Source organism: Schistocerca cancellata, chromosome 8, assembly GCF_023864275.1.
Source record: "Schistocerca cancellata isolate TAMUIC-IGC-003103 chromosome 8, iqSchCanc2.1, whole genome shotgun sequence".
Classification (NCBI taxonomy): domain Eukaryota; kingdom Metazoa; phylum Arthropoda; class Insecta; order Orthoptera; family Acrididae; genus Schistocerca; species Schistocerca cancellata.
The window spans coordinates 273,900,834-274,045,012 of NC_064633.1; positions in this window are offsets into that span (position 1 = coordinate 273,900,834).

The following is a 144,179-nucleotide window of genomic DNA, read 5'->3' on the forward strand; positions in this document are numbered from 1 at the left end:
GTGAACATGTGACTATTACTTTTTACTTTTCTGTACATTTGGTCTTGGAATCTCTTGATTTCATTGTCAGTCTCTTTATAACCTGTTATTATTGTTATTATTAATATTATTTCTAATACATTTAGTAATTACTCATTAGATATATTAAAACGTACTAATATAGCATATTAGTCTTAATGGAGAGAAATCTTCGACCGTAAAAGCGGAAATTCCATGATGCAGTTCGCTGATGATGCTAGTGCACGCAGAGATGTCGCAACGCTAGAAAATTCAAACAAAATGAAGAAATACCTGCAGAGCAGCAACTCCAGCTGCAGTGATTAAGAGTTGACTCTCAACATAAAAGCAGCCTGTTGCGTTTAAACTGGCAGAATGGCCCATTCTTGTTCGATTACACGTTTGCATGACAATGGCTGGAAGGAGTTATATCCATTAAATATCTGGGTTATGTGCACGGAACAACTTAAGTTAGAACGACCACATAAAACTAGTTGCAGGTAAGGCAGATTCATGGAAAGTACCCTTCAGAGGACGGCAGTCCACATGAATACAACTGAAAAACCAAAAAGAGTGACTTCAAATGGCTCTGAGCACTATGGGACTTAACATCTGAGGTCATCAGTCCCCTAGAACTCAGAACTACATAAACTTACCTAATCTAAGGACATCACACACATCCATGCCCGAGGCAGGATTCGAACCTGCGACTGTAACAGCCACGCGGTTTCGGACTGAAGCGCCTAGAACCGCTCGACCACAGCGGCTGGCATGCCAGTTGCAACTATTGTTAACATATTATGAAGACACAAACAGAATTTAGGAAACATAATTAAATAAAACAACATAAAATGAAAGTAATATAGTTAAAGCCATAAGTGAGTAACATTCAACTTGAATTATTACAACTGTTATTGACTGCCGCAGAAGGTTTGTTGACTTACTACAACTGTACCTGCATCTAGGTCTATTAGTACTGTACCATTCTACATTTCCCCACGGGTACGTGCGTGCCATGTCAGCCCTAGGGTCTACACATACCAATGTGGGTGTCTATTAAATTTCTTTTTTGGGGTTTATCTTAATTGCATTTTAGTCATGCCTCCAAATTTCCGCTAGTGCTTGAACAACTCCTGTAATTCTTCTACTTTGTTCCTCGGCTGTATTGCTTTTAGTTTAATATTCAAAGCGTCCATTCGATCCTAAAGATGGATGGTTGAGAATTTGGTTTTTGAATACGCGATGCCCAATTAAATTTACTGTAGTCTATAAATCTTCTCCTTCCACAAAAATTACTTTCCAATTGTCTGTATTCCCTGTCCACCTGGAAACGAGGGCAAATGGAAACGAACATGTCCCAGAGAGACAGCCATTAGTTTTATCTCCAGGATCGTAGGCCTCTTTAAATTAGAAACTGGAACCCTGGTTTGACCTTGCATGGTAGCATTACATATCTGCGATCGGATGACTTGTATGACTTAGCGTAGTTTGCTTAAGGGCCAATGCTTAGAGTTATGAATAAATTTCAGAGAACAACGTTAAGTAGCCAAATATCATCTCTTTGATATAACTTGTAAAATGTAAGCGGCGTATGTGAGGAAAGTTGTCTGGTGGCGTGTCCATTATGTGTTCCATGTTGATTGGCGTTTGGAGTGACGTCTCATTTCAGTGAAGGGGGCACATCGTAATGTAAGCAATATGTTCACAACCGATGTGAACACTGAATGTGAATCGTGGGTGTATGTGAGTATGAACGATTCAATAGGTATCGGAGGCTGGCTAAGGTAGCGCAAATAAATAAAAAATAAGAAAAATACGCATGATGTGCACGTTTAGCTTGTTCTACAGCAGTCCTCTTGTGTAGCTTAGTACGCACTGTAATGTATTGTTGAGACTAACTGCCACAGTTCTTTCTTGAGGAATGTTTATGGCAGACTTCTCCGATCTGCCATGTAAAGAATCGTGTGCACATCAAAGTTTGGTTCAAGGAAGTCAGAAAGCTGGAAGTTGAGTCACCTGTTGCAGTGCTGACAGAACGTACTTAAGCAAAGTTGAAGCAAAGTTGATGAAGTAATTTTTCGGAAAACGTTTTACCTGTAGCATAAAACACCATCTGTTTTGAATTTGCATGTTTTTTCGCTTCGCAGTTTTTCACAAATGGTTTCAGTGAAAGTATTGGTTAAAAATATTTGATTATTTAAAATTGTAAGGCTCACATCACAGCCTGATGATGAGGTGGTTATCTGTCCGTTATCGCTCATGTTTATTTCTATACTTCAAAACTGATTACCTTATTTACCACTGTTCGAAAAATTTGCAGTGAATTAAGACTGCGATCGCTAATACGAGGGAAGCATAAATCGGAAGTCTGAAATTGTTGTCATAGTATAAAATGCATATCTTCTCGTGAAAGTTAGTTTAGACGGCAGAATGAAAAGAGTAACCCCACTGGGATTCGAGCGCACAACGTTTTGGTGTTCAGCCACACGATCTACCGCCTTCTTTAATGAACCGCTGAGGCAACAGGATGGCAGGTAGGGCGGGAGGGGAGGGAGGGGAGGGGGTGGAGGGAGGTAAGGGGAGGGGAAATAGACTCCCCAGGCTCGACCATACCGTCAGCCCGCCCAAGTAACGAGCTCCAGGATCAGAAGAGCCGGCCGGTATGACCGAGCCGTTCTAGGCGCTACAGTCTGGAACCGCGGAACAGCTACGGTCGCAGGTTCGAATCCTGCCTGGGGCATGGATGTGTGTGATGTCCTTAGGTTAGTTAGGTTTAAGTGGCTCTAAGTTCTAGGGGACTAATGACCTCAGAAGTTAAGTCCCATAGTGCTCAGAGCCATTAGGATCAGGAAGAGGATGAAGCGGGCTTTATTTATTTATTTATTCCTTAAAAAAATAAAAGGAGTATTCTACTGCTGCCGTAAAAAGCAGCCGTTTTTTCGTCTGTTGGTATGGGTTCCCCTATTCCGTCTGTAGGGGATCAATACTCTCCAAGAATCTTCTACAGAAACTGCGTCTCATAACCTGAACGGCCCAATGAGCAGGAGGGTCTGCAAATAAAGAACCTAAATAATTAGCGAAGTGGGGCATGTACTTCGGATGGCTGCTGAAAGCCGCATGTGTCGTCACTAGCAGGGACCAAAAGTTGAGTGAGCATTTGTTTGCAACACAAAGTACGTAGTAAATGGCGAATCCTTTCAGTCAATTAACAGAGATCGTCCCGGTTGTTGGAAAATATACTCTGTCGGGGCGCAATATATCGTCAGCGGCCACTAGACCAACCCAACAGACGCAAATGGTAGATCCCACTTGCTGCGATCTTGAAGTACTGCTGCTCTCTCGAGTCATGGCGGTCGTTTGCTAGGTGATAATGGCATCGTTTTTACAGCTTAATTTTAATTTCTTATAATACAGACAATTTGTACGAAGTTTTTATAAATTACATGCAGGAACCGATGTTGGAAACCAATGTATCTATTAGTCGAAACTGGCTGAAAATCCCTACAGCAGTTCCTGAGACCAGCATGCATAGCGAGAAGAACGAGACAAGCGACTTCAGTCTTCATACAGAGATACTCATATATTCGATCATATTGGTCACCCTCAGAATGCCGGCAGTTGTGGCCGAGCGGTTCTCGGTGCTTCAGTCCGGAACCGCGCTGCTGCTACGGTTGCATGTTCGAATCCTGCCTCGGGCATGGATGTATGTGATGTCCTTACGTTAGTAAGGTTTAAGTAGTTCAAAGTCTAGGGGACAGATAACGTCTGATGTTAAGTCCAATAGCGCTCAGAGCCATTGAACCATTTTTCACCCTCAGAATCAGCAAAATATTATTCTGTAGCGTACCATGGCGTCCAACGGACATTTACCGAGAAACATCAGTAAACTCTCTAAAGCTGTAGTGCAGGGCTTCACAACATACGTGCTCGCGGAGCAAGCTGTGAGCAGCAAGGCGCGAGCACGGAGCAGCGCGAGCACGCTTCCCCCACTACCGGACCAGAGCGGAGAGTGGGAAAAGTCACGTGGGGCACATAACAGCTGCCGCCAGTCAATGTAAATCCGCCGCCACCTGCAGGGATATCACTCACGAATTATTACTGCGACAAATGACACAAATAAAGGAGAATGTACACATGTCACATAATTTTATTAGCTTAGCGTATGCCTCTACATTCGCATTAATTTGTGAACTGTTACACAATAAAAGGTGTCACTGAAGAGTGGGATTCTCGGTTACTTGTACTTTTTGCCCTTTACAATTGCGTCTATGTTCGGAGTAATTGTTCTTGTGCATTTTAGGCGCAGCGTGCAGTTTAAATTTCGATCAGACAATGCGTTTCTCAGGCGCGTCTTGTTACATTTCATTGCAGAGAACAGTTGTTCACAAACGTACGTGGAACCGAACATTGATATTATTGTAGCCGCCAATTTGTGCAAACGAGGAAATCTATCCTGAGCGAAGTGTCTGTAGAATTCCAAAATGTTTTTCTTGTTCTCAAATTTGTCTCTGTATTCTCTGTCACACTGCAGGTCAATAATTTCTTGCTGCAGCTCAGGACGAATCTCTTAAATATTCGCTGAATATGGAGAGAACAGATCAAAATCACTGTCTAGTGCTGTCAGATCTTGAAAGCGCTGATCAACTAAACTATGTGAATAACGTTCACAGTCTTTGTGAACATCTTGCATGGATGATAATTTAGGAAAATGAGCTAGGTTTCCTGTTTCCAGCTGACTCACCCAAAGTGTCAATTTCATTTTAAAAGTTCGTATTCGATCTATGAAATGAGTAATTTGCAGATCTTTACCTTGTAGTAAAATGTTCAAAGCATTCAGATGGCTAGTTAAATCTGCTAAGAACGCGAGATCACATTCAAACGTGCGCGCTCATTTCCCCTCCCTCCCCTCCCTCCCTACTCCGCGACCTTGCACCCGCTCGCGAGCACGTGCCTGAGCAGACGCGAGTACTCGCGCTCAAAACCGGCCAGTTGTTAAGCCCTGCTGTTGTGGGTGTGCCTCAGGAGTACAGTTCTCTGTATTCGTCACAGTATTGTTCCGTAGCACTGCAGTCGAAGGCGATGCGACGAGTCAGTGGCAACGAAACCCACATGGCATTGAAGGTAGCTACCTGATGCGACCGTAAAACAAGTAGCAGTAATTTTCACTCGAAAGTGGCAGCATGGGCAATCTTGTGCACAATTTTCACAACTTTCTGAATGAAATGGTCTGCACATCCCGGAAGAGCAGTTGTCTCGCAGCATCGAGACCATTACTCGAGGCCAAAGTAGCTCTGCGCGAAGTGGCCACGTGTGGCCTTCGCCCGTACCGAAGATCTGCGAAACAGACGGAGATACAGCGGGAAGGGGTTATAAAAATATGGAGTAGTGCGAGCGCCGCGTAATGATGCGCGGCCGTCCAGCCGAGCTCCGAAGTGGAGTGGCGGCTACGGCCTGCTCGGACGTCGTTAGGCTGCGGGCGGGGGTCTGCTTTTGAGGATGCCCGGCGCCGGCCGCGGAGCCGCCCTCGAACGCCGGGGCGGCTGAAAGGCTGGACCCGGCGGATCCGCGCGTAACGAGCGGGCCGCAGCGCTGCGCTCTCCAGTCCCCACTGTGCTTTTGCCCCGCTGTGGCGGGCGCGCTCGTCGCAACCACGCCAATGAAGCACCTGCGCACCGTTCCACGCACACTCGCAGCGCATACTGCTAGCAGCGTGTTCCCGCAGAGGATCTGCAAGTACCATCTACTACTGCTTGCTCCGAGGGGCTCAATTCGCCTCTCTCGACGAGCGTCGTCGTTTCTGATGCAGTAAATTACGAGGGTGCAGCAGCATAAATTTATTTCGTTTTTTCTAATACTTTGGCCATAAATCTACATGTAGATCTATATACATACCCCAAAAACCACCGTACGGTGTACGGTGGAAGGTATCCTGTGCCACTACCAGTCATTTCCTTTTCTGAGACCCACACTTGCCTTACGCAGGAAGCATTTCCAACAGGATTGGCCCTATTTTGCGGAAATACACTCCTGGAAATGGAAAAAAGAACACATTGACACCGGTGTGTCAGACCCACCATACATGCTTCGGACACTGCGAGAGGGCTGTACAAGCAATGATCACACGCACGGCACAGCGGACACAGGAACCGCGGTGTTGGCCGTCGAATGGCGCTAGCTGCGCAGCATTTGTGCACCGCCGCCGTCAGTGTCAGCCAGTTTGCCGTGGCATACGGAGCTCCATCGCAGTCTTTAACACTGGTAGCATGCCGCGACAGCGTGGACGTGAACCGTATGTGCAGTTGACGGACTTTGAGCGAGGGCGTATAGTGGGCATGCGGGAGGCCGGGTGGACGTACCGCCGAATTGCTCAACACGTGGGGCGTGAGGTCTCCACAGCACATCGATGTTGTCGCCAGTGGTCGGCGGAAGGTGCACGTGCCCGTCGACCTGGGACCGGACCGCAGCGACGCACGGATGCACGCCAAGACCGTAGGATCCTACGCAGTGCCGTAGGGGACCGCACCGCCACTTCCCAGCAAATTAGGGACACTGTTGCTCCTGGGGTATCGGCGAGGACCATTCGCAACCGTCTCCATGAAGCTGGGCTGCGGTCCCGCACACCGGTAGGCCGTCTTCCGCTCACGCTCCAACATCGTGCAGCCCGCCTCCAGTGGTGTCGCGACAGGTGTGAATGGAGGGACGAATGGAGACGTGTCGTCTTCAGCGATGAGAGTCGCTTCTGCCTTGGTGCCAATGATGGTCGTATGCGTGTTTGGCGCCATGCAGGTGAGCGCCACAATCAGGACTGCATACGACCGAGGCACACAGGGCCAACACCCGGCATCATGGTGTGGGGAGCGATCTCCTACACTGGCCGTACACCACTGGTGATCGTCGAGGGGACACTGAATAGCGCACGGTACATCCAAACCGTCATCGAACCCATCGTTCTACCATTCCTAGACCGGCAAGGGAACTTGCTGTTCCAACAGGACAATGCACGTCCGCATGTATCCCGTGCCACCCAACGTGCTCTAGAAGGTGTAAGTCAACTACCCTGGCCAGCAAGATCTCCGGATCTGTCCCCCATTGAGCATGTTTGGGACTGGATGAAGCGTCGCCTCACGCGGTCTGCACGTCCAGCACGAACGCTGGTCCAACTGAGGCGCCAGGTGGAAATGGCATGGCAAGCCGTTCCACAGGACTACATCCAGCATCTCTACGATCGTCTCCATGGGAGAATAGCAGCCTGCATTGCTGCGAAAGGTGGATATACACTGTACTAGTGCCGACATTGTGCATGCTCTTTTGCCTGTGTCTATGTGCCTGTGGTTCTGTCAGTGTGATCATGTGATGTATCTGACCCCAGGAATGTGTCAATAAAGTTTCCCCTTCCTGGGACAATGAATTCACGGTGTTCTTTTTTCAATTTCGAGGAGTGTATGATGTGAAATGTGTTTTTCGACCACCTTCTAAGATTAAGGCGCTGTTGGCGTCCGTAAAAGATGATCTTAGTTTGCGTAAGGCTGATGTCTATCGTATTCATTGCAGTTGTGGCATGTCATATAAAGGTCAGACAATCAGGACTGTGGAAGACCGGTGTATTGAACATAAGCGTCACACACGCTTACAACAGCCCAGCAAATCCGCTATTGCAGAACATTGCCTCGACACCGATCATCCTATGGGATACAGCAACACGGAGATTCTGGCTAGCACGTCCAGCTATTGGGATAGTGTTATTAAGGAAGCTGTTGAAATCAAACTATCAAGCAACCTTATAAACAGAGATAGTGGATTTTGTTTAAATGCTGCTTGGAATCCGGCTCTGTCTCTCATCAAAAAACAGAGGGACAGAATTAGTGCTACCTCCCTTGTTGATTAATAGTTACTGTCGATATTTCTGATGTTGGTTATCTTTGGTTGTGTATTGACTCCGCGGTTACTTGTTCTGTTTGTGGTATCTTCCTTGTTTCTTCTTTGTGAAACGAGGTATTTAATTCCCTTGTACATTGCTTCCTCGTTGCAGTTGTGCCTTGAGAATGGCAGGGTGTGCTCGTGTCGAAATATCGGCGGTGGTCGACGACGTCAACAGGCAGCAATCCCGTAAGTTACTTGCTTGAACATATCCTTTTCTGTTCCACTCGCAGGCAGAACGAGGGGAAAACGACTGTCTGCATGCCTCCGTACGAGCCCTAATCTGTCTAATCGTATCTTCATGGTCCTTTGTACGAGATGTACGATGGCGGCGGTGGAATCGTTCTGCAGTCAGTTTCAAATACCGGTTCTCTGAATTATCTCAATACTGCTACTCTAAAACAACGTCTCCTTCCCTCCAGTGATTCCCATTTGAGTTGCCGATGTTCAAATTGGTCTGAGCACTATGGGACTTAACTTCTGAGGTCGTCAATCCCCTAGAACTTAGAACTACTTAAACCTAACTAACCTAAGGACATCACACACATCCATGTCCGAGGCAGGATTCAAACCTGCGACTGTAGCGGTCGCGCGGTTCCTGACTGAATCGCCTAGAACCGCTCGGCCACAGTGGCCGGCCGGATTATTTCGTGGGAGACGCATGGCACGTGATATGCAAGCAGTTTCCCGCCATTTTCACGTCAGTTTTTATTAGAAGTATGCGAACAAACATGTGTGTTACATGGACTGAGAGTGTGTTCATTCTTGAAAGTTAGCACAAATCGCGATCGTTCTTAAAATATCAGAAAGACTTTAGGGCAGCTTTTCCTGTAATAAGGTTGCCCAACAAATCAACGATTTCACGCATAGTCGGTAGTTTTAGAAGAACTGGTTAGTGTGAACGTTCCGACTGACATTCGGTGTTCAGAGATGCCTCACGGGAAAATATACTCGCTTCCTTGCTACGCTGACCACGAAAGTCGATATAAAAACCGTGTCAGCAAACTGGAATGACTAATAAAAGAGCTCGCAGAGCCACAAAGAATCTGAAACTCCGTAACAGATATAGGAAAAAGATTACGTTATTGATAAAGGTTTTTGCATTTTATTTGCAATAGTGTTCGGGTGCGTTGAACTACGTTTCCTACACTGACGAAACATGGTTTCAGCCAAGTGGCTACGTAATTATGTTTTCTACTCTAACGACGCATGATTTCCTCTAAATGGCTACGTAACGTGCCAGAACGACAGATGTTGGCGCTCAGAAAACCACACACACACACACACACACACACACACACACACATTATACATATAAAGTACGTCAATGGAGAACTTTGTACAATTTTGGTAAACATTTTTGGAACAGTGATCGATAAAGTATTATATTTTAACTAAAGTTCAGCCGGCCGGAGTGGACGTGCGGTTCTAGGCGCTACAGTCTGGAACCGCGCGACAGCTACGGTCGCAGGTTCGAATCCTGCCTCGGGCATGGATGTGTGTGGTGTCCTTAGGTTAGTTAGGTTTAAGTAGTTCTAAGTTCTAGGGGACTGATGACCTCAGAAGTTAAGTCCCATAGTGCTCAGAGCCATTTTTGAATTAAAGTTCAGTCTTGATTACAACACTTATGTCTCAATAACATAGGTGACCGGTTCTTCAGACCCATGGCTTCCTTGGAGGATGGCAGGCAGAGCTCTCCTCAGCTGCTACGAAGTCAACTAATCAGATGTTATTGAGACATAAGTGTTGTGATGAAGACTGAACTTCAGTTAATATATAATGGAGAACTTTTTTTTTTTAATACGTGATTGCGCAGCTTCTGCTCACCCTGTTTTTTTTTTTACTAATGAGCGAATGTTTCACGATACTCTTCGTTACTCATATTTTCTTTCCCGCACGCTGTTCGCGCCCGGCATTGCTTTTTTCGTATTTCTCCAATTCCTTACCCACGATTTGAAGCGTAGAGGTCGCGCGGTTCCAGAGTGAAGCGCAGTTGCCGAGGCATCTATGTAATACTTACATGTTGTTCGAACCTATCAGTACCGCTTCGTTTTATGTTTCATATTTCTCAGCAATATAGATCACATTCTAAACAAAATTTCACTATTAATGATTTATTTTTGGTACACTGGAGCCATAACAATTGTAGGTGGTACATACTGTCAGTATACGGACAGAGGCAGAGAATTTCACGGATTATCCCAAGCAGGTTGCCCCCCCGTAAATGTTACTTATTTAGTATCATGATTAAAAAATGTTATTCACACACATACGATGGCTGAAATGTTAGCCGCGAGAAGCGGCCGCGCCGTTAGAGGCGTCATGTCACAGATTGCGCGGCCCCTCCCGCCGGAGGTTCGAGTCCGCCCTCGGGCATGGGTGTGTGTGTTGTTCTTAGCATCAGTTAGTTTAAGGTAGTTTCAGTAGTGTGTAAGCCTAGGGACCGATGACCTCAGCAGTTTGGTCCCGTGGGAATTCACACACATGACATTACTGAAACGTTGCAGCACTTTTGCAACCTCATTATGGAGACGTAGAGCTTCTACTTGGGGAAAACATTATGGAACTTCCGGACAGTTTTGACCCAAAAATATATGTCTTTAAAGTGGGAATTAGATTGCAGATCAATAGACACAAGCACAGGGACTCAGTCAAGTGAAACGGCAGGCGGTCTCGAAAACAGCTCAAAAACAAATGTAAGATAAGCAATGGCCGCAAAAAATTCAGTGAATTAGCTTTGTAATTCTTTTAAGGGCACAATGAATCCCTCAGACTGTGAGTTTTCTGTAACACCAGTGATCTTAGGGATATGGACTGTGTTTTTCAGAATTTGTCCCTAATACAATGCGATTTTCTTTTTAAATGTATCCCCATCAAATCACGAATTGGTCATTTCTCAATGTGCAATGTCATAATATGGGCAGTGTGCATGCAAGTCCATTTAAAATGCTCGACTTGCGATCCATTTTTGATGTTATATTTATTTTTTTCACCCCTATTTTCCTTCATAAATTCAACAGTAAGGGGTCTTAAATCGAGAAAACATTTCAGTCAAGTTAACCAACGTACTTTGCAGTAATACACAATGATCAACAAAATATTATGACCATTTGTTTAATTGCTTGTTTGTCCATCTTTGGAACGAAATACAACACTGTCTCTGCGTGTCAGGAATCCGACAGTTTGTTCTCACATTTGTGGAGTAGATTTGTGGGGGTATGTGTCATTACATGACTACGCACATGTCATAAAATTCTTGCAAATAACGGGCCGCTGCTTAGCGTATGCGGTCATGGCACCCAATACCTACCCAGATGGTTCAAATTGCTCTGAGCACTATGGGACTTAACATCTATGGTCATCAGTCCCCTAGAACTTAGAATTACTTAAACCTAACTAACCTAAGGACATCACACAACACCCAGTCATCACGAGGCAGAGAAAATCCCTGACCCCGCCGGGAATCGAACCCGGGAACCCCAGCGTGGGGAGCGAGAACGCTACCGCACGACCACGAGCTGCGGACTACCCAGATGGGTTTCATAGGATTTACATCAGGCAAATTTGGTCGCTGAAAGATAAACGTGAGTTCGCTATAACGCTCCTCAAAGCACTGTAATGCTCGCTCCGAGACACGGACGATTATACTGCAGAAAGATGGCATCCCCGTCGGGGAAGACTACAAGCATGTAGGGATGCCGCTGGTTCGCGTTCGCTGTTAGCGTGTCTTCTATTACTACCATGCAAGCGCAGGAGAATGTCTCCCATAGAATAATACTGCTCCCACCAGGCTGCGTCCGTGGCGCGCTGTACGTTTCGAGCCGCCGTTCACCTCGATGACGGCGTTTATGGAGGCGACCGTCGACCTAGGGTAGCAAAATTGTGATTAACCCGAAGAGTCTACACCTTTCAATTGATCGACGGTCGAATCGCGATGGTCATGTGCCCACTGCAATCGTAACAGAGAATATACACTCCTGGAAATTGAAATAAGAACACCGTGAATTCATTGTCCCAGGAAGGGGAAACTTTATTGACACATTCCTGGGGTCAGATACATCACATGATCACACTGACAGAACCACAGGCACATAGACACAGGCAACAGAGCATGCACAATGTCGGCACTAGTACAGTGTATATCCACCTTTCGCAGCAATGCAGGCTGCTATTCTCCCATGGAGACGATCGTAGAGATGCTGGATGTAGTCCTGTGGAACAGCTTGCCATGCCATTTCCACCTGGCGCCTCAGTTGGACCAGCGTTCGTGCTGGACGTGCAGACCGCGTGAGATGACGCTTCATCCAGTCCCAAACATGCTCAATGGGGGACAGATCCGGAGATCTTGCTGGCCAGGGTAGTTGACTTCCACCTTCTAGAGCACGTTGGGTGGCACGGGATACATGCGGACGTGCATTGTCCTGTTGGAACAGCAAGTTCCCTTGCCGGTCTAGGAATGGTAGAACGATGGGTTCGATGACGGTTTGGATGTACCGTGCACTATTCAGTGTCCCCTCGACGATCACCAGTGGTGTACGGCCAGTGTAGGAGATCGCTCCCCACACCATGATGCCGGGTGTTGGCCCTGTGTGCCTCGGTCGTATGCAGTCCTGATTGTGGCGCTCACCTGCACGGCGCCAAACACGCATACGACCATCATTGGCACCAAGGCAGAAGCGACTCTCGTCGCTGAAGACGACACGTCTCCATTCGTCCCTCCATTCACGCCTGTCGCGACACCACTGGAGGCGGGCTGCACGATGTTGGGGCGTGAGCGGAAGACGGCCTAACGGTGTGCGGGACCGTAGCCCAGCTTCATGGAGACGGTTGCGAATGGTCCTCGCCGATACCCCAGGAGCAACAGTGTCCCTAATTTGCTGGGAAGTGGCGGTGCGGTCCCCTACGGCACTGCGTAGGATCCTACGGTCTTGGCGTGCATCCGTGCGTCGCTGCGGTCCGGTCCCAGGTCGACGGGCACGTGCACCTTCCGCCGACCACTGGCGACAACATCGATGTACTGTGGAGAACTCACGCCCCACGAGTTGAGCAATTCGGCGGTACGTCCACCAGGCCTCCCGCATGCCCACTATACGCCCTCGCTCAAAGTCCGTCAACTGCACATACGGTTCACGTCCACGCTGTCGCGGCATGCTACCAGTGTTAAAGACTGCGATGGAGCTCCGTATGCCACGGCAAACTGGCTGACACTGACGGCGGCGGTGCACAAATGCTGCGCAGCTAGCGCCATTCGACGGCCAACACCGCGGTTCCTGGTGTGTCCGCTGTGCCGTGCGTGTGATCATTGCTTGTACAGCCCTCTCGCAGTGTCCGGAGCAAGTATGGTGGGTCTGACACACCGGTGTCAATGTGTTCTTTTTTCCATTTCTAGGAGTGTAATTGGGTAGGGGTGGTCTGCTGCGGAGCTCCATGTTCAACAGTGTACTACGAACTGTGTGTTCCGAAACATTTATGCTTGCAACAGCATTGTGATCGTTCTTACTTTACAGTGCAGTCAAGCCTCCGAATCCCCATGTTCTGTGAAGAGTCATGGACGTCCAACCACTTAGTGCCCATTGGTATTTTCACAATCCTAACGCTTTCCGTAGATGCGTCACGTGTCCACAACACCTCCACGTGGCATCCAACGTCGCGATGGAAAGTGGTCATAATTTTTTTGTTTATCAGTGTATAAAGTCTCTCTACTCTTCGTGCAGTTCCATCGAAAACTGTCGTAACTGACAGTGGAATAAGGAGTGCAACTTAAGAAATTTCATTTTTGTACCACCAATTTCTGCACGTGCTCCATGCCTCCAAATGTAGCACAGAGAGCTTCTTAATGTAGAGAATAATGACTGCCGTCTGTCGATAGTTTTAATTTTTTGCTCTCTTATTGTCAACTAAATCTTTAATTTCCTTCTCCAAGGTATTGTAATATTGTTTCATAGCAAATTAACGGTGCCTGTCGATTATGTGACCTCATAATATATATTGAGAATCCTCATCTCTCTCTTCTGTCGTTCCAATTCGTTTAAAGGCTTGTAGCGATGCATTGGTTGACTGCCTCTTTTTATGCAAAGAGCCACTGGACCTGTGAACGCCCATACCACAAACAGCGAAGTGTAAAGTGCGCTCACACGACGATTCTACCAAGATGAAGCAAATTGTGCTGCCCGACAAATGCCGCACCGCTATACTAAATGAAACGTCTCACTGTACCCGATACTTCTGCCAAGGACCGAGCAAAGCCTAGACAGACAGAGCCTCGGCCTGCACATCAGACTAACACACAGTTTGGCACCTCCTGCCGGGCTCTGGCATAGAATGGCCGGTATCTATGTAGCTCCTTGCCATTACGAGTTAATGGGCTGTAAGAGTCGGATATGTCTACAGTGTTGCTCACATCTTGCCTGGAGTGTACTTGTCATATGCCTGATGTCCAAAAGGCCATACTCACAGGGGATCGCCGGCCGGAGTGGCCGAGCGGTTCTAGCCGCTACAGTCTGGAGCCACGCGACTGCTACGGTCGCAGGTTCGAATCCTGCCTCGGGCATGGATGTGTGTGATATCCTTAGGTTAGTTAGGTTTAAGTAGTTCTAAGTTCTAGGGGATTGATGACCACTGCTGTTAAGTCCCATAGTGCTCAGAGCCATTTGAACCATTTTCATTCACAGGGGATCTTGTAAACTCCTGGATTTGGAGAATATCAAGTTACCTTTAAGAGAACTCAAAAGTGATGCTGTTTCCAGTGGAAGGCGCAAAATCACTTAATGTTTTCTCAGGATCCTATTTATTTTTAAAGACAGGAACCCACGTACGACAATAAAGCCAAGGATTTAAGTCTTCCCATGTATTTTTCTTTGTTCTTTATGTGTACCTTTGGTTTTATTCGTAGCGCTTTACATATCTGCAAGAATAAGCATTCGCGTCGAATGGTCTTTTTAAGTGTTAATGTCATCCTGCAGAGTGTTCCTAGCAACATCATATGATTGAATTCGACTAGATTGCATTACGTTTCTTTACTTTTGTTGGTATTCATCTTACAACATCTTTTCACGACACTATCCATTCCAGTTAACTCCTCCGTGTCCCTTGCTATCTCTCACAGACTTACAATGTCATCGCAAACCGTAAATTTTTTATTTCCTCGACATGAATTCCTCTCCAAATGTCTCACTGTGTTCCTCTATTGCTTGCTCAATTTACACACAGAATAACATAAGGGACAGGCTAAAACCTTGTCTTTCCCTTCTCAATACCACTGCACTGATTCCCTTCCATGTGCGACTTTTACAACTACAGTGTAGTTTCCGTACACGCTGTAAACAGCACAAACATACACATATCCGCACAAAACACGACACACGCATACCGTTACATGGTAATGCCAGTGACATCATTACCACAACGGGAACACACACCACCACACCTACACACACAATAGAACACACAACGCCACAATGTTCACTATCGTGACAGGGTAGATAAAATGTCCTCTGCCTAAGCGCAGAAGACCAGAACACAATCCCAGAACGATAACCAATCACCACAAACACCTAACACGGCAGTAAGGATAAAAAATTGTGGACAAACTCGATAACATTAGTATATGCAGGTCCAAAACTAGCGGAACGTGCAAAAATTGTAACAGTACACTAAAAACGACACTCAGTAAACGCAACACATGTACAGAAAACCACAGTCCTTTTTCAGCAAGACACAGGTCCACCGTGCGAAGTGCAAATCGTAAGACATAATATGACACACAAAATTCTTCCAAAATAGCCAACAAAACCCTTTCTTATAACTAATTACATTTACTTATGGTACTCTACTTAGAAACAAAGAAAAAAAGTAGAAAAAAAGCTGGCTAAACGTTTTGTGGAAAGGTTTCACTTAAACTAAGAAACACTTAAAGCACCTCACTTTCTATACCTTATGTCAAATGTTTGTTTAATATTTATTTTTCCTTGTTCATTATTAAAATACACATGCAATTTACAGCGATATTTACACAATAAACAAGAATTATTTATACTTAACAAAAGGAATGTACAAGAGTTATGATCACTAATTATATTACAAACTGATATCCAAAGAGTTTATCCAATCCAGTGCTGTTGGCAAAGCGTTGATTATGTCGTTCCAGCCTCCTCTAAAACATCACTTGGAACATTCCCCTAAAATGTTATCAACAGACTGTTCTGCTGCTCCATAGTCGCCCAATGGGGAGTCTGAGAGTCCCACTTTGTGCTTGAAGGACTTAGTTCCTCCATGTCCACATCGGATTCTGTTGACCACACACCAGATTCTTGTAGGTAGTTGGAAGCCTGGTATGCATATAGGGTGTTCGAGGCCACGGCGAAGTATGCTGATGTAGTTTTCCCGTCTTCAATCTGGAATGGTTCGGGTTCTCGAACTGTCCAGAATGGTTTCCTTGATTAGATACGCGTGCATGGTGGATTTAGCAGTATTTCCTGGGAGGGTAGCCTATGGGAAGGCCTTACGTTATTAATCTATTCCTGTTAGCGGGCCGCTGCTTCAAATGTGGTGGGGCGATGCTACTGGCAGCAGACAGCTAAGGTAGTGGTGTTGATCTCAGGGTGCCCGTTACAATTCTGATAGTCATTCAGCTGAACGTTAACCTTACTGCCATGCACACACCTGTACCAGATAGGTGCGCAATATTCAGCCACAGGATATACGAGAGATAGGGCCGCTGTACGGAGAGTGTCAGCTTGTGCACCCCAGGAGGTTCCAGCTAGTTTCCGGATAATGTTGTTCCTGGTCTTTAACTTTTCTGCTAGTGATGTGAGATGAGTCCTGTACGTAAGTGATCGATCCAGTGTGATTCCAGTTTTTCCTGAATTCAAGGTGAATCATTTCACAAAACAAAGTGACGGCCACGAAAATCTTTCTTCAGGTTCCAAAACTATAGATATCACATGGTGAGAGATGGGAACATTAAGTTGAATGGAGCGAAACTTCTGCAGCGTAACTGAAATAACTTTGGCAACACGTAGGCCGGTCATATGTGGCCAAGTCCTTTTCGAGTATGCCTACGCGACAGAAGTTTCGGTGAAGAGCCCTTTCACATTCTTCACACAGTCCCGATCTCTCTTCGTGCCGTTTCCATATTTTTCGAGCCCTGAACAAAGACATTAGTGTTCTTCGATTTGCTTTGGATACATAGGTGCACGCCTGGGTACATTCACGGTTCCGTAGGAGATCGCAAACATTTTTCCATGAAGGCATTGACAGTCTGTCTGTCCCAGTGTTAAAAACCCTTCTTCTCAGAAAGGGGGGACGTGCCAACTTGAATTTTGTACCATTTCCTAAGGTGTACGGTATCTTGACGGTGTAAATAATTGAAGCTTCTAAGTCAATTCAATCAAAAAATACGGCCATTTATATCACATATTTTGGTACTCGAACTTTCACTCATCGAAACCTAAAGGGTGCTTCCCCTTACCCAAGAGTCATGAAATTTGGCAAGAAGCAAGGTTTCGTAGTACAAGTAAAGGAAAAAATCCGAAAAATATTAATTTTTAATTGTGTCTTTCCTTATACTACTTGAAACATGAAATTAAAATTTTTTGTTTGTCCATCCGTTCGATTGGAGGTCTGCGGAACAATGGCCGTTCACTATTGTAAGAAAACGAAACACCTACAGCCGTCCTTATGTTTTTATTTATTGTGTAGTTACCAGTTTCGACACTTCAGTGCGCCATTTTCAGGCCTTAGTCGACGCTCAAGAGGATATCATGATCCAGATATAAGATGCATCAGTGGCCAGCATAACTGGTTTACGCAGATGTCTCTCCAACCATCAACTGTTAACAGTTGACAGTTAGTGATTGGAGAGACATCACAGTTACAGTCAGTCTGCGTAAACCAGTTAAGTTGGCCACTGATGCTTGTATATATGGATCGTGATACCCTCTTTAGCATCAACTAAGGCCTGAAGATGGCGCATGGAAGAATCGAAACGTGAAGCTACCCAATAAATAAGAACATAAGGACGACTGCAGCGTTTCACTTTTTTTTAATTGTAACATTCTAAGAAGTCTTGGAGTTCCTCGGACTGATATTTTGCCAATATCAGTATCGAAACACGTAATAATCGTCGAAATTCTTGATTCCCAACACGGATGAACTTACTGTATATATAAATATTAAAGTTTTTAATAGAACCCTCAGAGCACGAGTCGAACTTGCACCTGGCTAGTTACTTCAAAAAAAAAATTTTTTTTTTTAGTTTGACTGGCCCCTATACGTATGTACATACGAGACTGGGTCAAATGGAAACCTTAAATTTGTAATAACAAATCGAAATTTCGCACTGTTTTCCTATAAGTTGGTAAGCGTGCTACAAACAGCGTGCAGAATGGCCTGTAGGTGGCAGCATAGTGCAGATGCACACATACCGTCACAGTACCAGTATAAAGAAGGCCGCCCCACTTGCGACTAGCACCGGGGAAGAAAAGCATCCTGTTATTCGGTTTTTGCGTAGTGAAGGTGTGAAACCTACTAAAATTCATCGATGAATGAAGGTTCAGTACGTTGATGCATGTTTGTCACAGCAGCAAGTCTACAAATGGCGTAGGAAGTTCGCAAATGGTGTGACTTCAGTGGGAGATGCTCTTCGCCCAGGTGAGGCACAACGATTTGTGACTCCACAGAATATTGCAGCAGTTTAAGCCATAGTGAAGAAAAACCGCCGAGTGGCACTGAATGACATTGCAGCATGTTTACAGATTAGTCATGGGTCAGCACACCACATTGTGCCTGATGTGCTCCAGTTTCACAAAGTGTCTGCAAGATGGGTGCCACGGCAGGTGACTCCTGAAATGAGAGAACGACGTGTTGATACTTGTAAAGAACTTCATCGGCACTTTGAACGAGAAAGTGATGGCTTCCTTGCAAGAATAGTTTACTGGGGACGAAACCTGTGTTCACTTTCACCAACCGGAAACGGGTAGAGCGAGCAAGGAGTGGCGCCATTCCTCTTCATCAAAACAAAAGAAGTTTCGAACAGAACCATCAGCAGGGAAGGCAATGCTGACTCTCTTTTGGGACGAAAAAGGCGTCATTTTGTAGCATTGCATGCCTGGAGGGACCACTGTCACCAGTGCATCACACACAGATCTCCTAAAAAATCAACTGCGGTCTGTAATCAAATCAAAGTGACGTGGATTGCTGTCAGCAGGTGCCATTTTGCAACATGACAATGCAAGGCCCACACTGCCCGTATAAACAGTTGCAACCATCACAGGCCTGCATTTTGAGTGTCTTCCTCATCCACCATACTCACCAGACCTTGCCCCAAGTGGTTTCAGTATGTTTGGACCACTCAAAGACGCAATGGGAGGAAAGAAGTTCCGTTCTGATGAAGAGGTACGCGACGCGGTGCTTGAGTGGTTGCACGGACTACTAAAAGAATTTTTTTCTAAAGCAATTTATGCACTTTGTAAGCGCTGGAGGACTTGCATTGAGCGTGGGGGAGATTATGTTGAAAAGTGATACAGCTTTGTACCACTCCTGCACAATAAATAATATTTAAAAAAATATTTAAGGTTTTCGTTTGACTCACCCTCGTACTACATACCTCCATTTTCATAATATATAGACTAACTTCTACTAAAATGCTTTTTGGGCGGCGGAAAGGGGGAGGGGGAAGGGGGGGGGTTATAAGACGACGACCAGTACGGCCACTCCCGACCCTTGGATCCTCGCGTGCTGTGGTTTAGCAGCATTTTAACAGAGGAGCATTGAATACCGGAGCCGGCGAGATCCCACGGGCAGCCGCGGTTGACCGCACGCCTTATAAGGCGGCCGCCGGCTCGACCAGCCAAGTGGTGGAAATTCTCCGCCTGCTGCGTGCGCTTTGATGCCCGGACGACAAATGAAGCGCGAGGATACTCCGTCACCGCCGCTGCCGCTGCCTTCCTCCCGGACCCCATTTTTATTTTGCTTTCCTTTTCCGCCTTTACCCCTTCTGCGTTCTTTTCCCAGAGCTGATCTCGAATTCAAGCCGCGCGCAGTACGACCGCCGGCCGCCGATGGCGGTGCCGGCCGCCGCCGCCGCTCCTCCGCCTCTATCTCCTCCCTTGCCGTTCCTCTTCCCTTCCTCCGCTCCGCAGCCTCGCCGGAGGGAAAAGTCGTTCGCTTTCATTGGCTGTCTGTCGCCGCGGCTGCGACCGCCTCGTCTGCCTGCATGATTCAATATGCGTGCGCGCGGGCCGCTGCGTGTGAGTGCGTGTCGCGGCCGCGTACAGTTTGGACGCCGCGTGACGCTGATGTGACGGACACTGCTCCCTGGAATTCACTCTTCTCCGTCGCGGCGTCCGCCGCTGCCGATACACGGCTGAAATCTTTACACCTGTGACTCGCCTGCCAGTCACATCTGATTGGCTGCGTATTGGAAACGTGTTTGCTTACGAACTATAAATACTAGACACTGTACGGCACGGAACATCAGATCCAATCTCGAGCGGTTGCAAGGGAATGATCAGGAGCATGGGGATCATGACGCTCCCCCAAAAACATTTTGGTATAAGCATCTAGCAGATTCAAAATTTCACAGCTGACTGTCATAGAATAAAGTGGCGTGAACACTAAGAGCCTAAATATTCTAAGCGAATCTAGAAATTACAACCCACCTTTAATGTTGAGTACTTTTGTTGCTTTCGTTAAGGCCTACGCACGTGGATGTGCTCGTAGTCTGACCACTAACACTCGAGTCAGGTGTAGGCGCACATTCATAAGTTGACTTAGCTGCTATCAACAACAAATCCGACATGGCTCATTAGTACGAACGAAGAAATACCAAAAAATGAAAATAAAAAAGAACAAAATAAAAATTTTAAAAAAGTATGTTGAGAAATGGAAGTCAGGAAGTAAAAGAGCCCACATTTAAAAAAAAATCCCAAAAGACTGACTTCTGATATATGGATAGAAACGACTTAAAGAAACAGTTCTCTACTTATTTATACGCTCTTGTAGCCATAGATTTAGTAGAGTTGTGTCCACAATCGCAGTGCTAGGTAAAATGGTGATTATTGTGGAAGCACACCTCGATTTTCTATTGTGTAAATTACGACATTTTCAAAGTTCTGCAATCTCTTGCTAACGAAGTTATTAATTAATGACGTACGCACTTCTCAATTTCTCAAACGTATGCTTTTCAAATCCTATACTTTTCAGAACTGAGATTTTATAAACATACGGTAATGTACAGTAAGGAAAGTGTCAGATTAAAACGTTTTTATGTTTTCTTGTAATTACACCGTTTATTATTAGTATTTTAAAAAAATTTCAAATTTTATTATTATTATTATTAATAATATTATTATTACAATCTTAGGCGTATCTGGCGTTGTCCTTTGCAAAGATGAGGATTACTGCAAGTTGTATTTTGGAGGCGAAAACCGTAAGAAAGTGACCCCTTCCCAGAACCGATTCCCGTATCCGCGCTTGGGTTCTATATCTACATTTATACTCCGCAAGCCACCCAATGGTGTGTGGCGGAGGGCACTTTACGTGCCACTGTCATTACCTCCCTTTCCTGTTCCAGTCGCGTATGGTTCGCGGGAAGAACGACTGCCGGAAAGCCTCCGTGCGCGCTCGAATCTCTCTATTTTACATTCGTGATCTTCTCGGGAGGTGTAAGTAGGGGGAAGCAATATATTCGATACCTCATCCAGAAACGCACCCTCTCGAAACCTGGACAGCAAGCTACACCACGATGCAGACCGCCTCTCTTGCAGAATCTGCCATTTGAGTTTGTGACTTCAACGATATAAAGACTAATAATGTGAGAAGCCAGTAAATTATGAGTTAAGTTGCAATTGCAAGGTTTAGATTTTCTTTTCCATAAAACAGTTACCCAAAAACTGACACTTCTGTCTTTTCACAGCGTAATCTCCCTTCAGTCGTACAGACTATTCTTAACTTAAACACCATCATTCGATGGCCTTTGTAAAAGCTTCTTTTGGAATTTGTTCTGATCACTGGAAAATGGCTGTCCGCCACTGGCAGCTGAGTGGTCAGCGATGCGGAATGTCATGCCTGACTGCCATGGTGTTGTGTTGTCCTTATCATCATAATTTCATCGCCATCGACAGGCAAGTCGCCGAAGTGGCGTCAACTGGAAAGACTTGCACCAGGCGAACGGGCTACCCGACGGGCGGCCCCAGCCACACGGCATTTATTTACTGCAAAATAGCTGATGCGATATCTGCCGGACTGGAGAATGTTCAACTACGTATTGTTTCTTTCATCACTGGAAAAGCCAATAGTCGCTAGGAGCCAGGTCAGGTAAATAAGGCGCTTGGTAACCACTTCAAAGTTGGTTTAAAGAAAAAATTTCAGCGTTGCGTTCGCCTGATGCGCCGAAATAAACTCTGGGTGAAACGGAACACGAACAATCTTTTCTGACTGATTTCATCACATAAATGGAAGGAGCTTGATCTTCAGAACATCTGGGTAACTCGCATCTATGACTGTAATGCCGTTTGGGACACAGTGAGTGAGGATTACGGCATCGAGGACAGAAAAACAGCATACATATTTCGTCCATAGTTCGAACTGTTGGAAAGGATGTCTGTTTGAAGCCTTCATCACTCGCGCCATACGTGGCATCCGTTTGGGTAAAGCTTTCAGCATCGTCAGGTCATATTTGCAGAGCTCTCAAGGAAATGCCAACTACGGATGCAATCTCTGTCATACTCAATCAGCGATCCTCCAAAACAGACATTTCCTCACATTCATAATATCATCCGTCAAACGTCACACTCAACTGGTGGCTGATTTCAGTGGATGTCCCACCACATACGTGAAGGAAGCCAATGTCTACTCGCTGTTCTTATAACGAAAATATAACAGTTTCTTCCATCAGAATCACTCCTCACTTTCAGCCGCTACAGTTGTTTCTGCCGGACACTGTTGCTGTCTGTGTCAATCACACGTAAAGATTACTGCATAGCTTAGGCAAAACGAAAAGTTTCTATCTGTCCCCAGTCCTCAGAAAGAAAATCGGAGACAGAACTTGAACGCACTTTGTACAACGATTGAAACTGAGCCACAGGGTACCTCTGTGTTCAAAACACTCGAGTTCTGTTTCGAAGTTCCCACCGAGGTTATCTTAAGTTACAGTGTGATCTCATCTACGGATTTTTTTTAAATAATAAAAAGGGTCAGATGAATGCTTATAATGTGTCTTCAAAACGGGCAAACCCATTTTCTTCACCATGCCACCCTTTCCCCGTTGCCTGTCTGTAATGCTCTACGATTACAGAAAGTAAAACCCAATTTTTCTTCCCACACTTCCGAAAAGCGTTCAACAACTTTTACTTCTCAAAGAATGGGCATCAATTATTTGAAAGAATGATGACCGTATAAAGAAACGCCATCTTTGTAAGATTATGTTCACGAACGTATGGTTCGAATTTCTGATGTTAACGCTGGCTTCGTTTCAAAGAGGTGGAAAGTATACTGCCAACTATACCTTAGCCATGTTTCACGCTGCGGACAAAATCTATCTCGTTGTTACAACTGTTAAAATACCTTTATTACCTCCTTCGTAGGTAGAGACATTGACATATTTCTGTATATTCAGACAACTTCTTCAGTTCGGTAGCTGAACCAGTTTTCTAGCCATTGTGAATGGGGGTTAGCTTTCAGTGTTTATAGGTAAACATTCCTTACTTTTCTGCAGATTGTACGTCAACAGTTACGGAAGTATGACAAAATAGTGTCAGTGGAATCTTACGAAAGTTCTACATTTTGTATGATTCTAAGCTACTTTTCATTTTAGGGCTTTCCACCATCTCCTTCTTGTACACACAATTCCCGTGATACATCCTCGCAAAAAAGTGTATGTGCTACGAAAAATGAAGAGATACGGAATTTGTTTTCTCGTCATTCTACACATTGATGTGACGCGTTCACGAAATAATTTTGTTGACGGTGCAGTGACGTGTCACTTTTGTATTACTTTATAAAAGACGTTCTGTTCACAACGGTGGCCTTGTATTGTGAAAGTTTCATAAATGAAGCGCGACTACGCGCGGCAGTAGCGGCATGGCTAACTATTTTGAGCTGAAAACACGGATCTACATACAGATCGTGAAGGAGAAAGACTCTCCTCGTGTGATTTATAAAAGAGTTCATATCGAAATCGACTGAAATAATCTTGCGGCGTACAGATTAAACTGTGAAACGAAAATGTATCCCATCTATGTCGGAACTGGTTTTATTTCATGTTGCACAGTATCTCCTTTAAATGTTTTTTATAGGTCAACGGAACCCAATAAAAAGAGAGAGAGAATGGCTTTTATATTTAGATTACATACAGGTTTGGCATTTCGGGGCACAGGAAACACATATTAACACAATAAAATATTTCCGACTCTGATAAATGGAATTGTATTTCATACTTTTAGAGGTAAATTAAGTATGGCAAGGCACTGGTTCTTGAACCTTTAATTTAAAGCCTAAATTGAATGAGACCGGATCAGTCCTCTCTTTCTCTTCTCCCTCCCCCCCCCCCCTCTCTCTCTCTCTGTCTCAAACACACACACACACACACACACACACACACACACACACACAAGCCCGCACTCCTGTACGTATTACTTATAGGCCTATTGATACATGCTTTCGGAGGCTGAATTCTCGAAAATACTGATAGTACTTTGAGTGCGTATTTGTGCGTAGGTCCCATTAGACTCTAAACTGAACTACATAATAAATACTACAGGTGATAGGTAAATATTTTTCATACAATGAATCACATTATTTTCCATTCTCAAACTTCATGTCAGTTCTTGTTACATGTTTTTCGTATTTTCTAAGGACTGGTTTTCGTGCCAGTTAGTAACCCGGCAGGGTTATAGTGTGTGCAACGTTGGCTAGCCAGAGCTACACTGAAAAGACACAGTTGCTTAGAAAAGTAGACCATTACGCTGATTCGTCTTATCGCTCCCCTCCCACTGCCAAAGAAAGTTCTACCGATCGCTTTTTCTGGATGCCGAGAATAAGTACAACACAGAAGAGGAAAAAATGAGAATGGTTTTCCAACGTTGCAATCAAAGTGAAGCACGATGTTTCTGTTGCGCAAAAAAAAAAAATGGAGGAAAACGAATTCGCGTTCGAGAGATGCCTCTTCAGCGGACAAAGAACGCCCTTTACGCACATTTTCTAGCGCGCCCGAAGATTTTCTGCGAAAGACAGGTAGCAAATCTCTCGGCGGAAATACAGGAGCGATGCTGAGGAACCTGGTGGCCCGAGGTGTGAGGGCGGAAGATGGAAGTCTGCCGCAGGAGACACCGTCGACAATGGACTGCGGTGGTCCTGGGGGAAGCCGCTGCGCCGCTACGCGCGCGTGCGAACGAACGCCACCATAAAGGGATGCAGAACTATCTCCGTTTAGAAATGAGATTCGACGCAGGAGCCGGGGATGTTATCAGGGCAGATAAAGGGAGGCGGGAGTGTACGAACCGACCACGGACCACGCGAACAGCCAATGTACTGTCCTCCTCGCCGGAGAAAGATTACTACCGGAAGCAGAGAAATACATATATTTCACCCACAAACGCGCTCCGACGGAATGAAATGTTGCAGTGTGCCGAGGGAACCTGCGGGAGGGTGATAAATTTTTCGATTCCGCTTAGCGCTCCTGACAGTTCCAATCACAGTTCATCTGATTTTGGCAGGTATAAGATCGTCATCGTCGAGGTGTGAAGTTTCGCTATAAGTTTGTGTATATTATTATGTTTAAAAGTTAAGGTTTTCAACCAGTAAACGCTCAAATCGAATGTACGTAGAATAATATGATAATATTTCGACTGACAGCTTAAAGCATTTTTATGTTCTGGCTAATAAGGACAGAAGGGAAAAAAGAGAACATGTTGATTGTGTAACCAAAAGACCAGCGGAGGATAAAAGTGCAGGGGATGCACGAGATTTTTACACACCAGTTAGATTTTTCAGAAAGACATATATATACCACGGATGTATGACATTAAAGATAAAAGTGGCAATACAGTTCTGGAAAGATCCAAAGGTATGGAAATTTGGAGGAATATTTGGAGGAGCTTCCAAATGTTCAAGATAGTAGTGCAGAAATGGAGCAACAACATAATTATCAGAGTGTAGGTCCCTTCGTGAAACCACCGACACTGTGAAATGTCCCCTTAGAAAAATTATACATGACTGTGCTTAAACTGACACACAATATTTTTAGCGCAACGCAATCTGACTTTCAATAATCCCTACAAACTAACATTAAACTATACCTTTCACAAATCACTTACCTCACAAAAATCTTCGTTACTCGAACTACTGCAATACAGCGAGCGCCACTACTGCCAGCTAAATAAAAGATTCTAACTACTGAAGGCACTAACTACTGATAGGCATAGTTAGCAAATGGAAGATTTTGATGGAGAACAAACAATGTATTTACCTTAATAGTGTTCAAAAGTAATATATATATATATATATATATATATATATATATATATATATATATATATATATATATATATCTGATGGACACACGTCCAGATCACCCACTCTCAAAAATTCGCCATCTCACTTCCCAACATCCACCACTGCTGGCGGCTCACCTTCAACTGCGCAACGCTACGCGCTGTTAACAGCCAACAGCCCAACACTACAATAGCCAACAACAATGCAAACCAGCCACAGACTGCACACAGCACAGCCAGTGATTTTCATACAGAGCGCTACGTGGCGTTACCAATATAAAAACCTAAACAGCCTACTTACAACTGAAAGAGATAACAGACTCAATCAAAATACTAAAATATAACAAAGCTCCAGAGAGAGATGTCATAACAGCTGCATTGTTTAACAAGGGAGGAATAAAAACTGCAAAAAAAAAAAGAAAATACACAAACCTTTTTCGAACATCTCGAAGGAAGAGAGAATGCCAGAGGAGTGGACAGAAGTAATAATAATACCAGTTAGTAGAAAGGGCTACAAACAACAATCCAGGAACTACAGATGAATCTCATTAATTAGCGCTGCCTATAAAGTGTTCTCCAAGATCCTCTATAGAAAATTAGAACCATGTTTAAAAGAGATAATAAATGAGAAACAATCGGGATTTATGAAGAATCGTTGAACGACTGAACAGATATTCATACTTAAAGAAGCCGTATTCAAACATTGGGGGTGTAACAAAACAATGGCAATACTACTCGTTGATTTTAAGAAAGCCTGTGACAGTATATCCAGAGATAAATTGTTGGACGAAATGCAGAGATTCGGAATACCGAAAAGGTTATAAATCTTGTGAAAGTGACACTGAAAGGCTCGAAAGGGGTAGTGAAAATGGATGGAGAGTAATCCAAGGCATTTGACAAAAAAACAGGAGTAGGCAAGGAGATGGGATATCAGCCCTCTTGTTCAACATTATAACACAGGAAGCGCTGGGAGCTGCAAGTCAAGCAGAAGAAGATATTAAAATAGTAACTAAAATAAATGTACTGGCCCTTGCGGATGACGTAGCGCTAATCCCTGAAAATCTGGAGGACCTTAAATTACTTGCAAAAAGAAGCTTTCAAGAAGCAAAGGAAGCTAGATTAGAAGTAACTGATGTGAAAACAAAATTCATGAGGGTAGGAACAAATTACAGAACAAAAAGACGGAAAACTCTGCAGATTGATAATCATATGATTGAAGCAGTAGATGAGTTTAAATAGCTGGGTGTAGAAGTAAACAACAAAAACGATGAGATGCAAGAAACAGAGGCGAGGATCAAAGCTGTATCCAGAGCATCATACTCAATCAACAAACTACTGTCAGCTAAAATTTTTTCAAGAAGATCGAAAGTGAGAATATATAAAAACCATAATCAGACCAGTATTACTATATGGGGCAGAAATATGGAGAATAGATGAATACACGAATAGAAAGATAAATGTGTTTGAAAATAAAATCCTGCGAAACATATTTGGACCTATCTACGAAGGAGGAGAATGGCGAAGTAGAAAGAACAGACTGCCCCGGTAGCATGTCTCCGCAATATCCTTTCTTCCAGGAGTGCTACTATTGCAAGTTCCGCAGGAGAACTTCTGTGAAGTTTTAAATGTACGAGACGACGTACTGGCGGAAGTAAATCTGTGAGAACGGGTCGTGCTTCGTGCTTGGGTAGCTCAGTCTGTAAGGCGCTTCCCTGCGAAAGGCGAAGATTCCGGATTCCGAGTCTCTGAACACAGTATTAATCTGCAAAGAAATTTGTTCCTCGGATATTTTACCTCTATCTTGAATCGTTTTTCTCCACTTTCTCCACATTACTACTGTACGTTGTAAATAAATATCGTTTACACACGGTACACGGCGTAAATAAGAGCTGTCCACGGATATTTTGATGTAACTGACGCAAGGTCTCTGCCGTCTCGATACGGAATAACAATTCAATAATTATTTATTCCGATTGTTAACGCAGTCACCCTTTTTCCGTGAAAACACCTTAGCAACACTGGAGAAGCCTGTAATATACAGTAACTAAAACGTACAACACACAGCACAATACTGCAACAACCCTCAAATATAATCTACACTTTTGTCACAGTTTCTTCAGTCTGTTCTGTCAGTGTACAGTACAACATGTAAAAATGGATAACTGTTCCCTTACAGGAATTATTGAAAATTTCAACCACCACGATCACTGTAGAATGCACAGCGTCATGCCATTGATTGTCTTGCACGCGCAAGAATTCCAGAAATTCGGCATGCTACATCCACGGCTGCGATATTCCTAAGTAACCAGGTCCGGGCGGGTAGTGATCGGAGCCTCGTAAACTACGCCTTTCACATACCACCAGAAGAATACGTCCATTGGTGTCATGTGATGTCAGGTAGTGCCATGGAATAGGACACTGCGACCGATTCACTGGCGTCAAACGAAATTCAAATATTCTGTAACGAACGGTCAGAGACCGCGGGTTCCCTATACCAAAATACTCAGAAGGTATCTCTGAACAACCCTACATAGTTCGTCGGTGGTGTTCTGGTTCACATGGTGTACCTATTTCCATACTCCGCAAGCCGGAGGGCACTTACGGTATCACTGTAACTTCCTGTCTTTCGAGTCCCATACGTTTTAAAGCTGCTAGTTTTACAAACGTATATATAACCATGCGCCAGTAAGGTATCATATCCGTCAATGTTCCAACGACCAGTGCGGTAGGCACACAGTAACGGCCAACTTACAACTCACGGTCGGCCCCAGACGGAATTCTAGCAGCGATCACCGCTTTTTGTAGCAGCGAAATAGCTAGAGGGAAGAGAGATCTGGCGCTGTGTTACTCATTCATCCAGAAATAAATATTTCTTTCTACAGATCACTTCAAAATAGAAAATGAACACTTCCCGTAAAAAGAAATGCAAATAATTTACATTTAGTGTCAACAAGGGATTTTTTGTTTGAAACGAATCACATTTCTTCTACCAACACATTAACATCAGAAATAGCTGTGGCTTGTGAGAGATTTAGTCTGCCACTCAGAGCTACGATTGCGCGTTCTTGTATGCCACACAGTAGCTGCAGTTATTTAGAGCGTGCCATGTATTAGTCACAACACAAACGCGGTTAACACTTCTTTCTACAGTAAAACACCGTCTTAGAGAAACTGTGGGCACTTGTGGGACTCGACCTTCACCATACCTTCCTTTTCTCTCTCTCTCTCTCTGTCTCTCTCTCTCTCTCTCTCTCTCTCTCTCTCTCTCTGTGTCTGACGCCTGTAAATAACTCAGCGCGTTGAAATATTTTTGTATCTCCGTGTGCGTTGCCAACTTAGCAGTCTCAGTTAGGCTGCACGTAGGTGTATAAAGAGCCATCTTTCTCAAGACTCCGAGACATTCATACTAGAATGTTGTACAAAGAATGCGCAGGCTTATCCTCCCTTTATTACTGTAGAAATGAAGCGCCGCTACGTAAAGTCAACTAATTGTTCTCATGTCAGGAAAAACTAAAGGAGTCATAAATATTTAACTACAGGGAAACAAAACAAGACATGTTGTTAGTTAGCTGCATAATATACCGTCACATCAAACATTGTCGCGAACTGTTTTCGTAATGCCTTGTGGTCTCCCGCCAGGTTAAATGGAGAGTAGGAAAAGCTTGTGTCTAGAGAACAACAGCTGTCCTGTACCATTCAGTTCGAGTCAGATGTAAGCTCTTAGACACTAACTGAAGCGAGAAGTGTCATCTGTCTCAGGCGTGCAGGTGGGCTCGCGACCAATTTGAGTCGGACTGCTTACAAAGGAACCTCCACATCGCACCCCCCTCAGATTTAGTTATAAGTTGGCACAGAGGATAGACCTTGAAAAACTGAACACAGATCAATCGAGAAAACAGGAAGAAGTTGTGTGGAACTATGAAAAAAATTAGTAAAATATACAAACTGAGTAGTCCATGCCAAGATAGGCAACATCAAGGACAATGGGAGTGAGAGAGCGCCGTGGCCCCGTGGTTAGCGAGAGCAGCTACGGAGCGAGAGGTTCTTGGTTCAAGTATTCCCTCGAGTGAAAAGTTATTTTTTTATTTTCAGTTTATGTGACAAACTCTCATGTTTTCATCACTTTTTGGGAGTGTTTATCATATCCACAAGAAAAAACCTAAATCGGGCAAGGTAGAAGAATCTATTTACCCATTCGCTAAGTGTAGAATTTAGGTGGGTCGACAACATATTTCTGCCATGTGACGCACATGCCGTCACCAGTGTCTTATAGAATATATCAAACGTGTTTTTCTGTGGAGGAATCGGTTGACCTATGACCTTGCGGTCAAATGTTCTCGGTTCCCATTGAAGAGGCACGTCCTTTCGTTTACTAATCGCACGGTTTTGCGATGCGGTCCCAAAACACAGACACTAAACTTATTACAGTGAACAGAGACGTCAATGAACGAACGGACAGATCATGACTTTGCGAAAATAAAGGAAGTAAAATATTCTGTCGAGGGAAGACATGAACCATGGACCTCTTGCTCCGCAGCTACTCACACTAACCACGGGACCACGGCGTTCCTGAGTTCACATGCTGCTAGATGTTGCCTATCTTGCGCATGGACTACTCAGTTTGTATATTTTACTAATTTTTTTCATAATTCCACACCACTTCTTCCTGTTTTCTCTATTGATCTGTGTTCAATTTTTCAAGGCCTATCCACTGTGCCAACTTATAACTATATCTGACGGGGGTGCGATGGGGTGGCTCCCTTGTTAGAAGCCAACTGCAAACCACGACAAGCGCTAAAGGTACATTTATGGCGTGACCACTTTCTGAAGATTATGCTCCATTTTGAAGGCAGCTTTCAAGATCTGTTAATATTACAGCCACTGCTACCCTTCCTCCGATCTTGGATCTTTTTAATACGTTCGCGGAGCACAATGTTTCTGATGGAAACAAACCTTAAATATCAACGTTGTCAGTCACATAACGCATTACAGGATACGTAGGTGACCAGTTGTAATAATATGATGTTGGATCAGTTGTGACTTTCCTCTGTACTTCATGAATCTGAAAAAAAAGAAGATAGTCTTCCGAATCTGCCAGCTCAATTAAGGAAACCAAACTCATTCCACTAAGTCAAGAGGCACAAATGTAAAACATTACCCTCGTATTCGGGAGAAACAGGGCCCACCTCTGTAGTTTGTTGTCCAAATTAAAGTTTCCCGCATTTTCATTGAGTTGCTTGAGGCAAACGCCACAATGGTCCCTTTGAAAGGGATGTGACTGCTTCGCTTCCTCATCTTTCCCAATCCGGACTCTTCTTTTGTCTCTGATGACCACGTCAGCAATGGCACGTTAAACGCTAATCTTCATTTGAAAGGCATGTGGCCGTACGAAAATGATTTGTATTCAATTCTTTCTTAAAACAACCGAGACTTCCCAGAAGCCTGTAAGATGTTTGGAATCCTCAAAAATTAAACTCACCGGGCCTAGAGGTACATACATCAATACACTTGCAATAACAATGCGCATTTTCATCAAAAACCAAAGAAGAACGTTCTTTTATCCATGACAGATCTTTAAGAAAATTCTTACTGTTATTTAATTAAATATTGCTGATGGGGAGAATCTCTTTGGAACGTTGCGGACCCCCTGAACAATTTTTAGGGCAAAGTTTAGACAGATGATGCAGTAATGCAATATTACAAATGGTACGTATGTGATTGGTTACCGGAATCATTTTGCATTTATCGTAAGCTGGATTTTTGTTTCGTCGTTGACGTATAGAATCATAAGTCACCAGAACGTTAGATAGCTGTTTCATGTCACGAATTATGTCAATTGGTAAGACAAGTGGATGTACTCTTGTATTAATCCTCTGTGACTTTTCGAATTGAAAGACTGTTAAAAAATAGATTTACATTTGGAGTGACAAATAGTTTTGGACTAGGTTCCATAAAAAGACAAATTTTATGTTATATTATAGACTACCGCTAGTGAAAATCGTAATACACTGTGGTACCTCACGTACTGTGAGGTTTGTCGACCACTTACATATTCCATTACCAGAACGTTCTGTTCTCAAATGAAGCATTATTGTTATACAGGGTGTCCCAGCTATCTTGTCCACCCAAAATATCTCTGGAACAATAACAGCTATCGGAAAACGACTTTCACCGGTATCAATGTAGGGCTGGGGCCCATGAATACATATTTGGAAACATTCTAAAACGAAAGCATATGTGTCTTTTAACACAAACTTATGTTTTTTTAAATGGACCTCCTATATTTCTCCTTCAGCAATCCATAGCATGACAAAGCACATACGCAATGGCGTTGATTGCATCGCAATATTCCCATTACATCCCGAGATATTAAGACGCGAAGTTGACGCTTGAAACACCCGACATGCGCTGCTAGCGCACGTCCTGAAGCTCAGGCGTGAACCCCATGCTGCCCGTAATCGCGATGTGATTGACATGCGTAATCACACTTCCATACTTATCAAGAGGTCCGAAACGAATAATACGGTCTGCTGTCATCCTGCGTTAACGTCGTACATTCCAGCAGGTATTTATCCCATAGGCTAGGGGTGATGCGGTTCTGTAACATATCTGTGTACCGCCAACGTTAGTCACAAAGTTAACTTCGCTTATCGTTAATCCGTTACTAGAAAGGTAACGCCGTTCAACGTTAAAACTTTGCTTTATTGTAGATCTAGCGCAAGTGACAGTTAATCATTCACTCGTAATAGTAAAATTCATGTTGATGGTTTTAATGAAACGAGCAAGTGGACTAAAAGTTTTACCATTACTTCGGACCTCTTGATAAGTATGGAGGTGCGATTACACACGTCAATCACATCGCGATTACGGGTAGCATGGGGTTCACGCCTGAGCCTCAGGACGTGCGCTAGCAGCGCATGTCGGGTGTTTCAAGAGTCAACTTCGCGTCTCAATATCTCGGGATGTAATGGGAATATTGCGATGCAATCAACGCCATTGTGTATGTGCTTTGTCATGCTATGGATTGCTGAAGAAAAAATATAGGAGGTCCATTTAAAAAACATAAGTTTGTGTTATAAAACACATATGCTTTCGTTTTAGAATGTTTCCAAATATGTACATTGATGCCCCCCCCTCCCGCCGTACTCACCCAAGCAAACTTATGCCACCTAATGTCCTCGTTGTCGAGGTTCAAATGGCTCTGAGCACTATGGGACTTAACTACTGAGGTCATCAGTCTCCTAGAACTTAGAACTACTTAAACCTAACTAACCTAAGGGCATCACACACATCCATGCCCGAGGCAGGATTCGAACCTGCGATCGTAGCGGTCACGCGGTTCCAAATTGAAGCGCTTAGAACCGCACGGCCACACCGGCCGGCCTCGTTGTCGATTGGACGTCGAACTGTTATCTTCGTTCTGTTCAATGTATATACGCGCTATCATAAATCAAACTGTGATTAGAAAATACTGTATGAATTGTTAACTGTATTTTACTGAGTGAAATAAGACGCTAATTCAGCTTCGTAACCGACAGCCGTAAGTATAAGCAAAGGCTGAAAACAATGACAGCGTGATCTCAATCAGTACAGGAAGCTAACCTTATTTGATGAAGGTATTAACGTCATGGCTCGCTGGCTCCAACAGTGAATTTTCCCTCATCTACAACACATGACTATATACGGCACTTCTAAGGTTTCTAGTTTATTTTTGGCATGGAGTGAGAGTGGTGTGCGCACTGTTTTCATTCGATGTGTCGTACTTTCAGCCTGTTCTCTGGATACTTTTCGCAAATGGTAGTTTTCAATAGCCGATATGATACGCCACAGAATATCTGAGTACTAGCATGGTGATCTCTGGTTGTCGGTAGCACTGTCGTTGATAGTAGCGTTCTGTGACAAGTAAGTGAGTGACAGGGTCGGGTGTTGTCCACACTGTTGAGCTGTCTGGAAATAGCTTGCAGAGCTTAGAAATAAAGATACAGAGGATGCTGAATTTCTGAAATATGATTTGGTAAAGATTGTTGTGAGAAGTGTAAAGATTTACAGGAAATGTTATTGCTGCATTGCTTGCCTGCACGTAATTTATGATGTGTTTGGAAAACGGATAGTTTTAGCGGGATTTTTGTTTATTACTTTGTGTTGATTACTTCGATTATTCTGGCATAATTAAGTAATGTTATCAGTTCACACGTCTGGCACTCAGAAATTATACATTTACCACTATTTTTCTATTTCAGTAATTAATTTCAGGCCGAGAAATATTTCTGTAAAGGTGGTTGCAGTTGTTAAGGTCTCAGAGTGTCAGTATAGTTTTCGAATGATAGTCTCTTTTTCATTATTTAGTAAATGCAACATCCTCCATCGTCTTTTCATGAAAATTTGGATTTTTAATTGTGTGTCCCTGCATTGCACTCCACGGAACACAGTTGTTACAAAAATGGCTCTGAGCACTATTGGACCTAACATCTGAGGTCATCAGTCCCCTAGAACTTAGAACTACTTCAACCTAACTAACCTAAGGACATCACACACATCCATGCCCGAGGCAGGATTCGAACCTGCGACCGTAGCGGTCGTTACAACTGGAGCTTAATGTGCTTAGTGTAGGTACATGTCCATGCATGGCAATGCACAAGGTTTTATTTCCCTTTTTTGAGCTACTTTTCTGCTGCGTTGCAATTTTGCATTTTTTCGTGTTCATCACTTCACGCGGTACCAAGATTCCATTGCCACAGCATTGCATTTCAAAATTACAATCAGGTTCAGTTTAGGTAAAGTTCAATTCAAATTACATTTCTGTCAGACAGTCTTATTCTTACAGTGAGGCGTTACATTCGCGTGTGCATGATTTAATGTTTGGCTTTCTGTTAGTCAGTTTGTGCTCGTAAAATCACTGGGCATTTCCACAAAAACGTTTTGGTTGTTAATTGTTTCTGAATTCATTTTATCATTTTAGGTAGAATTTTTATTCTCTTAGTTTTGTGTGTTGGAACTGCACGTCACTTAATGTAACGTCACGCATTGTAGCGCTGTCCACTGCACTGCACAATACAGAACGTTACAGGATAACTTATTGAGTATGTAGTTTTACTTTTTATAATTATTTTGGTAAAAGTTAATTCAAATATGGTTATACAGTTTTTGATTGAATTGGCAACTCTCGTTATCGGAAAGCATTTTTTGTAATAACACCGCTTGCATTGCTCAGAACTACAACACAGACACACATGAAGTATAAAGAATAGAGGTCTACTTCAATTTACAACAACAACAACAGAAAACCCAACGCGTTACTCAGTTAAACGAATGAAGAAGACAATGCTGATCTCCAGCACCTTGCCTGTAAACATCAACTCTGCTATTCCAGTTGAAATCAACTGTTGCAATATAGGTGTACGTGCGATTGCAATTTAACGTAGAACGAACAAAATGGTTACCGAAGCACCCATTCTTAAATTGGAGGGATGTATGCAATTTGTCTTACTCCTTATAAGGCCAAGCTACTAAGCACACATAATATCCCTCGCCTTTCACCCACCCTCGCACTTAATTCGAAGGTTTACAGATTTCAGTAGAGTCTAGCAGTTTAGGAGCAGAGTGTAAGAACAGATGTTCTTATATCATGATCGAAAGAAGCATCAACCGAAACATGCTGACATGAATTTCAGGGCTGACAGTTACATCGTTTATAAGACAACGAAGTGAATTAGGAGCCTCCCCACTTGCTCTGCAGGAACCCTATACTGGTGTTTCACCACTTCCATGCCGCGCGGAGTGGCCGCACGGTTCGAGGCGCCATGTGACGGACTGCGCGTCCCTCCCGCCGGAGGTTCGAGTCCTCCCTCGGGCATGGGTGTGTGTGGTGTTCTTCGTTAAGTTAGTTTAAGTTAGCTGCAGAAATGTGTAAGTCTAGAGACCGATGACGTCAGCAGTTTGGTCCTTTAGGAATTCTCTCACACACACACACACACACACACACACACACACACACCACTTCCATGCAGGTTTCTAGAGGTTGTAGAGGAGACGTAGGAGTTAAAGTTTTGATAAGGAACCACATCTTGAAATGTCACTGTCAAATCTCCCGCTTCACAGTGCGCACACATACTGAGAGCAAGTCACCGTCGTTAGTAATTAAAATATCGTGTACCATTTTCGTCCGACTACAACTACGAGAAACTGGTACGTTCGAAACTGCGAGTGTCTGGCGCTCCACGGATGCCCCGTACTCTCGATTTTGAAGATGATGCCCTTCGTCGCATAGAAGATAATCCGACGACTGCTTGAGACACTGACCATGACAAGGTCTCCCCTACAGCACACGGGTCAGAGTGCATTGTCTCCGCTGTGTGCGTACCGTGAAGCGGGAGATTTGAAAGTGATCCGGTCTTTAAAGTTATTTTACATCCGAAGGGTTTATTTCTGAAAATGGGTTCCTTACGGAAGTTTTAACTACTAAGTCCTCTCTACATCTGCTGGAATCCTGTAACAGGAACCGTGAGACACCCCGTATGCGCAGGATGTCCATCCTAAGGCTCGTCCTGCGAATTTTCTATGGTGTTTCGGCAGATATTTGGAGGTCCGTTTTTGCAATTACGACTGGAATTAGCCCAAACAAATACTGATCATCACGTCTTTCTTGTGACACCCAGTGTCAAAGGAAAGCATTGGTATCTTTCTCTCTGCAAACAAAATGACTTTTAAAAAGATGAATTTTACGTCCTAGCTAGATAGACCGGTCCCAAATTATTCTAGTGCGATATTTACTTCAGTGATACGTATCAATAGAGACAATAACAAAACAAATGGCGTGTGGCTAGGGCTTCCAGTCGGGTACACCGTCCGCCGAGTGCAAGTCTTTCAATTTGACGACACTTCGGTGACTTGAGTGTCGATGGGGATGAAATGACGATAAGGACAACACAATACCCAGTCCCTCAGCGGACAAAATCTGCGACCCAGCATGGAATCCAATCCGGGCCGTTAGGTATGACATTCCGTCGCGCTGACCAATTTTTGTTTTTTCCTCTCTCTGTATATACATCGTTAGTGGCGTTTGGTCTGGGCGGACGTTACAAGACATCCGTTCAAGTTGATCGTTGTCTCCTTTATTCAGTCTTTTTGTTACAGAGGGCAAGCAGCCCTCTGACCGAACACGCTGAGCTACCGTGCCGGCACTACTCAGCTACCAGTGGCGGACAACAGAGACAATAGAACACGAAGAATAACCAGTTCTCCTATAGTAACACTATCGCCTTGGTCTGCTCTGATTAGCTACCATCATGCAGCAACGCTGCTATGTCGCTGCTGGAATAATGGTAATCCTTCGTGTTTTACTGTCAAAATACGTAACGATAAAACAAATATCCTTCTAGGTTGATCTGGGACCGTTCCATCAAATGGGCAACTAAATTTCGCTTTCAAAATCATTTTGTTTGTAACGGTAAAAAACCGACACTTTTCGTAAGCGCTAGGTGCCGAATGAAAGACTTGATTAGTAGTACTCTCCTGGGTTCACTCCAGCTATACAGTGCAAAAACGAAATTTAAAATATCTGCTTAAACAGCAGAGAAACTGCACCTGGTGACTCTTAGGAGGGACATCTGGTGTAAATGACCTTGTGGATACCGTTGGAAATTCAGTGAGGCCGTTCGCTGGTGATGCTGTTGTATAAAAATGCGAATCGCAGAAACTTGTTGCAAAATGCAAGAAAAGGATCAGTGTTTCGTGCAGCGACTGTCAGTCGATTCTCAACAACAAATGTAGTGTCGTGCCCATAAAGATATGGAAAGAGGCGTTATTGTACGTTACTGAACAATAATTGGAAGCAATCACGTCCATTCAATATCTGGGATAAGTATACAGAGCGATATAAAGTGAAACAGCCACATAGAACTAATTGTAGGGAAGGCAATGCCAAACAGCTTGATAACTGCTTATCAGTCTGGGACCCATAGCAGGAAGTTTTGGTAGAGGAAGTAGAGAAGATCCAAATACAAAAACAGTATATTTCGTCACAGGTTTGTACAGTACGATCGAGAGCGACATGGAGCTACTCAACCAGTTATAGTGGCTGAAGGTACAAGAGAAGCTTTGTGCACCGTGGTGTTGTTTGCTGTCAAAATACTGCATACTTTTCCAGAAGAAAAAAATGGTTCAAATGGCTCTGAGCACTATGGGACTTAACTTCTCAGGTCATCAGTCCTCTAGACTTAGGACTACTTTAACCTAACTAACTTAAGGACATCACACACATCCATGCTCCAGGCAGGATTCGAACCTGCGACTGTAGCGTTTCTACATTTCTACATTTTTACTCCGCAAGCCACCCAACGGTGTTTGGCGGAGGGCACTTTACGTGCCACTGTCATTACCTCCCTTTCCTGTTCCAGTCGCGTATGGTTCGCGGGAAGAACGACTGTCTGAAAGCCTCTGTGCGCGCTCTAATCTCTCTAATTTTACATTCGTGATCTCCTCGGGAGGTATAAGTAGGGGGAAGCAATATATTCGATACCTCATCCAGAAACGCACCCTCTCGAAACCTGGCGAGCAAGCTACACCGCGATGCAGAGCGCCTCTCTTGCAGAGTCTGCCACTTGAGTTTGTTAAACATCTCCGTAACGCTATCACGGTTACCAAATAACCCTGTGACGAAACGCGCCGCTCTTCTTTGGATCTTCTCTATCTCCTCCGTCAACCCGATCTGGTACGGATCCCACACTGATGAGCAATACTCAAGTATAGGTCGAACGAGTGTTTTGTAAGCCACCTCCTTTGTTGATGGACTACATTTTCTAAGGACTCTCCCAATGAATCTCAACCTGGTACCCGCCTTACCAACAATTAATTTTATATGATCATTCCACTTCAAATCGTTCCGCACGCATACTCCCAGATATTTTACAGAAGTAACTGCTACCAGTGTTTGTTCCGCTATCATATCGCGCGGTTCCAGACTGTAGCGCCTAGATCCGCTCGGCCACTTCGGCCGGCTTTCCAGAAGAGTCAGTCAATACACAGGGTGTAACGGGTATAAGTGCATATATTTTTATATGTGATACTTTAATACGTACTGGATGTTTTTCTCTGCATCGAAAAATGTTCCCACAAACGCGTCACACATTTTACATGATGTTTTCTGCATGGCCGTATCTGCACCATGAAATGCACTATGCCTGTCAGTACAGTCTAACCGTTTTGCGTCGAAGCATTCACTCTCCAGCACCTGACCTGCTGCCCAGGGGAAAATTAGCATCAATGGTTTGCTCTTGCCATACGGAGGTGCTTAACAACCTAGAAATATACGACTTGTAATAGCCATAATTATTAGTCTGCAAATGACATAAATACTGGTACAATGTTGTTCGGTACAGCGTCCTCATTTACCAATAAAAAAATCCGCACTTATACACTAAAATGCTACCTTGTACCTATACCTCACGAAAATACAAAGAAGGTAAAATTAGATTCGGGCTCACGCGGAATCTTACCTGTAATCGTTCTTCCCGCCCGCCAGTCCTGATGGAATAGGAAAGGTAAATAAAGTACTCTCCTCTACACACCAGAAAGTAGCTTGCGGGGTATAGACATCGATGTAGGCAGATGTTTCGCTCCAACTGACGCTCATTTGCAAACCTACTGTTGGGAATATAAGCGGGAAGAACTGACAGGTAGTGCGGCACACGAATCGAAGCTGTAGGACGTTGTTACTGGCAGCTACGTGCCGTCCCCAGCCAACAAGGTGGAGTGCGTAACGAGGTATTCAGCTGTAAACAGCGCGCCCGATGCCGCCGGCTTGCCAGTGTGCATTACCGTCATCATAACCACTGAAGACGGCCTTCAGGTGCGCTAGGCCGCTCTTATGCGCGATGACCGGCAAATTACAGTGCCCCACCTGGCAGCGTAACCGGAAATTTCCGTCGGTATTGCCCTCTACATTATTCATGTCCTCTGCGTCAAGGCATCCGCTCGTCGAGCACGTAATATAACGACAGCGTGACAAAAACCAGAGCCTGTTGTCTACTGTTTGCACGTTAATGACCTCATTGGCGAGAGACGAATCCACCGTCCGTGGGAGACGGCACAGCTATTCCAAGTCTGTGACGAAAAGAATGCTGGGTGACCATGGCCATTTTTTCCAAGAGGGGACCAGATTCTAAAATCTGCAGTTTGATATAATTGATTTGGCAACTTTGGGGATTGTCGTGTATCAACAACTAAATTTGAAAAAATAACATGAAAAATTATTGTATCTGAAACGAATTGTGTACATCTTTTTATGTTACCAGAATGAGATTTTCACTCTGCAGCGGAGTGTGCGCTGATATGAAACTTCCTGGCAGATTAAAACTGTGTGCTGGACCGAGACTCGAACTCAGGACCTTTGCCTTCCGCGGGCAAGTGCTCTACCAACGTTTTTTTTTTTTTAATCTCATTTTGTTCGTTTTATCTGCTCGGTGCGGACGTCGCAAGACACCCGTTGCAGCTCCTCGTTGATCCATTAACTCAGTTTTTTTATTGCAGAGGGAAGCTAGTTCTCTGACCGAACACTCTTTTATCAGTTTGTTCGTTTTCGTTCGTTGCCTCTGCTCTGGGCGGACGTCTTAAGACACCCGTTTAAGTTCGTTGTTGATCGATTACCTCAGTTTTTTTTTATTACAGAGGGCAGCTAACCCTCTGACTGAACACGCTGAGCTACTATGCCGGCATCACTCTGAGTTACACTGCCGGCATAACATTACAGGATAGTGTCGCTACTCATTACGCTAAACCAACACCACAGTCGTGAGGACGGGGCGTGAGTCTTGCTTTTTATAGCTCAGTTGGTTAGCCGGCACGGTAGCTCAGCGTGTCCGGTCAGAGGGTTTAGTTGCCCTCTGTAGTAAAAAAACTGAGTAAACGGATGAACGAACAACCTGAACGTGTGTCTTCGGACGTCCGCCACGAACAAATTGAACGAACAATATATAGGACAAAAATGAGATTAAAAAGCGGTAGCGTTACGGATCGTTGTTACGTTTAAAAAAAGAGAGAGAGAGAGAGAGAGAGAGAGAGATCGTAGAGCCCTTGCCCGCGAAAGGAAAAGGTCCTGAGTTCGAGTCTCAGTCCGGCACACAGTTTTAATCTGTCAGGAAGTTTCATCTTTTTATGTTATTATTATTAATGTGGACGACGTCATTTTGATTCAACGATCTGAAATTACACAGTCCTGTGAACAGATCTGCATCTGCATCTGCATCTAGAGGGCTACTCTACAAATCACACTTATTGCTGAAACGTCCCCTTAGAAAAATTTATACAAGACTGTGCTTAAACTGAAACACAATATTTTTTAGCGCAACGCAATCTGACTTTCAGAAATTCCTACAAAGGAATGGCCCTGACTAACATTAACCTGTACCTTTCACAAATCACTTACCTCACCAAAAATCTTCGTTACTCGAACTACTGCAATACAGCGAGCGCCACTACTGCCAGCTAAATAAAAGATTCAAACTGCGGAAGGCACTAACTACTGATAAGGATAGTTAGCAAATGAAAGATTTTAATAGAGAACAAACAATGTATTTACCTTAATAGTCATAATATATATAGCAGTTTATAATATCCAGTATAACAAATTTCAAAACTCCGCCGTCTCTCTCCCCACATCCACCACTGCTGGCAGCTCACCTCCAACTGCCCAACGCTATGCGCTGTTAACATCCAGCAGCCGCTGCGCAACACTACAATGGCAGACAACAATGCAAACTAGCACACAGAGCGCTACGTAACGTTGCCAATAAGAAAACATAAACAGCCTACTTACGTTGCTAAGTAGAAGGTTTCTGGAATCACACTTAAACTCTCTTATTCCACTCTCGTAGCCCGCATCTCGTGGTCGTGCGGTAGCGTTCTCGCTTCCCACGCCCGGGTTCCCGGGTTCGATTCCCGGCGGGGTCAGGGATTTTCTCTGCCTCGTGATGGCTGGGTGTTGTGTGCTGTCCTTAGGTTAGTTAGGTTTAAGTAGTTCTAAGTTCTAGGGGACTGATGACCATAGATGTTAAGTCCCATAGTGCTCAGAGCCATTTGAACCATTTTTTGAACCACTCTCGTACAGCGCGCGGAGTAAACAAACTCCTATTCCTTTCAGTGCGGGCTCTGATTTCCCCATTTTATTATGATGATCGTTTCTTCCTACGTAGGTCGGCGTCAACAAAATATTTTCCCATTCGGAGGATAAAGTTGGTGATTGAAATTTCTTGAGATGATCCTGCTCACCGAAAAACACCTTTGTTTTAATGATATCCACTCGAAATCCTGCATCATGCCCGTGACACTCTCTCCCCTATTCCTCGATAATACAAAACGTGCTCTTCTTTGAACTTTCTCGATGTACTTCCTTAATCCTACCTGGTAAGGATCCCACACCGCGCAGAAATACTCCAAAAAAGGACGGACAAATGTAGTGTAGGCAGTCACTTCAGTTGACCTGTTTCATCTTCTAAGTGGTCTACCATTAAAACGTAGTCTTTGGTACGCCATCGCCACAATATTTCTACGCGTTCTTTCCAATTTAAGTTGTTAGTAAATGTAATTCCTAGGTATTTAGTTAAATTTACGGCCTTTAAAGTTTATTGATTTATCCGGTAACCGACTTTAAACGGATTACTTCTAGCACTCGTATGGATGACCTCATGTTTTTCAGTATTTAGGGTCAACTACCAATTTTCGCACAATACAGATATCTTATTTAAATCGTTTTGCTCCTCTGATGACTTTACTGGACGATAAATGACAGCATCATCTGCAAACAACCTTAGACGGCTGCTCAGATTGTCTCCTAAATCATTTATACAGATAAGGAACAGCAGAGTTCATATAACACTTTCCGTGGGAAACGCCTAAAGTCCCTTCTGTTTTACTCCATGACTTTTCGTACATTATTATCAACTGTGACCTCCATGACAAGGAATCACAAATCATGTCGCATAACTGATACGATATTCCACAGGCAGACAATTTCCTTTCAAGCCGCTTGTGCGATATGGTGTCAAAAGTTTTCTGGAACTCTGGAAATTCGGAATCGATTTGAAATCCCTTGTCGATAGCGCTTAACATAAACGTGAAGAAAGAGCCAGTTGTGTTTCACAAGAACGATGTTTCCTAAATTCGCGTTGACTATGTGTCAATAGACCGTTCTCTTCGAGGTAATCTTGAAACACAATATATGATCCAAAGCCATGCTGCATATCGACGTTAACGATATGGGCCCGTAATTTAGTGAATTACACCCATTGCCTTCTTGAATATTTGAAGTATGCAACTTTTCATCCTTTGGGTCTTTCGTCGAGCAAGCGGTTGTTTATACTCTGAAAGGAACGTAATTGGTATATCGTCTGGACCGGAAGATTTGCCTTTATTAAGTGATTTGAGTTGCTTCATTACTCCGAGGATATCTACTTCTAAGTTACTCATGTTGGCAGCTGTTCTTGATTCGAATTCTGGAATATTTACTTCGTCTTCTGAGTTGAAGGAATTTCGGAATGCTGTGTTTAGTAGCTCTAGTTTAGCAGCACACATCGATAGGGCAGATAAGGCATTGATTGTGTCTCTCCGCTAGCATATTTTGCATAGTAACAGAATCTCTATGAATTCTCTGCCAGATTTCGAGACAAAGTTTCGTTATGAAAACTGTTATAAGCATCTCGCAGTGAAGTCCGCGCTAAATTTCGAGCTACTGCAAAAGATCGTCAGTCTTCGGGATTTTGCGATCGTTTAAAATTTGGAATGCTTTTTTCGTTGTTTTTGCAACTGTCTTCTGACCCGTTTTTTATGCCATGGTGGCTAAGCTCCGTTGTCTGTTAATTTGTTTGGTGTAAATCTCTCAATTTCTGTCGATACTATTTCTTTGAATTCAAGCCACATTTTGTCTACACTTAAACTGTTAATTTGTAAGGATTGGAGATTGTCTCTCAGGAAAGAGTTGAGAGAATTTTTATCTGCTTCTTTGAATAGATATATTTTTCGTTTATTTTTGGTGGATTTTGGAGTTATGATATTCAGTCTCTCTATGAGAACTCTCTATTCACTAATCCCTGTATCCATTTTGATGCTCGTTGTTAGCTCAGTATTATTTCCTGCTAAAAGGTCAAGTGTGTTTTCAAAATCTTTTACTACTCGTGTCGTATATGACCAAACAGCTCGTAATAATTTTCAGAGAATGCATTTATCACAATTTCGGTGATGTTTAATGCATACCTCTCGAGTTAAACATATGTTTTCGCCAACATATCGAGGGTTAATTGAAGTCACCACCAACCACGGTTGTATGAGATGGATACGTATTTGAAATGTCACTCAAGTTTTCTTTGAACCTTTCAGCAGTTGTATCATCTGAGTTTGGAGGTCGGTAAAAGGGTTGAATTGTTATTTTATTCCGATTGTCAAGAATGACCCCTGACCATACTAAATCCTAGGAACTATCTACTTCGATTTCGTGACAAGGTAAACTACTTCCAACAGCAACAAACACGCCACCACCAACTGTATTTAGCCTATCCTTTCTGAACACCGTTACGTCCTTCGCAAAAATTTCGGCCGAACTTATCTCCGGCTTTAGTCATATTTCAGTGCCAATAACTATTTAAGCATAGGTGCTTTCTACTAGCACTTGGAGCTCCGGTTCTTACCCAGCACAGTTACGACTATTTACAACTGTTATACCGACGGTTCCTACATCTATGTTCTTTTTGTGTACGACCTGCACCCTTCGAGACTGAAGCCCTTTTTTGTTTTAACCGACACCTTCTAAACTAAGAAACCGCCCAGTCCATGCCACACAGCCCCTGCTTCCCGTGTAGCAGCTCCCTGCACGTAATGGTCCCCAGATCTATATAGCGGATCCCGAAACCCCACCACTACTCTATGGCGGAAGGCGAGGATTCTGCAGTTTACACGGTCGCAAAACCGCCTGAGCCTCAGATTCAGAACGTTCACTGGGCTCTGTACCAGAGGTCCGTACCGGTCCTATCGACTGTGCTGCAAATGGTCAGCTCTGCTTTCCTCTTACAATCAAGACTGGCAGCCTTTACCATTTCTGATAGATGCCTGAAACCAGAGAGAATCTCTTCTGATCCAAAGCGACACGCATCATTGGTACCAACGTGAGCCACAACCTGCAGTTGTTGCACTTTGTGCTCATCTTGGCATCCGGAAACACCCATTACAAGGCTGAAATGACTCCATCTGATATGCACACGGAGAGTACACTAGCTTTCTCCCCATCTTTCACAGCCACGTTCCTATGGGCTCCTTAACGCGCCTAACATTGAAGCTCCGAGCTACCAATAATCCCGCCCTTTGAGACTTCCCGGATCCTACAGGTTAAGAATTTTCCTCTGGAACAGGACAAGCAATTGTATCTGGCTGAGGGACGTTGCCAGCCACAGACAGCACCTGGAATCTGTTTGTCAGTAAGTTTTTTTTTCAGTAAGTTTAACGCAGACTGTTCGATACCGAGGTTACCTCCCACTCGACCACGGATGAGGCGTCAACCTCAATGCGAGTAGTAACTAGGCTTGCCACGAGTACAGAACAATCGATGGACTCGTGGATCATGCTGGGCGTTCGTTGGACCCTACGGCCAGTCCAAAACAGTGGTGCCCATCCACTGCAGTCTCATGCTGTGTAATCGAAGCCAACACAGCTTGGAGCTGAGAGCTAAGTGTCACCCACTCAGCTCGCATACGCACACGCCAATCACAGTCCTTGTCTATATTAAAGACGGTGGAAAACTGCACTACACAGACAAACAAACGGCTACCAACACGCGCCGTGGAACTCTGCTTCCAGTCACTAGCGAAATTAGATGAACACGCAGAAATTCTAAAACTAAACTTCCAAATCACACAGATGAAACTATATAATTCGCTTCTGGTTAGAAACTCGTAAAATATCACAAAATCGGTTACTTCCCTGTCGCTAGTGTTGCCCGCTGGCGGCTGCTACCCGATTTTCCAGGGTCTCTTAAGAGCTGTAAAATTAGGCTACAAATATTAACAAAAACGTTTATTCTCAAGCAGCAGCCTGCCCCTGTTTCGGATGGGTATCACTTAAGTATCTGTGGCCAAACGGCTTTTTATTTTACGTAGTGAGGAGTGATATAATGTATGACGCTCTCGGCCAGAGGAAGGAGCTTCCAAATAGCGAGTTAAAGGCTGATGTTATCAAGCCGCACCAAGTCTCACCTCACGACCTTAAATGCATAGTCGTCACTCTTTTAACCATTATAGTGTATTCAAAAAAGACTGGAGCGTTTTTTGGTCATATTGCTTGTAAAGAAAACTAAATCTAAATGTAAAGAGGAGCCCAAATAAAAGATAAAACCCAATAAACCCATTCTTCCTAGCCAAGAAGTCAAACATAAATAAAACCTAACAAAAGAGTGAAATCAGTTTCTTTTTTAACACACAAAACGAAATCAGTAAATCCATATATCCTAGCCAAGAAATTTAAATGTTAGTTTGTACTTGTAAAGATAGAATTGCGGCACTTAATTCTGCCACTGACGTAAACTTCCGAAAGCACTTCCCTCACTGAGGTAAAAGAAACTAACAACGCCATCTGTTGGTTCTTTGTTGTACTATGGAACTAACAGGGCCATCTATTGGTTCTTGGGTGTATTACGCCGTGATGATCGTGTCACGGAAGTAAACAGCCGGACCACTAAGCTGAGCAGACTCCTAAAAATTTCAATTACGATTTGTTTTTTACCCTTGATCGAATTTTAATAAAATTAAGCCTATATGTTACCCCCACACTACGCTTAAGTTACCTGTGAAAACCCCATAAAAATTCGTCCAGTATTTTTGGACATTAGCGTGTTTAAACAGACAAAGAGACAAAATGGTTCGAATGGCTCTGAGCACAATGGGAGTTAACATCTGAGGTCATCAGTCCCCTAGAACTTAGAAATACTTAGACCTAACTAACCTAAGGACATCACACACATCCATGCCCGAGGTGGGACTCGAACCTGCGACCGGAGCAGTCGCGCGGTTCGACAAAGCGACAGCATTTAAAAAAATAGTCTTACTGTTTTTTGTTTCGCTACCTACATCACCTGCAGTCAGTTTTTGGCATATGTCTTCAATGTACAGAAAGGATAGTTTTACAATTTTATTATTAGTATAGACGCATGCTCGACTTCAAACCTGGAAACTTGGAAAAAAACCTTCAGGATGACTGAGAAAAAATTAAACTACAAAAATGCTATGCTAATACTTCTTGCAGTGGAGAAACTTCAAAAACTGCTTATTCAATTTTAAATCCATCTAGAACATTGTCGTTGCTGACACCTTTTTATATCTGATTACGTTAATGGATTAACTGCACTAATTTTATGCTTTGCATTTTTTATGTTTATTGCCAATACTTAAGTTGTACAAGATGTGCTTTGCAGGCTACAGTACATGGGATGGGTAGTTAAAGTCTAAGTATACGACTAGATGAACGTCGGAAATGCCCCGAAGCGACCTTCAAATGCGCCGGCAGAATAGACCCCTAACAGCCTAGGACTCAATCAAAGCAGTCTTTGTCACTCCAGTTTGTCGCTTAATTGTGCAGTCATACCAAACAGATCGCTAAATTCGTAGCTCAGTAACTGCACGGTGCCCTTATTTTCACTCTACAGGGTTTGTAAGGTCTAAATTCCAGGAGAGGGCTTTTTTTAGGTTTTAATATTTCACTTTTCTCCGTTTCTCCTAGTACAGAAAAAGTTATTTTCTCTTTTCGACTGATGGAATTTGGCCCATAGATCATATACACTCCTGGAAATGGAAAAAAGAACACATTGACACCGGTGTGTCAGACCCACCATACTTGCTCCGGACACTGCGAGAGGGCTGTACAAGCAATGATCACACGCACGGCACAGCGGACACACCAGGAACCGCGGTGTTGGCCGTCGAATGGCGCTAACTGCGCAGCATTTGTGCACCGCCGCCGTCAGTGTCAGCCAGTTTGCCGTGGCATACGGAGCTCCATCGCAGTCTTTAACACTGGTAGCATGCCGCGACAGCGTGGATGTGAACCGTATGTGCAGTTGACGGACTGTGAGCGAGGGCGTATAGTGGGCATGCGGGAGGCCGGGTGGACGTACCGCCGAATTGCTCAACACGTGGGGCGTGAGGTCTCCACAGTACATCGATGTTGTCGCCAGTGGTCGGCGGAAGGTGCACGTGCCCGTCGACCTGGGACCGGACCGCAGCGACGCACGGATGCACGCCAAGACCGTAGGATCCTACGCAGTGCCGTAGGGGACCGCACCGCCACTTCCCAGCAAATTAGGGACACTGTTGCTCCTGTGGTATCGGCGAGGACCATTCGCAACCGTCTCCATGAAGCTGGGCTACGGTCCCGCACACCGTTAGGCCGTCTTCCGCTCACGCCCCAACATCGTGCAGCCCGCCTCCAGTGGTGTCGCGACAGGCGTGAATGGAGGGACGAATGGAGACGTGTCGTCTTCAGCGATGAGAGTCGCTTCTGCCTTGGTGCCAATGATGGTCGTATGCGTGTTTGGCGCCGTGCAGGTGAGCGCCACAATCAGGACTGCATACGACCGAGGCACACAGGGCCAACACCCGGCATCATGGTGTGGGGAGCGATCTCCTACACTGGCCGTACACCACTGGTGATCGTCGAGGGGACACTGAATAGTGCACGGTACATCCAAACCGTCATCGAACCCATCGTTCTACCATTCCTAGACCGGCAAGGGAACTTGCTGTTCCAACAGGACAATGCACGTCCGCATGTATCCCGTGCCACCCAACGTGCTCTAGAAGGTGTAAGTCAACTACCCTGGCCAGCAAGATCTCCGGATCTGTCCCCCATTGAGCATGTTTGGGACTGGATGAAGCGTCGTGTCACGCGGTCTGCACGTCCAGCACGAACGCTGGTCCAACTGAGGCGCCAGGTGGAAATGGCATGGCAAGCCGTTCCCCAGGACTACATCCAGCATCTCTACGATCGTCTCCATGGGAGAATAGCAGCCTGCATTGCTGCGAAAGGTGGATATACACTGTACTAGTGCCGACATTGTGCATGCTCTGTTGCCTGTGTCTATGTGCCTGTGGTTCTGTCAGTGTGATCATGTGATGTATCTGACCCCAGGAATGTGTCAATAAAGTTTCCCCTTCCTGGGACAATGAATTCACGGTGTTCTTATTTCAGTTTCCAGGAGTGTATTATCATATTCTTTACAGTCTGTTATGACAGCAATGCCGTGTAAAACAATGTGTAATCAGCAAGCCATCACAGACGTTGTACTGGGTGATCAAAAAGTCAGTATAAATTTGAAAACTAAATAAATCACGGAATAATGTAGATAGAGAGGTACAAATTGACACACATGCTTGGAATGACATGAGGTTTTATTAGAACCAAAAAAATACAAAAGTTCAAAAAATGTCCGACAGATGGCGCTTCATCTGATCAGAATAGCAATAATTAGCATAACAAAGTAAGACAAAGCAAAGGTGATGTTCTTTACAGGAAATGCTCAATATGTCCACCACCATTCCACAACAATAGCTGTAGTCGAGGAATAATGTTGTGAACAGCACTGTAAAGCGTATCCGGAGTTATGGTGAGGCATTGGCGTCGGATGTTGTCTTTCAGCATCCGTAGAGATGTAGGTCGATCACGATACATTTGCGACTACAGGTAACCCCAAAGCCAATAATCGCACCGACTGAGGTCTGGGGACCTGGGAGGCCAAGCATGGCGAATGTGGTGGCTGAGCACACGATCATCACCAAACGACGCGCGCAAGAGATCTTACACGCGTCTAGCAATACTTTGTTTTTGGTTCTAATAAAACCCTATGTCATTCCAAGCATGTGTGTCAATTTTTATCTATCTATCTACATTATTCCGTGGTTTATTAAGTTTTCACCCGGTATTTCCGCAGACAAACGGTAAACTACTGCTATGGTCCCATGATGCAGAAAGGGGAGGGGATAGATAATGGGGATGGATGATGGACGCGTATACAACTGCCTGTGTTGTGCTGCGAACTGCCACTGGAATCCGCGAGTCAGGGCGTTGCTCGAGAAAAGCCGTATAGATTAGCAACGGATAAAAGATTGGGGTCACTGTTTCGGTACGGTCCTATTAAGATTCACATCCTTCCTGACTGCGTTTCTAGACGACTCTCCGTCAGTTGTTACGAACTGTGACATTTCCGATAGAACCCAGTGGCAGAGCTGAGACGATGCTCCACAACCACGCAATTTGATTAGAAGTCGCTTTTTACGAACGGTATCAAAAGTCTGTTGGAGATCTAGATGTTTTGAATCTACTTAAGATCCGCCGTCGATAGCGCTCATTACTTCATAATAATAAAGAACTATTTCTGTTGCACAATAACGGTATTTTCTGAATCCCTCGTATAGATAATTCAAAATGTTATCATACAGTAGCCTATATATATTCCAAAATCCTACTGCAAATCGACGTCAGTGATAAGGATCTGTAATTTGGCGGATTGCTCCTACTTTGTTTCTTCAATAATGGTGTGACCTGTGCGATTTCCAGTCTTCAGCAAAGGCTAAATATGTAGCTTTCACATCAGTGTACTCTGAAAGGGCTCTTAAGTGGTGCGACGTCTGGTCCGGAAGACTGCTTTTGTTCGTTACTGTGGACGCTTTGTTTCGGAGCGAAACGTCTTAACGTTATGTCTTCAAAATCGTTGTCATTCACTTTTTTTTTAGTTTACTGACGCTTGTTAAAAGAACATTAAAACGTGAAGTGTAAAATAACTCAACCCTCTGAAGACATTGCATGAAGATATTGATTTTAACTGAATTATTTGTGCCGTAAAATTTGTCGCTTTATATAATGGAACCATTTTCGTATTCATTAAGAACATATCAGTCCGTTCGGTCTGTAGAAGTCAGACATACACCTTACAAGTTTTGAGAAGCATAGCAGAAAATCCAGAGAGGAAAAAAAAGAAAAATAAACAGTAAGAAGAAAGAAAGAATAGGATTTACTTCTGCGGAGACTCCTTGCTAGATCTTTAGAGGGTTGCTTGCCTATAATGCACTGATGAGTAATTAAACTCTCTTTCGTAAAAAAATGTGTGACCGTCAGTATTCTAGCTTTGATTGTATAACGGCAATGTGCGATAGCTGAATTGCATGGTTCTGCGAATGATGACAGTGGTACTACGATCTTAGTGTGTCATGGATGGCGTTTCCAAGGCATGGGAATGTCACAAATAACGAAAGATGTACACGAAAAATTAACTAGAGATTAAGTGATCGATGCTATCCGTTGTGATAGACTTGTGCCCGATTATCCGCTTATACGAGTATGATGTGCAACCCAAATGAACATTGCTCAACAGCTGTGAAGCACCGACAGCGCTTTTACAGGCCGATGAAATTTCATTGCGGGATTAGCCGGCTGCGGCGCTGTCGTATATTCTTTACATAGTTTTAGTGAAAGACCAAATCCGAAAGCCTACGTAGAAAAAAAAAACAATTAAATGTCACACAGCCATCCTGAAGGGGGCGAAGAGTGTGGGAGGGGGAGAAAGGATGGTAGAGACTTTTCTTATTCACTGCAGAAATCTTTCGAATGTCTAGCAATGATTGTTCGCGATTGTCCTAAATCGTAGATTTAACAGTACTGAGCAAGGCCTGAAAGATTGTATCTTCAGAAATCACGAGTTTTTCCCATTGTTATCATCATTCACGTAAATCGCTTCAAATCAGTGTTTTGGCACAGTGTTTACTTGTAAACTAAGGCTATTAGCACGAAAAAAAAATTGTAACATTTCATGTAATTTACATCATTTCACAATGTACAGAACTTCGCACTCGTTTGATATTACAGTATTTCTACAGCGAAAAGGCCTGTTTTTGACGATGACATGTGTACACGTCGGAAGATTTTTAAGTCTGATACGTGCTGAGCAAAATCTTCTGCAGTAAGACATAATTTCTTCAGTCAACGGCGAATATGATGACCTTTAAAAAATTCTACATGGCTGTGAACGTTGACCATGAGAAGTTAATCAGTGTTATTCTTTGTCTTTCAATACGGACAACTCAAACGCGCGCGCAACTCTTATCTCTCTGCTGCTATGGTATGAAGTTTATCACGGAAGTAACATGGTTTCGTGAATGAGCGTTAGAAGGACGGTCATCTTCGAATGCGGTATATATTTGTAGCAAGGAATGTGAAATTAAATAAAGGCGGTCGTAATTGTACGAAATGAGTTGAAGAAAAATGACTTTAGAAACATTTAGTAAACTTTTTTGATCATGTCTCGTGTTGCAAAATGCTTTTAAATGTAAGTGTGTTTACTGATGTTACTCAGTTAATAATTCGCTCACACGGACAACACAGTACATCGTCAGGCATTACGGTGTCACAACTTTGCGGTCTCTGTGGGAGGCAGTGATCAGAAAGAGGAAATGGTCGACACGAAGTGTTCCGGATGGCGCCGATCAATGCTTGATTGCAAACGGCCAACTTATCGCTCCCTTACTATAGCTAGTGTATTGGGGGTTCTTAACATACTAACTTATGTAAGTTGTCAATTAATAAGATCGCTATATATTCGGCACCAGCTGCGGCCCCACGATGTCAGTATTAGCTTTTGAGTAAAGAAGTTTGATACAACCCGTAATTAGGAGGGACGTTCAATAAGTAATGCAAAACCTTGTTTTACTCAAAATATGTTGGTTATACACAGTATTAGAGTACACCACATTTTTCCCCACTCTTCTGGCTCCAAAAAACTGTTTTCCAACATATTCTCCGTTTGATGTGACCTCATGCCACATTACTGGAAGGACCTGTATGCGCGCATGGTACCACTACACTGGTCGACGTCGGTGCCAACATATTGCTGCATCAGTAACCTCTGATCATCCACGTACTGCTTAATGCGGAATGCACCCTTCATTGGGACAAACAGAAGGAAGTCGGAAGGTGTGAGATCGGGACTGTGGGATGGATGAGGAAGAACAGTCCAATGAAAGTTCGTGAGCTCGCTGCACGCTGATGTTGTTACTTCGATTTCGTAATGGCAACACACACCTTCGAGTAACCCAATTAGTGCACAAATGTGCCAGCGCTACCAACAGGGACGTCCAGTTGTGCAGCGAGGTGTTTGAGTATGATCCGTCGATCACATCGAGTGAGAGTGTCCGCACGTTTCAACATTGAAAGAGTCACTGCTGTCAGTCTGGCACCGCGCGACCGCTACGGTCGAAGGTTCCAATCCCGCCTCGGGCATGGATGTGTGTGATGTCTTTAGGTTACTTGGGTTTAAGGAGTTCAAAGTTCTAGGCGACTGATGACCTCCGATGTTAAGTCCCATAGTGCTCAGAGCCATTTGAAGTCACTGGTGTGTGCGGCCAACCAGCAAGCGGAAGATCGCACAGGTGTGGGCGACCTTGTTGCGATGATGACAGACGCTCTCGCCCAGCGACTCATAGAGACTGCCAGGTATCCGTAGACAATCTGCAAGCTCCTATGTACACTACTGGTCATTAAAATTGCTACGCCAAGAAGAAATGCAGATGATAAACAGGTATTCATTGGACAAATATATTGTACTAGAACTGACATGTGATTACATTTTCACGCATTTTGGGTGCATAGGTCCTGAGAAATCAGTACCCAGAACAACCACTTCTGGCCGTAATAACGGCCTTGATACGCCTGGGCATTGAGTCAAACAGAGCTTGGATGGTGTGTACAGGTACAGCTGCGCATGCAATTTCAACACGATACCACAGTTCATCACGAGTAGTGACTGCCGTGTTGAGACGAGCCAGTTGCTCAATCACCATTGACCAGACGTTTTCAATTGGTGAGAGATCTGGAGAATGTGCTGGCCAGGGCAGCAGTCGAACAATTTTTGTATCCAGAAAGGCCCCTACAGGACCTGCAACATGCGGTCGTGCATTATCCTGCTGAATTGTAGGGTTTCGCTGGGATCGAATGAAGGGTAGAGCCACGGGTCGTAACACATCTGAAATGTAACGTCCACTGTTCAAAGTGCCGTCAGTCCGAACAAGAGGTGACTGAGACGTGTAACCAATATCAACCCATACCATCACGCCGGGTGATCCGGCAGTATGGCGATGACGAATACACGCTTCCAATGTGCTTTCACCGCCATGTTGCCAAACACGGATGCCACCATCATGATGCTGTAAGGAGAACCTTCATTCATCCGAAAAAATTACGTTTTGCCATTCGTGCACCCAGGTTCGTCGTTGTGTACACGAGGGCAGGTGCTCCTGTCTGTGATGCACCGTCGAAGGTAGCCGCAGCCATAGTCTCCGAGCTGATAGTCCATGCTGCCGCAAACGTCGTTGAACTGTTCGCGCAGATGGTTGTTGTCTTGCAAACGTCCCCATCTGTTGACTCAGGGGTCGAGACACGGCTGCACTATCCGTTACAGCCATGCGGATAAGATGCCTAGTGATACGAGGCCGTTGGAATCCAGCACGGCGTTCCGTATTACACTCCTGAACCCACCGATTCCATATTCTACTAACAGTCATCGGATCTCGACCAACACGATACGATACGATAAACCGCAATCCCGATAGGCTAAAATCCGACCTTTATCAAAGACGGAAACGTGATGGTAAGCATTTCTCCTCCCTACACGAGGCATCACAACAACGTTTCACCAGGCAACACCGGTCAACTGCTGTTTGTGTATGAGAAATCGGTTTGAAACTTTCCTTATGTCAGCACGTTGTAGGTGTCGCCACCGGCGCCAACCTTGTGTGTACGCCCTGAAAAGCTAACCATTTGCATGTCACAGCATCTTCTTCCTGTCGGTTAAATTTCGCAACCGTACCACGTCATCTTCGTGGTGGAGCAATTTTAATGGCCAGGTCTGGTTTTCCGCCAAAAGATACTCAGTGACAACAATGTGTTTGAAACACATATCTGGTACAAACGCCATTTTGAAGACTACGTATAGCGCCATCACCTATCAGAACTCCAAGAAGCTGCAAGAGCTGAAGCGGGAACATTACACGGTGTCCCACAATAAATTCCGTACTTTTTCAATCGAAATTTGCCTTCAAAAAATGTGTTATGTTACTTACTGAACGCCCCTCGACCAAAAAATATGGTTCGTAACTTCTTCTCGGGTTACTGAATATCATATTCTATTCGTCGTATACCGGATAACGGCTGTATGCTGTAGAGACAAAGAAAGACGCGGAGAAAAGAGAAGCAGGCAGCGTGGGATTGAGAGATGCAGAGGGAGAGAAAGACTCAGCAGAAGGAGGGGTGGAGGTGAGAGCGGAGACGGGCCGAAATGAATTCGCATTTCGGTTGGCGGCGCCTCTCCTTCGCAGCTCGTGGCGCTCTCTCTCCGCCGTTAAGACGGTGGAAACACTAGGAAGTTCGCTCCGCACTTCATGCATATGCATAGCCGGGCGGCCGCCGCCGCCGTGTGGCGCTCCCGTCGCTGCCATCGATGCTTCGCCGCGATTGTGGCCTGCCCGTTAATAATGGAAGACGTTGCGGGAGTGTTGCCCTGTAACTGAAAACGGCGAATTTAACCTCGTGTGCTCTGTTGTGCTCTCGAGGGCAGGGTGGCGCGCTCTGACTATAAGTGCGAAGTACTTTTGAGGTATTTACTTTTCCGCAAGGAGTAGCACCGAGTTAAGTAGACCTTCACGTGGCGCAGTGACTGACAAAATAAAGATATTCCAATTACCTCTACATTTATATCCATTCCCTGCGAAACATTATCTAATATGTGGCGGCGGGTACCTCTGGTTGCTCCTTCCCTGTTGCTTCGCGAATAGTGCTTGAGAAGACTGACTTTTGATAGGCTTTAGTATGGGCTCTAATTTCTGTGATTTCGCGAGTCACTAATCCGTTTCCCGATTTTCTTTTTTTTTTTTCCCCGAACGAGTGGCTCTCGGAGTTTTAGCAACAACCCTCTCCGTGATCCACAACTTAACCGTGTAGCGACGGCCATTGGAGTTTGAAGGTCTTCGTAACGCTCTGGGGCTTACTAAACAATCCTCTTACTATCGTACCACTCATTGTTGGATTGCCTCTATTACTTCTATAAGCGGCCCAGATTGACTAATAATATTCAAGACTAGGAAGATAATACAGACGAATGGAAAAACTGGTAGAAGCCGACCTCGGGGAAGATCTGTTTGGATTCCTTAGGAATGTTGGAACACGTGATGCCATACTGACCCTATGACTTATCTTAGAAAATAGATTAAGGAAAGGCAAACCTACGTTTGTCGCATTTGTAGACTTAGAGAAAGCTTTTGACAATGTTGACTGGAATACTCTCTTTCAAATTCTGAAGGTGGCAGGGGTAAAATACAGGGAGCGAAAGGCTATTTACAATTTCTACATAAACCAGATGGCAGTTATAAGAGTCGAGGGGCATGAAAGGGATGCAGTAATTGGTTCAAAAATGGTTCAAATGGCTCTGACCTCTATGGGACTTAACATGTAAGGTCATCAGTCCCCTATAACTTAGAATTACTTAACCTAACTAACCTAAGGACATCACACACAACCATGCCCGAGGCACTATTCGAACCTTTGACCGTAGCGGTCGGGCGGTTCCAGACCGAAGCGCCTAGAACCGCATGGCCACACCGGCCGGCATCAACTAAATCAAACATTCTACAGTGATAGTATCAACAGACTGATCACTCTTTGGGACAAATGAGTTCATCGCCTGGGTTGAGAAATAAATATGTACAGAAATAAATATGTAAACGAAAAGAATAAAAATGTGAAATATTAACGACGTTTGTTTTATTTAAAAATCTTAAGAATTTTCACATAAACTCAGAAGCGTTACTTTACATTACGTGTTATGGGACCGTTTTTCTGTAAAGAGTATCGTAACGTATGAAGAGTCGTAAGGAGAGTCTCACTTTATCGGAATACTTAACTGACGCTGTGGAATATGATCAGCAGCAGGACTAGTGATTGTCGGTAAATAAGTAACGCAACCTTGCTATTCTTTTGTTCTTACTTAGTATTTTGCATGCCCAGTGGAAGTCAGGAAACGTTGAGTGCAACTGGACTGTGAAAAGGCACATGGATTGCCAGAAGCAGCAAAGACAGCCTCTTCTCAGCGCCAGATCTCAGAAAGTTTCACGGGGAAGGACAGAGGCTGTAAGGCCATCCGACCATCTGCTGTTGTCTAGGAGCACAGCCGTAAGACGTCAGGCTCTGCATAGAAAGACAGATAGTCTCTCCTATGAAGCGAAATCCTGGTGAAAACATTTACGAGCTCGAAATAGAGTGAAGAGGATCGCCCTTTCTAATGAAGAAAGCTGACCATTTCCCCAGAAAGCACTGAAAGGTACAGACGTGGCCCACAGTTTTCGACTTTTGCGTTTGAGAACGGGAGACGCCTTCAAACATTTTTACTGTGCAACAAACAAACGTATACGGAATGTTAGCCGTACCCGCATTGGGCTATGCAAATAAATTATAAGTTAGAAAGAGACACCGGACGGTAACGATGTAGAGCACCTCACTGATTGAAGAGAGAGACAGAGTGATGCGACCTTTACCTGCAAAGGAAGGTAGAACTGAACTTACTGGTTAACCTGACAGAGGAACGTGACTAATGTTTTGTACGAAGCAGGCTGATCAGTCATCTCTCAGAACAACCGGTGCGGTGCAAAATAAAATACAATGAGAGACGCGAGGTGCCGCAGTGTGAGACACTCCTTTAATTAACGCTCGTTCAGGAATTAGACTCCGACTCAAGTCTAAGCTTCAAGACGATCTTCAGGAGCCTTTCCAAACAGCCGTTTGTGCTGAGAGCCATTGCCGACCACCGACCAGTCTGAGCTGATGCGCTGAGGACTCTGAAAATTTTTGAGCTAATGTGAACTTAGCCACTGACGAGTTCGTTGACTCCGCCAGTGATCAGTTACGCAACCACTTCAGTCACCGCCTGCAATATTACGGTGAAATCGATCGCCACTGCGACACGATCTGTAGGGCCATTAAAGTGATTTTTAAGTTATCCAGTTACTTCAGGCTTCTCTCTGAAGACTTGCATTTTAATGCTGTGAACACCTGCCTTCAACTCTGACCACTGGTGTGACGTATTCCCTTCTATAGTACTGTATATTTTCAGTTAGACGATCACTGGTTACTTCAAAATATTAATTTATTTGCTTGATTATTGGTATCTTTCCTTCCAACTCCCTGGTCAGATGCACCAAAATTTTGTTAGATGAATAACCCACAGGTTGTCACCTGCTTATCTACAGTTTTGTTATAAGAAGATTAAGGTTGCCAGAAGTTCCCATTTGTTGAACGATTATGTTATTGCAACAAATCTAAGTAATTGTATTTCGTGTTTTTTTCATTTAATAGTCAAAAGTTTCTCGTTTCATTGTTAAGTAGTGTGCTCTCGGTTATTTAATCGTCACCAGCCAGGATTCAGTTCCTAACTTGGGATCTCAACCCATATAATTAAACAAAACCGAACCCCCCCCCGCCTAGTCCATTGTATTTTATGGTTTTGCTACTTTTATTCATTTTTCACAAACTGCGTACTGGTAAATGGGTGTCTTTGCCTATTTACGAGCAATTTGTTACACTTATTTATGTTCAGGGCCCCCTGCCAGACCATGCACCAATTACCGTTCCTCCACAGGACTTTCTGCATTTCGCTGCAGTCTTCTGGCGTTACTATTACCACCTTCCTGTAGACAATAGCATAGTCTGCACAAAGCCTCAGGGATCTTCCGACATTATCCACTAATGTCACACTTGTCGATATCATACCGTTCATAGTAACAAATTTAGTTCTGTCTCCTGAAAAGTTTTTAACATAGTCACAAGTCTGGACCGATACTCGATTATTTTTTTCCCACTAAATGATAGTACCGAACTGTGCTGAGCACATGCCAGAAGTTGACGAACGTGACAGCAAGCTCGCCGCCTTTGTGGACGACGCTCTGGATTTAATGGACGAATAGTTTAAGCCATGTTTCGCAACATCTCTGTTTACTGTTTACATGTTGGTTTTTATAGTGGAAACTCAAAACTCGTGAGTAAAAAATATTTCCACAGTTTTACTACAGATGGAGACAGCGTTATAGACTTATAATTACGTGCGTCAGGTCGGCGACCCTTCTAGAAAACCAGTGTGTTATCATACAGTTTGTAAGTAGGATATTTAGGTTTTCTTATTGGTAACGCCACGTTGCGCTCTGTATGAAAATCACTGGCTGTGCCGTGTGCAGTCTGTGGCTAGTTTGCATTGTTGTCTGCCATTGTAGTGTTGGGCAGCTGGATGTTAATAGCGCGTAGCGTTGCGCAGGTGGAGGTGAGCCCCCAGCAGTGGTGGATGTGGGGAAGTGAGATGGCGGATTTTTGAGAGCGGATGATCTGGACGTGTGTCCATCAGAAACAGTACATTTGTAAGAATGGATGTCATGAACCGCTGTATATATTACGACTTTTGAACACTATTAAGGTAAATACATTGTTTGTTCTCTATCAAAAGCTTTCATTTGCTAACTATGCCTATCAGTAGTTAGTGCCTTCAGTAGTTTGAATATTTTGAATCTTTTATTTAGCTGGCATTAGTGGCGTTCGCTGTATTGCAGTACTTCGAGTAACGAAGATTTTTGTGAGGTAAGTGATTTGTGAAAGGGATAGGTTAATGTTAGTCAGGGCCATTCTTTTGTAGGGATTATTGAAAGTCAGATTCCGTTGCGCTAAAAATATTGTGTGTCAGTTTAAGCACAGTCATGTATAATTTTTCTAAGGGGACGTTTCAAGTTGTACTTTTATTACAATCAGGCAATTTACACACTGTAAATACTTACATGAACATAAGAGTCATGAATAAAATAAACTGAATTTGGGAAGTAAGAGGGAGGCACTGACAGAAATGAAGATGCGAGCGAGAAAGGGGTAAGTGACAGTGACACCCAAAAAACCTCCGCCACACAACGTAAACAGACTTGCGGAGTATAGATGCTTGTAGACGCAGAAGGATAAATTATCCATTGCATAGTTGGGAACGCCAATGGCTCGGGACCTGAAAGCACTAACCTGGAATACTGATGAGGAAATCGTTTTTGTCACCAGGATTACGTATCAAGCGGGTGGAATGGGGAGTGTTGTGTTCAGGTTCACCAAAGTCCTGAAGCCTATCGCACCTATCCGTCGGACAGAAACGTTTAGTTCGGTGGCTCGCTTAGTGCTAATCGTAAATACTAGTCTCTCTTCAGAAACACATTTTACGCTTGCAGGAAGTCTTCCGCGCCGTCACCTGTAAAAGTGCGCGCGGACGGAAGATCTGAACAGTTATACAATTCAGTTGAGGCCTTCCTAACAAACTGACCTCAATCTCTTATGCTTGATGGAATATACGATCAGAAGAGCAGCTACCGTTCATTATAAGCGAAGGTCGTGTGGTAGGATCCCTGCCGTTCACGATGCACAGAGTGTTTCAAATTCATTGCGTTAAATGTCTAGCGGTGATAGATCACGTCACACGGGCAGTTTATGGTAGAGACAAAGTTTTCGCTGATGCATTATGGCGACGCTAGGTGCGTTTTGGTGTTTGTTATGCCCCTGAGAGGCAGCAGGCTGTAGGAATTCTGCGGCATGCGTATACAGTGAGTGTTCAGTACAATCCAGTCATCTGTTCCGCATGAAAGGGCAAAATTAAAGTTCCTAATCCGCTTCTGAAATGTCGACACTCTTTTTTTAAGATTTTCTTGTTGTAAATTACTTTATCAGTATATGTAGGTAGTATGCAGATGCAGCACACTGGTTAGTGGACCCTGCTAGTTCTGATGAAATCTCCCCAGAGATCGTTCCAGAGATCTCAGAGACGGTGAATTCAATAAATAGACGCCTCGCGTCGCAGGGAAGCCTCATAGAACATTTTGTCTCTAACAAAAGTCGTCCCTCACGGCGCCATCTATCACGCCTACACGTTTGATGTAAAGACCTTAGGACACCCTACATATAAATGATCTCGTGGATAACGCCTTTACTCCCCTTCTTTGGATTGTCATATTGATTGACTCATAAAAAAATTAAGCAACTTGTATATTGTAAAATTTCCAAACATATTGTGTAGATTGCGACCCGATTTAGGCAACAAGACAAGTAGTTTAATAAACGCAGCAATCAATGAACTATTACATACACCAATAACAGTGAACGTCAGCTGACGACGTACATGTATACAGGGAGGTGACAGAGGCACATGTTTGTTACGAAATACCGGTGGATTTTAGGATCATCAACGCCTGGTAAATATATTTCCAGCAGTCTCTGGGTACAAATAAATGTAATGAAATGCAATGTAATAGGTGATAAGATCGGGCATCGTTTGTCTACCTAATTGGCCACCAGCTACCTGAATAAATCACAATCTTAAGCTATCTATGGATATCTCTCCGCAGCAATATAAGTCTGTTCATAGTAAAGATAGATCCCAGATTCAGAGCAACTGGAAAAATTACTAGAATGAATTTTCAGTCTGTAGCGGAGAGTACGTTGACTTGAAATGTCGTGTCGGACTGGGTTTGTACCTGGGACCTTTGCCATTCGCAGGTAAATTAAATTAAAAATAAATAAATAAAAATTTATTTTCTTGACACATTCCCATGAAAACGATAGAAAAATTGAGCTTTCTCTGGAAATTTAAACTTTGTTCCGGACATGTCTTAATCCTTATCTAAGATTAGTGAAAGAAGTAGTAGACCTTTGAAGGAACTGGAACTGTAAAATCTGATATTGTACCTAAAATAGACTTCGGCTTTGTCTCTAGATATACTTTGTGTAAATGCACAATGCTCTTCATAAATAAGATCACAGTCCTGAAACGTATCTGGGATGCAAGGAAATTTCCTTTTGATACTTGTTGATTCTGAAGTGTTCATGACATATTAGCTGGATTTTGCTGATGGTGATGTGTATAAACAACGCCAGTTCTCAGTGTTCTGGGATGTTCGGACTGGTAAATTTGGAAGCTAGACGATAGCACCTAAAGTTAAAGTACTAATGTCGTCATCCCACTAAAGAAGTATAAGGAGTACAAACCCACTCTCCACTGAGAAAGGACATTTACGAGGTGTTCACACCTTCATTGGCAATCCTGCTCTTGGACAATTAGTCCAATGTCCTACGACGACGAGGAAATGGAATTTAGTTTCATAGAACCAGTAACCTGTGAAGTAAAGAAAACAACAACGAAAGAAAACCATCAGCCTATCTAATCTGGAACTCTAAAATTGTCTCACTACTGTAGCATTATAGCCGAGTACTTGCAATCCGCAGCCAAGTTTCCGCAAACCATAGACGGCCACCAGGAGGGGCACAGCGACCGTTGGGATGAGGGGGGGAGGGGGGGGGGGGCGGGGCAGCGGCAAGATGGGGCATTTACTCCCTCCTGGGATCTAGGGCATAGATTGTTTATTATTCACTACAAATATATCGCACATTTCTAGCAATGATTGTCTCCTATACATATAAATGGCAGATTAAGCATTGCCGAGCACAATGGGAAACTGTTGTTATTTAAAGTTAGTTTCTGTTTCTCCACTAAGAGGATGTCAAAACTGAAATTATTTCCTGATTATTTCCGTTGTTGTCCTACAACATTTCTTGAGTCGTTATGACTTTTTTTGCTTCCGATTTATTTATTGGTACGTGAATTGCGAAAAACTCTGAATGCATTGGATTTAATCATAAGACGGACGTAATTCCATATTGCTGAATTAAACTGGTGGCATAAATACTCATAGTAATATTATAGAACGGTTGGCCGTGCGGTCTAACGCACGGCTTTCCGGGCGTGAAGGAGCGCCTGGTCCCCGGGACGAATCCGCCCGGTGGATTTGTGTCTAGGTCCGGTGAACCGGCCAGTCTGTGGATGGTTTTTAGGCGGTTTTCCTTCTGCCTCGGCGAATGCGGGCTGGTTCCCCTTCTTCTGCCTCAGTTACACTATGTCGGCGATTGCTGCGCAAACAAGTTCTCCACTACGCGTACACCACCATTACTCTACTACGCAAACATAGGGGCTACACTCGTCTGATGTGAGACGTTCCCTGGGGTTCCACCGGGGGCCGAACCACACACTAACGCTGGGTTCGGTGTGGGGCGGCGGAGGGGTGAAGTGGACTGCGGTAGTCGTCGTGGGGTTGTGGATCACTGCGGCTGCAGCGGGGACGGTGCTTCTCCGTCGTTTCTAGGTCCCCGGTTAACATACAATACAATAGAATACAATATTATAGAAATATGTACTTGGCGTATTCAGGGTTTAAGGATATAAGTGTTTATATTATGATCACTGGTACCTTCATGTACACTCACTTTAGTGTGTTAATTTTTCGTTCTCTATGTCTAACGGTCTTCCCCACCACGTCAAATTATTTACTACCTAGTGTTTCCTGAACAGCCGCAACTGCACCACGAAGCGGACTACACCTGTCAGTATAGACCAGCCGGCTCACCTCCACGAGTCCACACTTCAAAAACCTAACCAGCTACCCGTGGGAAAATAATCATTAATTGCTCGCTCTTGCCACGTGTACTTGGAGGTATAGCCAAACTAAATACACACTACTCCTACTATCTACAATTATTAGTCCGAAAATTAAGTAAATACTGATGAAATGTTGTTCAGTACACTGTCCTCAGCAGCCATTAAAAATGTCAGCACTTGTAACCGTTACACTCTGTGTATACATATTACTAAATTAAAGTCTCATACCGCGGTTTCTGTCTGTATGTAAAGGCTAATCTCGGAAGATACCGTAGGAAGCTATGGTGAAAAGTTACATAGTGATAATGAAGTGAGGTTACTTCGAGTGCTGAAAAGTAATGGTTCTGTATTTTTTACGTGAAACTCCTTATCGTTTTTCAATAAAACTTCAGTTATTAACATTCTACATCTTTTTTCTGCATGTCTACATTTTATTTATCAAAATTGTTACCCAGGCGTCGAACACATTTCTCCCAACGAGATACTAGTTTGTTGATACCGTCATCGTACAATGTTTGACACTGTTGACGGAGCCCCAACCTCATCTCTGCAAGCACCACTTCACCACTGTCAAAGTGAAATCCTCGAAGACGTTCTTTAAGTTTAGGAAACTGTACGGAAGATGTACGGAGGGGGCCGGCCGTGGTGGCCGAGCGGTTCTAGGCGCTACAGTCTGGAACCGCGCGACCACTACGGTCGCAGGTTCGAATCCTGCCTCGGGCATGGATGTGTGTGATGTCCTTAGGTTAGTTAGGTTTAAGTAGTTCTAAGTTCTAGGGCACTGATGTCCTCAGCTGTTAAGTCCCATAGTGCTCAGAGGCATTTGAACCATGTATGGAGGATGGTCGATAACAATGAATCCAAGGCGTCGGATTGTTGTCGATGTGGCAGCGCTCGTGTGTGGTCTGACATTTTCATGCTGAAGGAGAGGGTGCTCCATGAGTGGACGAACTCTTCGAATTCGAAACCAGATTACAGCTCTTTTTCAGGCACTGACATAATTACATTACGCACCGCCAGGGTGCACGCTACAATTTGGGGCACTCTAGAGGCAGAGGGCAGCAAATACGTAGACGTGAAAAATAAAGTTGTACAATGATAATAACGTTTGTCTTGTTTACAAAGCACTCAGTTTTCACATATACAATTTGGAGACGTTATTTTTCAGTACGGCCTCGTATTTCGGTATGGAAGTAATCTGCCTACGAAACGTTAACTTACAGCTATCATCCGTTTAAGACGTTTAAGATACAATACAATTTATGTAATTCCTGTGAAAAGTGATTCTTGTGGCTCAGTACGTTCTCTAACTCATCAAATCAGTTACAGCAAAAATGGCAGTTTTAGAATTTGGGCCCGCTTGGCTAAATTTCTGTGGCCGCCCACGTCTCCCGCTACGCTCGTCGCCTATTTTGCAGAGTGAGGCGGCCATTAGTTCTTTTGGACCGGCGACACGGGCAGGAACAGCTGCCGTTGGAAGGATTTGCCGAAACACTGGTCGTCCGTAGACAAATGCCGGACGCCCGCTCAGGGCTTAACGCAGCAGCAGCGCCGCTCGCAGCGGACCGTGTTTGTTTATGTAATTAAATCACGCTCTTCTGCAATTGTAATTGCGCCGTTCTTAATGGGATGAATTAAATTTCTACACACGCGCCGGGAACAAAGTGGAGTCCCTCGTCGCGGCCGTGCTGGCACGAACGATGTCCATTACTTCCTTTCTTCTGGCCGCTTCCTGGGGAGGAAATGAGTGGTATTTGTCACGGCGACACTTTAATATAGATGAAATCTGCTGACATTTAGAACGCCGTTGTGGTAATTACGAGCGGTGGGGCAGAGACAAAGCTCCCTCGGCCATCCAATTCAGCGGCCGACGCCGTAGATGCAACAAGCGCTACATTGTTTCGGAGCAACTGTCGGCCGAAATTGTGAATTCAGCTGTTCCGTGCCAGACAATCATCTACTTTCTCAGACTTAACAATTAGTAATTTCCTAATCGAGGCAATGATAATTACGTATTAGTCTTTCTACATTAGCATTATGGCAGATAACAAACGTTAAAGCAACATATTAAATCACTTCGTGGCTTCAAATGCGAGGCTGTAGACAGCGAATGGCACGGGCGACCAGCCGGCCGTGATGACTGAGCGGTTCTAGGCGCTTCATTCTAGAACCGCACGACCGCTACGGTTGCAGGTTCGAATCCTGCCTCGGGCATGGATGTGTGTGATGCCCTTAGGTTAGTTAGGTTTAAGTAGTTCTAAGTACTAGGGGACTGATGACCTCAGAAGTTAAGTCCCATAGTGCTCAGAGCCATTTGAACCATTTTGCACGGGCGACCAGGTGCAACGTTACTCCACCACTCCTCGTTTCTCTTAGAAAAAAACTATAGTCATCGGAAAAATCTCATCTGCTCCATTAAACAGACTGACGTATCATTTGAGTATCAGCTTCAAGAAAGTCAGAACTTGTAATGGGTTGACCAGTACCAAGAGTACCAGAGCGTCTCTCGTAAAATATCCAACCATTACGCCGTACGCCACTATTATCCCCGCAACGGGAAATGTGTGATGCCTCCGGACTCTGAAAGCTTCCAGTAATACCGTACCTTCAGATATCGATCTTTTTTTTCTCGTGTTGCCGTCAGATGTTGAAACCTATTAAAAATGAAAATACAGGAAGGATTCGCATTTATCTGGTTGTTATCTGCCGGAGTCAAAAATAATACTTACAGATCTCATACAATCTGGCACACTGTAGATAGTAAGGATCTACTGCAAAGCAGTGGCGTTATTATGTCTGGTTACTAATAACCACAGTTTTCTAAAGTAGTACTTTGTTCGAAATTGTGACTCATTTCCTTCGCCTGTCCCCGCCGTATGATACTCGTATGAGGTCCCATGCCCGAGACCCGATCCGGCACAAGGTTCAATCTGCCGGAAAGTTTAAAGTGAGTTTAGACACTGCTGCAGGGTGTAAATTCAATCTATAATTATTTATTTTGGAATGCGGCGATAGCTATGCAGGCGAATTCAGCTGCCCCTACCGATGTCGTTCTTGCAACCCGCAATGTTCTATCTGGCCTTCAAAAACCACGCGCGAGATTTTCACAGTCTCTCGCTCGCTACGCGCAAACTATTAGTGCTATAGAAAAAATGATCAGGACCTTTTTGTAGGAAATTTAATGTAGTTAAATTTTGCACTGGGATACGCTTTCTCTGGACGCTACGGTTTTCGGGTTATTCAAGGAAAACGTACAAAGGTGATTTTCAGTCGCACCTCCACCCTCGCAGACATCCGTCACCAGCAGGGTTCGTAGTATGTTGTTCGCGACACTCCCTCCTATTACTGGAGAAAAATTTCCAGCTACAAGAACTACTCCCGATATTCGACCTTTTTTTGTTTTCTGTTGGTTGGGCTATTTACCGTCAGCACAGTCGGCTAGTTCTTTAATATTATTATTGTAAACGAGAGTATGAGGCTTATGAAAGAGAAACGACTTTTGTAAACGCTACGCTAAAACTAATTACTTTCTCAATTAGACCCAAACTTAACTCTTCCGAGCACAGTAGTTTCGTGTCAGAAAGTTTGACGAACACAACGATTTAATTATTTATTTATGCTGTTAAAATTCACAAAATTATTAGGTAAATTTTCATAGACGTCAATTTTACAATTATTATGTGCGCGACAAAGTCGGTTGAGTGATCAGGTGAATCAGTGAAAACCAAAGAAGGCCGAATGTAGGAAAAAATTCGTGCAGAAGCAAATTTAGGTTCAGTGTAGGAGGAAGGGCCATGAACAACATACTGGGAATCCTAGTGGTAGGTTCTGAGTGTGGGACTGGGGGTGCGTTTCAAGGTCACTTCTGTATCTTTCTCTTGAACAACTCGAAAACTACGGCGTCCAGCGAAAAATTATCAAAATATAAAATTTAACTACATTAAATAAATACAAAAAGTCCTGTTAATTTTTTATTTAGAACTAACAGTTTTTCTAGGCGCTCAGTCCGGAACCGCGCGACTACTACGGTCGCAGGTTCGAATCCTGCCTCGGGCATAGATGAATGTGATGTCCTTAGGTGAGTTAGGTTTAAGTAGTTCTAAGTTCTAGGGGACTGATGACCACAGATGTTAAGTCGCATAGTGCTCAGAGCCATTTGAACCATTTTGAACTAATAGTTTGCTCGTAGCGAGAGACAGAACATGAAAGTTCGCACGAGATTTTTGAAGTCCAGAAATAACATGGCGGGTTGCATAAAACGACATCAGTAGGGGCATCTGATTCACACTGTATAATACAGCTACGCTGAAAATGAAATGTGTAACACTCAAGGTGGCTTACTTAACGTCGAATACCATTAACGTTCTCGGCTGCTGCAAGTAGTAGTCGGTACAGGGTCAATTACTTTCGTACAAGATTAACACTCGAAATATTTTCAGCTGCCAAGATACAAAACCTCCGGATCTTTAAGCAAAATACGTGTATCTGTGACGACAGTCGATAATTACCGAACTACACGTAATCTGAAAGTTGAACGAAATTTTATGTTTAGGCTGCTAACACTGCGCTTCTTCAGCTCCAGTTCATTGGAAACGTAGCCTAACAGGACGGTATTTCCTATGCATCTGACTAAAGCTTCACTTTTACTACAGTTTGTCTTGAGTCTGTATTTCGCTACAGTCTTTTAACAGCAACATTCCTCTGTACGCAACGGCGTTGTCCTTTCGCCTCGAGGTAAGAATTCAGAGTATATTTATGGGAAATATGAAAATGCAACTGTGGACTGCGTCGGCGGGAATAATTATAGCTTGGAAGAAACTCGGGAGCGACTGTGTTGCGAGGCAGGCGCTCTTAGGAACTCGCGGGCTCAGACAGCGTTTCCGCCTCTCCGTCTTGGCTGATGGACGAACACGCGAACGCAAGTCACGCAGTGCTTCGCCACCTTCTATAAACCGACGCGGAAATTCGCCAGCAACTTTGTTCGCCCTTAACAGCAAAACAGCATAGAAAACTTTTTCCTGAAATATTCCTTACACTAGCGTGCTGACAGTCCTATATCGTCGCCCTATACAACTCGGCGCCACCAAATTACGGGGCGAGAAGCAATAATGTCACGATGGAAACAACTTAGTGAATTAGTGTATTCCTTAGTTACTGGAACAAAATTGGATGCAGTACGAACTGAGTGCATTGAGGAGACTGTTCGGACGTGGCACTGTGGGAAACTATCTGTTAGTACTGTTATGAACTCCTTTAACTCTCGTAAGATTTGTAAGTACCTTGCCGCCAGTAGTATTAAAAACTGATTGCTGATCAGTAGTTACCAAAACACAAAAACGTTGGTGCATCATACACAGACCAGTTGCATTAATGTTTGACCGCCGTGCCCGCATCTCGTGGTCGTGCGGTAGCGTTCTCGCTTCCCACGCCCGGGTTCCCGGGTTCGATTCCCGGCGGGGTCAGGGATTTTCTCTGCCTCGTGATGGCTGGGTGTTGTGTGCTGTCCTTAGGTTAGTTAGGTTTAAGTAGTTCTAAGTTCTAGGGGACTTATGACCACAGCAGTTGAGTCCCATAGTGCTCAGAGCCATTTGAACCATTTGACCGCCGCCGCATATGTCCGACGTCGACGTGCAATAACCACTCACAGACGGCAGGTAGCAGAAGTTCACTGGATAGTATATAAAGCATGATCGGGGGGGGGGGGGGGGGATACGCTGACACAGGACAGTCGTTGTCTAAGACAGAAACGGAGCGATTTATCTGGCGCCTTAGGGCCAAGGGTGGAAGCATTCGCGAAACGGCGACCTTTGTAAATTGTTCGCGTGCCGCCTGGGTTAAAGTACGGGGTTATTCTAAATGATGGACCCATTCTGAAAACTTCGTATTTATTTAAGTACAAATTCAAAATGAACAAGCTTTATGCCAATGAACAGAGGAAGTTTCAAAGTTTTTTTCATAATGTTTGATATCAGTTTAATAAATTTAATAATTTGTAATTAAATAGTTTTTAATAATAATTTAATAATTAGAAATGTGATAAATGTTTAAATGTTCAATGTGGCCACCGTTGGCTGCACGGAAAACATCAACGCGGTAGTCAAACTCATCCCACAAACGCGAAAGTGTACCTGCTGTTATGGAGTGCACGGCAGTAGTGTTCCGGTTGGGAGAATCGTTCAGACTGGTTGGTAGAGACAGCTTCCTTCACGTAACCCCATAAGAAATAGTCGCAGGGTGTGAGGTCAGGAGATCTCTGTGGCCAGAAGTGCAGAGCCAGGTCCTCAAGTCCCCTGCGACCGATCCAGCACTGAGGAAGGGGGTCATTCAAGAAGCCCCGTACATCACTGTGACAATGGGGCGGAGCTCTATTCTGTTGGAAAATGAAGTCCTGAGGATGTTACATAACTTCAGGGAACAGCCATTGTTCCAACATGTACAGGTACGTGATTCCCGTTACAATGCTTTCCACAAAGGAAAATGGCACATAAACCTTTGTACGGGATACGGCACAGAACACTTCGATCTTTGGTGAGTGTCTTTCGTGTTACAACGATTAATGTGGATTTCCCAAACCCCTTATGCGAGCATTGTATCTCTTGACTTTTCCACTAAGGTGGAACGTCGCTTCACCACTAAGAATTACACGCAGTAGAAATGCGTCATCCTCCATCTTTGCTAGCATATAACCACAAAATGCGAGACGCTTCTCTTTGTCATTGGGGTTGAGAGCCTGCACAAGTTGTAATCGGGCCGGCCGCTGTAGCCGAGCGGTTCTAGGCGCTTCAGTCCGGAACCGCGCTGTTGTTACGGTCGCAGGTTCGAATCCTGCCTCGGGCATGGATGTGTGTGATGTCAGAACCATTTGAACCATTTGTAATCTGAGGGGGGGGGGGGGGGAGGAGGCTTATGCAGCAACTTTCCATGCAATTAGTTGGGGTGTTCCAAATTCTCGACGGGCTCTATTGGTAAACTTACTTGGACTGCGCACAAAACTTTCTTGAATCAGTAGGACATCATCCTCTGACACACGCGGTCGGCCCGTGCGTTTTCCTTTGCACACACCCCCAGTCTGTTTAAATTGCTTAAACCAACAGCTAATGCCTTTGCGAGTTGGTGGTTGAGTACCGAATTTGGTACCAAATGCCAGCTGCACTTCAATTTGCACAACTTGACAGTGAAACGGAATGACGGCCCTATGGCCGCGCGAACTCTTCAGGCCGCTTCTGGAACCATCACCGCCCGCCCCCCGTCACCCGCCAAAAACTTTGAAACTTCCTGTTTTCATTGGTATAAAACTTGTTCATTTTGGATTTGTACTTGAATACATACGAATTTATGAAAATGGGTCCATCATTTAGAGTAGTCCTGTACATCGTGCATGGCAAAATGGCGCTACTGAAACCGGCTCCGAGATAGCTAAGGTGAACCACGGCCTTTAGATGACATACGGCGAACGACTGTTGCGGAGATGTGTTCGGGAGAACAGACGTGCGACCGTTGAGCAACGAACCAGCCATTTGAACCAAAGGGCTACCGACAGCGCCTCCTCAACGACCGTTCAGCGAACGTTGCAGCGTACAGGCAATTGCAGGAGGCGCTTGGATGGTTCAAATGGCTGTGAGCACTATGGGACATAACATCTGAGGTCATCAGTGCCCTATAACTGGGAACTACTTAAACCTAACTAACCTAAGGACATCACACACGTCCATTCCCGAGGCAGGATTCGAATCTGCGACCGTAGCAGTCGCGCGGTTCCGGACTGAAGCGCCTATAAGTGCTCGGCCACAGCGGCCGGCTGGCGCTTGGGTCATGCAGCCGTGCTGACAGCTGTTCTTCTGCGACGAAGGCCGGACGTCCACTGAGTGGCGACAAGTGGCTGTTACAGATGGATCGCGTTTTATGCTCCATCGGACAGATAGCTGTTGGAAGGTAGAACCTAAAGCATCGGAAACACATTGCAACAATATCGTCGAAAGTTAATGATTTTGTACCATTAATTCCCTGGATGATTTAGTCATTCTGTGAGGTAAATGGATCAATACAAGTATGGACCTACCCTTGCGGACCACGTTCAGCCATACATGCAGTTAGTTTCTCTTCGGCGCGATGGCATCTAAGGCAGGACAAAAGCAACGAGTCACACAGCTCGCAGTGTACATACATGGTTCGAAGAGCACCAGGATTAGTTTGTCATAATCCCATGGCCATCAGACTCCACGAACTGAAACTCAGTTGAGAATCTGTGGGGCCACCTCGACCGGTTTGTTCGCACCATGTATTCTCACAAGGGAACCTCCCCATCGCACCACCCCTCAGATTTAGTTATAAGTTGGCACAGTGGACAGGGCTTGAAAAACTGAACACAGGTCAATCGAGAAAACAGGAAGAAGTTGTGTGAAACTACGAAAAACAATAAGCAAAATATACAAACTGAGTAGTCCATGTGCAAGACAAGCAAGCAACATTAAGGACAGTCTGAGTGCAGGAACGCCGTGGTCCCGTGGTTAGCGTGAGCAGCTGCGGAACGAGAGGTCCTTGGTTTAACTCTTCCCTCGAGTGAAAAGTCAATTTCTTTATTTTCGCAAAGTTATGATCTGTCCGTTCGTTCATTGACGTCTCTGTTCACTGTAATAGGTTTAGTGTCTGTGTTTTGGGACCGCACCGCAAAACCGTGCGATTAGTAGACGAAAGGAAGTGCAAGGTATCGTCATTACCACACGTGCTGTTTATCAACAAATATAGGAAACTAGCGGACCCGACAGACGTTGTCCTGCATGATATTTAAAGCGATTAGGATATTAAACAAAGTATGAAATGAAAGACAAATAATATAATAATTTCATTATTCTTAATTTTGAAATAACATCTATTTTTCTAAATACAATTCCTGATAATCAATAATGTTTGTTTAATTTTATCTTAATGCGAGTTTATGAACGATATTTTTAGTCAATTCCTGCGGAGTATAAATGAATAAACTTGACGGTTTTCCAACGCGAGAATACGCCACATATACTTGGCCATGTTAAAAGTCCGGATTTTCTAGATGCAACCCACAAATAGACGTTGTTTGACCTTGCTTAAAAATAAATTATTAGGTAATGACATGTGTAGATTGTACCTGTACTGGATTTCTTCGTTTGATATTTAAATGATATCCATCTTCTCCTTCCCAAAATATCAATGAATATTGCAAAGCATCGTAAGAGCGATGGCTGTCTTCAATCGTATGCACTGTGTTATCTCTGCGTTGATTCGTATATATCGACGTTCAAATGCGTCGCCAACCATAACAACTGCAACTTCATTAACGGTCGGTGCTTTATATCGGTTAGCGTGCTGCCCAGATGGTACTTTGTCTGCTTTGATCACGATCGTATAGTTGTCGTTTTGCAGTCTGTTTGAAAAGGTATTGAACAACTGGATCAACTGGCTGTGTTTCTGCAAAAACGGTTCTAAAATACTCACAACTTCTCACTCCTCCATCTGCTCGATATGGTTGTACTGGCAGAGTGCGTTTATTTGCTGCTCCTCAACACCCATGAAGTATATTTGCAGAAGTTTTGAGTCGGTATCAGGCATCGGCATTAAAGAACCATTTTGATGATACACTTGGCCCTGAAACTTAAACGTTGATTGAAAACTGCGACCATCCTCATTCTGAACGATTTTTGTTGCTCCCGATGATGTCATTTGAAAGCACGAAATGAATTTGCGAATTTCACGCAAAAACAATTTAGATTGAGATACAGCTCCAGCCAATAGTGTTTTCAATGTTTCTGGCGGCGAATTCAATGGTGGCAATACAACTGTTCCAGACGTGCAGAAAAAGCGGCCGATTTACCTTTGTATTTGAGTGCATGACAGTGTTGGCATTGTTTGTTCATAGCACCCATTACAATTTGTGAATGTGACAAATAGTCGATGTCCGACTCATATTCAAACGCAAGGCGAAGAAGTGATGCACGTGTCAATACGCGACACACTTTCAAACGCTGTTGTTCACGTGTTCTGAATGTATCGGGCCAATCTTTGTCTCAATGCATTAGTTCGAAGGCGTTCGTTCGTTGCTCTTGACTTTCATTAGCACGTCTGATTGCAGCCTGGTTTCTTAAATTTTCATTGTCCGTCAGTTGATCTTCTGCCGATCTGTTTAACCGACGGTTCTGGACTAATTGTGAATTCCGAGTCCGTCGACCAATATTTCCTCCTCGTTCACGAAGACGTGGCATTGTTTTATGTACTTATATGTGAATATAATACACTTAATATTCACTGAAATGCGACACCTGAAATATCAAAAGACACCGTACAAAAAAATTAAAATGTCAAAATAACAGAACACGCTTAATATAACAGAGTCAAATTAAAATGTCGAAAAATAAACCAAATCCTATGCACGCAACTTATATCTGAATATAACACGCTCAATATTGCACACAAAAATGCAACGCCACCTACCGTGCTGAGTTAAAAATGTAAATTTTCCGGCCCCACTTGAATGCATACACAAAAATTCACTCAAGTCGATCCAGCGGTTTAGTTGCACTATAGACAAATAACCTAGATACCGACTGCAGCGCCATCTACCGGGCTGATTTGTGAATCTAAACCATCCAAAGCGCCACCCAAACGTATACAAAAAAAAAAATTCATTCAAATCGGTCCAGCCGTTTAGGAAGAGTTCAGCGACATACACACGTACAGTAGAATTATATATATAAAGATAATCATACAAATGTTCGACAATCGTTCGATCCCTTAAGGAACTTTCCGATTCCTTACAGTTCGGAAAATATTCATTGACCTTGTTATGGAAGTCGCAAGCTATATTTGCTGGATTCATATTGCCCACGGAATACATCTCATCTCACGTATTTAATGCACTCTCGTCCAAAGTAGCGAACAGTCAACTGCCAGCCAGGGATCCTCGTTAGCAGGAATACTCTGTCTTCCGTGCGCTGTGGTCGATTGACGTCGTGTGTTTCGATGTTTGTTTAGGTGTAGCGTCCCCATACTACGACGCAGTTACCTCGCATCGGACGGACGGACGGACAGATAATAATTGCCTGAAAATAAAAAATTAAACGTTTCACTCGAGGGAAGATTTGAACCAAGGACCTCTCGTTCCGCAGCTGCTCACGCTAACCACTTTTTTTTTTTTAATTTCATTTTGTTCGACTTTGCGTTGCATCTGCTCGGGGCGGACGTCGTAAGACATCCGTTTAAGTTCGTTGTTGATCTATTAACTCAGTTTTTTTTTATTACAGATGGAGCTAACCCTCTGACCGAACACGCTGAGCTACCGTGCCGGCGGGACCACGGCGCTCCTGAGCTCACATTGTCCTTGATGTTGCTTATCTTGCTCATAGACTACGCAGTCTGTATATTTTGCTTAATTTTTTCATAGTTCCACACAACTTCTTCCTGTTTTCTCGATTGATCTGTGTTCAGTTTTTCAAGGCCTATCCACTGTGCCAACTTATAAGTAAATCTGAGGCGGGTGCGATGGGGAGGTTCCCTTGTCGGACGAAAAAGCTAGCGCAGCTGGCTGGCCACGGTACTGCAGTCGACTCGGGTCCACATTCCTGTCAATGCCTTCAAGAACCTAGCTGACAATGTTCCTGCACGTGTCGCAGAGGTCGGTGCTGCAAAAGGTGGTTATTAAGGCTTTTGACGTGTGGTCACATCAACGTGACTGGAGATTTTATCACGACATGACGCCGGCTGCAACGGCACAGCAATTTTATCGGAATAAAATTACTGTTGAATTACTTGCTTTGTACTGCTACCAGTGGAGTTCTTTAATTTAGTACACTGCTATGAGTTTCGAGCATGTTTCGCTAATTACGCGTTTAACTGCTCTCATATGAGATGCAAAGTAATTTAAATAATCTAATATTAACGCTTTAATAATTTGCAAACTATGCCTAATGTTACTTTGACACAGTCGCTTCTTGTGAGAAAATAGCTTAGAAGGAAGAGTGATGTGGAGGGCCAGGAAATTATTTCTAGAGGTGACCTTACTAGGTGAAGGAAGGGTGTAAAGATTACCAAAGAATGGGATGAGGAGGAGGACTGCGTAAAGTAATTCGAAGAGCTGATGAAGAGTAATAACACTCAGCACGCTTTGCTGGCTGCGCGCAGTTGCGAAATCACGTGAGTGCCGCTATCGTGCGCTCCAGGCTATTCAGCTGCGCGACGTAATTGCTCCAGTGCCTACGAATGAACGGTTAGCCAATGGACCGAGATTAAGTTCCTGACCTAGTTAACTACTGACATAGTTTTCGGTAGGGGTCGGTAGTCTAGCACTGATCTTCGAGAGAAAGCCAAAATGTATATCTCTAATTTTCAATGCGATAGGATCCGCAGCTGCTATGAACTTTCTGAAAGATTTCTCGAAACCTTCAGCTGCCATTCTCTTGATTACCTGTGCGATTGTATAATTTCGGCCTTAAGTCGAAATTGTACAATAGTACAGAAAATAAAGAGAATGGCAGCTGAAGGTTTCGAGAAATCTTTCAAAAACGGTATACCTTTGTTAAAGCTAATTACTTCACTGTAGCAGTCTAATAACCTAGGGATAAATTTCGAGGCCCGACTACTGGACTAAGAACATACAACACTAGTAGTCTCCATTCAGTAGCCGAAACGCTCAGTGTAACATCCTTACCAATCAAAGGAAACAAAACTTTCCCAGGATACTCGTTCAGAAATATGGAGGCTAAAAATTCAGACCGGATTAAAAGTTTCCACTGAAACGAGGCGGTTGTTAAAAATTATTTATATTTTTCGGCACAGTCGAAATTATGTTCTCATGTTCTCGGATAAGTGGATTGGATTATCTGATACTGCTATCTTCAGATCTAAAAATTACAGTTAAAACACCTGTGTGATTCGTCACATCGCATATTTAAAAAAAATCAGTATCAAAAAAACACTATCGTGATCTGATAGTGGTTAAAAAGCAATGAAAGTGCTATTACCGTATGTTACGTGACATGTGTTAAATAAAACAACATATCTGAAATATACACATACACCTACAAGATAACTTCCACTTTGTTATGTAAATATAGCAAAATAGTAAAATACCGATGCAGAAAGGGCGAGATCCGTAAGTGGGTGCTTTCTCTTCCTTCTGTAAATTAGCATGAGACTTTTGATATATACGGGGTCAATCATACACTCCTGGAAATGGAAAAAAGAACACATTGACACCGGTGTGTCAGACCCACCATACTTGCTCCGGACACTGCGAGAGGGCTGTACAAGCAATGATCACACGCACGGCACAGCGGACACACCAGGAACCGCGGTGTTGGCCGTCGAATGGCGCTAGCTGCGCAGCATTTGTGCACCGCCGCCGTCAGTGTCAGCCAGTTTGCCGTGGCATACGGAGCTCCATCGCAGTCTTTAACACTGGTAGCATGCCGCGACAGCGTGGACGTGAACCGTATGTGCAGTTGACGGACTTTGAGCGAGGGCGTATAGTGGGCATGCGGGAGGCCGGGTGGACGTACCGCCGAATTGCTCAACACGTGGGGCGTGAGGTCTCCACAGTACATCGATGTTGTCGCCAGTGGTCGGCGGAAGGTGCACGTGCCCGTCGACCTGGGACCGGTCCGCAGCGACGCACGGATGCACGCCAAGACCGTAGGATCCTACGCAGTGCCGTAGGGGACCGCACCGCCACTTCCCAGCAAATTAGGGACACTGTTGCTCCTGGGGTATCGGCGAGGACCATTCGCAACCGTCTCCATGAAGCTGGGCTACGGTCCCGCACACCGTTAGGCCGTCTTCCGCTCACGCCCCAACATCGTGCAGCCCGCCTCCAGTGGTGTCGCGACAGGCGTGAATGGAGGGACGAATGGAGACGTGTCGTCTTCAGCGATGAGAGTCGCTTCTGCCTTGGTGCCAATGATGGTCGTATGCGTGTTTGGCGCCGTGCAGGTGAGCGCCACAATCAGGACTGCGTACGACCGAGGCACACAGGGCCAACACCCGGCATCATGGTGTGGGGAGCGATCTCCTACACTGGCCGTACACCACTGGTGATCGTCGAGGGGACACTGAATAGTGCACGGTACATCCAAACCGTCATCGAACCCATCGTTCTACGATTCCAAGACCGGCAAGGGAACTTGCTGTTCCAACAGGACAATGCACGTCCGCATGTATCCCGTGCCACCCAACGTGCTCTAGAAGGTGTAAGTCAACTACCCTGGCCAGCAAGATCTCCCGATCTGTCCCCCATTGAGCATGTTTGGGACTGGATGAAGCGTCGTCTCACGCGGTCTGCCCGTCCAGCATGAACGCTGGTCCAACTGAGGCGCCAGGTGGAAATGGCATGGCAAGCCGTTCCACAGGACTACACCCAGCATCTCTACGATCGTCTCCATGGGAGAATAGCAGCCTGCATTGCTGCGAAAGGTGGATATACACTGTACTAGTGCCGACATTGTGCATGCTCTGTTGCCTGTGTCTATGTGCCTGTGGTTCTGACAGTGTGATCATGTGATGTATCTGACCCCAGGAATGTGTCAATAAAGTTTCCCCTTCCTGGGACAATGAATTCACGGTGTTCTTATTTCAATTTCCAGGAGTGTATAAAGATTGTACTGCAAATACTGTGAAAATGGAAAATAGTATTAATGTGCAGTTTTCACACAATGGATTGATAGTCAGGGGCTCGTATTATTAACTAATAAACATATTTTAATAACACTTAAAAAGTGTATTTTTGCGGAAGAATACACTTTTTTAAGTGGAGCAGTATCTATTGACATTAACAAACTAAAATTAGGATAAATTACTACGTCAGTGGTGTTGGTTGCAAGACTCTAGTGCGAGTCGTTTGAGAGATGATATAAAGATTTGTTTGTGACGTTCTACCTGCGTCATTCAGAGGTACGATGTTACGTTTGCTTGCCGGCCGCGGTGGTCTAGCGGTTCTAGGCGCGCAGTCCGGAACCGCGCGACTGCTACGGTCGCAGGTTCGAATCCTGCCTTGGGCATGGATGTGTGTGATGTCCTTAGGTTAGTTAGGTTTAAGTAGTTCTAAGTTCTAGGGGACTGATGACCACAGATGTTAAGTCCCATAGTGCTCAGAGCCATTTGAACCATTTACGTTTGCTTACAGCGTTCTTGTGTGTGCCTTGAGTGCATCGCGACTTACCAGGAAAGTACTTGGGCTCGAACAAACAGATCTGTATGAACGTTTGGTTACAGGACCATTATGTACCTCTGAATCTGCTGGTGGGTGTCGCTTTTCTGCAAAACTCCGCAGTCATGCTCTAGATATCACTGTAGATGTAATTGTAGACGCCATACGCAATGCAGCAATGTTAACTATAAATGTAAATGCGGAATGTCAATAAAATGCTCCGAGCAAAATGAATGACTGCAAAACGCACATTGAAGAAATGCAAGTTGATCGCATGGCGCATTTGCACATTCTATAACATCAGTGTTGAAGGCCACGTCAATGACACTTTTGAAGTTGTTCACTGGTTCACCACTATCGTAGCCAGCGTTCTGCCACGCGTAACGAAGCATTGGTCTGTATACTCCCGCAGATAACTGATTGTAAATGACAGAATGCATATTCATGATAAAGAATCTGTCGTGCAATTTCGGCTGCATATTACTGGAACGTAGTTTAATGAAGTCTGTTATTCTCTTGGCATATATTTTATATTGCCTGAAGAAATACACATCCAGAGGTTGTGCATATTTTGTAGTTTTAGGCGGAATGATTTTTAAATCTACATGTTTTCCGCCAGATGCTTCCAGTAGTAATCGTTCATCCTTATGTCCAGACCAGGAGTCACAAAGTACTAATAACTTTCTCGACAAATGTGGATTCGAAACTGACAGAAAAAACGTCTTCAGATGTTGTTTCGTCATCTTCCCACTCACACTTGCATCGACGACGACATTTGGAGGGCACCGCGTTTCTATTTCCCTTGTCACGTGGGATCCAAACTCTCCACTGGATTCTTGGAAGCAAATATAGAGTTTGTCTGCCAATCGTCCGGCCACTGATATAGTAACATCGATCGTGTAACTATGTGTTGCACAGTTAACTGATTGCAACATCGCGACAGTGTTTCCCCTTTCATGGATAGTGTTCTGTCACAAGAAAGTTCATAGTTGAACTGACTCTGATCACAGTTCCATACAGAAGTAATATCGATGTTTTCTCTCGTGATATGCCAATTGACGTCAGCAATAAACGTTTGAGCTCTTTCAATCAGCTCTTCTTCGTCATCCTTATCTTTTCGTGCTTGGAGCATAGTGATACGGGGTGATGTTATCCTAAACGCTTTTTTCATATTAATAATAAATCCTAGTGAAGCTGTAATGTTTGTACACACGAGATTTCTGGTTACGTCCAATGCCCAATGTTGTAAATGCCAATAATGATCGGCGGAACCGTATTCTCGCGTTTCATCGAATTTCACAGTTACACGCTCCTTGATGGTCTTGAACAGCAGTGTACGATTTACTTTGAAAACTGTATTTCCTTCTCTTTTCTTTGTCACGTTATCCAGTATGTTTTTAATATTGCTTTTAGACTTTAGTTTAGGGCATCTTTTCAGAAGCTTGTCGTATGTGTCGAAACCTATTACGTAATAATCATCGTACATGTCCTCCAGTGTGTTGTCATCAAACGCCGTGATGATACTTGCAACTTTAACCTTCTTTTTGGGAGACGGTCTCGTGATGGCTATGTGTTGTGTGCTGTCCTTAGGTTAGTTAGGTTTAAGTAGTTCTAAGTTCTAGGGGACTGATGACCATAGATGTTAAGTCCCATAGTGCTCAGAGCCATTTGAACCATTTTTTCCATCGCCTCTTCCCGCACTTGCCGTAGCACTACCGTTTGCAATGAGTTGTTCGTCATTATCATCCCTGTCATCATCATTATGTGTTAGTGTTACAACAGTATATGTTTCTAACTTATGCTCATATTTCTGCACTATAATAGATACCAGAAAACATTCGAATGATTCGTCTTCTACACCAATACCATCTTCACGAAGAAGGGTTCTTCGTAACTTCATCTAACCCTATCGCAATACATTAGCAGGATTGATTACCAATCGCCGAGCCATCTGACGCTTCAGTACACAAATAATGTCACAAAAAGCAACTTCAGAGGCACACTGCACCGTCCCTACTAGTCCCGATTGGCGTACCGGCAGGTCAGTGTGCAATGCGGCATGGCATACGCAGAGGCCTCTAACGGACGACTGCAGAGTTTTGCAGATGCGGGAGTATGACTAGGGCAATAAGAGACCTTTACATTATCTCTCACACGATTTTGGTGTATTTGTGTTTGTTCGAGCCCAAGTACTTTACTGGTTAGTAGTCATTTAGTGTGTGTCGATGCAGTAGGTCGCGAGTGGACAATGGTATTTACCAATGCAGAAAAAGCCGACATGCTCATGGCGTATGGAGATTATAGGAAGGATGACGTTCGTTTTTGTACGTTGTAAATGTCAAGATATCCCAAAAGACGTCAAACATCGTGACATCGTGGCAATTATGTATCAGATTTTTGAACCAATCACGCGAAAGTGCTACCGTAACACCAAGACAACGTAACACGAGGAAACAAGTGAGGACAGAAAACGGGGAAGTTATTGTTGTTACTGCCGTTGCAAGAGGAAGTGGAATGTGTCACCCAAGTGCTACAGTCTGGAACCGCGCGACCCCTACGGTCGCAGGTTCGAATCCTGCCTCGGGCGTGGATGTTTGTGATGTCCTTAGGTTAGTTAGGTTTAAGTAGTTCTAAGTTCTAGGGGACTGATGACCTCATAAGTTAAGTCCCATAGTGCTCAGAGCCATTTGAACGATTTAGTAATGTTAGCGAAGTATCTGATTATGCTGGTGGCGTAATAGCCCAATTAACAGAGGCAAAGAAGGTCGAATATCGCCAATAGTTCGCGTAGTGGGAAATTTTTATACGGCGGTCGGAGAGAATGTCACAAACAACGTACTAAACTTCCTGACTGGAGACAGACGACTGTGGGGTGGAGGCGCGTTTCCAGGCCGCTTACGTTTTTCTCGATTTAACTCGAAAACTCTGGCGTCCAGCGAAAACGTATCACAGTACAAAGTTTTACCTGCATTATATTTTCTAGACGAAGGTCCTGCTCATTCTTTCTGTAGAACTAATAGTCTGCGTGTAGCGAGTGAGAGAATATGGAACTCTAGTGGAGACCAGCTGTAGCTTTACGGGTTGCCTAAAACTATAGCGGTAGGGGCTGCTGAATCACGCTGTATATGACACGGTGTATAAATGCAATGAGAAAAGGTTGTTAAAAGGCTAACTTCAGTTACGAATTGCTGAGGTAGTTAAATAGGTATACGTGATTGAATCGTTGTAGACGACATGGCCTTCGGGAATGTCCTACTGATCACAGCATATACTAAAAAGAGACAGATCTCACGGTCTGCAAGGAGTGCGCCTTCAGAGCTGCTGCCACGACCGCCGCAGAGGGAGAACGGTGTTAGCGGCCGGCCACCTCTTCCGCAGCCGTCCGGCCAAATGCGCCTCCTGCAAAACCCAGAGAGGCGCGTGTCCGAGCCGGCCGGCCAGCTAACGACGCCGCCGTCGGCGTTAATTCCGCCACTTTGGCGCCGCCCGTCCGGCCGCCTCGCCTCGCCTCGCCTCGCTTCACCTTCTTTTCTCTCCTCCTCCTGCTCCCTGTCTCCCCCCCCCACCCCCCTCCCCCGTCCTTTACTCCCACGCAGTCGTCCTACGCGCCGCGGACGTCCCAGCCCGCGTCGCGGCGCTGCGCGACGCCTCGCCCCCCGGGCGTGACCAGAATCGCTGGCCGCGGATTTTTCCCCGCGACTCAGCACGTTCGGGCCTCTCGTTCCGCTGCCGCCGCCGGCCACTGCGCACCTGCTTTCACACTTCGTAATGTCGCTTTCTTCCCCCCTTTCGCTTACCTCTTTTTTAATCTTATCTGTCGCAAAAAGAAATACCCTTGCTGTTCCTGTGGATTCCGTTCACGGCTAACCTTAGGAAGGAATGATGGTTAGAGAGGCGCTCGGCGTCGACAACGAAGTCATTAGAGAGTAGCGCTGTGAAAGTGACGGTTAAATTTTGTACCGTACTCAGTTGATCACAAGTATATGTCCACATTTACACTACTGGCCATTAAAATTGCAACAGCAAGAAGAAATGCAGATGATAAACGGGTATTCATTGGACAGATATATTATAATAAAACTGACATGTAATTACATTTTCACGCAATTTGGGTCCATAGATCCTGAGAAATCAGTACCCAGAACAACCACCTCTGGCCGTAATAACGGTCTTGATACTCCTGGGCATTGAGTCAAACACAGCTTGGATGGCGTGTTCAGGTACAGCTGCCCATGCACCTTCAACACGATACCACAGTTCATCAAGATTAGTGACTGGCGTATTGTGACGAGACAGTTGCTCGGCCACCATTGACCAGACGTTTTCAATTGGTGAGAGATCTTGAGAATGTGCTGGCCAGGGCAGCAGTCCAACATTTTCTCTATCCAGAAAGGCCCGTACAGGACCTGCAACATGCGGTCGTGAATTACCTTGCTCAAATGTAAGGTTTCGCAGGGATCGAATGATGGGTAGAGCCACGGGTCGTAACACATCTGAAATGTAACGTCTACTGTTCAAAGTGCCGTCAATGCGAACAAGAGGTGACCGAGACGTGTAACCAATGGCACCCCATACCATCACGCCGGGTGATACGCCAGTATGGCGATGACGAATACGCGCTTCCAATGTGCGTTCACCGCGATGTCGCCAAACACGGATGTGACCATCATGATGCTGTAAACAGAACCTGGATTCATCCGAAAAAATGACGTTTTGCCATTCGTGCACCCACATTCGTCGTTGAGTACACCATCGCAGGCGCTCCTGTCTGTGATGCAGCGTCAAGGATAATCGCAGCCATGGTCTCCGAGATGATAGTCCATGCTGCTACAAACGTCGTCGAACTGTTCGTGCAGATGGTTATTGTCTTTCAAACGTCCTCATCTGTTGAGAAGTGGAGATTGGAAAGAATAACCACAACTAAAACAGGACCAGGCAAACGTCATGTGCTGACGTACAGGGATCGTCGAGCACTGAGGAGGGTGGTTGTAAAAGATCCCATGACGTCAGCGGAAGGACATATTCGTGAATTCGAAAGTGCTACCAGAGGTCCAGCTGTCACGATGACTGTGCTTAGGGAGTTAAAAATAATGACGTACAACGGTCGAATAGCTCCTTTCAAGACAAATATTTCTATTATCAGTGCTTAGCGACGCTTCAGGTGGTATAAAGAGCGCTGCCACGGGACTATAGGTGACAGCAAACGAGTTATTTGGAATGGTGAATCGTGCCGAATGGCGACACCATGTATAGTGCCAACAGTAAAGGACGGATGAGGTTATGATACGGTATAGTGATGTTTTTCGCTGTTAGCTTGTGGTCCTCTTATTGCGCTCAAGAAAACGCTAAATGGAGAAGCATAAGAAAATATTGTACGGAATTGGACTGTGTATAGCAGAGGTACTCTCCGGAGACGATGACTGCATGTATCAGCACAACAGTGTACCCTGCCATAAAGCAGTGTCTCCGAAGCAATGGTCTGTGGACAATATCATTCCTGAAATGGACAAGCCTGCCTCTGGGTTCCTACGTGAACCCAATGGAACACCCATGGGATGAGTTAGGACATCGACTTCGGTCCGGGCGTCAGCGACCTTCACTAGCTTCGGCTCTTGATGTAAAATGAGGTGCCATTCCTCCACAGACATTCAGGCGCCTAACTAAAACGTTCCCTGCAGAGTTCAAGCCATCTTACAGGAGAAGGGTATGTGAGTTAACGAGCATTGCGCTCTCATGTAAATATATGGCCGAAAGAGTCGGCCTACAGGAATTTTGAAACCAACCCTATCTTAGAGGACTGTGTGCCGCAAAGGACGCAGATTCACCACGAGATGAGGAAACTCACAGGCGTCTATTGTCTATTGAGGCCTAAGCGCTGTAGTGTGTGAGTGAGACAGACGAGAACCTACGTCATAGGGAACACAAGTAGAAGTCTTTTGTGGCTAAGGAGACGTAGCAGTGTTAAATATTACCTACCTAAGATCGGCCATAAAGGGAAACATTTATGAAAACTATTTCATTCTGTAGTAGAGCAGGGAATCAAGCCACAGTAATTTTAATCTGCCATCCTCAGTAAATTTTCATGGTGATCCCAATAAAAGTTGAATATTGATCATATCTATAATAGTTTAGGATTTACTGTTAAAGTGAAATTAACAAGTTTTGTAATAAGGACACAAATGCTAAAATCTGAACGCTTTGGTCGATCTTAACGATCGATATTTCCTGTAGAATAGCACCATTAAAATGACAAATGTTGCAAATATCAACACTGTAACTTTATTTGTTTAGAAGATATGGTAAATTTAAATTATCAGTATTTTCGGTTAAGCATCAGATTATCATTTCCTACACACTAAACACAATGAATGATGACAGCATGACACCTCATTGAATCATTAGGTAATAGAATATTTGTTGTAAAATTCTGCGCATAGTACTTTGTTCGTTATTTATTTAAAAGAAAGCACACTGGTGCAAGGCTACTGGCCGTGACATTCAAAGTTAAGAAGGAAATTGTACTAGTTTTATGTAAAAGAATTTAACGTCTATTATGTAATGGGTATTATTGACACTTTATTTATATAGTGAAAGTGGTCAAGCTTTGATTATTTAAATATGTTAAAATGCAATATAATGTGGAATAAGCTGTAGCCAATCAGATGGACGGCTTCAGGAAAGGGAACTGCCCTACTTAGTAGAGCGAGGATATTCGGCGCGCCGGAATCGCGGCCTGAGACTGGCAGAGACAGTGCTGGTGCATACGCGAAGGCGGACAGTTCTGTTCTCGACACTAAAACGTACAGTTCGACTGGAGACACCAAAGTGGACAGTCCTGGCCTAGACACCAAAGAGACAGTTCGGATGTAGACGTGAAAGCGGACATTCGGTCTTTAGGCAGCTAGGAAGTGAAACGACTTAGAAAATTTCGCGTTGTGTGGTACCGCGGGACTTGTATTTTGGGATGAGATTGTGGATGATCGAACTGTGTCAAACATATATGCGCTCAAATGTAACAGTAACTCTAAATACGACCACTTTCACTATTAATTTTCTTTCTGAATAAACATTATTCGAACCAAATCGCAAATGTGTGGCTTACACCATTTATGGGTCGTTAATTTAGTACCCCATGTTATTACTACTGTTATTATATGTTATTTTAACTTTGTTTTTCGCAAACTTGCCGTCAGCCAGACATTTTAACCAAAGGGTCACAAATGTATAATTTAGGGCATGTAATGCGACACTTGCGGTTCAACCCCTACTCAAGTTTGAGCCAAGACATTTCGATGGAGAGGAACCGCATGTGAGCCTGAACATGTCTGGGATATTAGCTCTAAGGTAGATGCATCCAATATTATTCTCCACTAACTGGTCTCCAGCGACTTTTCGTCAGAAAGTGTGTATATTCGCTATAGCCGAGATACATATCCCCTCACTAAATATTCGTTACTTGTTACTCATTAGTCATTACTTTAGTTATTGAACGTAATTACTGACGTAGCCGTTATACAATCACGTTTTTGCTACCGCATCAATTTGTGAACGAATGTGCCATTTGAGTGAGTTCTCGTTCACAAGGAGATATTTATTTTCTACGTACTGCAAGCAATCTTTAAAAGTAACGCAGAGAAATTAGCAGTGATAGTAAGGAGAAGTAATTAAGTTACCAAAATACCAATTTTACGTTCCCAATTTTTGGTAAGTTACTAATTTTTTAAATGCCAAGCGTAGGTAGCAATTATTCGTACTGCTGTTATAGTTTTCTCTCCACTTGATGAAAGACAGCCCACCAATTGAGTCCATAATTCAATTTCTTCGCACGCCAGTACACTTGGCCCTCACCGTCGAACTAGGAAACGTGACCTCCTTCGTTCTGACAAATGTTCATAGTCATCAGTGCGTTTTTAGCACGTATATGCACTCATGTGGCAAAAACCATGGGATACCTCCCAATATCGCGTCGAACTTCATTTTGCCACGAGTGGCGCAGCAACTCGACGTGGCATGGACTCAGCAAGTCGTTAGAAGTCCGTTGCAGAAATACTGAGGCATGCCGTCTCTATAGCCGTCTATAGCTGTGAAAGTATTGCCGGTGTAGTATTTTGTTCACGAACTGACCTCTCGCCTATGTTCCATAAATGTTCCGCACACTACGTGATCGAAAGTATCTGGACACCCCCAAAAACATACTTTTTTTTATATACTAGGTACATTGTGCTACCAGCTACTGCCATGTACTCCATATCAGCGACCTCATTAGTCATTAGACATCGTGAGAGAAGAGAATGGGGCGCTCTGCGGAACTAACGTACTTCGAACGTGTACAGGTGATTGGGCGTCACTTGTGTCTTATGTCTGTACGCGAGATTCCTACACTCCTAACATCCCTACGTCCACTGTTTCTGATATGATAGTGGGGTGAAAACGTAAAGGGACACGTACAGCACAAAACCGTGCAGACCAACCTCGTCTGTTCAAACGGTTAAAATGGCTCTAAGCACTATGGGAGTTAACATCTGAGGTAATCGTCCCCTAGACTTATAACTACTTAAACCTGACTAACGTAAGGACATTACACACATCATTGCCCGAGGCAGGATTCGAACCTGCGACCTTAGCAACAGAGCGGTTCCGGACTGAAGCGCCTAGAAACGCTCGATCACACCGGCCGGCCGACCTCGTCTGTTGACTGACAGAGTACGCCGATAGTTGAAGAGGGTCGTAATGTGTAATAGATAGACATCTATCCAGACCATCACAGAGGAATTCCAAAGTGCATCAGGATCCACTGTAAGTACTATGACAGTTAGGCGGGAGGGGAGAAAACTTGGATTTCATGGTCAAGCGGCTGCTCATGAGCCACACATCACGGCGGTAAAGGCCAAACGACGCCTCGCTTGGTGTAAGGAACTTAAACGTTGGACGATTGAACCTTGCAAAAAACGTTGTGTGGAGTAACGAATCACCGTACACAATGTGGCGATTCGATGATAGGGTGTGGGTATGGCGAATGCTCGGTGAACGTCATCTGCCAGCGTGTGTAGTGCCAACAGTAAAATTTGGAGGCGGTGGTGTTATGGCGTGGTCGTGTTTTTCATGGAGGGGGCTTACACCCTTTGCTGTTTTGCGTGGCACTATTACAGTACAAGCCTACATTGAATTTTTAAGTAGCTTCTTGCTTCGCACTGTTGAAGAAAAATTCTGGAATGACGATTGCATCTTTCAACATGATCGAGCACCTTCTCATAATGTACGGCCTGTGGAGGAGTGGTTACACAATAACATCCCTGTGATGGAATGGCCTGCACAGAGTTCTGACCTGAATCCTACAGAACATCTTTGGGATGTTTTGGAACGCCGACTTTGTGCCAGGCCTCACCGACCGACATCCATACATCTTCTCAGTGGAGCACTCCGTGAAGAATGGGCTGCCATTCCCCAAGAAACCTTCCAGTACCTGACTGAACGTATGCCGGCGAGAGTGGAAGCTGTCATCAAGGCTAAGGGTGGGCCTACACCATACTGAATTCCAGCATTACCGATGGAGGGCGCCACTAACTTGTAAGTCACTTTCAGCAAGTTGTCCGGATACTTTTGATCACATAGTGTAGGATTGGTGTCGGGAGATCGGGGTGGCCAAATCATTCGCTCGAATTATTCGGAATGTTCCTCAGACCAATCGTAAACAACTATGGCCCCTTGACATGGCGTCTTGCCATCCATAAAAGTATGTCATCGTTGTTTGGGAACATGACGTCCATGAATGGCTGCAAACGGTCTCCAGGCAGCCTAACATACGCACATCCAGTCAATGATCGGGTCAGTTAGACCAGAAGACACGTCCATTTCAAGTAATCACAGCCCACAGCATTATGGAGCCACCACCAGCGTGCACAGAGCCTTGTTGACAACTTGGGTACATGTCTCCGTGCGGTCTGCGCCACACTCGAACCGTACCATCAGCTCATACCAACTGAAAATGGGAATGATCTCAGCAGGGTACAGTTTTACAGTCATGTAGGTTCCAACCGCTTTTTCAAGAGCCCAAGAGATGTGCTGCAGGCGATGTCATTTTATTACCAACGGAGCTCGCGCTATCGTCTGTTGCCATACCCCATTAACACCGCACTGTCGGAACGGATACGTGTTTCGTTCGTCCCACAATGATTTCTGTGATTATTTCACGAGTGTTGCTTGTCTGTTAACACTGGCAGCTCTATGGAAACCTGCTGTTCTCGCTCTCAAATAAAGGCCGTCGGTCACTGCGCTGTCTTTGGCTTGATGTAATGTGTAAAATTTGGTATTTTCAACAGACTCTTGACACACTATCTCCGAATATTGTATTCCCTAACGTTTCCCGAAAAGGAATGTCCTGCGCGTATAGCTCCAAAAAGAATCAGCTCTGAAGGTTAGAAAGGCTGCACTGGCGTTAACGGTAACTGCTACAGATAATCTGACGATTGCTAGTCTTTCAATTGGCGGTGTTCCTAATCGATCCCAGCTACCCAGTCGGGGAAAGGGGACCTACAGTATAAATGGCGAACCAAACCATGTGTCCTCTGTGATTACTCCTTACATAGTTGAGCACTGGAGGCTAAGTTAAAGATAGACTGAAATTTTCCGTGGTGCGATCGGGAGTCGAACTGGCTACCTCTCCGCTTCCAGGCAGGCGTTTGACAGTGCACCACCAGTTCCGATACCCTCAAGATGCAAGGGCCAAACTCACTGTCATGTGAAAATAATTGCGAAAGTGAATCGTCAGGCCACTACCTCACCTAACAACGATAAGAAGATATGGCAATTCTGATGTACGGTGACTAACCTCTGAGTGGTAAGGCATAGCGATATACAGGGGAAGCATAAAATTTTGAAACACCACAATGCATTAAAATGTCTAAAACGGTGCAGGAAAAGTTTTGGATTTCAAAACAGCTTGCAGTCGTCTAGGAATGTATGAATGGACCAATACAAGACCTGTATCATTTTTAAGAGAATCTTACATCATTGTTCTCGCAAAATATACGCAAGTTCAGGTTACGTTGATGGAAGTGGGTAACGATCGCGCGCCCTTCTCTCCAAAGGAGACCGCAAAGGCTCAATGATGTCGAGACCTGACGACTGTCGTAGCTAGGTGAGATGTGTCAATTCATCCTCATGCTCACTAGATCTGTCTTACACTATGCTTACGTATCTTATCCCTTGAGCAATTTGCAACATATGTTAATGAAGTACGTTTTGTATGAAACAAATCTTAAATATTCACGAATGGAGGTAAGGTACACGTGGTTATGTTGCGAACAACGAGAAGATTTAAGAAAATAAATTCACGATATCTATATGTATGACAAATGTAATATAATGTAAGAACAAGAAATGTGTACAAAATTAATCGTCAATTAATAATTGCAGACATCGGCTTAAGACATTTAACATCGTCAGCGTCTATCACAGAACAAAAATTCGCAAAAATAAAATCACAAATTTCTGAAAAGTGACCTTAATAATGAAAGATTCAGTTTGCAAGTCATCAGAATTTACGGATGGTTAACTCAGAAACGGATACCGATCAGCAGGCGTTCCGATGGGATTAAAAAGCTAGGATAGACGCTTATTATTTTCCGTGGCAAGTGCGAATGCAAAATGCAGCGCGAAATGCACGCACTGTCATAATTTCATCTCTCTTATGACTTCCAATTACTAGAGAACCACTCGAACGTTCGCAAGTTGTTGGAATCTCACCAACATACTGAAAGTTATTGGTCAAATGCATCCATATAAAATACTCAAGACAAGTGTCTAAATCATTTGTGCTTGATGCACTGCGCAGAAACGGAGTGCTTTGCGTATAAAACTGCATTACGCGTTCAAAAGAAGAATAAGTGCCTAACGCTTTGATTAGCAAACACCAGTCCAAGCTTTGGTGTCTCCCCAAGAGGTGCTTGCGATTGCCTGTTTGCAAGGATTCACCGCTCCAGCCGACAGAAACTGCTGGCGACAGATCGCCTATAGGTACTTACATTTTGTAGGAGAGGTTGTAATTTAGGCTGTGCTTCCGAGCACGTAACATTCTTCACTTGAAAGCTAGGCTCAATATTAGAATGATCTGACCCGATAATCGAATTACTGCATTTCGAAGGACATCGTCTAAGGTTACCACGTCTGTTAGCACAGTATTTAAGGGCCTAACAATTAAAAGCACAAGGGCAAGTGAATGTGAGCAATCAGAGAAGGGAACGTAAACAGATCTACGTTTTTCCTATTCAGTTCGTTCTTATTTCCATTCAGTACTTCGCCAAGCATCAGTCTTCAAATTATATCCGTACTGATCTCTGCGGAGGAAAATGTTTCGGACGGTACTAGCAATGGCTTAGGTGAAGGCATATCATTTGCGTGTGCAACAGGCAATAGGGTTTCTTATTTTCTTAAATGTCAAGAATTTACAGGAACAATTTGGAGCACATTTAAAATATTCATTAAGCTAACAGGCGTATCAAAATTGCACTAGAATAATTGCTCTCGTAATTGGTTTATCCAGGTACTCAGGATGAAATCGGGTAACGACAACACGACTGACAAGTGGCGGATTCGAAAGCTTAAATCACGCACACATTAATTAACTAAATTAAACAGTGGAGAACCATATAGGCTACTAGGTACCGTGGGCAATCTGAGCAAAAGACGGGTGCACTGGAAAGTATTTGAAACTCATACGTGCATCTACATCGATAGGATCTCAAAAACTCCGGAAAACGGTTATCAAAATACAGATATAACGCGGAAATCACCTAGTTAATTGCTATTTGCAGACTTCAGCGTGTAACAAACGCTAGAATAAGCTCAAATCAACTCAAAAACTTCTCCATTATTTTTACTTGGGTGTTAGTTTAACACATAGGCAGATTTGTGCGGGTGAAGTCCATACTACGTACCCACATTCATGAACGAGAACCTCAAATAACTCCGAGAGCAAAACAGTCACTGGTTAACATTTCACATGGGATTTGGGTTTTCATTGTACACAGAATTTCATTTCCGACACAATGTGGCATACTACAGCTTAGCTGTGAAACTATGAGCAAGTGGGGTGGTGTTGCGCGAAGTTGGACACGCTCCCCACAAAGTAACCATAACTAGAAGTGACTCAAACCCACTCAAAAAATTTTCACGGATTTAAATATGTTATGTTATTGCGAGTACCATAGCTCGTCAGTTGTGAAACGATGAACACATCTACATCTGCATCTACATCAGTATCATTCTCCGTAAGTCAGGTAACGGTGTGGGGCTGAGGGTACTTCGCGTCACACTGACGATTCCACTCACGAATGACACGTGGTAAGAACGAGTGTTGGTAAGCCTCTGTAGTAACTCTAATTTCTCGATTTTTCTCCTGCTTGTCATTTCGCGAGATGTGTGTGGGAGGAAGCAGTATGTTGTCCGATTCTTCCCGGAAAGTGCTCTCTCAAAATTTGCGGTGCGGTGGTGGTGAAGAAAAATGAGCATACTCACCACAAAGAGAACTGGATAAAATACAATCGGAAAGCGACGTGAACTATCTTTGACCAAATAATAACAAAGTATCAACCCGTAACACTTAAGACATGTGAAATCTGGGCACATACCGGTGGTTCAAAATCGCACAAAAAGATCATCACCAGAACAAACTCTTCCCAAATAATTTGCAAAATTAATCAATATTAGGGGACTTCGTGTCACTTCACTCAGACAGATAACTGTGAAAGCAAAGGGATTAGTTGATTTTATAAGCAAATAACTCATTTTGATTCCTTAAACCGTAAGACAAGCTAGACACTCTAACAGAGCGTCTGCTCATTTTCTATACCGAATGTCTATATCGGTGGGTGCCTGGGAACGGTTCCTCGATCAAAATAGTGGTGGGAGGAAAAGCGACTGTTGGCTGTCACCAGATAAAGCACGACCAAGTTAGAACCTATCTTGTACCTTTTACTCATCCTCCAGTTACTGTTCTTTGCTAAACTCGCCAACAGAATGAGGTTGGCAATGGTTCTATACTACACATGCATTTGTGGTTGCCCCGTGTAAGGATTCAAACTTACGATACAGTCTTTTTCATACACTGATGAACATAGAAGGGAAATACAAGGATCGGAAAGGAAGTGTACCAAGAATAAGTGAATAATTCGACCCATTCCTACGCCAGACGCCACTGGCTCGCTGAATGACTGAATACACAACAAGAAAGTCAGCGTTGTAGATATGTAAGCTGCTACAAAATGATAATAATTAAACGATACGTATGGCAACTTTTCAAGGTGATTAACACATGGCTCGGGGATGTGCAATTTATGACAGTAGCTCGCTACACAGAGGCTACCTTTCAACCCTTAAGTGAAGAATCTAGAAATATCTTACAGTCACCTACGTACTGCTCCTGCAGAGGCAGCGAAAACGAGATTAGACTGATTACAGCGCCCACGTAGGCATTTAAGCAACAGGAAGAGGCGCTAATAAGTACTACAAAGGGAAGTGCGCTCTGCTATAAAATTCGTTGTGGTTTTGTCAGTTATACATGCAGATGTAAATGTCAATGGAAACAGCGAAAAATTTCCAGTATCGTTTCACAAAGTCACCGGCGCTCTGTCACTGTAAACGGTCACTACTTTCAAATATCGCGGAGTAGAACTTACATTTTATTTCCTTTAGTCTATACTTTAAATTCGTCAAATGACTATCGGTTTCTGATTAACTCTTTGAGTACCAGTAGTTCCTGAATGAAACCAAGATTTTATTAATTTTGTAAATACAAGTGCCTTTCGCATGATACCAGCGATGCTATTGCAAGACTTCTATTCGTATACTGAGGTACTTCTACGAAAGTAGTGCATTGTACACTGAAGCACCAAATAAACTGATATAGGCATGCGTATTCAAATACAGAGATATGTAAACAGGCAGAATACAGCGCTGCGGTCGGCAACTCCTATATAAGACGAGAAGAGCTTGGTGCAGTTGTTATATCGGTTACTGCTGCTACAATGGCAGCATCTGAGTTCAACGAAACACCATCGATATGGGCTTTCGGAGCCGAAGGCCCAGTGAGTTTGATGTTATAATCGACGCACGAGCGATGGGACACAGCATCTCCGAGGTAGCAATGAAGCGGGGATTTTCCCGTACGACTATTTCGCGACTGTAGCATGAATACCACGAATCCGTTAAAACGTCATATCACTGCGGCCGGAAAATATCCTGCAAGAACGGAACGGAACGACGACTCAAAGAATCGTTCAGCTGACAGAAGTGCAGCCCTTCCGCAAATTGCTGCAGATTTCAATGCAGGGCCATCACCAAGTGTCAGCGCGCGAACCATTCAACGAAACACCATCGATATGGGCTTTCGAAGCCGAAGGCCCACTCGTGTTCCCTTGATGACTACACGACGGAAAGCGTAAATCGCCTGGGCCGTCAACACCGACAGTGGACTGTTGATGACTGGAAACATGTTGCCTCGGACGAGCTTCGTTTCATACTGCATCGAGCGGATGGACGCGTACGGGTATGGAGACAACATCATGAATCCATGGGCCCTGCATATCAGCAGGGGACTGTTGAAGCTGGTGGAGGCTCTATAATGGTGTGGGACGTGTGCAGTTGGAGTGATATGGGATCCTTGACACGTGTATATACGACTTTGACAGGTGACACTTACGAAAGCACCCTGTCTGATCACCCGCATCTATTAATGTCCATTGTGCATACCGACGGGCTTGAACAATTCCAGCAGGACAATGCGACACTCCACACGTCCAGTGTTGTTACAGAGTGGCTCCAGGAACAGTCCTCTGACTTTAAAATCTTTCGCTGGTTTCGCTGGCCACTAAAGTCCCAGGCATGAGCATTATTTAGCATATCTGGGATGCCTTACAACATGCTATTCAGTCGGCGCACACATTGAGCTGCGTCCATTATAAGGGATTGTGACATGCATTTTTTATAGTTATCATATGAGGAGTTCATTGACAGTGAAAGTAAGTATGTTTAAAATTACTGCAACGTAAATTTGAATTTATACTACTGCTTTTATGAGTGAGAGCACTTGGGCAGTATGTATTTTTGACATAAATTTATTTAATTTTGGCCCATCCTTGTTCGTTATTCTCGAATATAATTTGTTATAGCCATTATGAGTTCATGCAAGTTTCAATATGTAAATTGCTTTCAAGTAAATTACATGTCATTACCAAATGACATGTGGTTTCTAAGTGAAAACATTTTCTTAAAACAACTGATGGTTTACATTATCCGAACTACTTCTTCTATTCATTGCTTACTATGAAAATAAAGGCAAATTTTGTGAAAAGTTTTAACATTATATTCTGAAGTGAAACCACCTCCTTAAAATAACTGACTGTTTACTTTTTGCCAATTTCTTCCTGTTTTCGTTGCTTATTATGATGATAAAAGTTAAGTTTGGAAAATATTTCAAAAAATTTCCTTTCTCATGTTAATGGGACTCAGTGAGGTTAAACAGCGTCAACATGGTATACTAAGATAAAAAAGAAACTCCACGGTACATATTTAAAATACGCTGTAGGAAACCTATTTACAAAATATTTTTCTATATTATATCTGAAGTGTGGTACACACAGGCAGTCGTTCACTCCTAGTGCACAGTCATCCAAATCATTTACCGTTGAATGTGTGTGATTGTAGTAGTGAGTAGAGACAGAGCTCTGCGTTAAATAGACTCAAGTTTCCGGCATAAGGGACAAGGTGGCTTGCTATATACAGACTTTCTTCAAAGGAGTGACAGTGAAAAAGGTTTATAAAACTTCATATGAAACACTGAATGTAGGAAGATAAATCGTAAATTCTACTAACTGACAGTTCCATTTGTTCCTGAAAGCATATGTTATACATTACGAACGCAAAGACGGACGACACTGGTGTAATACTCTACATCTACATGATTACTCTGCTATTCACAAAAAATTGCCTGGCAGAGGGTTCAATGAACCACCTTAAAGCTGTCTCTCTACCGTTCCACTCTCAAACAGCATGCTGGAAAAACGAGCACTTAAATTTTTCTGTGCGAACCCTGAATTCTCTTATTTTATCGTGATGACCATTTCTCCCTAGGTAGTTGGGTGCCAACAGAATGTTTTCGCAGTCGGAGGAGAAAACTGGTGACTGAAATTTCATGAGAAGATCCCGTCGCACCGAAAAACGCCTTTGTTTTAATGATTGCCACTCCAATTCACGTATCACGTCTGTGACACTATCTCCCCTATTTCGCGATAATAGAAACGAGCTGTCCTTCTTTGTACTTTTTCGATGTCATCCGTCAGTCCCACCTGATGCGGATCCCACACCGCACAGCAAAACTCCAGAATGGGGCGGACAAGCGTGGAGTAAGCAGTCTCTTTAGTAGACCTGTTGCACCTTCTAAGTGATCTGCTAATGAATCGCAGTCTTTGGCTTGCTCCACCCACAATATTATCTACGTGATCGTTCCAATTTAGGTTATTTGTAATTGTAATCCCTAAGTGTTTAGTTGAATGTACAGCCTTCAGATTTGTGTGACTTGCCGCGTAATTGAAATTTAGCTGATTTCTTTTAGTACTCATGTAAATATCTTCACACTTTTCCTTATTCAGGGTCAATTTGCCACTTTTCGCACCGTACAGATATCTTATTTAAATCATTTCGCAAGTCGTTTTGTTCATCTGACGGTTTTACAAGACGGTAAATGACAGCATCATCTGCAAACAATCTAAGACGGCTACAAAGATTCTCTCCTATGTCATTAATATAGATCAGGAACAATAGAGGGCCTATGACACTTCCTTGGGGAACACCGGATATTACTTCTGTTTTACTCGATGACTTTCCGTCTATTACTACGAACTGTGACCTTTCCGACAGGAAATCACGAATCCAGTCGCACAACTGAGGCGATACTCCGTAGGCACGCAGTTTGGTTAGAAGACGTTTGTGAGGAACGGTGTCGAAAGCGGAATCAGTTTGACATCCCCTGTCGATAGCATTCATTACTTCATGAGTATAAAGAGCTAATTGTGTTTCACAAGAACGATATTTTCTGAATCTGTGCTGACTATGTGTCAATAAATCGTTTTCTTTGAGGCACTTCATAATGTTCGAATACAGTATATGTTCCGAAACCCTACTGCAAATCGACGTTAGTGATATAGGCGTGTAATTCAGCGGATTACTCCTACTTCTCTTTTTGGGTATTGGTGTGACTTGAGCAATTTTCCAGTCATTAGGTACGGATCTTTCTGTGAGCGAGTGGTTGTATATTATTGCTAAATATGGAGCTATTTTATGAGCATACTTTGAGAGGAGTACATATTTATCTGCTAAGCCATCGTCAGCCCTGATTTTTACTGTTTGAAACGCCCAACACTCAAGCTTCAGATGCAATATGATAAACAAAAACGTTGCTACCACTTCCTGCTGCGAGACTGAATGCTACCTGGTGACATTGCGGACACGTGAATGGCAACAAAAGTATATAAACGGAGGAGAGGCGGATTGGGAATTAATCTAGTGACGATTCGGGATACAAATTGGAAAATGTATTGACATAAACGATTCTGACAAAAGGCGGATGGTTATGACACGGTGTTGGGAAGGAGCATCCAGGAAACGGTGGTGCTGATTGGCAGTTCGAGTGCTACTGTCACGAACGTATATTGAAAGTGGTTGAAGGTCAGTGAAACCCACTCTTCATCAAAGAACATCGACGTCGGAGGCTTGCACGCTCTGTGAAGCAGTATGGGCAGCGATCTGTGGCGCAGCTGGCGTTAGAGACAATGGTGGCGCAGGTACGAGTGTTTCGAGCTACACCTTTCAGCATATGTTGTTCAGTATGCTGCTTCGCAGCAGACCATCCTTAAGTGACCCCTTGTCGGACCAGAGACATGGTCAGTTACGATTGCAACAGACACTGATGCACGGAGGTAGGATTGGTCATCAGTGGTTGGATGAATCATGTTTATTGTTGCACCAGGTCGGTGGTCACATTTGGATACGCCGTCATCCAGGCTAACTGATGCTCAACATAGAGAAAAGTCAAAGAAATCTTTGGCAAAATTAAAAGCAAAGGCCATAACATTGCAATTGAAAGGTGATTCCGCGTTTGGAACACAGCAGTGTATGGTAGTGAAACATGGGTGATGAGAAAACCGGAATACAAAAGAATCGAAGCATATGAAACGTGGTGCCACAGAACAATTTTGAAAATTAGGTTGACTGATAACGCCAGAAATGAGAAGGTCCTCCGCAGAATCGATGATGGCAGGAATAAATGGAAAACGCTGATGGGACAGGATGATAGGACAACGGTTAAGAAGTCAGGAAATAACGTTCTTGGTACTTGAGGGAGTTGTAGAGAGTAAAAACTATAGACAAAGAGAGGAATTACAACACATCAAGCTAATAATTTAGGACGTAGGTTGCAAGTGCTTCTCAGAGTTGAATCAAAGGATGCACAGCGCCACACAGACAGTCCCATGGAGACAGTATTATACTATGGGGGGTCATTTACTTGGGATCCTACGGGACCTATTGGAATACACGACAGCTATGGACAACGTGGCTCTGAGCACTATGGGACTTAACTTCTAAGGTCATCAGTCCCCTAGGACTTAGATCTACTTAACCTAACTAACCTAAGGACATCACACACATCCATGCCCGAGGCAGGATTCGAACCTGCGACCGTAGCGGTCGCGCGGTTCCAGACTGAAGCGCCTAGAACCGCTCGGCTATGGACAACGTGAACATTATTGCGGATCACCTGAGTTCCTTCAAGCTTGGTGTCTTTCCCAAAGGCGACGGCATCTGCCACTACAGTCCGTGTCGCCCAGCCGTTTAGGGAGCATGGCAGGGAACTCACGTTCATGTCATTGCCACCAAATAAAGCTGATTTGAAAAAGGCCTGGCCGAGCGGTACCAGGCGCTTCAGTCCGGAACCGTGCGACTGCTACGGTCGTAGGTTCGAATCCTTCCTCGGGCATGGATGTGTGTGATGTCCTTAGGTTAGTTAGGTTTAAGTAGTTCTAAGTTCTAGGGGACTGATGACCTCAGATGTTGAGTTCCATGGTGCTCAGAGCCATTTGAATCATTTTTGAAAAAGGTCAATGAGCTCTGGGACCTTGTCTGGCCGCAGATCCGCTCCCAAAAACCAGCGAGTTACAATTTACGGGAACTGGATGACCTATGTGTAGACATCTCGTGTCAGACACACGTGGAAACCTACCAATAAATTCTTCAACCCATCCCATGCAGAATCGTTAATGTATTGCCTTTCAAACTTGCTCCCACCCGCTATTAAAGAGGGGATCATAATGGTTTTGGTTCATTTGTGTACGAGGGTCCCTCCAAAAGAAAAGCACACTATTTTTTAAAAAATTGATCTTTTATTCTACGCGTTTGAAAGTTTTACAGTGTGTAGATACATCCTTTAGGAACAATATTTTCATTTCTCCACATAATTTCCATAGCTCTCAACTGCCTTACGCCATCTTGGAACCAGCGCCTGTATACCCGCACGGTAAAATTCTGGACTAACCTGTTGGAGCCATTGTTTGGCAGCGTGCACAAGGGAGTCATCATCTTCAAACCTTGTCCCACGGAGAGAGTCTTTCAGTTTCCCAAAGAGATGATAGTCACATTGAGCCAGGTCAGGACTGTAAGGCGGGTGTTTCAGTGTTGTCCATCCGAGTTTTGTGACCGCTTCCATGGCTTTTTGTCTGACAGGTGGCCGTGCGTTGTCGTGCAACAGCAAAACATCCTGCCTTTGCCGATGTTGTCGAACGCGACTCAGTCGAGCTTGAAGTTTCTTCAGTATCGTCACATATAAATCAGAATTTATGGTGGTTTCACTTGGCATGATGTCCACAAGCAAGAGTCCTTCGGAATCGAAAAACACTGTAGCCATAACTTTTCCAGCAGAAGGTGTGCTTTTGAATTTTTTTTTTCTTGGGTGAATTTGCATGACGCCACTCCATTGATTGCCTCTTCGTCTCTGGTGAAAAATGATGGAGCCATGTTTCATCACCTGTCACAATTCTTCCAAGAAATTCATCTCCATCATTCTCGTACTGTTCCAGAAGTTCGCTGCATACCGTTTTTCTTGTTTCTTTGCGAGCCACTATCGACATCCTGGGAACACAACTGGCACAAACCTATTTTAACATCAGTAATCTGCAAACACTTCCTTCCCCCATCCCAACGTAGCATGACAATTCATTCTCTGTGATGCGTCTGTCAGCAGTCACCAATTCGTTAACTCTCTGCACATTGTCTGGAGTGTGTGCAGTACGAGGTGTGCTGCTGCGAGGACAATCCTCAATATTGCCGTGTCCACTTTCATCATGTAACCTGCTTGTCCACCGACTAACTATACTGCGATCGACAGCAGCATCTCCGTACACATTTTTCAACCTCTTGTGGATGTTTCCCACTGTCTCGTTTTCATAGCACAGGAATTCTATCACAGTATGTTGCTTCTGACGAACGTCAAGTGTAGCAGCCATCTTGAAGACATGCTGTGACGGCGGCATTCACGGGAACAGGTTGAACTAAGTTTGAAAACAAACGGGAAGGATGACACTGTAAAACTTTCACACATGCAAAATGAAAACTGTATTTTTCCAAAAATAGTGTGCATTTCTTTTGGAGTGACCCTCGTAATATGGATATAAATATCAGTGGAGTAACGACAGCACTTTCTCTCCTACATGCATATTTATCGTTTATTTTCTAGATACTAGCAAGTGGTCATAACTATGTGATCCCGTAATGGGAGTCAGGAATATAGTCACACGGAAAAACTCAAGTGTAATGTTTTAAGAAATTACATCCATTTGTTAACAGAGAGATATTTACCCTCTGTCGTTCTAGGTATCACGTGAGGGAATTGAAGCACAGTTACATCGACCGCCATTACGCTTAATATCTCAGCCACAGTTGCGTGTCCAATGGAAACTCATTACCATTGACCAAAGCACTAGAGACGGGCGCACGTATTAGGTACGCTGCTGGACTCCGCGCTTGTCCGAGCGCCACGTAACGGCATTCCGTGTCCAGCAGAGGTTGCGGCCGTGCGTGACGCGTTCTGCCACGCAGCCCGGCCACCGGCTCCATAAACCGCGTTTTGCTTGCATAAAACATGGCGGCCGCTACCGTACGTAGGCGAACCTCGGCCGTTCTCGTTCTGAGCCGAAGACGGCGGAAAGTACAGAGGACGAAAGCGGACACCGGCGGCAGGAAGTTGCTGCAGGCAGCGTCGTCCTTGTCTTGCCGAGGCACCGCCCACAGGTGGCTTCGCGCTACTCTCGTGCCGGCACCGCAAGGGTCGCAATATCGGGAGCAAGGAGTGGTTCGCACCGGAAGTCTGCGAGAAGTTTCTCGTTGTGCTTTTGGCGTCCCTTGCCATGCGATGATCTACTTTTAGGAGTGCACGTTATCAAATCGATAATTTACAACACTGCACCATATATTCGTTACGTATCAGTTTATGCACAAACTGTCATGCAACCTCTTTTTATAATGATACATGCACATCGCCATAATCGGTATAGTCAATCCTTTAACGGTATATGCAAATTGCAGACAGTATTCATTACTGCCAATGATTGCGCTACTGGTTACATTTTCCTCTCATTTCCTTTTATTACAGTGAGTGATACGTATTATCATATGTAGCCTTGGAAGTTTTCTTTAGGAGGCTCGTGACAGGGAAGTTAACGTTGAAGGAGTGGAGTGTCATAAACTTGTCTGGCGCTGAAAGCCATTACTGCGCAGGTATAGCACCGAGAAATAGCGTTCTACTACGTCATCACATCTGGAGTGTAGAAGAGGACAGACTGCATTCTGTAAAAGCTGCAGTGCGCGAGATGCTAAAAGGAATCCTTTTGGCTGCATAAGACCTGACTACATGAAATGTATTCACAGTTGCGAATATGAACAGCCAGCAGCTGATATGAAACTTCCTGGCAGATTGTGTGCCGGACCGAGACTCGAACTCGAGACCTTTGCTTTTCGCGGGCAAGTGCTCTACCAACTGAGCTACTCAAACACGACTCACGCCCCGTCCTCACAGCTTTACTTCCGCTAGTACCTCGTCTCCTACTTTCCAGGAGATCTTCTGTGAAGTATGGAAAGTGGTGGACGAGGTACGGGCGGAAGTAAAGCTGTGAGGACGGGGCGTGAGTCGTGTTTGGGTAGCTCAGATGGTAGAGCACTTGCCCTCGAAATGCAAAGGTCCTGAGTTCGAGTCTCGGTCCGGTACACAGTTCTAATCTGCCAGGAAGTTTCATATCAGCGCACACTCCGCTGCAGAGTGAAAATCTCAATATGGAACCATCAGCTGTATAAGGGAATGATGACAGTGAAAATTTGTGCTGGACCAGGACTCAGAGGATTTCCCACTTTACACAAGTAGTCACCCTAACCGCTTTGGCTAACCGTTCATGACTCACGGCCAAGCTCCAAACTTCCGTTATGTCGTCGTCCCTGCCTCACAATATGTGCCTGTGCACACATCATGCAATTCGCGTACAGGCGAGAACTTTTTATTTGTAGGTCGCTGTCAGTATCACACAACGATTTTCAATTAGTGCCCTCCCCTGTATGTGAAGTACGTAACGTTTGTAAAAGTACAGCTGTGACACAGGAACAATGACATACGTAAGTTTGGGCCTGGCCGTGACTCGTGCACAGATAACCAAAGTAGCTAGGGTGACCGCTAATATAAAGCGAGAAATTTCCATTCGAATCCTGGTCCGGCACATTCCCTTATCCAGATATTAGTTGTTTGTAGTCACAACTGCAAATACATTTCATGTATTTCATAAAGGTTGTAGCCCACACACTGCCTATTGCTTAGACGTGCAATGCATGTCCGAAGGAACATTGCATCATTCTTTTTAACGACACAGACACTGCAGTATCATAAGACCTGAATGCTGGGTGAAAAACACAGAGCTTCAGACCTTGAGACCAGATGTTGGAAGCTGCTATGCAGCTCTGGAATGTTCGTTTAAATCTGTATAAGGGGTCTGACTGGCTAACAGCTATTATTTCCTCAGAAGGCAAGTTTTCTCATACCTGCCTACATGCAAGGCTTTTGACTGACATGGGTTTTGAGTCTGTCATGTAGTGTGAGAAGTTCTATACCTTCCTTCCCGCACCATATTATCATTTGTGATTAACTATGAAAAAATCTGCGAGAGTAGGACAAAGCTGAACATAATTATAAAATTATTATTGGTCGGAAGTCGCAAGGTCTACTGCAGTTGGCTTGTGAGATTCCTACGCTGACTGAAACAGCCAACTTTTGGAGAGAAAAGTCAGAACACGTTTGAGGAGAGAAATTGAAGAGTTCACTTGTCACAGGAACTTTAGAGAAAACACTTGTTTCAGGCAGGTGTAGAAGATATTCACAGAGAGAGGTGTGTCAGCCTTAGAGCAGAGTATTGGGAGATGGACTGGGAATTTCCAGCTGCTATTTCAATTGTCTTGCACACTCGCCTCATTTAAAAGTGATAAGTATAAGCCGCTGATGCAGCCATCAAACTGAGGGGAACATGAAACTAGTTACTTTGCATCAGGGTTTAATAGTGCCGATTTAACATTCACAGTCAGCTAATTGCACCCATCATACACTTTGGCAAATGAGTAAATGTCTGTGCTAGCCCTTCCGGGGATGTTGGTTCAAATCAGTAATCATTTCTGCAGTCACTGGTCATGTCGTTGATGTAGTTTCACGTTATGCTTTCAAGTGCCAAGGCTATATTTTGCATTTGCAATCCTATGTCTAGTCGTTATATTCGTATGTACTTTATTCAGTGAGAAAATTATTTTGTTTGATGCCTTATGGCAGTAAACCAAATTGTTATATTATCCTCCAGTTTCGTGTTGTAGTTTGATGAGTTCTTGACATAACCATCTTAGGTGAGCTACTCATATTTTCATGCTTAACTGGGCTGACCCCCGTTCTTTTCCTCTAATAAGAATTTATCCACTGCGTGACATCGTTTCTCTGAAATTGGCATCATCTTAAGGGGAGCTTCCTTTCTCTTAGTGCACTGGGGATGAGACTTACAGCATCTTGGAGTGTGTTAAACAGCACAACCAACGCATCACAGATTGTATATAGTACATTTCGAACATGTTATTGTCTGCCTCCAACGATTGGAAATTTTAAAAACTTGCAATTGTACTGACATTTGCACATCACCTACAAAGGAAACTACGAGGTGACTTCGACCAGGACTCTTTCTCTCTACCGAGGTTGACACTGAAATTCTTAAAAATATCAACTAGGTTTCGGTAAGTGTGTAGCTCCGTCCACATTTGGGCATTCTGTTTGACTTTTCCTTATTTTTCTTAATCTCTCAGATGACACAAATGTCAGCATGTTTCTGTCATAAGGATATAGCCAGTTTGCACCATCCTTCCTTCCTCCCTATCCAATTGTAGCATCTGCCTGCATGTAAACGAAATTCTAAACCTAGTTCTCTTAATTTCCACTTGTATTTCATTTGAAGATTATATTGGTTGTTAATAAAAAGCACACACTATGAACTCTGTACATAAAATTAAAGATAGAGATCCGTGTTCTGGCCCTCAACAGGTCAGGTGAGCGAAACCGACCATCTTGTCATTCTCTACCACTGGTGTCATAAGATGCGGTAAGAAATGTACAATTTTTAATCGATGCTGTGCCTTATACGGTGACATCTGACTTCACTAAAAGCATCATACAGTAAAATGGAACATGTGACATGTTTAGCTCAAGCATTATTCATTTGAGTTCCACAGTTGGCACTAATTCACTAGGTTTGTCAAAATGGTATGTTTGAAAGCAACTTCACATTTTGGAAGATTAAATTATTATCTCAAGACATTTCTTTAGAAAAATCCCCCAGTTGGACAAGATGAAGTCCTGGATTGATACCTGTAACTGTTACTGCCTGAAATGTAATGTTGTGAGGAGCATCATTCATTCATTCGATAGCAAAGAAAGCCGCTCCAACTAGCGCAGCACAAGAAGAAGGTCTAACGCTGAAATTTAGGGTACGCTATGGTACATATAACCAAATTTTGGATTTATTGCTGCCGCCATAATTGCTTTAGAGCAGTCATGACTGTCACTAGTGGAGCAGACAGGAGATATGAAAAAAATTTGTGAATGCATTAGAGGCTGTTTGTGGTATAGTAGGAAAAGAAGTGTCAAAGAAAATGAAAAGATGTTAAAAGAATGTGAAGAATGGTGACTGTTTTAGTGATTTTTTTGGGTGAAAAAGTATCCCTTAATCATTTACATTTCGATTCAAATGATAATGGCCATTTTGAATATGCTCCTCTTTTATCGCCTGAAGTTTACCGAATACAAAGTTTTTTGCCTGACAAAAGGAAATCTTTTTTATTGGAAAATTTACAGAATGCATTAATTGTGTAATGCAGCTGAGAGCTCATAAACTGAAGCAGAAGAGAGAACGTATGAAAAAATCGCATCATAGCTTAACTGTTTTCCGGTAGTGTCAATAAAAGGTACATTAAAAATTGAATTCCGCACTTTAACTTCTTCCTCATGTGGATTTAATTCTTAAGGAAATAATCGACAATCATAATTTGACTTACTAATTTATTTTACAATAGAAATTTTACCTCATTTTAATACTATTCGAGCATATTTTTATGTTAATGTGAATATTTTCGTAAATTTTTTGTAATAACTATATTTTTTGTAGATATTATGGTGATTTGTAGATCGTAAAAATTCTCACCCTAATGATGATGTTGAGAGAAGAAAAACCCATTTCTGGCACATAGCCCACTTCTCTCGAATGGCACCAAGTGGACCACCGTGCATAACTTCCACATGCGACTGACGGAACACTTATCAACAGTGTCACACGCCCGCAGTTTATGGGACACTGCGGAGAGGTATAGTATTTAAGCCAGGACACTGGCCCAAGGACTAGTGATCAGGACTTTACGCTCGCGCCTCTCCTCCCCTTGACAGCTAAACATTGGCAGTGAAAATTTCATTCATGGCCAGGATTCGCGCAGGCTTACTACCGAGTCGAGCACAGGCGTGCGTTAGCGACCTTTCCTATAGAGGCAAATACTACACCAAATCATTTTGGGAAAGCAAGTCATACATCTTTTATTCCCGTTACATTAAAATAACATTTACATTTGCGGCAAAAAATCACTCCCTCTCCAAATGAACGCAAAAAAAATATTATTATCCCTTTCTCAACAAACTGTCTGACTATTGGCAATGGAAATCTACAAACTTCCTTTTATGTCATAATGAGTAATAATGTTTATCACAAACATGCCTCTAATTTTCTGCACGTGGATTTTTAGTTCGCTTTCACAATTATAACTTCAGGCACGTAAATATTAAACAGATGGAAGTACGAGGGCGTTCTGAAAAGTAGTACCTCCAAGTTTTTTATGTGAAAACTCTAAAGCTTTTTAAATAAAACAAACGTTATTAACATTCTACATTATATTCTTTGTGACTAGATTTCGCAACTCTCTGCCGCTAAAGGTCTCCGAATTGCAGAGTTTAAAATGGTGGTGTGTAATGTAACTACATCGGTGCGTGAGAAAGAGCATGCTGTAATCGAGTTTCGAATTCGAGGAGTTCGACCACACATGGGATACCGCCACCCTCAGCGTCACGATGCAACGTCTGCAACAATCCGACGCCCTGGTTTCTCTGTCATCGATCACCCTCCACATAGTCCCGATTTTCCAAAACTTAATGAACACCATCGAGGACTTCACTTACATGGTTGTGTGACGTGAGGTTATGGCTTACAATAGCTCTTTCCGTTTAGGAAGTTGTTGATATTGGTTGTAGTGTATGCAAAAGGCAAAAGAAAGATAGAGCAATTGTAATGATGAGATGGACGACGAAAATCGACGAAGCGTATGTTGTAGGCTTATCTTTAAGGGGCTCCGGAAAGGCTCAAAATCATGAAAAGTTCAATTTTTACTTTTTTGCGTTTTCTGAATCTGTAGACTATTACCTTTTAATAGGTATATAATTTATTCAATTCCGAAGACTACAACTGTTTTTACTTTTTTTTTTTTTTGAAATGTGTTCTGCATGGGCGTGACCCACTGTGGCGCTGTTAAACTGCTGTCAAATGGTGTTATTATTAACGTCCGTGTTCATCAGGTACATTTTAGTGATGTGAGATAAAGTATGTGCTGTGGCTAACCTATTTTCAGAGACTTAGCAGCACCTGAACTGTTGAAAAAGTGTATTCACGGAAAAACTCAAAACCCCAATGAAAGTGTAAATAGTGTTATATGGTCGAGAATCCCCAAGACTGTATTTAATGGGATAGAAACACTTCACTTTAGTGTGTATGATGCTGTTGCGACTTTCAATGATGGCAACATTGTTAGGTGCAAGGTATTTAGAAATATGGGAATGAAGATAGGTTCTAACATGGTACGAGCGATGCTTGCTTTAGACAAGGAACGCCTTCGGGCTGCAGACAGGGCTGTAAAGAGTCTAGAAATACAAGCAAGAGTAAACAGGAGGAGGAACAAGAGGAAGCTGGAGGAGGAGTTTGCAGAGGATGAAGATAATCCATCCTATGGACCTGGAATGCACTAAAAAGTTAATCCAATCTTTGTCGCTCGATTCCCAAAACTTTTACTTTCTCATACTAATTACATGTTTTCTAAGGATCTTCCAAACATATTTGTTTCAAACTTTCAGTAAATGTTACACAGTACCTTCTGCATAATTTAACACACCCTTTTTCCAAAAAACTGTATATTTTTGAATATATAAATAAAAAATTGCAAAAAAATGTTGTGAATTTTCATTACAATTGAAAAAAATTATCTTTAATAACTGAAGTAAAATTTTGTAAAATCCCTGTGTTAAGTTGTAGCCCATATTCCAATAAATAATCTGTAAAAAGTTCAACTTCCTACCTCAAATACTTTGTGAGGAAAGAAGTAATTTATAAGCGTTATTTTAACATTGCAAGTATAGGGCGTTCCGGAGCCCCTTAACACGATTATCCGTGACCGTGGTTAGATGATTAATCTGTTTTATGTGTCCGAATTTGTAATAAAATGACGCTCATAAACCGTCATCGGATTTCCCTATTGTGCAATTGAATCAAGATAGGTCCGTTTTCTAGTATGTGCTGTGAACACTGAAGACTGAGCCATTGTATTAAGACGACCAACAACGAATATTTGAAGTAAACAATTAAACATGATCAGATGAGAACAAGCAGAAAATTAAATAATACAAATAAATAAAGTAAAAATTTATGGTAATGTAATTCAGCTGATTTAAAATAACATCATAAGACACCACTTCTTATTCCATTCGTTCACTACGACGGCTATGACGGAAGAGAGTTGACGATGCTGATGTTTGGTTTGTGGGGCTCTCAACTGCGCGGTCATCAGCGCCCGTACAAAGTCCCAATTTTTTCACAGTCCAACGTAGCCACTGTCACGAAAGATGATGATGATGAAATGATGAGGACAACACAAACACCCAGCCCCGGGGGGGGGGGGGGGGGGGAGAGTGCAAGACAGTATTGAGACACTAGCATTTGTCCTAAAAACGAATTCGGAGCCCCGCGGAGTGGCCGCGCGGTTAGAGGCTCCATGTCACGGTTTAGGCGGCCATTCAAACCGGAGGTTCGAGTCCGCACTCGGGCATGGGTGTGCGTGTTGTTCGTAGCATAAGTTAGTGTAAATAGTGTGTAAGTCTAGGGACCGATGATTTCAGGAGTTTGGTACCTTAGAAATTCACACACATTTGAACAAATTCGGTGCCAAAGAAAAAGGCATAGCCTATGATGTATCTCTGAGCTAGGGAAGCTGTGACGATGTCATTAAATCAACAAAGGCAACATTCTACTGTGACGATATCAGCAAACTGGTCTCTCGTTGGGAGAAATAAGTTTGTCGCCCGGGCGACTATATTGAGAAATAAATACATTTAGACATGAAGAATGAAGATGTAGAATGTTAACAACGTTTGTTTTATTTAAAAAGACTTAAGAGTTTTTATTTAAAACATCCGGAGGCGTTACTTCCCAGCATCCCGTCGTAAATTGTTGGCAGATAATACACCTGCAGAAGCAAGAACAGGCTTTAAGGGAGCAGCATTTCCTGTTCATTTTACCTGGCATAGCCAAAACAACTATATACTAGTTCGAGCATCATCGGCTAGAGGCAATGTCACTGGAACTGCTGTTCACTTCGCTTACCTCATATGGTAGTCCAGGGATCGTTAACAGTTAACACATAGCCCTTGATTCTGATAGGGTCTAGAACCGACGAGGTGTTGCATATTAGAAGCTAACTGTGTGTGTATGAATTTCTCCGCCCGGCTCAGAGATACAGCGGCGCGGTATTGTTTACAGCTCACGTGAAGTGAATGGCTCTCGACTGGATTCCCACTTGTTCCAGTTGGTCCTTCTGTGCTACCGATGGGTCCGTAATTCCATACGATGTACCGTTACTAGTTGGAGGCAACCGAGTGCAACAGCAGTTCTGCATTCTGCAACACGTCCGCCTGCAGTGCACAGCCCTCGCGGACCGGGATAAGGCGAGTCCGATAGGGCAGCGCTACCTCACGGTCCAATTAAACTAACGTTGAACGTATCGCACCGTGCAGTATGGCAGTCGCGCCTTATTTGGCTGGGAATTCTGTCGAGGAAGCGGCAGGAAATTAGCGGGCCCCGTACATTGATTTGTGCCCGTAGGGGGGTGGGGGACACGCCAATGCCGGCGGATCGCTACAGTGCAGCGTGCAGCTGTTTGTCCGCAGACGCCGCATGTGTGCACAGCTCCCACACAGCTCCCAGACAGGCAACTAGCGGCCAGTTTAGAATGGCGGTATCGATCAGCGGCGACTGTAGCAGCGACGCCGCAGGAATCACGGCGGCCGGGGTCGCCGGCCGGCACACACGCGGTCGCCCGCCAATATTGACTCAGACAGAGGGCCGATCAACATTGCCGTAATTGGGGCTATCTCATTAATGACGGCACGTCCGCCGCGGCGCCGCATAACGCGTGCCGCGCATACATACGTCGGCGCTTCGGCCGGCCATCGGCGTCTGCCCGATTCGTGTCTCACGTTACGTTGTAAAGCCCTCGAGTGTCACTTGCACTGCACGCAATGTACGAGTGCCGCCGTGACTATCAGTCCCGAACGGCGAATGACAACGCTTTTGTCGAGATATCAGGTTAATGTAATACAACGTGACTGGACCCAAACGGGTCTGTCTCTATTATCCTCTTAATTATGTCCGACTGTCCACTGTACCATTATCGCACCCAAGGATCCAACGCCCCTCAAAATCTGAAATACCTCCTGTCATGACCTCGTTGTTAATTTCGACCAACATGCTTCTTTGAAGCCATTTGGGAAACACTCTCACAAATATTTCCAGTCGTCACAAAATTGACCTATCCTTGGAATTCCTATGTTGTTTCGGAACAAGGGTCAGCAACTGTAATCTGTTTCATTACTTATTTTCTGTCTCAGGGCACTGACAATTTGGATTAATGGTAACTAGATTCAAACGTGCCCGTTGATTATCAAAGCGTTAACATAGTGGTTCTGAAATAAATTTTATACATTTTTAGTGAAACTCAACTCGCTCAGTTTCGAAAACTTTCATGCCGCTAAAAGACGACCTAGTGTTTAGTATAGGGTTGATAGAAGAGAGAGAGAAGATCTAACGGAGAGCAGCGCGCTTCGTTACGGGATCATGTAGTAATCGCGAAAGCGTTACGGAGATGATAGATAAACTCTAGTGGAAGACTCTGTAGGAGAGACGTTCAGAAGTTCGGTACTGGCTTTTGTTGAAGTTTCGAGAAGATACCTTCACCGAGGAGTCAAGCAGTATATTGCTCCCTCCTACGTATATCTTGCGAAGAGAGCATGATTATAAAATCAGAGAGATTAGAGCCCACACAGAGGCATACCGACAATCTTTCTTTCCACGAACAATACGAGACTGGAATAGAAGGGAGAACCGATAGAGGTACTCAAAGTACCCTCCGCCACACACCGTCAGGTGGCTTGCGGAGTATGGATACAGATGTAGATGTACGAGGGGCATTTGAAAAGTCCGTGCAAAAATAAAAACTATTTACGTGTTTGGAATAAACCTTTTTTGTTTTTCGATATAGTCTCCTCTAGATTTATACACTTTGTCCAACGCTGTTCTAATTTGTCAATCCCTTCCGAATAATAGGAATTGTCCAAGTTTGCAAAACAGCTATTAGTTGCTGCAATCACCTCCTCGTTTGAGTAAAATCTTTGTCCCGCCAGCCATTTCTTCAAATTGGGGAACAAAGAGTAGTCCAAGGGAGCCAAGTCTGGAGAATAGGAAGGATGTGAAACGAGTTGGAATCCTACTTCGATTAGTTTTGCGACCACAACTGCTGAGGTGTGTGCTGGTGCCTGTAGTGATGGAAAATGACATTTTTGCGGTCCAATCACCGGCGTTTTTCTTGCAGCTCGGTTTTCACACGGTCCAATAACGATGAATAATATGCACCTGTAATAGTTTTACCCTTTTCCAGATAGTCGATGAGGATTACCCCTTGCGAATCCAAAAAGCAGTCGCCATAATCTTTCCGGCCGAAGGAATGGTCTTCGCCTTTTCTGGTACAGATTCTTCCTTGGTAACCCATTGTTTAGATTGTTGTTTGGTCTCAGGAGTATAGTAATGTTTCCACGTTTCATCCACAGTGACGAAACTACGCTTAACGTCCTGTGGATTCTTTCTGAACAGTTGCAAACCATCCTTGCAACACTTCACACGATTCCGTTTCTGGTCAAGCGTGAGCAATAGCGAAACCCATCTTGCGGAAACCTTTCTCATGTCCAAATGCTTATGCAAAATATTATGTACCCGTTCATTCGAGATGTCCACAGCACTAGCAATCTCACGCACCTTAATTCTTCTGTCATCCATCACCATATTATGCATTTTATCAATGATTTCTGGAGTTGTAACCTCCACAGGGCGTCCAGAACATTCAGCATCACTTTTGCCCCTATGGTCATTCCGAAAATTTTTAAACCACTTATATACTTTTCTAATCGAAGGTGCAGAGTCACCGTAATGTTTATCAAGCTTCTCTTTAGTTTCTGAGGCGTATTGCCTTTCATAAAGTAATGTTTAACCTCCATACGAAATTCTTTTTCGTCCATTTTTTGACAATCTCTCGACTTCCTTGATTCACACGATGTCCAAACACAAAGAAATAGGCCAATATGGCTGAAACTTGGTGTGCTTTCTTACCAAAGATGCTACTAACTAAACATGACCTCGATACGCGTCGGTGGTGCCATCTCTCGGTCTTTGCACGGACTTCTCAAACGCCCCTCGTACACAAAATTTTGGAAGTTAAATAGCTATGTACTGTTGAATCCTGTACTAATGTGTGGGCAGAAAGTAGAAATGAGGCACAACAACAGTTATATAAAAAGCGGTTACTTAACTCAATTAACCGCCGAATATAATACAGACAGATCCAAAGTGCAGCTCAGAGGGTCCTGTTAAACAGCCGAGTACGTTATACTCTAGCTACTGATAGCGAGATGCTGTGCACTGGCAAGCATCGCTAACGATACGGAGGTGGCTGATCGTCGCGTTATACACTACGAAAGTGGCGCTGCCGGTGTAGCAGCCGTCGGCAGCGACCGCGGTTGCTGTGTGGCTGTCTCTAACGGCAGTAGTCTACTAGAAATGTGTGGTGCTAACGTAATTAGACCTGGAAGTCAGGTTGTCTGGAAGAGATAGGCATTTCACCGTTTGCAGAAACATATTTGCTGATAGTGAATTTCTGCCTTCATATACATAGATCAAAAAAAGTTTTTCATCACCCCGGTTCCAAAAAGTCCTGAAGACAGACGTTGACTATGGATATTGTATCACAGACACAGTTCCTATGACTGTTCAGAGATGTCACTAACCCCACCCACAGATGTAAACAACCACGCGTGAGCAGTGCTATTAGACGGAGGGGGTCCCACAGCCAATCAGTTCCAGTCATTCCACCAGAAAGGAGGTATACGGCTCGTGTTGTCTGTAGTTCAGCCATGGCGACGGTCAATACCGCGGTTCGATCGCGTCCGCATTGTTACTTTGTGCCAGGAAGGGCTCTCAACAAGGGAACTGTCCAGGCGTCTCGGAAGGAACCAAAGCGATGTTGTTCGGACATGAAGGAGATACAGAGAGATAGGAACTGTCGATGACATCCCTCGCCCAAGCCTCCCAAGGGCTACCACTGCAGTGGATGATCCCTACCTAAGGATTATGGCTCGGAGGAACCCTGACAGCAACACAACCATGTTGAATAATGCTTTTCGCGCAGCCACAGGACGTCGTGTTGCGACTCAAACTGTGCGCAGTAGGCTGCATGGTGCGCAACTTCACTCTCGACATCCATGGCGAGGTCCATCTTTGCAACCACGACACCATGCAGCGCGGTACAGATGGGCCCCACAACATGCCGAATGAACCGCTCAGGATTGGCATCACGTTCTCTTCGCCGATGACTGTCGCATGTGCCTTCAACCAGACAATCGTCGGAGACGTGTTTGGAGGCTACCCGGTTAGACTGAACGCCTTAGACACATATCCAGCGAGTCCAGCAAGGTTGAGGTTCCCTGCTGTTTTGGGGTGGCATATCTGGGGCCGACGTACGCCGTTGGTGGTCATGGAACGCGTCGTAACGGCGGTACGATACGTGAATGCCGTCCTCCGACCGATAGTGCAACCATATCGGTAGCATATTGGCGAGGCATTCGTCTTCATGGACGACAATTGGCGCCCCATCGTGTACATATTGTAAATGACTTCCTTCAGGATAACGACATCGCTCGACTAGAGTGGCCAGCATGTTATCCAGACATGACCCCTATCGAACATGCCTGAGATAGGCACGCACTGAATGAGACCGACCACGTAATAAAATTCGCTGATACGGAAGTTCTGGCTGTAGAGAAGCACTATCACACGCGCATGTTCAGAGAAGCTGTAGAAATACAAAAATACGCGAACAGTTTGAACAAGAAAGAGGAAAGCCTTAAGGTAAACGGATCCTGGCTTCCCGTACTGCAGCGAACGACCGTCGCAGATAGCAAGAGGGGAACCGCACCGGAAATGACCGCGGAGAAGCCCTCGGACGTTGGCGCGCCAGGTACATATAGTCTGCGGCCGCGAGCTCGGCTCCAGTTCACCACCGGCAATGGAGGGTGAAGCTTTGACAATGCCAGCCACTCGTGCTGGCGAAACGTCAGAAAAATCATTAGATGAACGTCGGCCGAAGAACCCGAGACAGAAGCCAATAGGCAGTTTGTCAACAAGTGGCCACGAAAGCCTTAACAATTTTGTATGCCTGAGATAGATTGAAAAAGGCTGTTTATGGACGACGTGATCCACCAACCACTCAGTGATCTACTCGGAATCGCCATAGAGGAGTAGGACAATCGGACCAACAATGCCTTGATGGACTTGTGGATAGTATGCCAAGACGAATACAGGCATGAGTCAATGCAAGAGAACGTGCTACCGGGTATTGGAGGTACCGGTGTGTGCAATCTGACCATCACCTCTGAAGGTCTCGCTGTATGTTGGTACAACATGTAATGTGTGCACGGGGTCCCGGGTTCGATTCCCGGCGGGGTCAGGGATTTTCACCTGCCTCGAGATGACTGGGTGTTTGTGTTGTCCTCATCATTTCATCATCATCCAGCAAAGTGGCGAAATTGGACTGAGCAAAGATTGGATAATTGTACGGGCGCTGATAACCACGCAGTTGAGCGCCCCACAAACAAAACATCATCATCATCATCACTGTAATGTGTGGTTCTTATGAGCAACAAAAAGGGCGGAAATGATGTTTATGTTGATATCTATTCCATTTTTCTGTGCAGGTTCCTGAACTCTTGGAATCGAGGTGATTCAAAACCTTTTTGATGTGTGTATAACATATAGACCTGGTTCTAACGCTGCAGGTTGTGGTTTCAGTGCTGAAGCTACCATTTCAACAGCCCAAGAATACAGCGGTGGGCTTATGCTGTCAGTAATGTATGAAGTGGTTAGTGTTGTAAGAATTAGTAGTCACACAGATGCTTCATCCACCGATTCCTTCCCCCAGTTGTGATATTAGTAAATACCGAGTCGGCTTCTGGCTCTATTGGTCGGAAGAAATACGAAGAAACATTGATGAAAGTGACAATTTGTCTCAGGACACGCAGCGTGTTAAGTTTGTTTAAAGGTCAAGACAAACTACTCGTCAAGATCAGGTAATCCGGGTTCAGATGTCAGTCTGGTACAAATTTTCATGTTTCACAACGTACTCATTGCCGTTCCTTGCATCTCAATGCACGATTTCAGGGCTGCAAAGCAACGGACGGAAACACAAGATACTGTAATTGTTGTCTAAGACAAAGCGATTTTGACCATACTGTAAACTGTGTAGTATCTGAATAAAACGTCAGTCATTAAAGCCACTATTTGTGGACAATTTTTAATATACACTAGCATAGCTCAATTCCTGATATTTGCAACTTTTACGAGAGGTGCTGCTGATTTCGCACATTATCGTAATTTCTACGTCAACCATTAAATAATCACGCCATAACTGTCACCTAAAAATGAGCTTTTTAGAGGGAAAGTATAGAGAATTCGCGTTATAAAGTAGGGTATAACAACAGTTACAGTTCCACACCTTTCTGCATGTAATAATTAAGAAGGGGAAAGTATTAGCTGGTATGATAGCCTTACAGCTTACCGGACTCTCTTCGTTGCAGATCACAGATCGGGACATTGTCTCTTCATAATTGCCACGTCGGACGCACAGTTCGTTTATTCATGTAACGTGTTGACTTACCTGAAAAACAAGAAAGACAACATAAATTTTGCTGTAACACGTTGTGCTATTTTTCAAAATTTATAACGTAGGAGAGCAATAATCAAAGCATGTGCTAAAGTACACTACACAATGTTTCCAGTGTGACTGCTGATCTTGGAAGAACTCAAAAAAATTTTTCATTTGGTGTACCATGTGTTTATTTTGAAAAGTGATTCATAAAATAATGATTACGTTGCCATAGAAATGACAATAACACATATCTAAACGTTAACCTCCCGCTTCTAAAATACAGGATTTTTCAAAATATGAGCCAATTTCTTTAATTTGCATTCTACGACATTTGAAAGGAACATGAACAGACTAGGCTCCGAAAGGAAGAGGAAGGTCCAGATTTTTGTTGTTAACCTTTAGCTGCGTAAACGGCCGCCAAGGTGGTGCTAGTTGCGTAAACGAACTTTGGGTACCGGTGCCATTAGGCAGTTATGAATAGGATGACTGCGATGCAGCAGAAACTTTTCTGCGTTCTTGACTTTTCAAGAATAGAGTCGGCAGTTACAGTACAGCGATAATTTCGTCTCCGATTCGGCATTGAAGCACCAATTACGAAAAGCATAAGCCGTTGGTTTAAGTAATTTCAATAGACTGGACGCCTCCGCAAAGAAAAAAGCCCCTGTGGACCGCGTGTTTTAGAGGATGACGTCAGACGAATACAATAGAGTTTTGTTCCTAGGCCACGTAGAGCTATTATTGGGTCCGTCACGTCCGAAGATTTTCAAATCAATCCCTTCCTCGGCGATGAATAGGGCGCATAAAGAGTCAAGACCTGGCTCTACACTTCTAGCGAATGAGATCTCCTGATCTCGTGCCCTGTGACTTTTTGTTGTGAGACTATGTTATGATTATTGTGTACGTCCCACCTCTATCAGTAAATCTGGCCGATCTGCGGAACCATTCCATTGCTGCCGTGAATTCCGTAACACCATGCATGCTTCTTTTCGCCTACGAGACGAATTTGGCTACCGCTTAGCCTTCGATGTTTGCAGTGGAGCAAAGTTGTGTTGGTGGTGAGGGGCAGGGGGGAGGCAGATTGAACATTTATAACCTGTGTTAAAAAAAAATTGAAACTTTCATCTCTCATTCGTATGTAATCTGTTCGTATACTATTTACACTTCATGAAATTGGGCCCATCGCTCTGTATAATCATGTATTCTGGAAGCCAAGAAGATCGCAGACCGTTTCTTTAGAAATATCTGAAATGGAAATTAGCTAAGTAATCTCACCAGTATGTTGCAGTGACAATGCGTTAAACTCCACTATGTGGTGGACCAAGCGAGGTGGCGCAGTGGTTAGACACTGGACTAGCATTCGGAAGGACGATGGTTCAATTCCGCGTCCGGCCATCCTGATTTAGATTTTCCGTGATTTCCCTAAATCCCTCCAGGCAAATGCCGGGATGGTTCCTCTGAAAGGGCACGGCCCCGACTTCCTTCCCAATCCTTCCCTAATCCGATGAGACCGATGACCACGCTGTCTCGTCTCCTTCCCCAAACCAACCAACCAAACAACCACTATGTGGTGGCTCCGTGTGTTCATTTCTGCTCAGATTAGTGTCATATATACAGGTCTGTTCATAAGTACCTCCGAGTTTACGCAAGATGACTGCATGAAAAACACGAGAGATAAAGAAAACCAACACATATCAGCAGATTCAGCTTCTCACCAAGTTTTTAACTCACATTACAAGTACTCAAGATTGGCGCCGTTTCTGATGTGGCAAACGTCTATACATACACGAAATTTATTGAAGCTGCTGGCACTATTGCCGCTCAGGTAGACACAACGAAGCAACTTTTGTGAATTTGTTAACTGCGTTGCCCGTGCACAGGCGCAAGTTAATTCGATGCGACAATACGGAGCGGACGATTTGCCTACGTGTTCTCACACACCTGCGACCTACTAGTGCTATCAGCAACTACGCCAGAGTGGGCATTATGATTCGAAACATGGCGAGATGCCGTATCCACTGACATGGATCCATTTTCTGTATGTCTTGTACAGTTATTTTTCGACGGTTGTCTTCCGAAATCCTTGAGGTACTAATGAATAAACTGGTATAGAGCTTTGCTAGCATTAGACTGCTATATCAAAGGATGGTACACTTGCCTTTAGACAATATTCACAAAGTCCCCTCTGAAAATTACTATCTTTTGTAATCAAATTTGGAAAATAAGTTTCTCTGAGATAACTGGCTTCGTTCTCAGATGGTAGAAGCCAATGATTTCCGTGTCATTCTGTCATACACAGAACAAACCTCTCGTAATATATGCTGTTCTTTGTGTGTGCTTTGTGTCCGTTATAACTGTTACCCCATTTGGATGCTTGGGGAGAATTCGAGTGTAAACAACATCTTTCGCAGGCAGACCACATTTTTCCACTTTTACGACAGTGAATCACAGTATCAGCATGAGGCGAGTTCTTCGACTTGTGGTTCATTAATTCTTTAGTTACAAATTACTATATGGGCATGCTTACTTGGAAAGGAGAACTTCGCTGTAGCGACGTTGTATGTAATTTCAGTGGGGGAATGTATTTTCCGAGAGACGGCCTCGTAGTATTCCGAGTTGCACACGCGTATTTAACGGCTTCGCAGCAAGTTCCTCATCTCTGCAGATTGCTTCCGCAGTTCGTTGCATGTTGGATGCCTCCCGATCATAACAAGGAGCAGTCATCCATTTTCTTCGCGCAGGAGGAGAGCGTGCTTGACAAACCTGTCGTAGGATGAATTAGGTGCAAGGACAGCACTGTCTCGCACCGTGTACAATATTCCGGCGGTGTCAGTGTTGTGAGGTGGGCCCTGTAAACATCAAAAGCATGCCACGCCAGCTGTGTAGGAGCTCATACAGAGGAATCGGCGGATCACCATACTTGACGTTTTTGTTGAACTGCCTCTCCGCAAAGGAAGTATGCATCGTGTAATACACGAGAAGCTTCGTTATGACATATTTTGCAGACAGTGGGAGACTCTCAGAAGACAGCGAGAACTGGTGTTCTTGCCTGATCCAACTGTTGAGATACGTAGAGTAAGGAACGAATTTCATTGCTCAGATCCTGACATGTGATGAACTGTGGTGTCACATTTAGACCCCGTCTCCAAACAGATGAGCATGAAGTGGCGGCGTCGCGGTTCCCCTCTTCCGAAAAAACAGGCCACTCTGACCAGAGGGTCGAAATAGAGATGCTCAGTTTCTATTTTGACGAATGACTTCTGCTCATCGACTGGCTACTGAAGGGTGCCACAGTTAACATCGAGCAGTGATGTAACACGTTGCTAAGGCTCAAACAGGCCGTCAAAAACGTGTGCAGAGGCAATCTATCGAATGATCGAAAGGGCAGAGCTTCTCCAAGACAACGCTAGGTCACATGTGGCCAAGAAGATGGGAGGCCTGGGACATCCTCCATACAGCCCCGCTATCTCCCCATGTGGCTCATATCTTCGTCCCCATAAAACAACTTCCCAAAAGTCAACTAGGAAGTGCAAGACACCGTGGAAAACGAGATCCATCAGCAACCCAGGAGTTTCTACAATAAAGCCATCCACTTCCTTCCTACGAGCTGGGAGCGGTGTATCAATGTAATCGGCAATGGCAATTATGTGTAGCAATACTTTTCCACATCACTTGTAATTGTAATGTTGTTATTAAACGCCCGCATCTCGTGGTCGTGCGGTAGCGTTCTCGCTTCCCACGCCCGGGTTCCCGGGTTCGATTCCCGGCGGGGTCAGGGATTTTCTCTGCCTCGTGATGGCTGGGTGTTGTGTGCTGTCCTTAGGTTAGTTAGGTTTAAGTAGTTCTAAGTTCTAGGGGACTTATGACCACAGCAGTTGAGTCCTATAGTGCTCAGAGCCATTTTCTTATTAAACTTTCCTTACGTATAGTCGTAGTTTGCTTTCCAATGTGGCACACAACATATTTTTACGTATCGCACACTAGTAAATTTTTAACCAGTTCCCTGGCTTTGTTCAAGACTAAAACACCAATACAACATCGTACGCAAAACGACAGCGGTTACTTGGTTTTGTTATAAAAGAAAAAAATTCCTCAGACAAACGCTATTCATTCTTCTGTCAAAAAATTGAGAGACAGTTCCAGTTGACTGCGATGAAAAACGATAGTTTATGTTGAGTGCACCACGCGGTGAACCAGATGCCACAGCTTTCACCACCACTACGCCTCAGACAATTTAATAAATGAGCCTAGACGAGAAAGTGAAAAATTACTTAACGCTTCCATGCCACTGTGTCTGTTGGTTTTGCCTTCTTGTCATCTATCTCCTCCACTCAGAAGAAAGTCCTCGTTCTGCTGTTATAGCTTCGATACAACTCGTACACCGAAGTAACAATAACGGAAGTTATTGAAAATTTCGGAAGAGGAATAAAAGTTGAAGAGGAACAGTTATTGATGCTAAGGTTTGCAGATGGCTGTAAGTAAAGGGACACCGACCTGCTGAAAGAAACAGTCAACTTTCTTAGCGCGGACTATGGTTTACAGTTTAAAAGAGCAAAGATGGAGGTGACGAAGTGTAGCACAAAGCAGAGTAACAGCTTAATTAACATAAAACTGGGACTGACACGGCATCGGAAGAAATGAAAGCAGTATTACTCAGAATGGCAGAGGCGAGGAACATATCATAAGCAGGTTGGTGCGGAAGAAGAACGCTTTGTTCAAGAAAATTCTACTTATGTCTATACAATTTTAGCTCCTTCTGCTTCCATCGCGTAGACTCCATGGGCAGTACAGACTTTTTTTTATTGACCTTTAATCAACTTTTGATATTGTTCGCAAACTGCAACACTTTCTAAACTTTTTATGCTGATTAAGAACATAGAAGCATGATCTTCCCCGAGCGTACTTATGATCAAAAAGCGATTCTAGTAGTTGTAGTCCTGTTGCTTTCTTGTGGAGATATTTCCATAGAAACTTTATTACCCTAACAAATACTGCTTAACATCTAAGCGAGAAGTTAAATAACACTTTTCATAGGTTTAGCTTTAAGGTTTTTTGAATATAGATAAAATTTGCTTATAAATTTTCATCCCCTTAGGGGCTGAATTTCCAAAAGCAGTGAAACATACATATATTTTTATTTCTATCAGAGAAACCGAATACACCTTTTCGTAGATGTAGCTTTGAAAGTGCTTTCACAGTGAAACAATTTCGTAACACTTTTCATCCCCTATTCGAAACTCATAGGGAGTTGTATTTCCAAAAATTCTGATACACGTATTTTTTCATTTTTATTTATAACCGAGAAGCCAGATACGATATTTTTTATAGATGTAGCTTTAAATTAATTAGTAATTTCTTTAATAATTATTTATTTTCAAAAACATTTTCACCACCGTTTTAACCATAGTTCAAAAAATACAGAAACAAGTATTATTTACGTATCTCTGACTGGCAAACCAAATTACAGTTTTCGTAGTTACAGCTTTAAAACTGCCTTAATAGGAACATATTTTCGGAAAGCATTTCATCCCCTGTTTCACCCCCTTAGTAGTGGAATTTCGAAAAATCTCTTCTTAAACGATGCCTACAGTATAACATCCACACCCTTTCCAAATTTCAAGTTCCTATGCTTAGCGGTTTGGACTGGGTGATGATGAATCAGTTTATCAGTCTGGCCCTTTTCACTCCCTTAGGAGTTGAACTTCCAGAAACAGTGAAACGAGTATTTATTCATTTCCAACAGAGAAGCCAAACACTAATTTTCAAACATTTAACTTTAAAAATGCTTTCACAATGAAATATTTTCATAACACACTTCACTCCCAGTTTCACCCCGTTGTGAAGTGTTAAAGGTTTAACATAGAAAGACAAGTACTAAAGTTAGAAACTGTTTATATAGGTTGAGGCAGTTTAAATCACAACGCGCAAATTACCCTGATTATAGTCATTGAGTATTTGAGAATGGGAGCAGTTATTAACTTGCAACAAACGTTACACATAATTTTAGACGTTTACGAAACTCTTCGCGCTGACACGCCATAAAAAATTATGAACGGAAAAAAGCTTGTCACTTATTATACTTCCGCTGTCCATGTAGTAAAACTTCACCATCAGGCCTGACGTTTTATTTACGACTTGCTTACTACTAGTTCTACTCGCAACGCACTTTGCAGACAGTATCTAGCAGTCCAGTTGAATGTACCTGCAAAACTATATCATTATACGACACAAAGTGGAGAAAATATGACGTCACAAACAATGAGATGACTGAAAAACTAGCTTTTCTTAAAACAAAGTGCAAATTACCCAGACTCCACTTATCCACCGTATTCCAGAAACCTTAAACATAATTTCAAATTCTGTATAAACATTTTCTCGCTTACATGTTAACGTCAGATATTTAACACATTAACTCATTTGTAAAGTAATCAGACAACCGAAGTTCTTTTATACACAGGAGAGAGATTCTTTAGAGAAGCAGTGCTCACCTAGTTACTTAAAAAAGAAATGTAGCATCACAATCTCTTAATCAGTTTTAGTGCCCACTGTGTCAAGTGGGGACTACTGTGGAGCGTGTGTGAAATTAAATAAATACGACTCTCATTAGATATTGTAAAGAAGTGATGGGGGAGTCGCAGCAAAAATACGTCTGAAGAACAGCATAGCCTGGATGTAATAAGTGAGACATCAGAAATTCGTAAATCCATACATATTATAGAAATTGGTGTACTTATATAAGAGTGTATGTTCCACAACTCCTCCTAAACCAATGGAAAGATTTCAACCAAACTTGGTACAAAATATATGACTCGCTGTCTGGATAGAGGAGGATATTGGTGTTTAACGTCCCGTCGACAACGAGGTCATTAGAGACGGAGCACAAGCTCGGATTAGGGAAGGATGGGAAAGGAAGTCGGCCGTGCCCTTTCAAAGGAACCATCCCGGCATTTGCCTGGTGTGATCTAGGGAAATCACGGAAAACCTGAATCAGGATGGCCGAACGCGGGATTGAACCGTCGTTCTCCCGAATGCGAGTCCAGTGTGCTAACCACTGCGCCACCTCGCTCGGTCGCTGTCTGGAGAGCATCGCTGTGGGAGAAAGAACCACCTACCTATCACGTAGGTGAAAGTTGGGGTGAAAACGCGGTGTACCCCACGAAACGCGAAAATGCCTACTTTAAGATAAACGTTTACCGCTTACTACATTTTTGCTGTTCATGAAGTTAATCTGCGGAAAGAAAAAAGACGTTTTAATTAATATATTTCAATGTAAAACACATAGTTCAGGAGATACATCACTAACATTAAGTTAGGTGAAAATGAAACTGTAGGAGGAAACTTGCCATAGATCGAAGTGAAATGTGTGTGCAAAATCGTTTGAAACATGTTAAATCTAAGCGGAATATACTCGAAACGTGTGTGCACGGCAAAGCAGCGCATAAAATGCTCATCATGACCTCTGGAAAAAATGTCAGCCAAATTTGGTAGACATAATAATTACGATCTGGAAAGAAATGCTGTGGGGGTACGTGCTATCAGCCTGCTGTTAGGATGGAGATAATAATGTGGAAAGGGAGGAAGCGAGGAGGAGATGGACAGACAAGAGGGAAAAGGAGGACAATGTACACAGACAAGAGAGATGAAAAATGGAAAGAGAGAGGCAAGAGAAGGAGATGGACAGAGAAGGGAAAGAGTAGGAGGTGGACAGAGAGAGAGAGAGAGAGAGAGGAGGAGATGATGAGCAGAAAGAGGAGGAGGAAGAGACAGACAAAGAGAGAGGAGTAGGAGATGAACAAAGAGAGAGAGGGAGGAGAAAATGGCTGGAGAGAGGAGGAGATAGAGATAGAAAAACAGGGAGAAGCAGGCGACGGACAGAGAGAGAGTGGGAGGAAGAGATGGAAAGAGAAAGAGGAGGAGGAGATGAATAAAGAGAGGGGGATGAGGTGATGGGGATGGGCTTAGAGGCGGAGGAGGAGGTGGGCAGATAGAGGAGAAGCCGATTGATATAGAAAGGAAAGAGGAGGAGATGGAAACAGAGAGGTGAGAAAAGTAGGTGAACAGAGGAAGGAAAGCGGGAAAGACGGACAGAGAGAGGAAAAAGAGGGGAGGTGGGAGATAAAGTACTAGAGTGAGAAGGAGACAGAATGGGTGAGGGGGAGATCAAGGGGGAGGACAGAGAGGAAAGAAGCAGATGGACAGAGAGAGGGCAAGAGGAAATGGATAAAGAGAGGGGAGAAGGAGAGGGACAGAGAGAGAGAGGGAGAGAGGAGATGGACTAATAGAAGGTAGGAATAAATAAATGACGGGTACTCAACTATATACTTAAAAATGAATGTACCATTACAACCTCTGATTCAATTTCAGTGTGCACTCTGTCAAATCGGGACTACTGTGAGGTATGAGAAGAGAGATACATGCGACACAGTAGGAAACCGTCTTATGTCTTATTTGAAAGTATAGTGCTGTGAGTCATAGCAACTCAGACAGTCGTTTATTGTGTGTGTGTGTGAGGGGGGAGGGGGGTGCTCCCTCCATGAAACGAGTAAACCTTCTTTTGAAGTTGTCAGAGAAAGCTAGTTTAGCTCATAAACTGTAGTCGATTCATTATTAGGTTCTCATTTTGTTCGTAAAGGTTGCGGTTCTTTTTGTGAGCCGTGTTGTAACCCTGTGCCCTTCCTCAGCTTCGGTATTGAGATACACGCAACATTCGTTTAGCTAACAAAGTCGGCACATGTAGCTAAATTCCTTTTGTCTTGTCTACCTGTTATATAAGCGTCCAGTTTGTTAAACGATTAGCCTGCAAAAGACACTAGAGAAAGCTGCTAAAAATATCGGGTTTCTGTGTCAACTGCACAGTCGTTTTTCCGGTCTTGCAAGTTTGTACGCTCGTAGCGTTAAATAAGCAGAGAGACAGGTTTTCATGTGATAGCTGGCTAAAACAATTTTGTTCCCTCTGATCTATAAACAGTACCGTGCGTTTAACTCCACGCGTGTCTGGGAGTTTATACAGTTCTTTGAGGGGTAAAGCTCTCACGACCTCTGCCTTTTCAATTTCAATGCGGGTCACTGAAGGCAAAGCAAATACTTTGTGCCTTACATCCGTCTACCTAATGCCACAGACACAGAATTCTTTTGGTGTGTGTCTACAGAAAATTTGCACATCCACAAGAGCAGTTTGTCTACCTGATACCCGCTGTGTAGCAAACGGCGCAGATGGAGTTGTTGGAAGATACTAACACAACAGGCGGATAACCGCGTTGACTGCCTGTTTGACTTGGGTACGAGCTGCCTTTGCAATTCGGAGTAAAAGCTTTCAACGCTAGTGTTCACACAGATACAAATACACAGTCGTTTCCGATCGTACAGCGGCAGTATAAGAGGGAAATGCTACGAACACTGTTTCTCCAAACCATTCAACAACGTAGTTACTTTAGAGAAGTTTCCAGCTGACATCTCGAACTTTCCGATTTTCACTAAAGCAAGTGCATTAAAAAACAATATTTATCTAAAACTTTATGCCGGATTAAAACTGAGTGCTGGACCGAGATTAGAGCAAGGGACATTTGCCTTTCTCGGACTAGTGCTCTACCAAGAGCCTGCGAAAGCAACGGTTCCGAATTCGAGTCTCCGTCCAGAGCACTTGACCCCGAAAGGCAAAGGTCCTGAGTTCGAGTTTCGGTCCGGCACACACTTTTAATTTGACTGGAAGTTTCATATCAGCGCACACTCCGCTGTAGACTGAAAATCTCATTCTGGAAACTTTTACCTACACGGTTCAGTCACATTAATGTGATCAACGCTTCTGTTTGAAAACAACGTGAAATAACCACTCACGGACTGCAGGTGGCAACACTTGCAGCGGAGGAAGTATAAAGCGTGTCTTTGGGACGCGAAAAACAGTGCAACCGTTGTCGTAATGCGGAAACGGAGCGATTTATGTGATATCCAAAAGGGTGGCAGCATTTCCGAAATGGTTAATGCCATGGTGAAAGTATACCGTGCATGGGAAAATGGCGCTATCCAAAAATGGCGTCGAGGCAACTGTGGCGTACCACGGACCTTACGAGGGAACCTCCCCATCGCACCCCCCCCCCCCCCCCCCCTCAAATTTAGTTATAAGTTGGCACACTGGATAGGCTTGAAAAACTGAACACAGATCTATGGAGAAAACAGGAAGAAGTTGTGTGGAACTATGAAAAAAATAAGCAAAATATACAAATTGAGTAGTCCATGCGCAAGATAGGCAAAATCAAGGTGAGTGTGAGCTCAGGAGCGCCGTGGTTCCGTGGTTAGCGTGAGCAGCTGCGGAACGGGAGGTCCTTTGTTTAAGTCTTCCCTCGAGTGAAAAGTTTCCCTTCTTTATTTTCGCAAAGTTATGATCTGTCCGTTCGTTCATTGACATCTCTGTTCACGGTAATGAGTTTAGTGTGTGTGTGTTTTGTGACCGCACCGCAAAACCGTGCGATTAGTAGACGAAAGGGCGTGCCTATCCAATGGGAACCGAATAGCTTTGATCGCAAGGTCATAGGTCGACCGATTCCTCCACAGGAAAACACGTCTGATATAATTTATACGACACTGGTACGGCAATGCCCGATTTAGGTTTTCTTGTGGATGTGATAATCACTCCCAAAAAAGTGACGAAAACATGAGTTTGTCACATAAACTGTAACAAATTAATGCAGCAGTTTCACAGTCGCACAGTTTTCCCTGTGCTCTATCAAAACATATGTTTTTAACGTTTTCAAATTTTTCCGTGTGTAGATCGTCAGTTACCTCGCATCGGACGGACAGATAATAATTGTCTGAAAATAAAAAATTAAACTGTTCACTCGAGGGAAGACTTGAACCAAGGACCTCTCGTTCCGCAGCTGCTCACGCTAACCACGTGACCACGGCGCTCCTGAGCTCACACTCCCCTTGATTTTGCCTATCTTGCGCATGGACTACTCAGTTTGTATATTTTGCTTATTTTTTTCGTAGTTCCACAAAACTTCTTCCTGTTTTCTAGATTGATCTGTGTTCAGTTTTTCAAGGTCTATCCACTGTGCCAACTTATAACTAAATCTGACGGGGGTGCGATGGGCAGGTTCCCTTGTTAGAAGACAGGGGTGAAAGACGGCTGCGGAGATGCGTGTGGGCGAACAGACGTGCAACCGTTAAAAAACTGTAGGCCCACATGAACCGAGAGGCTACGAACAGTGCCTCCTCAACGAACGCTCAGCGAACGTTGCTGCGTATAGGCCGTCGCAGCAGACGCCTGGTTCGTCAACCCCTTCTGACTGTTGTTCGTTGGCGACGAAAGATGGAATTTGCGCTCCAGTGCCACAACTGGACGTCCACTGAGTGGCGATAGGTGGCCTTTCAGAAGAATCACTTACTTTGTTCCGTCGAACAGATGGCCGTTGGCGTGTACGTCGTGAAACGTCTGAAAGCAAACACCGTTCAACAGTCGCCGGAAGGGCCAGAGAAGGAAGAGGGAGCATTATGGTCTGTGGCATGTTTCGTTGCGTTTCGTGGGAGGAGTGGTAGTGGAGCTGGCAGCGGCGCTGCAGTCGGTCTGGCTCCACACTCTTGTCGGGATCTTCCAGAACTTCATTGACTATCTTCCTGCATACCTCGTAGCGGTCTGTACTGCTAAAGATGGTTTCTCAGGCTTGTGACAGGTGGTCACATTTATGTGACTTAACAGTGTGTAACTGCCTAAATATACACCGTCCTGTTATTCCTTTCGTTTTGGTACGAAAGAAGGAGCATCAAAAAACATAGGTGTGCACCAAAAAATACTTACAGCCAGAAATATGCAATCTACAGCTACTACAAACAGAATGACTGATGGGATTATCTCGATATTTATTTATTGATGTTACCACACTAAAGCTGTAATCTCCTTTTCTGATGCAGGTTGTACATCACAACTCTTAATGCTATAAATAATAAAGTGTGCGTTCATATAATCATCATTTGGTGTTGAAAAACTTGCTACTGCTGGAATAATGTATCTTAAGAACCCGCCACCTAGCTCTTAAAAAGTTTTGGGACTATGTCACTTTGTTTGATATGCCATTTTATATATGAACTATAACAACATCATGAAAATTTTCCTGCTGTGATATCGGTGGCCATACGCTCTCAGAGTGATGCTGTGCCAGCATCAAACACCACACTCCCACCGAACTCAACAGCGGCCGCTTCCACTGGAATGTACCAGCAGAAGATGGCACCGGTCGTCCAACCCCACCACCTGAGCTACATTCACAAAAAAATTTCTTCTATGTCAATGATTTTTGGCAGACTCTTGACTGCTCTCATCGATGGAAAGGCCACGTATTGATCTTGAGCTAGTCGTAACTCCTACTTATGTTTCTCCATCTGCAGGGGATGTTAGAACCTGCTAGTCAGTAATTCCTAACGAACAGTTTTGCCTGCGTCTGACTTGACTGTCCTGCTCTAGTATTCTTGTGTTTTGATACTCTGTTTAACTTTGGATATATTATGCCACAGAGCATCAAGCAGTTGCCTCTTGCCTTCATTATGGACTACGCCACATACATAATGTAATGTTATGTGCAGGCCGGCCGGAGTGGCCGTGTGGTTCTAGGCGCTACAGTCTGGAACCGAGCTATCACTACGGTCGCAGGTTCGAATCCTGCCTCGGGCATGGATGTGTGTGATGTCCTTAGGTTAGTTACGTTTAATTAGTTCTAAGTTCTAGGCGACTGATGACCTCAGAAGTTAAGTCGCACAGTGCTCAGAGCTATTTTTTTGTTATGTGCAATCGCTGTCTAAATTCAATATATTGACCACGTTCAGATGAAGTATGTTCATGTATGTCTTCCAGTCCTCAGTTTGTTCCTGAATCTACGAAGACACACAGGATATGGCCCATGCCCTGTTAAGAAATGTATCATCCCTTTGGAGGGGTTTGCATAATTTGCTTGGAATCTTTCATGGATGAATGGGGAAGCCCCATATACACGCCGTGTTGTACTTCCCGTGTCCCTGTCACGTTGTCATTCGACGCTCATCTATTCCTTTGATTCTTTGTAATTTTTTGGCCAGTTAAATCTTATACAAGCGGCGTTCAGAAAGAAACAAGCCAGAGGCATAAGTACAGAAACCAGTACCTGTGTGTTAGAAGTATTGACCCTGGCTGTTGAGGCACTTGTCCCACTGTGACACAAGGCGGTGAATGGCTGTCTCATAAAATTTCCGGGGCTGCAATGTTAACCAGTTCCGCACTTACAGCTGGAATCGCCATCCACACGAGTGCAGCAAATATTATGCTGACGTTCTTCTTTGACCAAGATGGCCCCCTTCTGATCACTTGCTGCAGCACGGGACAACAGTGAATGCCCAGCGTTAATCGCAAACCTTGACCACCCTTCGCCAAGCGATCAAATCAAAACGACCAGGCAATCTTACCCGTGGGGTCATTCTGCTCCACGACAACGCAATGCCTCATAGGGCCAACACAATCGCGGCACTCCTGCAGAAATTCAAATGGGAGGTTCTCGGCCACCCTCCATACAGTCCGGACTTCTCTCCCTGTGATTACGACAGTTTTGGTCCCCTTGAAAAGGCTCTGAGGGGCAAACGATTCACCTCGGACGACGACGTCCAGCTGTAAGTGCGGAAATGGTTAACATCGCAGCCCCGGGTATTTTATGAGACAGCCATTCACCGCCTTGTGTCATAGTGGGACAAGTGTCTCAACAGCCAGGGTCAATACTTCTAACACATAGGTACTGGTTTCTGTAATTATGCATCCGGCTCGTTTCTTTTTGAACGCCCCTTACCCTGGTGTTAAATTACCTCTTCGTAATCAGTGACAAGTTCATAGATATCACACTATGTCTACGTGGCAAATTATCAACAAAAACAGAAATGCTTTGAATCGCTGTACTCTGAGCGTCTGAGAATGGACAATAATCATCTCCTGATGCGCACAGTTTGACTGCGAAATATCGCTTCGTGCATTTTCAGTACCGTTTACGAACGCCTCTGCCATTTCGTCTACATTCATCCTAATTTCGTGAGCCGAATTTGAGAGCGATGTTTGTTCCAGTTCGCGCGTTTCACGTCCACGTCCTTCGAACTAAGTCGAATGTGTTCTCCACTGGCTTCAAAGATTCTGTTTTCTGTCACAAAAATAACTATACTACGGTCACCTCTCGTTATGCTGTCAAGTACAGCACGCTATGTAAAATTTTGTGCACTTTGGCTGTTTGTCAGGATGTCATCACTGGTAGTTTCCCCCATGCACTGTTGTGATTAATACTTGGCTGTCTATCAGGGTTCAGTACTTCTAGGTTGCACTCTTATGGCTGAAAACCAGGACGGTCTGTTACATTACTATGCTAGGCCATCGATTGGGCATTAGCATCAGTGATTACGATGTGTGTATTCTGTCGGGCAAACATGAGTGACGCCTGTCGCTTCCCACCTGCCACTGCGCAGCGTGCTAAATGCGAATCGTTGGCACTGTATACAAACAACGTATTTCTCAGACGTCAATGATGACGAAATCCCTCATCCCATATGAAGCGTTTTAAATGTGATAATGTGAAAATGGTTTTGGAAAGTACTTTTGTAACTTCCAGGCAGAAAAAAGAAACATGGTTCTGGACCCGAAATGTAAACCTTGATCTCGTTCCTTGCGGGCAGTGGTCTTCCGTATTGAGTTATCAAACCACTACATATACTATTCCTCGCAGCTTCAATTCTACAATATTAGGTACTTATCCGCGATAGCCGTTCATCCAAGAGTTCTATGCTAGCAAGGATCAATGGAGAGCGGCTGAGAAGTTCGAAAAAAAAAGGAGAGAGAAATTGAAACAGTTGGAATTGTGAGGACTGGTCAGGTGTTGTGCCTTAACTGCTTAGTTAGAGTTCACGAAAGGACAAAGTCCCGGGTTCGAGCATCGTTCCGTGACGTGAAGTCTCAAATCAAGCATTCTCCGCTGGATACTGAAAGATTCATGCTGGGAACGGCCTTTGCACTATGGATAAGCCATTTCTGAGTTACATTCCTTCTTACATCAGTGCTTAGACAGTAAGGTGCGCACGAGAGCAACTGAGAAAGTAGAATATAGGTACTTGGCAGACGTGCAACTCTGGTGGCAGTTGTGAGTCGTGCTTGGATAGTTGATTCTGAATGCATAATCGTGGCATCTCCCGCTACTGAATGTAAACGTGGGGCTAAAAGACCTGGTAGAAGTCGGACACCAATTCGGCATGTACGAACATTCCAATGAAAGATGTAAATAAATTCAAGGGTTCGATATTTTCACAAAGAAACATTCTGAAATCTTCTTGCTTCGCGTATCGGCACCGAACCAAATAAATTCTGGGAACGTGTTGTTACTCAAGCATCAGTTCTCTCTGTAGCCACGCATCCAATTGGAAGGTAGAGGGTCAAGGCCCACCAGCCATAAACAATTTCTAAAAGCATTTGTATTTTTACATATAAGAGGCGATCAAAAGTTTCCGTTCGACAACCGTACAGTTCTGAATCGGTTTGTCAATCAGGCAAAATCGCCGTGAGCATTTAGGCAATAATCCCACCACCGCACTAGACTGAGGAAACCTGTTTGGTAAAACGCCATGTCTTGCTCCTTGAAAAAGCCCGTAACAGCCTGGTGCACATCCTCGTCCGACAGGAATCGTCGACCCTTCAAGGCCTGTTTTAGGGACCGAAGGCATGAAGAGATCAGATCAGGAGATGAGGTGCGAAGAGATCAGGACTGTAGGACCAGTGCCCTAGTATTACCCACTTCTGCGACGACATTTGCGAGTTGGTGACATACGTTATCACGAAGCAGCAGCGGGGAACTTGGGGCATCGTTCCTCAATGGTGGTTTTCGACAAACATGTTGCCCCATATAAATTCTTCGTTCTCTGATAGATATCTACTGTCTGTCCTTCGGCAGCCAAAACATTAATAACAGCACGTCGGTTCTGCTTGGACGCTTTTGGTAAATACGTCGCTCCATTTCACTGTTCATCATTTACTGCAAGCACGTCGGAAAGACATGAATGCCACATTGATCAGCTGCCTACATGTCGGTTTTTGTATATCCTCAGCAGATTAGTGCTATGTTGCATATACGAAGGGGCTACCGGTGGTCCTACAGAGGCCGTAACGTAAGGAGGAGGAGAGGAGGACATACGGTGCACAATCGGATGCTTTTTGATCGTTCCTTATACACTACTGGCCATTAAAATTGCTACACCACGAAGATGACGTGCTACAGACACGAAATTTAACATACGGAAATAAGATGCTGTGATATGCAAATGATTAGCTTTTTAGAGCATTCACACAAGATTGGCGCCGGTGGCGACACTTACAACGAGCTGGCATGAGGAAAGTTTCCAACCGATTTCTCATACACAAACAGCAGTTGACCGGCGTTGCCTGGTGAAACGTTGTTGTGATGCCTCGTGTAAGGAGGAGAAATGCGTACCATCACGTTTCCGACTTTGATAAATGTCGGATTGTAGCCTATCGCGATTAGGTTTTATCGTATCGCGACACTGCTGCCCGCGTTGGTCGAGATCCAATGACTGTTAGCAGAATATGGAATCTGTGGGTTCAGAAGGGTAATACGGAACGCAGTGCTGGATCCCAACGGCCTCGTATTACTAGCAGTCGAGATGAAAGGCATCTTATCCACATGACTGTAACGGATCGTGCAGCCACGTCTCGATCCCTGAGTCAACAGATGGTGACATTTGCAAGACAACAACCATCTGCACGAACCGTTCGACGAAGTTTGCAGCAGCATGGACTGTCAGCTCGGAGACCATGGCTGCGGTTACCCTTGACGCTGCATCACAGACAGGAGCGCCTGCGTTGGTGTACTCAACGACGAACCTGTGTGCACGAATGGCAAAACGTCATTTTTTTCGGATGAATCCAGGCTCTGTTTACAGCATCATGATGGTCGCATACGTGTTTGGCGTTATCGCGGTGAACGCACATTGGAAACGTGTATGCGTCGTCGCCATACTAGCGTATCATCCGGCGTGATGGTATGGGGTACGTCTCGGTAACCTCCTTGTTCGCATTGACGGCACTTTGAACAGTGGACGTTATATTTCCGTTGTGTTACGACCCGTGGCTCTACCCTTCATTCAATCCCTGCGAAACTCTACAATTCAGCAGGATAATGCACGACCGCATGTTGTAGGTCCTGTATGGGCCGTTCTGGATACAGAAAATGTTCGACTGCTGCCCTGGCCAGCACATTCTCCAGATCTCTTACCAACTGAAAACGTCTGGTCAATGGTGGCCGAGGAGCTGGCTCGTCACAGTACGCCAGTCACTACTCTTGATGAACTGTGGTATCGTGTTGAAGCTGCATGTGCAGCTGTACCTGTACACGCCATCCAAGCTCTGTTTGACTCAATGCCCAGGCTTATCAAGGCCATTATTACGGCCAGAGGTGGTTGTTCTGGGTTCTGATTTCTCAGGATCTATGCACCCAAATTGCGTGAAAATGTAAGCACATGTCAGTTATAGTATAATATATTTGTCCAATGAATACCCGTTTATCGGCTGCATTTCTTCTTGGTGTAGCGATTTTAATGGCCAGTAGCGCATATTAATCTCCAGCTTTCCAAGAATACAGTATCAAGAGAATCAAGTGTCTCGAAAATTACAAGAAATTTTAAAATAATTTGCGTTACTGACGGTGAACCCAGATTCTGGACTGTACGACGTTCGGACGGCAACTTTCTGCCTGCTCCTTGTATGTAAAAATACTTTATGGCCTGAATGGCTGTAGAAAACATTCCAGACAGGACAGGTGCCCATTCACAGGCTGACCCTACCTGCTGACGGCAGCAAATTCGTGTGTCCACAGGTGGAACCCGCAAACCACGTTTGAGGGACGGCAAGACAATAAGGAAAGCTGCTCCATGAAGAAAAAATATGCGGAAAGCTGACTTTCCAGATCGTAGAAACATGAGAGAGACGCATCATTCCCTCTCCCAAGAGTTCACAATCTTATATCTAAGTGAAACACTTATAATGATGAGTGTACACAACCATTTTACGCTTAGTAAATTACGTCCGCTTAAATTGCACCTGTGGTCTAGAGGTATCGTCTTTAGCTAGTAATAAAAATCTCCTATCCCAAGCAGTGATTAAATTATGAACATAAATCACCAGCGATGGAGGCCGAAGACTCCCGGTATAAGAATTAACTCTCGTTCTTCTAATGACCTGGTCAAAATTGGCGGAGGAGTGAACAGAACTTCAGGGTGCCATCTTAAATTGGCCCCTGGTAAGCTAGAAAATCTGAAAAGGTAAATTCAAAGGCTGAATCTAAATATAGTGGATGTTAGTATATTAAAATGAAAAGATGATAAGGATTTCTGGTTAGATGAATACGATTAACACGAAAAGCTGCAGGAAATGGTATAACGCCAGTAGGATTCGTTATGAAAAGAAAGGTAGGATAGAGAGTGAGTTATTACGAGCAGCTCATTGATGGGGTAGTTCTCGTCAGAATGGGCAGAAAACCAACTATAGTTCAGGTATAAACGCTGACTTCACAAGCAGAAGATGAAAGGATAAAGTCAACATTGAAAAGGTAATCTTCTCTATATATAAAAGGCTGACTGATTGACAGACTCACCGTCGCCCAGTTCAAACCGCTAAGGATAGAAACTTGCCGGCCGCTGTGACCGAGCGGTTGTAGGCGCTTCAGTCTGGAACCGCGTGACCGCTACGGTCGCAGGTTCGAATCCTGCCTCGGGCATGGATGTGTGTGATGTCCTTAGGTTAGTTAGGTTTAAGTAGTTCTAAGCTCTAGGGGACTGATTACCTCAGTTATTAAGTCCCAAAATGTTCAGAGCCATTTGAACCATTTGATAGAAACTTGAAATTTGGAGAAGGTGTGGAACGTATACTATAGGCGTCATTTAATAAGGAATTTTTCGACATTCCAACCCTAATGGGATGAAATAGGGAATAAAGGGTATTTTTTGTGAAAAATGTCGCTATTAAGGCAATTTTGAAGCTATACCTGCGAAAATTGGTATTTGGTTTCTCGGTCAGAAATAATGAAGTACTTCTTTCAGCATTTTTGGAAATTTAACCCTATGGCGGTAAACAGTAGGTGAAAGCTTTTCTGAAAGATATATTATTACTGAAGAACTACTAAAGTATTTTTAAAGCTACTTTTATGATCAACGGTATTTGATTTCTAGGTTAGAAATAAAAAAAAAGTGTTTCAATGTTTTTGGAAAATGAACCACTAAGAGGGTGAAGTAGGGGATGAGATTTTTTTATGAAAATAGTTTATTATGAAAGCATTTTGAAGCTAAATCTATGAAAATTAGAATTTGGCTTCTCTGTTAGAAAGAAAACATACGCATGTGGGGCTGAAAAGTTTTATGGAAATATTTCATTGCGAAAGCATTTTAGAGCTAAATCTTTGAAAATTGGTGTTTGGCTTCTCGGTTGGAGATGGAAAAATGCATGTTTCACTGTTCTTGAAAATTCAACCCTAAGGGGGTGAAATAGGATCAGACTGATTCACTGACTCATCATCGTCCAGCCCAGATTGCCAAGGATAGAAATTCGAAGTACGGAGAGGGTGTGGATGGTGTGGATCTGATACTGTAGGCATCGTTTAAGGAGGGATTGTCCGAAATTCCACTCCTTAGGGGGTGAGATAGGGGATGAAAAGAGTTTTGAAAGTAGTCGCTATTAAGGGAAATGTGAAGCTATAACTATGGAAAGTGGTAATTGGTTACTAAGAAAGAAAATAAAAAATACGTGTTTCAGCATCTTTGGAAATTCGAGCGCTAGGGAAATGCAACAGAGGATGAAAACTTTTAAGAAAATATTTCGTTACATTAAAAAAAATTTGAAGCTAAATTATGAAAATTGGTATTCAAATGTTCAAATGTGTGTGAATTCCTAAGGGATCAAACTGCTGAAGTCATCGGCCCCTAGACTTACACACTAGTTGAACTAACTTCTGCTGAGAGCAACAGACGCACCCATGCCCGAGGGAGGACTCGAACCTCCGTGGAGGGGCGCGCAATCTGTGACATGGCGCCTCAAACCGCGCGACCACTACGTGCTGCGAAAATTGGTATTAAACTTCTCGGTTAGACGTAAACAAATATTTGTTAGAGGATTAAAGTTGCTATGTAAATGTCTCCACAAGAAAGCTAAAGTATGATTAACAAAAACTTTGTACTCTATCTAACTAAAAAAAAAAATGGTTCAAATGGCTCTGAGCACTATGGGACTTTACTTCTAAGGTCATCAGTCCCCTAGAACTTAGAAATACTTAAACCTAACTAACCTAAGGACATCACAGACATCCATGCCCGAGGTAGGATTCGAACCTGCGACCGTAGCAGTCGCGCGGTTCCGGACTGAGCGCCTAGAACCGCTAGACCACCGCGGCCGGCACTCTATCTAACAGAATCGCTTTTTGATCAGTAGTACATTCGAAAAAGACTGTGCGTATATGGCTTTAATTAGCATGAAAAGCTTAGAAAGGGTTGCAATCCGTGAACAACATAAAAATTCGATGAAACAAATCCAAAATAAGAAAAATTTCTGTAGACTATAAAGTCTACATGAGCGAAGCAACGCTGCTAAACTAGTTCAGTGTAAAAGTGTATAAAGTGTAAAAGTGTATAAAGTGGAATAATAATGTAATAATTTTGGGGATTGGAACGCTGTAGTGGAAAGAACTGGAATACTGAAGTATAGGGCAATCATGACATTCGTTCTAAGTTCTGTAAGGCTATAGATGATGTACTCATAAATACCATGCTAGATAGTTCAGTTGAAGAGGAATTTACATCTCTAAAAACAAGCACATAAGTTGCACGGACAAACATCGTATCAAGACGGTAACTGGAACGGAAGTCTGGGTAACATAAGAAAAACTTCAACTGATCGTCGAAAACAGGAAGTACTTATATTTTCATGGAAAGAAGCGAATACACAAATATAAGTTACTTACGAACGAAATAAATAGGACGTGAAGGGAAGTCAAGAAGAAATGGGTGCAGGAAAAATGTGAAGAAATCGGAAAAGAAGTGATCGTCGAATGGACTGACTCAGCGTATAGAAAATTCAAAACAACCTTCAGTGGAATTAAAAGTAAGAGCGGCAACATTAAGAATGAAATAGGAATTCCACTGTTAAGCTCAGAGGAAATAGAGGATAGGTGAAAAGAGTACATTGAAGACTCCTTTGAGGAAGAGGAACTGTCTGGTGACGTTATAGAAGAATAAACTGGAGGCGATATGGAAAAGGCAGGGGAGCCAGCATTAAAGTCTACACCTTGTGACTACTTTGAAATTCACAGTTAAGTGTCTGGCAAAGGGTTCATCCGTGACAACTCTGTCCCCTGTTTCACGATAGTGCAAAGCGAGCTGACCTCCTTTGAAACTTTTCCATGTCCTATGTCAATCCTATCTGATACGGAATCAATACAACGTAGACTACGAGAAATTTCGCCAATCTCCATAACAGCTCATGCATTCAAATTGCTCATAAGAGTAATATACAGAGGAATGGAAAAGAAAATAGGGGCCTGTTAGGTGACAACGAGTTTGGCTTTAGAAAAGATGAAGGCACCAGAGTGGAGGTTCTGACATTGAGTTAATAATGAATGCAAGACTTAAGATAAATGAAGATGCTTCCATAGTATTTTTGAGCCAAATTAACTGCTGCTCAATGTAAAATGGTGCAAAATGTTCGACATTTTGAGACAAATAGGAGTGAGCTACAGGGAAGAGTAATATTACGCAATATTTACAAGAACCAAGAGGGAAGAATACGACTGGGATACCAAGAACGAAGTTCTCGGATTAAAAAGTGTGTACACTTGGATGCAGAATTTCGTTCCTACCGTCCAATCCATACATTGAAGAAGCAATGGCAGGAATAACAGAAAGGTTCGATACTGAAATTAAAATTCAGGGTGAATGGATATCAAAGATTCGATGATGGCGTTATCATTAGTGGAAACGAAGAAAATTTACAGAAGCTGTTGAATGGAATGAACAATCTACTGAGTGCAGAACACTGATCGAGAATAAACCCAATAAAGACGAAAGTAATGAAGAGCAGGAAATATGATATTAGCGATAAACTTAACATTAAAACTGGTAAACATGAAGTACATGTCGGACGAAGCAAGGAAGACGTAATAAGCACACTAGCACAGGAAAAGATGGCATCCACGGACGAGAGAAGTCTACTGGTGTCAAACATCGGTCTTGAAAGAGAAAGAAATTTCTGAGACTGTTCCCTTGGATCACAGCACGGAATGATTCTGTTGAAACCTGAAAACTAGAAAATCGAAGCGTTTCAGATGTGGTCCTATAGAAAGTTGGAAATTAAGTTGACTGATAAGATAAGGAATGAATAGCTTCTCCCCAGTATCTGCGAAGAAACGAGCATATGGGAAACAATGACAAGAAAAAGGGCCAGAATGTGTTAAGACATCAGGGAATAACTTTCATAGTACTAACGGAAGGTGCGGTGTGTAGAAACTGCAGGTGAAGTCAGAGACTGGAATACTCCCAACAAATAACAAACGTATGGAGCAAGTGCAACTCTGAGGTAAAGTGGCGGGCGCAAAAGAGCAATTCGTCTCGGGTCACTTCAAATAAACCAGAAGACTGATGATAACATATGCATAAATGATTCAAGAATCGTTAAAATTTGTTTCTGTTATAGATCTTATGATTACCGTGTGACACAGGTTCTTCTCAAAATTTTGGGCGAATGCTTTCCAAATTATGTAATCCCCAGCAACCAAAACCTACACTTCTGTTCAAAATTAAAGTAACAAACGGAAATTTTGTGAGGCTGCGTTTATTTTGCCACAAAACAGTATAAACAGGTGATAGTAAGGCAGAAAAAATGTTAAGACTACAGAACATAATCAACTGCAACATGCATAAAGGCAGACAAAAATGTTCTTCGTTTTTTTTCAACTTAACGGATTTGCACACACATTCTGACAACTGATTAGTGTGCTCAATATGGGGTGTGACCACCTCTGGCACCAATACAGGACTGACAACGACGGGGCATGCTATGAATGAGGTCATCGATCTCATCTTGAGGCAATCACGCCCATTTTTCCTGAAGCGCTGCTCAGAAGTCCTGGAGACTGGTTGGTGGATGCTGATGTGATGCAACACGCCTCCCTAGTGCATCTCGGACATGCTGTACAGGATTCAAATCAGCAGAGCGAGCAGGCCACGCCATGCGCGCAGTATCTTCCGTTTCCAAGAAAAAATCAGCTACCCGTGCTCTATGAGATCCAGCGTTATCGTCCATTAACACGAAGTCTGGGCTCACAGCACCTTGCAACAACGGCGCATGATATCCCAAGATCTCCTCACGGTACCTGGCAGCAGATATAAATCTTGCTGGTTCACCCATACAGTTTCATGAAGAAGTGTTCGAGTGGTCAACATAATCCCTGCCCACACTATTAAAGATCTTACTCGACATCGATCTCTTTCCACAATGTTTGGGTCCGGGAAAAAATCATTGGTCCACCGTTCGACCGTCCAGGTGGCATGTTGATGGCTCTACTCTAGACGTTCCTTTCTGTGAAGACACGCCAGTGGTAAACAGGTAGAAGGTCTCCAACATTAAAGGCCACTCTGCTGAAGCCTTCTGTACACGTGCATGGGATTCTGCGAGGTCAGATGCCAGCTGAATTGCAGTACTAAGGCGGTACCATCATGTCCTTACAGCCAAACAACCGTCCACTCTTTCTGATGTTGAACGTGGTCGTCCCTGTCCTGGTCTGTGGGATGCAGTTTCGGTCTCAATAAACTGTCGCCTCATCTGAGAAACAAAAACGGTTCACAATAACTCATCGGGTCACATCAGTTTGCGACTGTCCTGCTTCCATTCTTCCTATGGTCCTCCACAGCAGAGAGACTGTAGGGGTCTTCTCTATGCCGTACTGCACTGTCTGTGACTGTATACACAGTGATTGTGGATGTCGGGCTACCCTGCTAGCACTACCCGGCTTGATATGCCCTGATGTCATTGCTGGCTTGGTTGTCCGTTGATTGGAGTGCCATCTTCTGTGCAGAGCACGATCGTAACGACATCTCTTGAGAGTTTGTACGATTATATCGTGAGTTAGACACATGATGGGGAAATAGCAGTTTGTTGCTTTAATCTTGGACACCAGTGTAGATTCGGGCCTGGACAACAAACCCTGTCCCTGATAAACATAAGAAGAAAAACAATTTTCAAAAATCTGGTAGACAGAAAGCATGTAGAAGAAGTTGTAAATAACCTTATAAAGAGCAGTGATGCTATACAATGATGAAAGTTCTCTGCTTTCCTCAGCGAGGCTGTTACACATCTCAATCAGTCACATTACGAGCGCTGAGGCGTTCACGGAGAAAACGGTGCGGCCTTCGTCTTCAACCGAAAACGTGCCAGTGGACAATAGTAATAACAACGGACAAAGGAGCGCACTGTGCGGGGGCGGGGAAGGAGAAGCGGTTTATTTGTGCTGCGGGACGTGACCCGGGTTGGTCAAGCCAGACAAGCGAGGCTGGCTGTGTCTGCACGCGTAAGCGGATTACAAGGGCGGGCGGCCGCCTCGGCCAACGCAGTGGAGCGCTGGAGGCTAAGGAGGAGGTGGAGGGGGGGGGAGGACACGAACAATGACACAGCGGGGGCGAAAAGAACTACAGGCGGCGCCATCAGGATAGCCACTGCAGCTTCTCGTGACAGTAGCTACGTCTCCGTACGGGGCAGTCACGAATATTCACTATGCCTCGTGGAAGGAACACCAACGGCCTCTGCCGCTTAAAGCCAGGCACATATCAATCATACATGTCAAGGCAGTGCAGCGCAACGCAGAAAAAAAATGCATTACGGAGTATGAGAATGCATTTGGAATCTTCTTAGCCACTATCGCATCTCATTCTACGAGGAATGTTTAAAAAAATTACGGGAATTCTTGTTTTCTGGAATCGTTTATTAATTCGCCTACATCAATGGTATCTCCTTGAAAATAATCCCCATTAGATATTACACAGCTGCGCATGCGCTTTTTCCAGTCCCTAGAACACGTGTGGGACTCTATCTTTGGGACAGCTTTTAGCTCTTTTTAGGTCCAGCTGGAGTGCGATGTATGTCCCCCACAACATAATACACCCCGTCTGTGGCGCGGTGCCATCCCGAGCGGATGTTCACCTGGATGATGCCGTATCCGGACTCGACCATAGACTTGGTGAAACGAGAAAAGTAATTCAGTCTACAAAACTACACATTTAGACTGATTCACAGACGAATCCCGATGACCTCGTCCTCTCTACAATAGTAAATGACGATGTCGCTGGGTCAGCAAGGGGATGGGAACACGTAATGTTTATTTACTGCGGTGTCACATGTTCAGATGTGCCCTGATTGTGTGCTCAGAAACACATGCGTCTACACCAGTACCGTACTCTGTCGTAAGATCTGCCACAGATCTCCGCCTATCTAGTTTTACAAAAGGGGAAAGCATCCAACATCCACGTTCTGTCATGAAGAGCTGATGTCCAATGCATTGTCGTCTACTCGTGGTTTCACCGTCAAACTCGCTTATCTCCCTGGATTTCCCCATTTGCTACCTACATATTATCTAGGGTGACCCCGTCCGTGTCTGCTCCACTTAGATACTTTTGTTACTGCGTGGCGTAATCGCAACCAGGCGTCATCCAACGTCGCAGTGGGCAGTGGCCACAATGTTTTGACTTCTCAGCGTATGTTTATGGTCGCAGTCACCGCGTGTCGGTTCTGTTTAAGCAGGAGCGCAGATCACGGGTGCAGACTACCAGTCCTGGACAGGTAGGCGGGGTTTATTCCCCCGCACCGCACCACTCCCCACGGCAGTCTTAAGTCCTCGTTTGTTTGAGCTAGCGGTGGACTGCGACGTTAAAATGTCCGCACGGTGTTCCTGACGCGGCTGAGGTTCTCAGGGAGGCTGAGGTGACGCGGGCCGGCGGTTCTGGCCCCGGCAGACGACGGCGTCGGCCTGCGCGCCCAAACTCCTCGCGAGCCTCTAATTAATTAAGGCGGCCTCTCGCGCAGCGAGGGCAGCGGGCTCTCCGCGCTGCGCGCATAGCAGCCGAGCTGCGCTGGTTGCCGCCTGCCCTGCGGCCAACGCCTTACCGCCACCCTCTGCCGCTTTCACCTTCGCAACTCGCCTGTCTCCCTAGCAACCCAGACTGCCGGAACTTACAACCACACCGACTGAGATTTGAAACTGGCCTGCAACATCCACGTTAGGAACAGCGAGCTCCCACTTCTTTCCTATCACAACCACTTTCGCTTGCACGACTAAACGCCGTTGTAAGGTTTCATTGCGAACATTGGACGTTAGGTATTACCGTGACTGCTACTGATATAAACTGATTTACTGTTACAATTTATTCTACACTGACGTAAAAAGTAGCACACCCTTTTAGACGTTTCCAGTTCACTCAAGATTTAACTGTTGCAACAGTATATATACGTTACTGGCCATTAAAATTGCTACATCAAGAAGAAATGAAGATGATAAACGGGTGTTCATTGGAGAAATATATTATGGTAGAACTGACACGTGATTACATTTTCACGCAGTTTGGGTGCATAGATCCTGAGAAATCAGAACTCAGAACAACCACCTTTGGCCGTAATAACGGCCTTGATACGCCTGGGCATTGAGTCAAACAGAGCTTGGATGGCGTCTAAAGGTACAGCTGCCCATACAGATTCAACACGATACCACAATTCATCAAGAGTAGTGACTGGCGTATTGTGACGAGCCACTTGCTCGGCCACCATTGACCAGACGTTTTCAATTCGTGAAAGATCTGGAGAATGTGCTGGCGAGGGCAGCAGTCGAACATTTTCTGTATCCAGAAAGGCCCGTACAGGACCTGCAACATGCGGTTGTGCATTATCCTGCTGACATGTAGCGTTTCGCAGGGATCAAATGAAGGGTAGAGCCACGGGTCGCAACACATCTGAAATGAAACGTCCACTGTTCAAAGTGCCGTCAATGCGAACATACCATACCCATACATAACATACCCATACCATCACGCCGAGTGATACACCAGTATGGCGATGACGAATACACGCTTCCAATGTGCGTTCAGCGCGACGTCGCCAAACACGGATGCGACCATCATGATGCTGTAAACAGAACCTGGATTTATCCGAAAAAAATGAAGTTTTGCCATTCGTGCACCCACGTTCGTCGTTAAGTACACCATCGCAGACGCTCGTGTCTGTGAAGCAGCGTCAAGGGTAACCGCAGCCATGCTCTCCGACCTGATAGTCCATGCTGCTGCAAACGTCGTCGTACTGTTCGTGAAGATGGTTGTTGTCTTGCTAACGTCCCCATCTGTTGACTCAGGGATCGAGACGTGGGTGCACGATCCGTTACAGCCATGCGGATAAGATGCCTGTCATCTCGACTGATAGTCATACGAGGCCGTTGGGATCCAGCACGGCGTTCCGTATTACCCTCCTGAACCCACCGATTCCATGTTGCGCTAACAGTCTTTTTTTTTTTTCTTTGTTAATCTCATTATGTTCGTTTTAGTTCGTTGCCTCTGCTCGGGGGGGACGTCGCAAGATCCCCCGTTTCAATTCGGCGTTGATCAATTAGCCCAGTTTTCATTATTACAGAGGGCAGCTAACCCCTCTGACCGAACACGCTGAGTTACCGTGCTGGCCCATTGGATCTCGACCATTGCGAGGAGCAATGTCACGATACGATAAACCGCAATCGCGATAGGCTACAATCCGACCTTTATCAAAGACGGAAACGTGATGGTACGCATTTCTCCTCCTTACACGAGGCATCACAACAACGTTTCACCAGGCAACGCCGGTCAACTGTTGTTTGTGTATGAGAAATAGGTTGGAAACTTTCCTCATGTCAGCACGTTGTAGGTGTCGCCACCGGCGCCAACCTAGTGTGAATGCTTTGAAAAGCTAATCATTTGCATATCACAGCATCTTCTTCCTGCTTGTTAAATTTCGCGTCTGCAGCACGTCATCTTCGTGGTGTAGCAATTTCAATGTCCAGTAGTG